General features: G+C 42.2%; 1 protein-coding gene and 1 pseudogene across 2 annotated transcripts; both read right to left on the bottom strand.

Annotated features, from left to right (window-relative positions):
* Positions 1 to 4,653: 4,653 nt before the first annotated feature.
* Positions 4,654 to 95,783, bottom strand: BIN4 (double-stranded DNA binding protein). 2 transcript variants are annotated; one of them, XR_015190046.1, is made up of 12 exons: positions 95,637 to 95,783; positions 95,493 to 95,557; positions 94,729 to 94,902; positions 94,572 to 94,634; positions 94,355 to 94,405; positions 94,155 to 94,263; positions 45,140 to 45,186; positions 45,003 to 45,029; positions 39,928 to 39,996; positions 8,665 to 8,813; positions 5,088 to 5,150; positions 4,654 to 4,943 (listed from the first exon to the last, which is right to left on the bottom strand). XR_015190046.1 is itself a non-coding variant. In XM_086527126.1 (12 exons), the coding sequence occupies exons 2-12, from the start codon at positions 95,550 to 95,552 to the stop codon at positions 4,893 to 4,895; spliced, it is 870 nt and encodes a 289-aa protein (XP_086383252.1). In that variant the 5' UTR covers positions 95,553 to 95,557; positions 95,637 to 95,782; the 3' UTR covers positions 4,654 to 4,892. The 2 variants fall into 2 exon arrangements, 1 of the variants encoding a protein (XP_086383252.1); XM_086527126.1 differs by having other exon boundaries at positions 39,921 to 39,996; positions 95,637 to 95,782.
* An 8,013-nt stretch (positions 95,784 to 103,796) lies between these two features.
* LOC147444560 (uncharacterized) lies at positions 103,797 to 104,736 on the bottom strand (annotated as a pseudogene).
* Positions 104,737 to 144,179: the final 39,443 nt, after the last annotated feature.

A 144,179-nucleotide genomic window follows, 5' to 3' on the forward strand; every position in this document is an offset into this window, starting at 1 on the left:
TTGCATTGGATCTAGGTCAAAGCGTTGAACCATGTTCCTGAAAATTCCCCCAATTGGAATAGAGGACTGAGTAGGTTGTCGGTTAGAGGCCCTTGTGCTTTCTGATGTTGTAGGAGGTGGTACTGCTTGAGGCAATAGAGGGGGAAATATGTAGTTTGAAATTGCTAAAAGCTTTGCAGAACCGAGATATTTTGTTGAGGATGCCATGAAAGTATGTTATGCAGCTCAACAAAATATCTCGGTTCTGTAATTGAAATTGTAGGTACTTTATAGACTCTAGAAATTCCATCTTGCTCTGTCTATTCTTGGGACGACTAGTATGCTTTCAAAAAAGCCCACAAATGAAGCTCTAATACCATTGTGATGAGGTGGCACCATGTGCCAAAGAAAAAGAACAAATTGAATAGACTTTAAGCACTTCAAAACAATTGAACTGAAAGAGAGAGAGAGACTTCACACAAGACACGGAGTAGCATAGTTTCATCCTGAGAGTGCACTGGCCCCAAATTGTGGTCCCCCCATTGCTTCAACAAGGTACAACACTTCCAGCTTTGCACTGCATCTCTGGTGAAGACTTCTTCTTCTACTGCTTCTACTAGGGTTTTGGCCCCTCGATTGGAATCCACAAGTTGGATAGGGTTGTTCCAAATTTGGCGTGTCAAATCCTCTACAAGATCTTCAAAATGTTCATCACTATAATATCTTTGTTTCATCCAGCCATCCATGAACCATCTTCAAACGAGGAAGAAAGGGAATCTGTTGGGACCTAAAGTATATACCTTCAAGAAATATCCTCATGGGGCTATATGCACGGCTTATGTTTCTACCCTCACAGTTTTTGCACAGTTTGAAAAAAGCTTTGTGATAAGCTTTTCTGAGATTAACCCTTTGATCTTCAATCCCCTATCAGAAGATTTTCAAGCACAGCATATAGCTTATCGAAGTGCAATTGTGAAAAATCCACTACAATACAAAGCCCATGGAGCTAAGAAGAAGCCAAAGCTACAAAGTAAGGATGGGCAATTCAAGCATTGAATGAAGCCAAGTACTATGACTAAACGATGTCGAGGACGATGATCAGTGAGGAAGACGATGCAAATGCTCATACGGAAACCCCTTCTTGCCTCAAATATTTCTTGTAAATCCAAATTAAGTAAAGATACTGCACAGCTCTTCTCCTAAGTTGTACTTTTAGATTTTCCTCTCAATACTATAATTATATAATCCCATGGGAATTAAAGCTCAACGGCTATTTTTTAGAAGCCCTAGATAAAAAGGTAAATTTTCAATGACAAAAGTTGCAATAACATAGAGCTTTTTTGTAATCATCATATCTTTCTCTCGAGTAATCCAAAATGAGATCCCACACTTGGATTGTGTTTCCTCCTCTTTATCTTGCTCTTGAGTATATTCATTATCAGTTTGGTTGAAGTTTTCTTCTATGTTGTGTGAGTTTAAATCTATTGTTTTGATAGTGCTAAATTTTTTTATTATAAGGGATTGTTTACAAAGCCCATGGAACCAAGTAGAAGCCAAAGCTGCAAAGTACGGATGGGCAATTCAAGCACTGAATGAAGCCAAGTATCGTGACCAAATGATGTCGAGGATGATGATCGTTTAGGATGGGATGGAGTGTTTGTAAATGTAAATACAAAAAACCCTTCTTGCATCATATCTCTATTGTAAATCCAAACTAAGGATATTTCAATGCTCTTCTCCTAAGTTGTATTTTTCATATTTTTCTCTCAATATTGTGTTATTTAATCCCACGGAAATTAAATCTCAAGGGATATTATTTAGAAGCCCTAGATATAAAGGTAAAATTTCAATGACAGAAGCTACAGTAACACAGAGCTTTTTTATAATCATCACATCTCTCTCTCTCTGGTCATTCAAATTGAGCTCCCACACTTACATTGTGCTTCTTCCTCTTGTTCTTCCTATTGATTATATTCACTGTCAATTTTGTGTCTATGTTGTGTGTTTAAATCTACTGGTTTGATAATACTTTCAAGTGACAATGCTAAATTTTTTATAAGAGAATGTTCTTACATCCAGATAGTTTGTGTTAGTCCTTGCCTATAGTCTCCCAATATTTCTCGATGTTTCGATCTCATTTAGTTTAGTATCATCAAGTAGTTGTATAAGGAGCAAGGATTGAGTGTACACTTGTAGATAGACCATCAAAATGATTTGTGATTGCTAGTGAGTGCATCTTCTTGAAATAGTAACTCTGTCTGGCGATTTGGCTAACTTGGCATATATGCAAGAGACTAGAACTCAAAATGCCATAGCCACACTTTGTACACTGGACATGCGCTTCTAGTAGAAGTTGTAGTAGAAGTTCCTTAAGAGTGGCAGGCATTGTCGTATCCATGATCATTTCCCTCTGCTATGGAACATTAATGCTCCAACAAAGGTGTTTTAACATAAGTAGTGAAAATGCAAGGGAGTAGATCTTGAGTTGATGTCCATAGATGTGAAACCTAATCTCAGTTCCATCTAGACTATTTAGTCTCGTAGCGAGCTCTCATAAGTGCCATTAGGGTATGCTTTCACAATTTTATAAGGACCCTACCACTTCTTTTTTAATTTCTTTTGAAAAGTAAAGTTCAAAGAGCTATCATACCTCATAGCAAGATCCCCCTCCCTGGCACGATTGGGTGAGAGAACAGAATTGAACTTTGCTACCCTCTTAACCCATAGTAGGCAATAACATGCTCTATCCATCAGTACAAGCTAAAGCTTGGCCATCCTTTGTTGAAGAATAACTTTATTATCTAATGGTATAGAAAGTGTAGAGCATTGGTTTGAACTTGAATAGGCATAATTGGTTTTCTTATATACACCATTTCAAAAAGAGTGAAGTGAGTAGAGACTGTGCAAGCAAAGTGTAAGCCCATAAACAATTAGATAGCTTCTATTCACATTTCTCATAATTATTAGAAACGTATTTTGTCAAAATATTATTTATTTTCCCATTGTCTTGCTCTATTAAACTATTGCAATGTGGGTAACAGGGTGAAGAAAACCGATTTTGAATATCAAGCTTTTCAACATAAAAAGAAACTAACTTACCCCATAATCCTACGCCTCTATCAAAGATAAGCACCAAAAGTACTCCAGAGTGGGAACACACATGATCATAAAGCAAATAAGACACCTTGTTTACATTGATACCCTTGACTACTTTAGCTTCCACCCACCTTGCGAGGTAGTACATGGCCCAAATGATGTATTCCTTTCCATTGCTTGAATTTGGGAGAAAACCAATGCCATGAATCCCCCACTTTTCAAAAGCATCATAACCAATAATAGACTTTTGAGGTTCTAACATAAGATGACAATCACCTTGCTGTTGACACGGATGATAGGTTTTGCACCAAAAGTGTACCTCTCCTAAGAGAGGGCCATACAAAACCCACCCTGAAGATGCAAAAGATAACTTCATTTTTGCCTTAATGACCACTCTTCTCATGAGACTGCTGAAGGATTATAGCTTTCTCCTCTTTGTAGAGCAAACTCCTTAAAATGTCCTCTTTGCCATGCGCTTGAACAAAAGCTCTCCACATTGTCTTGATTCAAAAAATTGATAACATCTTGAAGATATTCCCTCCTTTAGTAAAAAGCAAGTTGTAGCTTAATAGCATTAAGAAAGGCTTGAAGTTTGCCACTTGCCTACCATATCATTTTATCTCCTTGGAATATCCTTGAATTGAATAGCTTCAAACTTGCGTTGGAGCTTATTTATACCATAGAATCACCTCTTAAGAGTCTCTTCTAGCTTGCCATAAGCCTAGAAGTTGCTTGGTGACAAGAAGAGCATCACCTCTTACAACAATTTTATGAATTTCAAGCTCTTTGCATTTCTTTACCAAATGTTTGTCTTTCATTTTTTTCAGAATCTTCCCTATTTGAACAATGTTTCTCATGCTAAGGACTTCATGGATGATATAGCCCATTGAGCAAGTTCAAAACGATCTTCCTCATGGCAAAAAAAAACAGCTTCTCTTTTCCCATCTTTCATACTCTACCCTTCTCAAACCTCAAAAGGAAAAATCACCTTCCTTAGCGTTACAGCTTTCCGGTGCTTGTCTCAAACGTCCCCTTACCCCACATCCTTCATAATCTACCCTTCTCAAACCTCAAAAGGACCAATCATCTTCCTTAGCTTTGGAGCTTTGTGGTACTTATCAACCCCCTCCTCCTCCTCCTCCTCACCTTCTCTTTTGACCTACCTTGTTGTTTGGTTGATACTTTTAGCTTTGAAAATAAGGCAACGGTGGTTGTAAGTGGATACCTAATAATCATTGTTTGTTCTTTATTGCTAAATCTTGAGAATGAAAAAATCAAGACAATTCTCTTTGCTTTTGCCTCATTTCTTGAACCCCCTCTTCTCTCTTTCTTGCTCTCTCACACGCACATACATTCACACACATCCTAAAAATAATACGTTCTTTTTATTGGGCAGACATCATTCTTTATTATTGGGAAAATCATCTTAAGTTCTTTAACATTTCTTTTGCTTGTTTACCCTTACATTGCCCACCCACCGCTCGCCTCTCCTACTCACTCCCCCCCCCACACATACACACACACACATTCCTTTTCACACATACTACACGCACATTCACACACCAATATATATACGTGTGGCCACTGAAGGTTTTTTTTTTTTCTTTGAGGGGGGGGATATATGAATACCCCTAAAGACCAGCATGGCCTATCTCTCGTATATGCTTAAAGCTACAAGCTAATACCGATCAATCTAAATGGTACATCCAAGATGTCATTGGAAAGCTATCACTCAATGTAAGTATCTCTCTCATGAGAAATGTATCTCAATGTAGTAACACATGATTCAATGTAGTTTACATTGAATCTTACTTCCCTCATCGTTTTTGAGTACTTGTCTTCTTGGCATGTTTCTTGGTGCCTCCTCCCTACAATACCAAGAAAAATAGAGATTCAAAGACCAGTTCCAAGAATAATTGTCAACAATCTTTTTTGAAAACTACAATAAATTTCCATCATGACCTCTGACTAGTCTCTGTAAAATGTTCTACAGGAATTATTTATTGCATCACCTTCTTTGTGAGTTTTGTTGTTTTGGACTTTCCGATTTTTTTTCCAGATCCCTTTAAGCTTTTCTGCAGAAATTCACAAAAGATGAGGACCCAAGCAACATTAGGAAAATCACAACACTATAGAAGTGTGTAAAGTGGACATTTGAAACACATTACCAAGTATCATTTCTTCAGCTACAACAAAAGTGCTCAATTTTTGTTCTTAGCCTAGGCCCTCCTGGTGCCTCTGGTGTAAAAGGTTGACACTACATTAAGGCCTCAAGGAATGCAACTGGCCACTTCAAAGCCATCCCTCTCACCTGTCTCTCAAGGCAATCCCATGTGTGCAGGCAAAATCCAGGAAAGATGACTGGGAAGCACTCCAAAAGCTTGGGTGAAATCCTAAGACCAATGTATTGAAATAATCAATGGTTGTATTTGAATAGTAAACTTCTATAGTAGTTGTAACTATACGTGCTCTCATCACCTCATAGCACTGGGGATTCATCAGAACTTCAAATTCTGCAGCCCAGTAAATGGGAATGCTAAACCAAAAGCAAGATACACTTGCAAATGAGTTCAGACATTTGCAACCCACAGAATTTGATATGGCAAATATCTTCCAATTCATTGCAAGGATTTCCATATATTTTCTTTTCCAATGCAATTGTCTCAGACGCTCCAGTTTCCCTCTATTGCCATCTAGACTTGGTTCCATGCTCACCTATTTACACTTGTCCCCGTTGAAAATTCAAAGAGAAAAATGAGCCACGGTACATGACCACCTTCCACTGTACCCTATTCAAGGCACAAAAAATTTTGAAATCTCATGACGAAAAAAAAACATAAAAGCTGCTTGCAACTTGAAGTTTTGGGAGTGCTGAGAGGATCATCCGCATACAGGTACAGTTTCAAGAGCCACGCACTGAGTTGTAACTGTTGATAAAAATGTCACATCTACATTGACAAACGGAGTTTAAACTATCATCGGGGTAGGTAGGATTCAGGACCAATACGATGGGAGACCTCTAGTGTCAATGATATTCTGGCTGATTGTAAAGAATAGTACCACGCGAGCTTAGGCTGGAGCTATGCCAAGTTTTGTGATAGTTCTCATCAGAACAGTGTCCTGTGGAAGCTCCGTCACTATTGAGTGCACGACTATCGCTCAACACGTCATGTTGGTATGTACAAGCGTCAGCATATGGCTTAAATAAGGATAGACTAGCGCCCCTGGAGTAATCACTTGGTGCCCCATTCCTTACCTTCAGGAGTGACTCACCTCCATGTTGGAGCCAGAATAGGAGTCAACAATAACTAACTACAGGACCTTTTTTGCACCACACTGGACGGTCCCCGAAATACATGAGCACCCACCTGTATTTCTTTGAGTTGCTCTACTGTTTGAACCTGCTAGAAAACTCAACAGGCAGGAAATACTGGAAAGACTTGAATCCATAGATCTTGAAAGTACAAAACTTAATAACTCGGAGAAAGACGAGATCACTTGCTCAGAGGGGCATAGTTCCTCCAGAGAGTCTTGGCCCCTGAGGTACGTGCCACTAGTGATATTTTCTTCATATTGGCTCAAGGGAACAGCATGACTATTTACAACAATTCCCCTCAATATCTGAGAGGGTTGATTGCAAGCTTTGTGTGCATTAGAAACATGAGCACTAGGCTCTCTCTCTAAACCTCCCAAAAGCAAGTTTCCAAAAGCATCTTAATCATAAAAATAGCCCCTGCTAAAAGAAATCAAAGTAGAGAAAAGGTATGTGCATAAGAAGCATGTGTGTAGGTGTTACATCCTAAACATCAGGATGGGCACCTGAGTAGTCTCCAACCAGAAGCATAAGAAGCATGTGTGTAGCTGACATCCTAAACATCAGGATGGGCACCTGAGTAGTCTCCAACCAGTGTGAACCAGACCCTTAGATTAGCGCGATTATAAGTCCTACAAATAAGACACTGATTCATTTATGAGGTATCTTGTGGGATCACCACACTTAGGACTATAGCCCCTTGGCAATTAGGGTGTGGATTGGTGGTAAGAGTTGTTGAGATGAGACACTAGGCCAGAATAGCTGCAAGCTCCCAGGCTCTGGGATTAGCCAGTTGGGCCCTACCGCTCGCAGATCAGTAGGATATCTATCCCTTGTGTTGTGTTATGTGACTCATGTGTGCAGGATGGATCCTTGGGGAGCACTGACATGGGTGTCAGAGAAACTATCTTGGTCTTTAGCATGGACATGGCAACATGCACCAAACCATTAGAGCTCATGGGACCATGATGGTCCAGCTGACTCTAACAGAATGATGATGTGGCAACCCTGCGTACAAAAGGACACAACAGAGAGGTTGCAGACAGATGATGACATGGCAATGCGCTGATGTGGTAGTGCTGATGTGGCACCGCCTACAGACACTGGCACGGCAATGCTGACATAGCATTGCATTTGTGCTGATGATGATGTGGCAGCTCCATGCTGTTGCTTTACTGGGATTCCCTTGCGTGGGTTATTTTGAAGAAAGTGCTTTTGGAAGCTATTATTTGGAAATAGCAATTGCTTTTGAAGTTGCTGTTGGGAACTGGGAGCTATGAGTATGTAACCTGCGTGCCAGCTGAAAACAGATCCAGTGAGTGGGTTCACCAAGCGATCTGTCACGCTGTTGCTCATCAATACAAACAAGAAACACCGTCAGAGGCTTCAGTTTAGGGGCCAGTGCTTGTGAGAGGGGAATTCCACCCCTCTATTCTTTTTAGTAAGGTGTGGCCAGAGAGTTTTAGTGATATCAGAGGGCCAGTTGATTGTTCCTTCATGGATATCCAACCCACTTACTGTAGCAAATTGCAGTCTATCATGGAAGTAAAACCACCTCCAAATCCCAACCATCAAGGCCAAGAGGAGTATGAGGAAGTTAGAGAGGAATTATGTGCATGTTTGTGTGTGTGTGGAGTACATACATACACACATACATGTATACATATACATACATGTATACATATACATACATATATACAATCACACACACACACACACACATTTATTTATTTATCTATTTAATTATTTAAACATATATATACATACACATGTATATTTATTTATTCTTACACTTATTGTCCCCCCTTCAAAAACACAAAAAAAAGTACCGTAAGCACTATATGTTGTATGCCACATACACATTAGCTCCAACCCTAAGCAATTAGTAGCTTGTGACTAGGATTTTTGCTTGGATTTCGTATGATTGTCACTTGCTCTAGTCTCATACGTTATCTTGGCTTTTTGTAAAGTGGATAGCACATTTCATTAAATTTGAAGGAGCGTGATTGGCCTTAAAATAGATAAACCATTCTACAAATATCCCTCAACAAGTAAAAGAAACTTGAAAGCTGTTTCGGCCTGAAACTCTCTCCAAGAGAAACACACGACTGCCTATAATAGGGAACCAAGCTACAATGGTCCTTTGACAAGTAAACGGTTCCAAATTGTCTTGATTTCAAGGAGCTGTCATAGGTTGAGCGCATATAGAACACTAATTACTGCTCTAAACAATTGTGCATGCAGCCAACAACATTGAATAGATGTTAAGCACATACCAAAGACTTGTTTGATTTTGCCTTTTGCTTTGCTTGTTTTATCTCTTTTTTGGCTTCATCATGTAAATTTGCAGTGGTGCCCAATCCAGCCGCAACAGGTGCATACTCTTTATCTTCGTCAGAATCGAACCCAAATCCCTCAAGAGTGCCTGTTTCATCAAAAGAATAAGAAGCCCACAAGAAGAATTGATTGTACTTTTCCATTTCATCTCATATGAACCAATAACATACTTCCAAAGGCCCGTACAATCACTTTATTAAGGATAAAACAATTAAAAAATGCATTACTATAAAACAGGTTGACGTTACTACACATCAGAATATTTACTGGGATTCACAAAGATTAAAATTGACTTTTCTATCATCAATTTTTACAATAACATTCATAAGAGGAACAATCCATTAGACATGCAGGTCCAAAACTTTAATCTCATGAAGAATGTTAATTAAGATGCACAAGCTGGTGCAGCAGCCTACCTCATAAGATAATGTTAGTGATCTCGTTTCTTTCTCAGAGTCTAGGAGGAGCTGACTGCCTGGGCTACAATGTGCTTCATGCTTGAGCTTCAAGATAAGACGGCCACGAGATGTCTTTACCTTTGTGAGATACAATTCTCGTTTCAAAGTCTATCAATAATGCTTAATATGCTAACCCTTTGAACAACATTGTCAGGTGTTCAGGCAGCACACAAATGCACCTTGGCAATCCTTTCTTTTAGCATCTTTTGTTTGAACAATGCTTGAAACATCTCTAAAGAAACCAGATTTTGTTATATCTACAGGCAGCATTGATCGAAGTAAGCCTTGTATGATTGCCTCACCTCCTCAAGATGACATTGTGCACGCCTAGCCTTGCGGGCTAACCATTGGCACTCTACCAGTGGGGGTCGATAGTTACAAATGAGGCCTTGGCCTCCTTTTATCAAAGTGGCCGGGTTCACACTACGTCTGCTAGGACACTCGACACCCATCCCGACGGTGTCATAGACTAAATCCCCCTTCTGTAAGCAGGACATAACATACTTCCCCCCTTAAGAATCATTGATGTCCTCATCAATGAAGTGGGGATACCGAGCTTTCAAAGCTCTAACTGATTCCCAAGTAACAAACCTCTCAAATTGAACCTTCCATTTAATTAAGTAGTCATCATAAGCTCTTCAATGCGAATGACGGGTACGGTGGTCTAAAACAACCTCTAGCTCTCGAGGAATATACTCAGTTTGGATATCTTCCCATACATTTTCCTCGACAGGCACAACAATGTCAGCTTCACCTAATTTTTCTTTAAGGCGGCTGACACGAAATACTAGATGTACACTAATATCCGAAGGAAGAGCCACTTCATAGGCAACTTGGTCAATTTTCTTTGTGATCAAGAATGGACCACAAAATCTAGTTGAAAGCTTATAATGCTTTCCAGTTCACATGGTCTTGGAATCCTTGGGAATCTTCAGATAGACCCATTGTCCCACATCTAGAGTCCTTGGAGATCGCATAAGTAGTAGCTTGATCACGAGCTGTCCTTATACTATCCTCAATCAATTTGAGCATTTCCTATATATCATACAAGAAATCTCGAGCTTGACGATCTTTGACTTCCTCTGAGCCAATAGCAATAGGGGATTTAGGCTCAAATCCGTACATCAATATGAATGGGCTAAATTCAGTAGCAGAATGCTTACTACTATTATAGGCAAAGTCTAATTATGGAAGGTATCGTTCCCAATCAAACTGCTCATGTCCTCTAACGTCTGACAACATACTTAACTTCGTCCGAAGGTGGGCAAACACATCTCGCCAGAATCGCCCAGTGAACTTAGTATCCCAATCACTGACGATATCCTCTGGCAAACCATATAGCTTATAAAGCTGGTCGACAAATAATATCGCCAACTCATGGCTTTTTACTGCCGACTTTGTTGGTATAAACTTTGCCATTTTCGTGAGTCAATCAACCACAACCCAAATGGCATCGTTGCCAAGACTAGTACTTGGCAAACCAACAATAAAATCCATAGAAATACTCTGCCACTTGGCATCAAGGATTTCCAACGTATGTAGCAAGCCAGCTTTCCTGAGGCGCTCTGCCTTATTGACCTTACACTTCATGCATCTCTTCACATAGCTTTCTATGTAAGACCACATCCTTGGCCAATGCTAAAGTTCTTCGGATGCTTGGGTGCCCAATGCTAGAAACATGATGGAATTCGAACAAAATCCTTTGTCGAAATTCATCATTCTCCGGCACGCAGACTTTTACATTTCTAAACAATAGTCCACCTCTAATGGAATATTGTCACCGTCTCATCTCTCCAACACGACTCACTTGGGTCTCCGAATCACTCAAAAATGGTATGGGAATTACGCCCTACTTCAACCTCGTTCCATGCCCTCACAGAGAGATAGAAAGCTGTCAAAATTTCAACCATAGACAATGCATGCACCTCAGGAATCCGGCTGAGTGCGTCAGTAACTTGACTGTTGCATCCTTTCCTATAGCGAATCTCAAAGTCAAACTCTTGCATAAGTTCAATTCATCTAGCCTTCCCGCCTCTAAGATCACTATGATCACAGACATAGCGCAAGGAGTAATGATCCGCCCATGCAACAAAGGTAGAGCCATATAAACAATGCCGCCACTTCCTCAAAGCGTGGACCACGGCGTAGAGCTCTTTTTCATACGTTGGATAACGAATTTCAGAGTCTGAAAATTTCTTACTTTCAAACGCTACAAGACGTCCATCCTGATATAGCGCCACATCAATCCTATAATCATTAGCATCCGTTTCAACTACAAATGGCTTGATAGGATGCACAATATGCAATATTCACGCAATGTGCTTCAATGTCTTAAAGCTCACATCGAGACGCTCATCCCAGACAATAGGAGATTACCTTTACGGTGAGGTTCCAAAGTCTTCGGCCCTTTCACCCCTCCTTTCAATAAATGTGCAAGGGGAGCAACAACTTTAGAGTAATCCTTGATAAATTTGCAAAAAAAATCTTATAAAGCCTAGAAAGGACTTTATTTGGCATACATTCTTTAGAATGGGCCAATTCAAACTTTATCCAGCTTATTGGGATCAACGCAAATTCCATCGCGAATAATAATATGACTGCAGCTCTGTAAATCAACATGTCGTCGAGAAATACAACAACAAAGTTGCCGAGAAACGGTCTCAACAAATCATTCATCATCTGTTGAAACGTAGCACGAGCATTGGTCAAACCAAAAGGCCATACCAAAAATTTATAGTCACCATAGCGCTCTCGTGACGCTCCAGGTCCACAAGGTGAAGCTTTGACAGAACACAAGATTTTTATTGCTCAGACGGATTATTGATTGCCATCCCTTGGAGTATATTTCTTGTGGGGTTGTGCTCCGCAGATCCATGGTTGATACATATGTCTATTGCAGTGTACTTTAGAGAGCACTAAGTGCGGCCAGCATAGCGGTGGCAAGGATACTTCAGCCGATATGTGATCGAAGACGCTTTGGTAGATATGTATGCTACTCCGCATTGCCTTGGTCAATATGAAAACCAAATGATGAGCTTGGAAATGCTTTGATTCAAGTACATGCCATAAAATGCGACCAACATGCTTTCGTTTGTAGGCGATGGCTATTAACATGGAGGCGGAGAGGATGCTACATGAAATAAGTGCTTTGGTTGGTAAGAATGCACTCAACATTGCCTTGGATACATTGTATGCCGACTATAGTGAGAAGCTTGAAGGCAAGGCCATGAGGAATGTGTGAACAGTCGCCTAAGAGCAGTTTATTTAAAAACTATATATATATATATATATATATATATATATATATATATATAAGTGAAGGCAAAGCTATTCTGGCGAAGAGCAAGCAGCATTAAAAAAAGAGGCAGCGCTAACAGAAAAAGGAAGCACAGCATCGACGGCAAACAACGCAGGGAGAACGAGCCGGCAAAGAGCAGCACGAGGAGATCAGGGTGCCATCAATTGCAACTAAAGAGGGCCGAGAGCAGTAGTACGAGGAGGAGGAGACAGAGAACCGCCGTCGAGCAGGAGCAAGGGGAGCTGTCGTCGAAGTGCAAGGGGGGCCGCCCATGAGCAGGAGCGCCGTCAGAATAACGCCATCGAGCAGGAGCGCTGTCAGAAAACCAACCCACAGCAAGCAACCCAGTGTTGATCTTGGCTCACTAACCGCACTTATTTTACCCCGACATGTTTGTTGAACCGGAGTGAAACGAGCCGAGGTGGGAAAATCTGGCCGAGAGGATGACGACGACGACGTCGCAAGTAGAAATGATGCAGCAAATGATGCAGCTATTTGATGCTTTCTTGCAACAGCAGTTGCATCATCAGGTTACTTGAAAGCAATTTGGTTCAAACCAAGAAGATTTATTGCGAGGATTTGCTTGAACGGATGAAGCCGAGATGAAGCAAGCAAAAGTGGAAGAAGCATTGGATAAGGTTTATGTTGAAAGAGGTACATTCGACGGTTATGATAGTGATGGATATCTTGCATGCTATGTCACAAGACGGGCACCACGTGCCAATAGAAAAGAACAGACTGAACAGACTTTTAACACTTCAATAACAATTGAACTGAAAGAGAGAGAGAGAGAGAGAGAGAGAGAGAGAGAGAGAGAGAGAGAGAGAGAGAGAGAGAGAGAGCCTGCTTCATATGATCACTTACGCATTTTTGGTTGCGAGGCTTTTGTGCATGTCAGCCCGAGTGGAGGAGTAAACTAGATGCCAAATCCATTAAAGTCCTTTTCATGGGATATGGTGAAGAAGGCGAAATGGGTTACAGGATTTGGTTACCTCAGCTTAAAAGGGTTGTACGCAGCCGGGATGTTGTTTTTAATGAAGCAAGGCTGCTTCAAAACAATTGTGCCTCAAAGCATGACCATAAAAGGGTCAAATTTCAACATGACTAGCCACCTGTTAGGCCTATTTTTGACCCTCAGGATGCACCACATATGGCTGAAAATGTAGATGATCCAGTGGTGTTTGAGCCAGATGATGTTGGACAACAAATTGAGGCTCCTGAAGGGCATTTGCAGCCACAAAACAATGCTGAAAATGGTGTTGAAAGTGATGTCCAGCAGCCCATTGTTGATGATTTTATTTTACCACCTGATGTAGACCCATTACCGGATAACGTGGATCATTGGGTGAGGCGGTCTACTCGTCCAAGACGGACTGTGAGTAGATATGATCCCTCTTTGCATTACATTTTGGTAGTTGAGGGAGAGCCTCTTACGTATAAAGAGGCAAAGACATGTGAGTCAAGCAGTGAGTGGGAGCTTGCAATGCAAGAGGAAATGAAATCCTTGTATGAAAATGATATTTGGGATCTTGTGCCATTGCCTAAAGGGAAAAAGTCTCTTCCTAACAAATGGGTATACAAGATTAAGATTGTGGATGAAAAACCCAAGTACAAGGCAAGACTGGTTGCAAAAGGATATGCACAGAAAGAAGGAATTGATTTCCAAGAAATCTTTTCTCCCGTTGTAAAGCTTACAACTTTACGTGTCCTTTTTGCTCTCGTTGCGGTGCTTGATTTGGAATTGAATCAAATGGATGTAAAGACAGCGTTTTTGCATAGTGACATTGAAGAGGACATATACATGAAACAACCTGAAGGTTTTGTAGTTCCTACACGTGAGGAACTTGTATGCAAACTGAAAAGGGCTCTGTATGGTTTGAGACAATCATCACGGCAGTGGTATAAGAAGTTTGACACTTTTATGCTGTCTCAAGGCTTTAACGCAGCCAAAGCGCATTGGGAAGCTGTCAAATGCATTCTGAGATATTTGAAAGTACACAATCAAAGCGTATCTGTTCTGGCAAAAGTGATTTAAAGTTGCAGGGATATTGTGATGCAGACATGGCAGGTGACATAGATACCAGGAAATCTACCAGTGGATATGTATTTGCCATTGCTGGTGCTGCAGTCTCTTGGTGTTCTAGGTTATAGAAAATTGTGGCATTGAGTACTCCTGAGGTTGAATATATTTCAACCACAGAGGCTTCAAAAGAGGCCATTTGGTTGGGCAGACTTGCAAAAGAACTCGGCATGCCTTGTCATACACCCGTGTTGGGTTGTTAAAGCCAGAGTACTCTATTTAGCCAAAAATGCCATGTTTCATGCGCGTACCAAACACATAGATGTGCGATACCACTTCATACGACAGGTATTGGAGGATAGTCTAGTCAGCTTGACTAAGATCCATACACAAGATAGCCTTGCAGATGTTCTCACCAAGAGTCTTGCTAAGGCTCAACATGAGCATTGCATACAGCTGGTGGGAGTTGGTTAACTTAAACGCGTCATTTATGCCTTTAAGTGGGAGGTTGTTGGGCTAAAGGCCTAAATAACCCCTTTTTGTAAATTTTTATACTTTGTCCAGGTTCATATTGGACCTGGACAAATATGAACCTGGACACGTTTTTTAAAGGTCACTTATATTAAAGTGGAAAAACCCAAAACTCACTTATTGAGTTTTCCCCAAACACGTGAGCTCTCTCTCTGCTTGCCATGGAAACCCTAATAGATTATATCTTGAAATTTCTCGACATCTCTCAGTAGATGTCTCTTCACGAGCAGATGACCTTGAAGGTTTAGTGCGATTGCTATTTTGGGACTACCATCGCAGCCAAAGCAACACGGTTTGTCCAAGAGCTGACGGACCATGCTGTGCTTGGCTACGACCTCATGGAAGGAACCTAACCCTAATTTTTGGTGCAAGTTTCAAGATGGAAAGTCAGTCGACTTTTCAAGCTCGACTGATGTCGAGATTGCTTTTAAAGTTTGAGTTCTATTTGATCTTGTTTGGTGATCTTGTTTGGAATTTGTTTGAAATGGATGGTATCTGTTTTGAACCTGTTTTAGTGCCGATTTCAATTGTTTGACTCTGGTTTTGATACTGGTTTCAATGATTGGTGATTCTACTCCCGGGTGGAGAAGTGAGAAATATTGTTTTTGTATTGTTTGAACCTTGGAACGACGCAGGCCGATGTTTGGGGAGCGTTTCGTTGTATGTTTGAAAACCTCCGAACGACGCAGGCCGATGCCTGGGGAGCGTTTGGTTGTATGCTTGTAAAATAATTGTTGTTATGACTCCTGGCCCAGACTTGGATGGTTATGCGGGAGGAGTATTAAGAAGTCTCAGCAGTGGTTACTCTCAACACTTCCAAACGACGCAGGCTACGGTCTGGGGGGCGTTTGGTTGTAAAAGGCCTCTATATCTCCCGGCCCGGATCTTTTTAGGTTATGCGGGAGGAGTGGTTGATGAGCGCGCGGCGGTGTGTGCAAGTGATAGAGGACGCGGATACCCCACTCTGCCAGAAGTTGCACTCCGAAGGAAGATGTCAGAAACCATATAACTTCGTGTAAATTTATTTTTTTTCTTGAAAGCTTGCCAAGTACTTCGAGTATGCTGCTTGGTACCTGTAGACATCAACATCTGCATGGCACTGCTTCTGAGAAAAACAATGACTTGAAACAAATCTGGATCCTTCTCTTGCAAGTGATCTTAATTGGCTTATGCCCTGTAAGACATGAGCGGTGAAGACGGGAGCGTGCCCTATGAGCGATGAAGGGTGGGAGTCGCTAATAGGTTCGGGTTGGAGGGCGAAGATACCTCAAATAAAATTCCAATATAGCTATGTCTGCTCTTTTGTAGGACCTATATGCTTTCAGAAAAGCACACGCATGATGCTCTGATACCACTGTCACAAGACGGGCACCACGTGCCAATAGAAAAGAACAGACTGAACAGACTTTTAACACTTCAATAACAACTGAACTGAAAGAGAGAGAGAGAGAGAGAGAGAGAGAGAGAGACGACACGCGACACGGAGTGGCGGAATTCCACCCTAGAGAGTGTTGGCCCCAAACCTTGGCACCCCTTTCGGTATTTCTTTATATTGCATCAACACAGTACAGGCCGGTACTCCAGACTCTGCACCTCCTCAAGGAAGCATGCCAGAGAATGAGCCCTAACCTCATATTTAAAGGCCCTTGGCCTAAAAAGCAATTACAGTGAAAAGCCTTCAAAACTCAAAAGCTCCTGGTCCCAAAAGCAATGCCACAAACTGTCAGCTTTTCGTAAATCACTCTGGTGTCCGTACAGCAGGCCACCTGTCAGCCCGCCACGTCAGCAAATCAAGGTTAGGGTTAAGGTTAGGGTTTTTGATTTTAGGGTTAGGGATTCGGGCAAAATTAAGGGTTTCTAATTTTAGGGTTAGGGTTTTAGCAAGATTAGGGTTTTGGGTAGAATTAGGGTTTCTGATTTAAGGGTTAGGGTTTCAATAGAATTAGGGTTTTGGGCAGAATTAGGTTTCTGATTTTAGGGTTAGGGTTTCAGCAAAATTAGGGTTTCGACACATCAGCAATTTGTTATATGCTACAGGTCAGAGATTGAGCTTATGGGTATTCCAACTAAGCATACGATCAAGGAGTTTGAGTGATTAGTAGGTCCAAAATTACGTGATCAAATACAAGAGCTTATTGATATGTATGCAGATAACTGGGTAAAATTGGAAGAAGCAATTGTACAAGTGGGTGACCGGCACATAGCCTTGGAAATAGAGCATATGAATCAAAAAAAGCAAGTTATTTTCAATAAAGGTGATGGAGATCAATTGCAAACAATCAGCTATGATGAATTTTGGGAGGAGATTCGTGCAAGAAGTAAAGCTAAAGCAGATGCAGCTTTGCAACTATCAGATTTAGCCCCAGAGAATCATGCTTCACGTAACCTAACATGGGTAAATAATGAATTCCGTCTTAAAACCATTGGTGAAAGTTTTTCAAAGCCTACTTGCTTGGAAGCTACTTCCATCATTGATTCTTGTGCAGATTTAGATGAAGATAGAGATAATGTTGACGTGTCTACCTATGCAAATGTTTGTAAAGAAATCAGAGCTAAGCTTGAAGCTATTGTAGACGAGTGTCTGCTTGAAAATGACAAGTTATTGCAGATTGCAGATGATCAAAGAATTGCAAAGATGGTTTATGTAAAGCTTGGGATTCCATATTCTACAAATTCAGTTATGCCATTGGATAACTATGACGATATACAAGGTCTACAGATACATGAGGATTCACATGGCTTGGATTTGCTAGATCAGATATCTATTGAAGTTGCAGATGTACATGGTTTGGCTGTGCGAGAGGAGATATCTGATGAAGTTGTAGATTTGCATGGCTTATCTGTACCAGATGAAGCTCCACAGGCGGAGGAGTATAAATGGAGCAGTCTAGATCTGCTGCTAGATGAGCTCGGTGAGTCTACAAAGGGACGCATACAAGTGCATAATTACAATCATATACAAGTGCATATGATGACGGGCTAGATTCACCACTTGATGCATACACATTTTGTGATCTAGAATTTCAACCAATGGTAAGTGAACTTGAAGCACCCAAGTATACAGATTACTCAATGCTTAGTATCATTTCAGAGGGGGTGCAGAAAGGTGTTGTGCAGTCATACAATGCTCTTGTTAACCCAATCTATTATGACGATGTTCTTACTAGAAAGATTGTGACATCTTTGAGATGCATGCGAGATCTTGTGTTCATACAGTTGAACGATATTTGATGGAGAGTAAAAGGAATGCAGAGTGTTTTACCAAACCAATGATCTCTATGCATGCTAATACTTATTTACATCAAGGTTCAGAGAGTTTACAAGTTTATGTGGACCAAGATAACAAGCTTTACAAGATTCTTTGCCGATTGAGAAAGATCTAGAGCTTATTGCTCTTTTGAATGATGCTTTAAGAGAGTTTTTTGTTCCATAAGGGAAGGACGTTCGAGGCTTGCATTTCATAGGCAACTTGAGCAATGAAAAGAAGCAGATGATAGAGAACTCGTGAAGATACTTGATGAAGCTCTAGAGGATTTCAAGCTTACCAGAGATGATATACCTACAGGTTTTCAAGTATTAAACAATGATTTGGATGCCATGAACAGAGATGGTTTCTTGTTGCATACTAATACCTCCTATGCCAGAGGGGGTGATGTCGATTCAGTACCAATTATGCCAGAGATTGAGGTGACTACCTATTTGCTTCAGTTTCCCGATCTCCAATCAAGCAGTGATACATGTGGTTATATGGGATGTTACAAAGATGTGATCAGCATGTTTATGAAGGATATGAAGCCAATTGATCCAGGAGGACAAGGTTGTGTGTACGTCTATAGCAATTGACCTACTTACCGTATGATCCTGGTGGTGTTCATCATGCTTACACATTATGGAAGGATATTTACAGGCTTTGCAATGCTTTACGTTTTTTTGGATGGGTGTGTTTCAATGATGGAAATTTTTTTACTTTTCCCTTTGATCCTGGAGGCTTATGACTACCTGAAGTCCAATTACTGATGGATATTGGTAGCATGCTTATAGTGGACCACTGCTTGCATGCCAGCTGGTATACTTACAATTTCTGAGGATGGTTGGCACATGCCGGAGGATGTGCAGGTTCAGAGGGGGTGGATGTTGCGACGCTCTGCGTCCACAAGGCGAAGCTTTGACAGAACACAAGATTTTAGGCATTGCTCAGACGGATTATTGATTGCCATCCTTGTAGTATATTTCTTGTGGGGTTGTGCTCCGTAGATCCATGGTTGATACATATGTCTATTGCAGTGTACTTTAGAGAGCACTAACTGCGGCCAGCATAGCGGTGGCAAGGATACTTCAACCGATATGTGATCAAACGCTTTGGTAGATACATATGCTACTCGGCATTGCCTTGGTCAATATGAAAACCAAATGATGAGCTTGAAAATGCTTTGATTCAAGTATATGCCATAAAATGCAACCAACATGCTTTCGTTAGTAGGCAATGGCTATTAACATAAAGGCGGAGAGGATGCTACATGAAATAACTGCTTTGGTTGGTAAGAATGCACTCAGCATTGCCTTGGATACATTGTATGCCAAATATAGTGAGAAGCTCGAAGGCAAGGCCATGAGGAATGTGAAAACGGTCGCCTTAGAGCAGTTTTCTTTAAAAAATATTTATATAAGTGAAAGCAAAGCTATTCTAGCGAAGAGCAAGCAGTGTTAAAAAAAAGGCAGCGTTGACAGAAAAAGGAAGTGTAGCGTCGACGGCAACCGGCGCAGGGAGAATGAGCCGGCAAAGAGCAGCACGAGGAGATCAGGGCGCATCAATTGCAGCTAAAGAGGGCCAAGAGCAGCAGTACGAGGAGGAGGAGACAGAGAACCGCCGTTGAGCAGGAGCAGAAGGAGCTGTCGTCGAAGTGCAAGGGGGGCCGCCCATGAGCAGGAGTGCCGTCAGAATAACATCGTCGAGCAAGAGCGCCGTCAAAAAACCGGCGTCAAGCAACAGAAGGAAAAAAGCGCGTCATCAGAAAAGCCGGAAGAGTAGGACGTGCTGCCTGTAGCGGAGACCCGAGGAGGTGTGACTTCTCCAAAAAGGCAACAAGGTTGCAACCAGGAGGGGAAACTGGGCCGAGCAGGCATCATCAGATAAAGAAAAGCGAGCAGTGTAGAGAGGTGCAAGGTGGTGGTGGTCGTTGTAGAGAGGGGTGGTGATGTTTTGGTAGAGAGAAACGGCTTTCGTAGCATAGAGTTGGAGCACAAAGGAGCTACACACGAGCAATTAGGGAAGAGGCAGCGTCGCTTGCAGAAGACGACGTATCAAGGGTTAATGGGCTGTATATAGCAAAGCCATTGCAGAGGTAGAGCTAGCAAAAAGCAACGAGCTGCAAAGAAAAACGAGTTACAAGACAAGTCCGAGGAGCATAGATAAGCAGAGACAAATAGCGGCATTTTCTTTTGCAAGTCGCTACAGAAGTTGTGTTTTTTTTTAAGCCATCTAGAAGATCAAAAGAGGCATTGGGTGGCAACTTTACAGAGGCTGACTAGCTATTTGCAGAGAGGGTGTAGCGCGTGAAGGTTACCGAACAATGCAAACATAGGCCAATGAGCATTTGAAGAGATAGAGCGTTAATTGTACTGTGAGCAGAGAAGAGAGATTAAACTACAGGTCAAGCACTACGAGCAAAGGCAAGAGAGAAGCAGAAGTTTTTTTTCAAACAAAGAGTAAGATTGAATACGAAGGAGCAGTGGAAGTCAAAGAAGCGAGTAGTGCCACATCAAAGGAAGGGCAACGCGAGATACAGTTTTTATCGCGCTCTTTTGGTAAAGGGAACCGTTTCTTGTGCTTATTGCTTGTGTTCAAGCAGACTGTTAGATTCCTTGGTTTTTTATTGTAGTTCGATTCTAGCCGAACTTTCAATTGATAGTATTAAAAGCGGAGTTCTAAAGAGTCACTTGCAACACCGAGATTTTATTTTGAGTTGTTTCTTTCATTAGTTCCCACAGCAAGCAACCTAGTGCTGATCCCAGCTCACTAACCGCACTTATTTTTCCCCGACAACACGTATGGAAACCCATTTTAGGAACATCTTTCAGTTTGATTCATATCTTATGATAGCTTAATCGCAGATCTATCTTCGTATAGTATTAACACTCCATGGAGTCGATCTATCAAATCATCCAGACGCAAGAGCGAATACTTATTCTTGATAGTGAGCTATTCAAGCCCTTATAATCCACGCAAAAGCGCATAGTGTTGTCCTTCTTTCGAGAAAGTAACACAAGCACTCCCCACGGGGATTTACTTAGCCAAACAAAACCCCTGTCGAGATAATCCTTCAACTGTCGAGTGAATCTCGTCCTTTTCAGTTTTACTGATCTAATAGGGTTGCTTCAAAAAAGACTTGACTACCAACCACCATTTCAATGGCCTGATCTACTCCTCTGGAAGGCGGCAAGCCAAGAGTTAGATCGTCAAGAAAAACATCCTTGAAATTAATCTTCATTCTTTGGATAAGGGTGGACTCGTCAGAATCCCGAAGTTCAACAGAAGAACAACAAACATTTTTACGAAATTCAATGGCAGAGGTACCAAGCACTAATGAATCAAACCATGCAAATGTTATACACTGATAAAAGTCTACATCAGAAGACTTTGTATCCTTAAACGTTTCCAAAGCAGTAACAATTGGTATAGCGAACCCATTATGTACAAAAATCTGATTACAAAGCAAAATAGACATATGAGGCATGTCCTCATTAACAAAAACAAGAGAGAGATATGCATAGTCTATAAACAACGTATCTTGTTTATCATAAAACCATGGAATTCCTAAGATAACATCTGCTCTATCCAGACGCATGTTGTGGAAATCAAGGTTCTCTTTGTAATCAACTAACTCGAGCGTCTGATTCCATACATCCGTATCTTTGTCACGAGCCATCTTCATGCGATACTCATTGTCACTAATCCCAACCTCTAGACACAGTTTCTCTACCAATTTTGAATCCACAAAATTATGTGAGCGTCCATTATCAAGAAGTATGGTCACGTCGTGACCATTGATCTTTCCAGGAAAACAAAAAAGATCGTGCTTATCAAACACTTAGGTGCTAAACGTACAATTAGTGCATGAACTATACTCTACGTGATGGATTTCAACTTGAATAAAATCAGAGTTATTTGGGATCTCGTGAATTTAAACCGAAGGGTGTCATTGCGGTTTCTTGATTTTCTTCGTAGGCAGTCTTTAATTTGGTGGCCCGTTTGGCCACGACCAAAGCAAGATTTTTTTTCACTCATCAACAATGACCGCATTATGGCTTTCTTCTTCTCTTGAGTGCCACGAGAGGTGGTGTCGAGAGAAGGTCTCGATGGCGATTTGGACCTTTGCTAGAATTGCGGCCGCTTCCTCAAAGTGCCCTCGCCGGATTGGTGATCAAAACTTCTTCTCTTCTCATAAATTGCTCCATTTATCAAATGGAACATATTTGCCTTTGCCACAGCATCCTCGACATCAATCGGAGCCTTGTCCTTAATCAAGACCCAACGATAATCTTCATGCAAACCCAATACATACATATGCACAGCATGTGTAAAATCCACCTTGCAGAAGGTGAATCCTTCTTTGAAAGTTGTTGTATACTTATCAAAAGACAGAGTTTTCATCAAAAGATTCTGTAGCTTTGTATACGCTTTCAAAAGATCCATTTTTGTGAAATCCTTCTTGAATTTCAGGCAGAAATCAGCCCACATCGTAGGCTTCTCTTTCATATTTTTCCACCACGTAAGCGTCTTACTACGCAAATAAAGAGGAATCGTCTATATCCTCCATTCATCATATTCTCCATGGAGATCAAAGTATGTAGCCCACTGATGAAGCCGGTTATTTACAGGTAATTTCGTACATTCTTTCTCTTTCCTTGAGAAATTCGTAGTCTTATACGGAATTGTCACACTGGGACCACCCTTTGAATGCCCAAAAGCAGCAATTTGCGTCCGCAATTGCTGAAGATAGGTGTCATTCTCAGAAATACGCACAGTTGTCAACTAAACCGTATTTTCAAGAGCCGTGACACGGGCATTGAATCCTTGTGCGGCTCCTTCGAGAGAGCACAAACAAATGTTCATCTTAACATTTGCATTTTCCAAAGCGGATATACATTGATCAAGGCTCTGGAAAGTACTTGTGATCCATATATATAGAGCATGTGTGAACGGAATCTGTGAGTGTTACGTGGCGTGTCTTCACGTTGTGCACCTGAGCTGGAGGAATCCATGGCAAAATCGAGTGGAAAACTCGAATTTCCACGTGAAAACAAGCCCTTTTCGCACTTTCCCTTCGCAAAAAATTGAACTCTGGGAAGCTCTCCGCGCTGGCATGAGCGTCCAGAGGTGGGCAGGTGATGGAGGGAGCGTGTAAGCGCTAGCAGATGGGAGAGAAAGGCCTTAGGAGAGAAGCACAAAACTTAAAACTGAGTTTTTTGCGAGTTTTTAAGTTTATCTTTAATAAAGTGGAGGTTTCATACCTCACTTAAAAAAAAGATCCTTGGCCATATTTAAAAAAAGGCCACTTCATACAACTCAACGCAAGGAAATGAACTTGCATTAAAAAAAAACAACGAAGGAGCTGAGCCGCCTGTGGATGGGTGGAGCGAGAAAGGTCGTTCGGTGTGCTCGTGCCCGCTCGTGCTCAAAACGCGAGGAGTAGCCCACGTTGGAGCCAGCGCTGCATAACTCTCCACGTTGGAAAGATTGACACATTCTCTTCTCTCTCTCTCTCTCTCTCTCTCTCTCTCTCTCTCTCTCTCTCTCTCTCTCTCACACCCAAAGTGTGGTAGATTGGTTATGCCATTTACCTCTTGATAACAAGTCTTGAGTTCAACTCTCCTCGTCGGATAGATCTTTAAGGTCTCTCGGGATAGTTTCCAACGACATTAAAAAATACTCTTCTTCTCGGGGGGGGTGGGTGAGTGCGCTAATGAAAAGAGGAAAATGGTAAAACCTTTCTATCACCCAAGTGTGAGATTGGTTATGCCATTTCCCTCTTGAATAACACGTCTTGAGTTCAACTCTCCTCGTCGGATAGATCTTTAAGGTCTCTTGGGATAGTTTCCTACAACGTTAAAAATATTGTTCTTCTCTTCTCGTCTTCTTCTTCTCTCCTTTCTTCCACGTTGCAGCAATGCTCTGTTCAATGTTGCCAGGTCCATATGAAACTTACGTACAAAACGAGGTTTCATAGGTATGAAGTGGGTTTCAAATATCTTTTGAAACATAAGAAACGTCGTATATAAAAACTAAAAAATATAACCATATTTGATTAACCAGCAAAATTCCTATAAACATGGTTCAAAACACTAACCTTATAGACACAATTAAGTAAAAAAAGTTACAAAGAACACGTCCAATGATGCATCTCATTGGCAATTGCTACCAATCTGGTAAAATTTCAAGGTTCAAGCAAACACTTGTTCATAGCTAGAGCATGCCACAAACTACAATCTCCACCATTTTGAAATAATAGTCTGATACAACATAGAAAAATAGATATCTAACCAGTGAGCATTCAAATGCTCAAATAAGAACAATGTGACTCTTCAAAACTTACGAAATGATTGGGCACAGATTTCCATGATAGAAACCCCTTTCAAGTAAAGTAGGGTTAAGGTATAAAAAATGTGTTTCATATGAAAGAAACATTTCAAAACGTTTTGTAAGTTTCATATGGGTATGAAACGCGTTTCTATGCAGCAGTGGCTTTGTTCGAGAACCAAAAGAAACAAGCACACCTCTCTCTCTCTCTCTCTCTCTCTCTCTCTCTCTCTCTCTCTCTCTCTCTCTCTCTCTCTCTCTCTCTCTCTCTCTCTCTCTCTCTCTCTCTCTCTCTCTCTCTCTCTCTCTCTCTCTCTCTGTGTGTGTGTGTGTGTGTGTGTGTGTGTGGGTGTGTGTGCGCGCGCACGCGCGCGCGCTTTGCACAGAAGAAGAATACAAAGACAGAATAAGAAAGGTACTATATGCTCTATAGTAAGGCTAAATTCTCTAAATTTAGCAAAGAAGGTATTAAATTCTCTGATTTTAGTAATATTAATTTTAAAAATCTCTTACTTTTCTCAAAAATCAATGAAAATCAGCAATCGCACATGTCAAATGTCACAAACTGCTGACATGTCAAAGCCTAAAGAATGGAGCCAACCTATAGATACCGGCTGAGGGGCCTAAACCCTAAGAAGAACAAGTAACAGAAGAAGAAGTCCTACCAACTTATGGGACCCCGTCTGATGGGGCCCTGTCGCAAACGGGAGCGCACACGAATAATCAACAAGATGAAAATAAATAATCTTTCAACTAAATAGAGTTGAGGGAGAAGTTCGACACAGTATTTGGGACCAGAAGATGGGCTGGTCCCCCCCCCCTAAAGAGAATCCTTTTTTGGGCAGAATCTTTTTACAAGCACAAGAACCGGAGAAAACCCCTCCGTTCTAATTCCCTGACTCGATGGTCGTTCCTTCCCGTAAGGGAAATCCGAGAGACGAGCTCTCAATCCTTTTTCCTTCTATACTCGGAATCGAGACTCCGCAGACAATTTCCAAACGGAATTCCCAAGTGTAGGCCGAAGCCTTCCCCCTTCTCCTTGGCGACGAAGTACTTTGTAAGGAGCAGCGGAATGAATGTTTGAACTTTGCTCAAGATGAGTTCTCCGAACTGTGCTCAAGGATTCTTTTTACTTACGAAAGGGAGAGCCTTCCATTCCTTTACTGAGAGTGCAATGGACACAAACAAAGTGAATGGACACTGTGCGTGCAAGTGTATGAGACTGAGAGATAGAGAGAGAAGAGAATACGACACCAGAGACGTTGTAAAACCCTCCTCCGAAGGCCCCACTGACAACGTTGAGGTTTCTTGATGTTTCGTCGCGGTCAATCTGCAAAACGCTGGGGCTGATCTGCAAATAGAAAACGCTAGGGCTGAAAATGGTTCTGCTGTCGCCAGATGTCCTGCAAATGCAAAACGCTAGGCTTCTTGTTGAGTCTTATGTCGCCAGGGATCTGCAAGAGTAAAAACGCTAGCTGATTTGGTCCAAAAACGCTAGCTTGATGCTGTGAATCAAAAACGCTAGGCATGTGGTTTGCTGGCGATGGCTACCTGCTGGAGAAAACGCCAATGGTTGATGGAATCGCCAAGGATGGGATCTTGGCTTGGGGGGGAAACCACCAAGGTTCTTGCTTGAGAAGTTGCCTCTTGAGCTTGGCTCCTGTTGCCTCTTCTGCCAGATAGTGCTAGTCTAGGTTTGTTTATATACAAACTTACTCAATTTGCCCTACCTACTTTCCAACAAAAGTCACTTAAAAATAATAAGTGAAAAATGTCAAAAATAGGGAAAATAGGCTAAATGCACTGGAAAATTCCCTTGAAGGATTCTGATGGATTCTGATGGGAATTCTTATGATCATGTTGTGTGCAACCAGAGGATATGTGTCACAAAGTGATGATGTGGCTACGGACAACAGAAACCCTAATTTCTGCCATAAACCCTAAAATTCCTGCAAACCCTAATATCTTCCAAAAACCCTAATTTTCGGAATCGCGGAGGTGAAAAAAAAACGGAAATTTTGAGCGACGCAAATCTCAACTTTTTGCTATGATTTGGGAGAAAGAGAGAGAAAAAGAGAACTTGCTATTTACTGACTCATATTGAGAGAGAGAGAGAGAGAGAGAGAGAGAGAGAGAGAGAGAGAGAGAGAGAGAGAGAGAGAGAATCCCTGGAATTTTTAAATTAGTGGTGAGGGCCTCACTTCTCAGAGCATCTGGACGCAGAGTCTGAGAGTGAAACCCTAACCGCTCTCTTGTACTTTGAACTGATTAATACAAAAAGAAATACCGAAAGGGGCGCCAGTCTTTGGGGCCAATATCTCTAGGCACGGAACTCCGCCGGGCCAGTGCAAATCTATTGTGATCTGTGAATTGTTTGAAGTGGTTATTTAGTGCTGTCGTGATTGATTCTTGACTTGGAGTGTCCCAAGTTTGTTACAGTGGTATCAGAGCACGGCCAATTCTTCTTCTACGGGAAATTCGATCCCCAATTTTTTTCCACGGCACCTATGGCTTCACGCAAGGATCAGTCGGCTCCCTCTGCATCTGGAGATACGGGCTCGGATCACAACGAAGATTCATATACAGAGTATGGCCCGCCTTGGTCTACTCAGGCGGAGCAAAGAGAGATGAAGCGTCGTCAATTGATCGGCGATGCAACAAAGATGATGCTCAGTTTTGCGAAGGATCCAAAATTGGCAAAATATATGAGCAAGACTTCTTTTCAGGAAGTGCATGCACAGTGGCAGAAAACCACTACACCACCCCCGAAATCTGCTTTCAAGAAACCTTCTGATCCCAAACAATATTCAGAGAAGGAACTAGAAAAGGTGGTTGATGCACGGATCGCTCAGCTTTTTGACGCACAGAAGAAAGCCAAAAAGCATGGCAAAAAGCAAAAGAAAAGCACTGACTTTCCAGGTTATTTGGGTCGTCAGATGACTTTCGACAAGGCAAAAAAACAGAAGAAGCGTGTTCGATTTGAAGGAGTACCCAGTTCTTCTTCTTCTTCTTCTTCTTCATCTGACAGTTCTTCTAGCTCTTCAGATTCGAGCGAAGAAGACAGAAAAGGTAAAAAGCGAAGCAAGAAACAAAGCTTCGGAAAGGGCAAGAAAAAGGCAAAGAAGGCTAAATCTTGACCAGAAACTGACAGTTCTATTGAGGACTTGTCTACAGACAGCTCAGATTCCGATGACGGAAACTTTTATGCGAACAAGAAGAATTTTTACAAAGCCAACCAGTATGACTTTCTCGAACATAAAACCAAGAAAGTCCAAGAGTTTAAGGAAGGTGGCCACTCGATCCAGTTTGATACTTTTTCAGGATACTCAGATGCTTCGAAGGCTTTGTCTTTTATACAGCAGTTTGATATCGCTTTTGCGGGAGGACGCTATTCTGAGCACTCCAAGATTCGGAGAGCTACCTCTTACCTTAAGGGGAATGCTCGTACTTGGTGGTCCATGCTTCTTTTAAACAAGACTGCGCCAGTTAAATGGCTGAAATTTAAGATGCTTTTTATTTCTTCTTCGTTGACGAAAGAATATGAATGAGATATACGAGCTGCTTGGAATTATCTTCGGATGACCAAGAAAGATACAATCAATGCTTATTGTGAAAGATTCTGGACCTCTTTTCTACCCGCCTCTTCATTCAAGAAGATCTCGTTCAGAGAACAGATTGAGCGGTTCACCTTGGGTCTACCTACAGAGATCCGAGATCACTGCTTGGAACAGAAGTCAGCTTCTATTCAAGAGTTGAAAAGTCATGCAAAGCGGGGCTTTGCCATTCAACTCGCAATCTGACCTACCCCACAGATGAGGCCATGACACAACGAGCCGAAGAGACTTCTGGGAATGAAAGTAGAAAGAAAAAGAGCAACCTAGAGAAAAAGGATACACGACCCAAGCTTACTCCTGAGGAGAGAGCTCGCTTCATTAGAGAGGGGAAGTGCTTTGGATGCGGGGAACATGGACATATCTCCACGAAGTGCCCTAAAAAGGCACAGAAAGAACAGAACGATAAGAACGACGACAGGCCTGAGAGTTCGAGAGTAGCTGAGGAACGTGGCACAAAAGGCAAATAGAAAAGCAGAACTGGTACCACATGGCGTGGGACTTGCACCGAATCAAATGAAGCAAAGTACAAACTTTGCCGCTTTTTGGGGCAAAGTGAAGGATCAGGAAGCTCTTTTGAAGGACCCAAGGCCAACTTCTTTTCACTTGGAATTGGCGGCTTGATTTGGAATTACGCCCAACAGACTGACGCCACAGGCGAAGGTAGTTCGACTGGCACCCGGATGGGATGTTGCCATTACACCGAGCATTGGCAAACTTCGTTTGCAATGACAGGGGTGTTCAGGGCACGCGAGTGATGTTCTACTCGGAATCCCTTGGTACCACAAGAACTACGCCGTGGTTGACTACCGGGCCGAGAAAGCGACTTTAACAAATGAAGGGCTCAGAGAATTGTAGTTGATGAACTTCAGTTTCTTTACTCGTCTTTGGGAGAGAACGGAACGATGGATAAAGGTTGAATATGTTTTGACCTGAACAAAAGAACGCCAAGATTTTTCTCCACACTCATGCCGATTGCTTTATAGAGGGCCTGAAGATCAGACCATTGACCTGATACCTAAAGCACGTCACCAAACCGGCCACCTTACCGTGTGAGCCGAGTACAGATTGAAAAGATTATGAACCAAGTGAAAGACCTCTTGGAAAAGGGTTTTGTCCAACCTGATACTTCACCGTACTGCTCTCCACTGTTGTTGGATTTGAAGAAAGACGGATCTTGGAGAATGTGCATTGATTATAAAGCTCTCAACAAAATCATCATCAAGAACAGATTTTCGATTCCTAGGATCGATGATATGCTCGATAGGTTACAGGGATCCTCGTGCTTTAACAGGATTGACTTGAAGAGTGGACATCATCGATCCGAATCGCGCCGGAAGACGTCTACAAGACAGCTTTTCGGACGACTTTTGGGTTATTTGAGTTTTTTGGTGATGCCTTTTGGTTGAACCAATGCTCCTGACACATTTAACCAGATGGTGGACAAGATTTTTCAAGAGCACAGGCTATGTGTTGGCACTTTCTTTGATGATATCATTGTTTTCTCCAAGAATGAGGCAGAACACAAAGATCATCTGCTTCAGAGATACACTTTTTGGGACACTTTGTCTCAGCAGCAAGAGTGCAAGTGGATTCGGCCAAGATAGAGACTATACGCGATTGGCCCGATTGGAAGAATGTCCATGAAGTTGGAAGCTTCTTGGGACTGTGTTCGTACTACAGGCGGTTCATACGAAAGTTTGCAGAGGTTGCTTCCCCTTTGCATATCTTGACACAGAAAGGAGTCCCTTTCTCGTGGGGATCCACAGAAGTGACTGCCTTTCAAACATTGAAAGAGAAATTGACTACGGGACCAGTTTTGACTTTGCCGGACTTGCAAAAGTCATTTGAAGTATATTGTAATGCTTGTGGTCGTAGTCTGGGTGCGGTCTTGATGCAAGAAGGCCATGTCATTGCTTACGAGAGCCGATTGTTCTCAAGGCCGGAGATAACAGCACAGATATATGAGAGAGAGCTTTTGGCAGTGATCCATGCTCTTACTCAGTGGCGGCACTACCTACTCATAACGGATTTTACCATCTTTACAGACCATCAGAGTTTGCGCTACTTCTTGTCACAGAAGCAGCTTTTGGAAAAGCAGATGCGGTGGGCGAACATCTTGTCACAGTTTCACTTCCAGATTGTCCATGAACAGGGACAAAAGAATGTGGTGGCAGATGCTTTCTCTCGGAAGCCGTTGGATCTGGCTATTTCCGCGATACATCATAGGAGCTTCGAGGATATGGTCGATCGGTATGCCACAGATACAGATTTTGCAAATATTTTCACACGGATACGGGATGGGGAGACAATAGCTGGATACTCCCTTCGGGAAGGCTACTTGATGAAAAAGACTATGTTGTGCGTTACACAACCGTTGAGGGAAAAGATTATGACTGAATGCCACTGTCCACCTTTTACGAGTCACTGCGGCATTGCTACCACCATGAAGGGGGTAGAGAGATACTTCTTTGGGCCGAGACTCAAAAAGGATGTGGAAGAGTTTGTGCGCAGTTGCTTAGTATGCCAGAAGATCAATTTTGGCAGGCATAAGGCACAGGGATTGTTACAGCCTTTACCCATACCCACCCGCCCCTCGAAAAGTATTGAAATGGATTTCATTTTTTATCTCCCGAGAACACAGAATGATCACGATGATTTTCCGATTACATGGCACGTCTGAGACGATTGTCTCCGACAGAGACCCCAGATTTATGAGTTTGTTTTGGAAGGCAATTTGGGAGGACATTGGCACGCAGTTGCAGTTCTCGTCATCGTTCCACTTGTAGACTGACGGGCAATTTGAGAATGCCAATTCAGTGATTTTAGATTTATTGAAGTCTTGTATCTCGGATCAGAATACTCAATGGGAAAAGAACTTGATACACTCTTCGACAGGGAAGACGCCATGTGAGATTGTTGGAAGTGCTGCGAAGGTTCCATCCTTCCTGAGCACGAAAGAATAGATATTTGAAGCAGATGAATATTCGCGAGATTTGGATACTGCTTTTGCAAGGTTCGCGAGACTTTGTAGGAGTCTCAAGAACGACAGAAAAAGGCAACGGATCGCCATCGTCGCAACTTGAAACTGAAGGAGGATGATTGGGTGCTCTTACGTTTTGAGAAGGCACGCCTAAGAAAGAAAAAGGGAGAGGAGATGCTTTTTCCGAAGCTTAGTATGCGATACTACGGACCTTTCCAGATTACTGAAAAGATAAATGATGTCTCCTTCCGATTGAAACTGCCAGATACTTGGAGGATTCACAATGCATTGCATGTGAGTCTCTTGAAACCTGTTAAGGGAGATGTGTCTGATGATGGGGAGCCTAATAAGCAACCCGCAGTGGAAAAAAACGAGGAGACCCTTATTCCTGAACACATTTTGGCTCATACGAATACGAAGAAATGTAAAGTCCGAAGGCGTTTCTTGGTTAAGTTCAAGAACTTTCCTGCATTTCATGCGAAGTGGATGGAGGAGGAGGACTTAGCAGATACTCCTCGGATTGTGAAACTTTACCTCGATGTTTTGGTTTAGCATAGTCTACTCCAAACGGAACCCAGAATTCAGCTTGGCCGGAGATCTGGTGCAGTGGGATGCACAAGAGGGGAGTCACTCCATTCCCTTGTCAACAGATGCCTCGATTTTGATACTAAAGTCATTGATGTCTCGTTGAGCTTCATGGATACTGATAGCTGACAGTATTCTGTTGGATGACTTTATGAAATGGAATTCCTGATAATGATACTGATTTGTTTCTTCACTTCTTTTGAGTACAGGAACTGATAGATGAAATGACTGCAGCATTTTGGTCTACTTGATCTCGAATAGACATGGTTGCAATAGGGGTTAGTCAATCAGACATCGATGAGGTCCCGATTGGACCTAGATGTGATTGCTAACTACATTGCCGATAAATCATGCTCTAAGATCCGAATGAATGTTGAATGTCATGTGATGTCATGTGATGTCTGGTGATCTCCTGTGATGTCGTGTGATGTGACAATCGATTTTGTACATGTGCTAGATGTATGTTCCGAGTACGTAGGTACTAACAATCAGTGTCTGCTAAGACGGTTTATGGCTTTTGTCGGTTTTGCAGACGTAATCGCGGTCATTTACAATGCTTTCAAGAGGTCACAAAGTGATGACATGGCTACGAACAGCAGAAACCCTAATTTCTGCCAGAAACCCTAAAATTCCTGCAAACCCTAATTTTTGAAAATCGTGGAGGTGAAAAAAAAATGGAAATTTTGAGCGACGCAAATCTCAGCTTTTTGCTATGATTTGGGAGAAAGAGAGAAAAAGAGAACTTGCCTTTTACTGAATCTCATTGAGAGAGAGAGAGAGAGAGAGAGAGAGAGAGAGAGAGAGAGAGAGAGAGAGAGAGAGAGAGAGAGAATCTGCTTTTGCTTTCAAGCTTTTGGGGCTCTGCTTTTGGGCATCCCTTGTAATCTTTAAATTAGTGGTGAGGACCTCACTTCTCAGAACATCTGGACGCAGAGTCTCAGAGTAAAACCCTAACCGCTCTCTTGTACTTTGAACTTATTAATACAAAAAGAAATACCGAAAGGGGCGCCAGTCTTTGGGGCCAATATCTCTAGGCACGGAACTCCGCCGGGCCAGTGCAAATCTATTGTGATCTGTGAATTGTTTGAAGTGGTTATTTGGTGTTGTCGTGATTGACTTGGAGTGTCCAAGTTTGTTACAATATGCATCTAAACTAAGTGACTAGGCATGCAGGGTCTACGACTCGACTCACAAAAGTGCCATATCACTTCTAATCTAGACTAACTGTACTGACGGAACCCTTGTCGTGCTGTAGCTTGTCCACGGACACATAGGGTTGGATGTGTCACGTGACATCCCCTCCTTTTCAAAGTGAGGTACTAGTACCGAGCTGTATGGCGTCGAGGGAGATCGCCAAAAGCATCCAAAATCCTAGAAGGGACTCTTCGCCGGCCCACTCTGATGTGTGGGTCGTGCGGTACTTGAAATTCATAAAGGTCTGCAACGCTTGCTTCTTTGGGCCGCGCCGAAAGCGACACAAAGTCTTCTGTGGCTGCTTCAATGCTTCAACTTCGTAGAGAGTCATGCTTCTTTCTTTTCAAGAATCTCCATGGCTAAAAATTCCTGAAACCATTTCCAACACAAAACCATGAATATACCTATTCCATGTAAAGTGAGTGGAAAAAATCTTGTCTTCCTCAAAGACTGTGCATGCAATGTAGATGAACAAAGAGACGGAGTGCGAAACCGTTCACCACACACACGCAAACCATGAGATCGAATCTTGTCTTGCTGAGCTAAATCAATCAACTGTGGCAATTCACAACAGAAATGCCCATGCTTGGTGCCCATACTTTCATGTGCTCTTTCTACAAATGTGTCATGCCAAGGAAGAGACATGGAATGTGACTTCCTTACACACATACTTTTCAGCTTTTCATGAACCACCCGCATACATTCGTGCTCATTCATGAGTGAAACGTGCTCAACGTACAATATGTCATGCTTAGTAAAAGGGGATCACATAAAGACGCTGACTAAAATACAGGAAACGATCACGAATGAAACACTCGTACAATGCGTGCTGACGAATCATTCGAACACATAATACTTCTTGTGAGGGTTCTTTGAACCTAGGCTCGAGAGCCAAGATCGGTTCTTCCTGAAGGGGTTCGTTGGACCTAAGCTCGAGAGCCAAGATCGATCCTTCATGATTGATCGAATCTGCAGCAAGGTTAGCTTCGCTAGAAAAAGCATCAACTAACACATCATCCTTGTGAACAATCACATCATCTTCATGCAACTCATTATGCTTGTGAGAAATCACCTCTTGATCATCATGGAAATCATCATGCTTGTGAGAAATCACATCTTGATCATACAAATCATCATGCTCATCATTATCATCCAAATCATCATGCTTATCATTATAATTCAATTCATCATGCTTCTCATAATCATGCAAATCGTGTGTGTCATGCTTTGGAGAAGAAGAGACTAAGAGAGTCTCCTTTTCCTGAATCTCTTGCATCTATGCCTGAACTTGAGAAAAGAGTCGCAAGAATTCTTTCATGTGTTGGTCGCTCTTTTCTTTGATGGCTTTGTTCTCAATCAAATTCTGCTTGTCTTGCTTTGTTCTCTGCTTGTCTTTCTGCGCGCTCACGATCCAATTTGTCTTGTCATTCTTTGGCTTCCAAGCGTGCTTGCTCGCGCTCACGCGCTATGGCTGCCATTCTTTCTTGGTGTTTGCGCTCCATTTCTGCTTTTCTTTTTGCTCTTCTTTCTGCATGTCTGCGATTCATGTCTGCTTTTCTTTCTACATTTCTTGCTTCACGTTCTAACTTCATTTCCAGAAACATCTACTCCAACTCCTCCATAGGAGTTAGTGCAATCCTTGACGTAGATGGGGAAGGGGGAGGGTCGGAAAAACCTCCTGGTAGGAAAAATTCTTCTTCGCCTCTCTCATGCTCATCACCTCCAAGCGAAGTATCCATTCCGCTTCGAGTGACGACCATCCACTGAAGTCGTGGGTTCTCGTGGGTTCTTGTGGTCTTGGGTTCTTAAGTTCACGAGGAACTTGGGTTCTTGGGGGTCTTGGGTTCTTGGGTTCTTGAGGGTCTTGAGGTTCTTGAGGTTTTCTTTCACTTGCAATCTGTGTTAGAGAAGGATCTTCTCTTCACCCGAGTTCTTCTCTTTTCCGCGGGCGCACCCCTTGGCGGCCTTGCGCTCACACCAAGGTTGCTTTTCCCACCTCACGTTGATTGGCCAGCTGCTAAGTGCACGGTCCGCTCTCAATGAGTGAAAAGAGGCACAAGGGGAGGCTGGACAAGCCCTTCTTTCTTGGGATTCCTATCACTCTTCAAAAACACGATTAGGAATCAACACGCCCAAGCGAACTTGGGTTCGTGCGATCGCAACAAGCAAACAAAAATCTTGTGAGGCCGGCGAGAGTGGACTCAATGGGAATGCATGTGACTGATGCAAGTCTAGGCTATATCGATGACGACGACGGGAATGGCGAGACCGATCTAAGGGCTGAAATCTGCTACTCTTTATCTGCTGTCCAAAAACGCTGCTGGCTGAATTCTGCTGTTGCCGAAAACGCTATGGAAAACGCTGATTTTGCTGGTCTTTAGGGCTGAAAATCTGCATCTATTGTGGGGCTGAATGGGCTGAGGAAAAAACGCTGAAAACACTGAGGTTTCTTGATGTTCCGTCGCGGTCAATCTGCAAAACGCTAGGGCTGATCTGCAAATCAAAAACGCTAGGGCTGAAAATGGTTTTGTTGTCGCCAGATGTCCTGCAAATGCAAAACGCTAGGCTTCTTGTTGAGTCTTCTGTCGCCAGGGATCTGCAAGAGCAAAAACGCTAGCTGATTTGGTCCAAAAACGCTATCTTGATGCTATGAATCAAAAACGCTAGGCCTGTGGTCTGCTGGCGATGGCTACTTGCCGGAGAAAACGCCAATGGTTGATGGAATCGCCAAGGATGGGATCTTGGCTTGGGGGGGAAACCACCAACGTTCTTGCTTGAGAAGTTGCTTGTTGAGCTTGGCTCCTGTTGCCTCTTCTGCCAGATAGTGCTAGTCTAGGTGCTTATATACAAACTTACTCAATTTGCCCTACCTACTTTCCAACAAAAGTCACTTAAAAATAATAAGTGAAAAATGTCTAAAATAGGGAAAATAGGCTAAATGCAATGGAAAATTCCCCTGAAGGATTCTTATGGGAATGCTTATGATCATGCTGTGTGCAACCAGAGGATATGCATCTACACTAAGTGATTAGGCATGCACGGTCTACGAATCGACTCACAAAAGTGCCATATCACTTCTAATCTAGACTGACTGGACTGACGGAACCCTTGTCGTGTTGTAGCTTGTCCAAGGACACATAGGGTTGTATGTGTCACGTGGCATACCTGCAAACACACACACAAACATGGGACAACAACTCGTATGGCGAATCCACAATAGATACCTGTCGCTCTTTCGCGAGAAAAGAGACTTCCGTGCTTCGTAGTCTCGCGATCTCTTCCGTCTGCTGGCGGCAGAGTCTTCCCTTGCTGGCGCTAGCAACCACCCTTCTCAATGAGGGCATGTGGTGCTTTTATAGCTCCCTGGCCACAGCAAGAATAGCTCAGCAGAGGCTGGGTGCGTAGCGATCGCGGCAGTTTTTTTTCCCTTTTTTTTTTTTGGGTGTCCTACACGAAATAGGGAGAGAGAATTCGCTGGCTGGTTTTGTTGCTTTATTTTCTAAGTGGCTACCCACTTATTAAGTTGGCGGCCGGCATCTTTTAAAATTGGTATGAACCTGCCCAAAAACTCAATAAAACCTTACAAGTTAAAAACAATGCCTTTCACAACACTTCCCCGGCGTCCCTGGATGCAACCACATGCACAAATGCAATGCAGACATAGATTCCTCGCGGGAAAGCGTCTGCTCTTCCCGGAAAACTCGTTAAAATATTCCGCTTTTTAAGAAAAGCTTCTCAGAAACCATCTTTATTCTTGTGCTTGCATCTTTACGCGTATTCCTCTTTCCAGTTTGGATTTCCTACCAGACCAACAAGATATTCCCTTTCCGATGCTCCCGTCACCCCATCACGTGACACATCAGGAATACTCGTTTCCCGGTCTCTCCTACCGAACTAACGGTAAAACCCCTTCGCGATGCTTAATGTCACCCATCATATCACGCATCAGAGTTTTCCGTTCCTGATAGCTTTTAATAATTCCAGTAGATCTACAGTTCCTAACCTTACGGTTCAAGTGCACATCTTTAAATATCATAATTTCAATAAAAAGAAATTACTCGAGAAAATAAGAAAATAGTCCATTTAGCAACAGGCCCCAAGTGACATCAAGAATTACAATAAGGCAAGACTCACACACACAAAAGAATTGCGAAGCTGACTGATGATGTGGCAGATTTTCAAAAATCACGCTGGTTGATGACGTGGCATGCTGTACAGATTTCCGCATTTTGCGCTAACTGCTGACGTGGCAACTGTACGAAATTCCTGATTTTACGCTAGCAGCTTTTTGGCATTGCTTTTGGACCAGAAGCTTTTGAGTTTGAAGGCTTTTCATGTAAAGTGATTTTCATAGGCCAAGGGCCTTTAAATATGTGCAAAAGGCTCATTCTCTGGCATGCTTCCTAGTGAAGGTGCAGAGTCTCGAGTACCAGCTTGTACTGTGTTGATGCAATATAAAGAAATACCGAAAGGGGCGCCAAGGTTGGGGCCAATACTCTCTGGGGTGGAATTCCGCCACTCTGTGTCGCGTGTCGTCTCTCTCTCTCTCAGTTCAGTTGTTATTGAAGACTGAAGTGCTAAAAGTCTGTTCAATCTGTTCTTTTCTATTGGCACCTGGTGCCTGTCTTGTGACATTAAATCTTTGATTTTATCAAAAATCAACAAAAAGAATAACAATTTTCACCTGCACACATGCTCATGAGAAGAAAAACAGATAATTAAACAACCTTTCATAAAAAATTACATAAAATTTAAGTTCTCCGACCCGAACCAATCCATAGGTGTACACATTGTCCGTCTAATAGCTAAGCCGGCTCTGATACCATGAAACGAACAGCGGAGGGGACCTCCCGGTTACACGGACTGCCTATGGACACGCGTCGGATGAACCACCCAACCATAGCCACCATCCGGCAGCTCCCCCGTGTTGGGGCCAGTGTCCAAGGACATAGGCGTGCGCCTGTAAAACCAAGCATCTCATACCACCCGGCCTCACCTCCTCGAGATGACCTCGTGCACTCCTAGCCTCACAGGCTAACTACTAGTATTGAGCCAATGGGGGTCGATAGTTACGAATGATGCCTTGGCCTCCTTTTATCAAAGTGGCCGGACACACTGGCCGCGTTCACCTGGCCACGTTCACACTACGTTTGCCTAGACACTCGACACCCATCCCAACGGTGTCATAGACTAGATCCCCCTCGTGTAAGCGGGACATAACATCTTCCTACCAAGGAAAGCAAGAAACTTCACCATTTCGGGAGCCTTCCCACCAGGGCAAGATTGAAATAGGATAATTCGTCTTCTCAAGAGCATTCCCCGCAAGAACATCGGAGTCTTGGCTGAAAGGAAAGCACATTATAGGAGTGCATCTTCTTCAAAAAGAATAATGCTAATCCTTTCCTGCTTTTCATTCAAAAGCAAACCTTTTGCCTCTCGACCCTCCCCAAATAAGAAATTGGAGGCGTGAAGTGTCTTTCTGAAGTGGAGATAAATATCTCTATTAATGACTGACATTCAATACCTCCTCAGATCCAAGGAGACCACCAGAGTTGCGGTTTCGTAGTTTCTATGGGATGAGAATTCATTTCATGGAGCTTTCATCATCTGTCCTCAAGCTGTCATAACTCCACTGACGTGTGACATTCGTGGTCATCGAGTAGCACAACTTTAGATGCTGCAGGCAGTGGCAGACATTTTCACCAAGTATGTTTGTATGACGGACTATCTTCAGCTTTTGAGTTCAACACCCAAGGAGGAGGGGGGGCAGGGGCTGATATTTTGAGCGTTCTGCCAATTCGTTAGGCTCATGCTGGTCGTCCTTGTGCTAGCAGCTGACCCCCACCTTTTGAAATGGATTCTAAATGTGGTGCAATCATGCGATTCTCAAGCTAGGTCAAAGTTTGGGCGCCAAATCTTGGAAAGGCCTAAAGCTTTGCATTCTGGACCAGAGCTTTACATTGGAGGGTACTTTAGATGCAAGCTCCTTCTCAACCCTACTATATCACCTGTGAGATCGCCTACATGTAGGGACGCTGAATGCAATAAAAAGTTTCATCTCTAGGGCTCTTTCAGCAAATAAGTAGCCTCTGGTCCCAGCTAAACTTGCAATGGCATCCCTAAGGATCTTTAGGTGAGTGAGAACATAACTAAAAGATGCAGGTGATAGCTGTCCTTGCCTCTCAACCCTACTATATCACCTTTGAGATCGCCTACATGCAGGGGACACTGAATGCAATAAAAAGTTTTATCTCTAGGGCTCTTTCAGCAAATAAGTAGCCTCTGGTCCCATCTAAACTTGCAATGCATGCCTAAGGATCTTGAGGTGAGTGAGAACAAACTGAAAGACGCAGCTGATAGCCCTTGCCTCTATCGGTATTAATTCGAGTTATTTCTAACAATGTGTTCCTTAGCTTGCAGTGACTTCAGGGCCAATTCTTGAAGCCTTAATTGCATATTATTGATGAAGAATCTTTTCCATCAAAAAGACGATAGCTTATTTGAAGTCGCAAAAAATTCGTGTCTATATCCAGCTCAAAAAGGATAAAGCTTCTGAAAAATTACAGCAGTTTTGTATGCTAATTAGCATGTTTTCAGCAGTTAGCGTAAAGTTGGCCAGGACGGCCAGCATGCTAATTCTTGAACCTCAACATTTAGTCATAACATTAAACACAGATGCTCTACTTTTATGGCTTGCTAGTGACTCATGAACAGCAAGCTTAACTAAAACACGGTAATTCTACTTTTCACCCTTCCAAGTGACTCATGAACAGCATGCTGACTAAAACACAGACCACGGTACATCCTATCGATCCTGATTAGCATGATCAAACACAGAAAATATGAAAAGAGGATTCAAATGTTGTCGTCTAGCATGAACAAACATTTATGAGCCTTCATGAATCTGCACGGTCATTTGAGCTAAAAAGGAAAGGCACCTTCTACCATTGTCTCCGTCTCGAAGATGTTTCCACTTGGTTGTAGCTGAACAAAATCATTCATGATTGCTTCCACCTATCCATAAATTGTCAAAACCCTGCATCATGAGTGAGCTTATGATGCTTAAGTTGCAAAATACATCATATAAAGCTACTAGTTGCTGACTATGCAAGGAAGTTTGCTATTTGCTACTTCTATTCACATAAGTGCAGCTTGGGGAAGTCATCCTTGGACTTGACAACTTAGACTAGTGACCTTCAGATGCAGATTTCCACCTTTCAAGCACAGTACACGGCATATATTCATGCTATCCTCCAGTGCTAAGAGTTATGGTGATTACATATTTTACTTAATTGGCATTGAATAAACGGTCCAACCCACTCTAACCGTGATACTAATGAAGAACCATGGCAGAAAGACAACAGGGCCACAAGCATCAATTACATTTATTATCCTTAGTTGGGTAAAAAGGTCAAAAATGTATCTAAAATCGTGTCTGTACTATGGCTCTTTCTTGATTTACAAGATGTAGAACTATATCCTACACCATCCTTGTGAACATGACATGACAAAACCATATAAGCACACAAAGACATAAAAGGAACAAACATAAAGCTCACTTTCCAGCCATAGAGCCAACACAGGCTCACTTGAAACCACCAAATGAAAGCAAACCTGAAATCTAGACTAGCATGTAGCTTAACAACCCAGAAATCCTATCACCTGTAACTTGTTGAAGGAATGCAGTACTGCACACAAAGTGAAACAGGGAGCGAGAATGATCTTGCACATTGAAGTTTGACCCTGTAGACTGGTGACCTTTTCAACATTTCTCTGTATTTCACCGATAGCAGATTGCCCAAAACGGACAATAATTAAGTAGGAGAGGACTTGAACATGCCAAGAAAGTCCACAAAACGGACACTAAATTAAGTAGGAGAGGACTTGAACATGCCCAGAAAGTCCACACATCCCTTAAGAGGACCAACTAACACACTGTCACATAGCAACTCTGCATCGATCCGGCATCTTGAATCATACTGACAAACTTGAAGACGCGAAAGGAATCAGCCCTTCATTACAGCAATTTTCAGCAGAGCGATCGCGGAAAACTTAGAAAGAGACGTGCAAATCTCTTGATATGTCTTTCCTTTAAGTTTGAGCAGCTTTTCAAATCTCTACAACGAAAACGGAGTCATGCCCAAAGCAGCGCATCAGCCCTAAATTTTACTGAATTTCACAAAAATACACAAAAGTTGCATGTACTGTGGTATTCGCCAATATTGTTGTCAGAGCCCTGTAGCAAGGCACCGTAGACATCGCCATAGTATCTACCAATAGATTAGTACAAGAAAATATACCAAACAAAGCTCGATCAATGCCTGAGAAGAGAAGAGTCTCCTCTCATACAATCAGGGACACCATGCATAGTATCCTACATACAATCCCTGCTGAAAGAGCCATACATACCCACTCATGGTGAATTTGCCTGAAGACGAGAATCCGATTCGGTACAAAATAGGAGGGGGCTGATGCCGAAGGTATACCAACCCGCTTCCAAGGGGACAAAGAAGGGTAAAAAAAGCTTTTTCAGAAAAAGAAATCCACAACCCCTCAATTGTCTGCCGAGCAATGGGCGGAATACTATAAGTAGTAATTGCTACGGGTGTGATAAAGCTGAGGACAAACCACAAACTCCGAAGGCAGCTGAGGATAAAGCAAAGAAAGGAAAGGCAAAAGTAGGACTTGTACCCGATTCATGGGGACGCCTGCAAGTCACGAGGATGAGAGTGTTAAGCTTTGTAGAGCATGGGCTGATGCCGAAGGTATACCAACCCGCTTCCGAGGGGAAAAAGAAGGGTAAAAAAAGCTTGTTCAGAAAAAGAAATCCACAACCCCTCAATTGTCTGCCGAGCAATGGGCGGGATACTATAAGCAGGGAAATGCTACGGGTGTGATAAAGCTGAGGACAAACCACAAACTTCAAAAGCAGCTGAGGATAAAGCAAAGAAAGGAAAGACAAAAGTAGGACTTGTACCCGATTTCATGGGGACGCCTGCAGGTCACGAGGATGAGAGTGTTAAGCTTTGTAGAGCATGGGACCCTAATCTTCTGACAACCAAGCCACGGCCAACTTTATTTCATTGGAGATGGCGGCTTGTTTGGGAGTTAAGCTTGAGGAGATAGGACCACAGAAGGATGCAACGTTAGTGGCACCAAGGCATGAAGTGGCCATAACATCTATCATTGGCAAACTTCAGTTATATTACCCAAGGTTAATTAAGGCAAGAGGACTTCCACATCTTGCCTCTGGAAGGGTGTGATGTACTTTGGGGATGCCTTGGCACCACAAGATCAATGTCATAGACTATCGGGCTAGGAAATTTCATCTGAAGGATAGCAAGGGTAAAGATGTGATCTTGGATGTATTGGCTATGATCGTTTCCAAATTAATGAAATCAAGTCGTTTAGTTTATTTAATCTTTCTAGATAACTTTGAAGAAAATAAGTAGTGAAATTTGTCAGAGTTAGATTCAAAGGAAACAAAATTTTCTTCAAGCTCCTAACAATTGTTTCTCAGAGGGTTTACATGGCGAGCTACCTCTTGAAAGGCCAAAAGATCATACGATTGATTTGATACCTTGACTCCCCGAACCAGCCACCTTATGGAGTGAGCAAACCCCAGGATGAAGAAATCATGAGCCGAGTGAAAGACCTTTTAGACAAGGGTTTGGTCTAGCACAATTTTTCACCTTTTTGCCCCCCAATGTTGCTTGTGTTGAAGAAAGATAGATCTTGGAGAATGTATATCAATTACAGGGCAATTGATAAGCTCACCATCAAGAACAGGTTTCCAATACCCAAGATTGATAAGATACTTGAAAAACTTTAGGGTTCTACTTGTTTCAACACAATCGATCTCAAAAGTGGCTATTATCAGATCATGATGCTCCTAGAGACATACACAAAACTGCTTCAAAACATCCTTTGGATTGAATGAGTATTTGGTGATGCCTTCTGGTCTCACAAATGCTCCTGTAACGTTCAGCAACAACGGGATGATGGACAGGATCTTTCAAGAGCATAGAGTTTGTGGACACATTTCTTATGACATTATTGTTTTCTCCAAGAATGAAGATCATTGCAAGCATTTGTTGCAAGTGTTTAATGCACTACACGAACACAACTTGGTGATCAACGAGAAGAAGAGCGAGTTCTTTCTACTAGAGAAACGTATTTTTAGGACACATTGTTTCGTCCAAGCGTGTTATCATGGATACAACTAAAGTGGCGGCTATTCGAGATTGGCCCACATTGAGAAATATGCATAATGTTCGAAGCTTTTGGGATTATGCTCTTACTACAGGCTGTTCATCATAGAGTTTGCAAAGATTGCTTCGTCATCGCATGCCCTGACTCAAAAAGGGGCAACGCACGCTTCGGTCAGGGGAGCGGGAGCGTTTGCTTGTATATGTCCTTTGAGCTCATGGCATGGACCTTTTTAGTGTATTTGTGTGGGGAGTGACGAGGTAGTCGTTGAGTACCTTCATGCCTAAGACCGTTTGTTGGGAGGAGTGCTCAACCGCATTGTTTGTTTTAATGTCTTGTAGCATGCATCTATAAGCATCTATGTTGTATCATGATGTATTAACGACTGAATATTCCAAATTGGGTGAGATTTCTTGGGCATGTAACTTTAGTGCATCGAGACATCCCTTGGGGATCAGCGAGGTCTTGTTGTGATGACTAATTTTGCTACGCCAGAATATCAAGAGCTTCAAAATGGAATGAGAAAAACTGAAAGACCCTCAGATACTTTTGATCTAACTTGAGTTGTTTTGCAAATATAATCGCCGACGATTACTCTTCTTTCAAGGAGGGGATGTCACAAACTACTGACGTGTCAAACCACACCCAAAGGGTTGGGACTCCCGGATCCTAACCCTGGCCAACCTACAGATCCTAGCCGAGGGGCCTAAACCCTAGCAGATGCAGAAGAAGAAGAAGTCATCACCAACTTCCAGGTTCCTATGGAGTGTCCCTATTTGTTATTATGAATTAGGATTAAAAACCCTAACCCTCGACCAACTTATGAAACCTTGGCCAAGGGGCCCAACTTAAAATACAAGAGGTCACACACACTCATTCTTCAAATTGTGTAAAAGGCTGATAACATGGCAGATGTACGGGAATCCGTGAATTGTGCTGATACTTTTCATGTAACCGCTTTTGTACCGGCCAAGGGCCTTTAAATATGTGGTATGGGCTCTCTATCATACCCACGAGAGATGCAGAGCAGAGCCACAGAGTTGCACCCTGTTTGAAGCAATATAAAGAAATACCACAAGGGGAGCCAGCATTTGACCCCATTGCAGTCCGGGAGTGGAACTCCGCCACTCCGTGTCTCGTGTGGATTCTCTCTTTCTTTCTATTCAATTGTTTGAAGTGCTCGACGTCTATCTCAAAAAGTTCTTTTCAAATGGCACGTGGTGCCCGTCCCGTTACATACAGCAGGTACATTGCCTTTAAAGGAACATTCTCTTGGCCCTACAGAGAGGATCTTGAATCTCTTCTTATTCATAGTCTCACAAACTGAGACAAAAGCAAATCTTGACCCTGCTTTTAAAATTTATAGACTGAGTAGCGAGCAAAAATAGCAACAACAAAAAGTGTCAATTAGCTCAAAAAGTGTAAGCAGCAATTACAAAGAAAAAGCGCCAACATTGTTTTTTGCACAGAAGGGGCAGGTGACGGTAGGGGAGGAAGGGGAGGAACACTATGCACAGCTGACACAATCTTGCTCATACAATTCCTCATACAATTCCTAGATATTGGACATGTAATCAGAGTGTAGTTTCTGACAATGCCACCGCAACTCTGAAATTCCAGGCACGTAACTGGTGAATGATTGCCAATCTCACACCCCCAGTGCTTTCTCAGTTGGAATGTTCATGCTCAATGCCATAAATAATGTCATTTCAGCAAAGCAAATCCCAAAGCCATACCCACCTCTCTAACTTGCCACAACGATTCATTTTAAAATGATAAGTTAGCAAGCCTTATCTGATCTCTTTGCTCACCTTAGCCTCTGATTGCCCAACATTTACCTGAGCATGAAAACACATATAACTGTCAAAACAATGCTTGATGTAATCACTTTGTAAAATGTATCCATGAAGACATAAAAGACTGTCAAAATATAGGAAAAGCAATGTACCACTAAAAAGGTATTGGAAGGAATAATTGTTGCCTTGTAAAGGATGCCTGAAAAATAAAAAATGATGTACTTGAGAAAGTACCCAAAAAAATGAAAAAAATCTAGCTTTATTCTTATTTTATCCCATTTGGCACATAACAATTTTGCCTTATATCTTGAAAAAATCCTTTTTAAAAAGTCACCATCAAGATTGATTTTAATCTATAAATCTACCACATAAAAAGGCCATTTAGACATTGCGCAAAGAGTAGGATATCACATTATGAAGAAGAATTGGTGTTCATTGACACTACTGCTCCTTCCCCCCATGACTGCTAACTAGCACAGTGGCTGACACATCTACTAGATGGCTGACTCCTGAAGAGACTCCTGAAGAGATGGCACTATACCGAATAGAAGAAAGGCATTACAAATGTGGCCTTTACGATCATATTGCTTGAGACCCGAGAAAGCCCCAATAACAAAAGACTCTCCAAGTATAAAAGCACAGGAAATAAGAAGTCCCAACCTTCAGTTGGATTGATTTCTGACTTTATAGGCCTTCAGTAATCAAGCCACTCAAGGAGTGATGGCGGACTAAGAATCGTGAATCAAAGGAAAGAAACTAAGAATAAAGATTGATGATGAACTGAAAATTCTTTTGTACACATTATGATTATGATTATGATTAAGATTTGTGTGCGCACACACTACAAGCACAATCCAAATTCCAATCACCTTTTATAGGTATCGACTAAAATCTTCTGTGTGTGATCGACATCCAAGCGAGACCCAATGACCTTTTACAGGCATTGGCTAAGATACCGGTCATAAGACAAATTTTCAAACGCACCCGAGCTGTCTGCGGCTAGCTTTTATGTGTGCCCAGCCATCATGACAAAAGAATGCATGATTGAATGATCAATTGTGAAACTTTAAGTTGCATGAATGTTAGAAGTGTGAACATTTTTGTATCTTGCAATCGAGGACGATTGCTTTGATTTTAAAAGGAGATAGGTGGTTTTAGGGTTAGGATTTTTGCGTCAAGGTCATACACGCATCTGATCCATGCACTCGTATGGCGTCACGTGCGCACTTCACTTGCGCCACGTGGACATGCTTCCGCCATAGTCTACCATGAGTTTTAGCATAGGACCTAGCTTGGCACCATTGTGAGCCTCTAGCACGACGCGCATGTCCATGCTGGTCATAGTTGCATACCCTCTCTTGCACAGTATAGTCATTTCAGCATGAGCATTTTCCGGAGCATAGAACCCTTTTTGCCAAAGTACACATTTTTCACTTATTTATTAATAAGTGACTTTTGTTGGAAAAGTAGGTAGGGCAACTTGCCAAGAAACTATAAAAGAAACCCATTGGGCACTCAATAGAGGCAGAGGAAGCAGCAGAAGGTGGTGCACCAAGTGTTGCACCCGGGAGGTGGTCTCTCTCTCTCAACAGTACCCCAACAGCACTAGCGTTTTTGGAGCAGATTTCAGCCATCAGCGTTTTTGCAACAGTACCATCCCTTTAGCCTCGTCGCATCCCCGATTCCATTCCCGGCAGCATATCCTTGCCGGAAAGCCATTCACTGCACCAGATTCCAGTTTTCAACCTTGACGTCGTCGTCGTCGTCGACATCGTCATCGTCATCGCAGGTCCCAAACTTGACGACGACCCATCGTCGTCATCGTCATACTCGCATCGTCGTCATCGTCATCGCCACAACCGCATTTCCAGCCCTTACATCAACGCCAGTTCTCAGCCTTACAGATCAGCCAGCGTTTTCAGTTTTCAGCCCTTAGAACAACATTCGTCGGCAGCGGCACAGTACCCAATCTCAGCAGATTCCAACAATCTCAGTTTTCAGCCCTAGCATTTTCAGATTTCAGCCCTAGCCTCGCGTCGTCGTCGTCGTCGTTACGAAGACATCGTCGTGTCCGTGACGGTCGCCGTCGTCGTCAGCATCGTCGTCGTCGTCGACATCATCATCTTCGACATAGACCAACAATACCCATCATCGTCTTCGACATAGACCACGAGTACCTGTCGCAAACCTCCCCGTCTTCGACATAGACCAGCAATACCCATAGTCGACATCATCGTCTTCGACACAGAACCTCAGAACCTCAGTACCCAGTACCCAATAGCAGTATCCATTAGCATCAGCATCTCAGCATTTAGTCATTGTATCAGCATTGTGCAAGAATAAAGAAAGTACTTGCTCTGGCAACAGAGCAAGGGGGCCCTTGAAATGGGACCGGACATCCCTATGTCGTCTCTTTTCTCTCTCTTGTCTCTCTCTTTCTTTCAGTTCAATAATAATCAATTCAGTTCTTTTGAGTAAAGTAAAGTGTCCCTTGTGTTTGTGTGCGGAGTACTAGATCCGAGCAAATCCTTATTCACTTCCGTTGCACCTGAAATTGGTATCAGAGCTCTGTGCGTGCTTCGGCTTCGCGAACTCGAGGGAAGAACCTAAAGAGAACCCCATAAAAATTAAGAACCTAGAGAGAACCCCATAAAAATTAAGAGCCTCAAGAACCAAGAATCATCAAGAACCCAAGTTGAACCAAAGAACATCTCCCCATTTTTTTTGCCCCGAAGAATCTTTGAGTCCCGACCATGGACTTACCAGATCCCGTCTTCATTGCCATGTCTTTGAAGATCGACATCGGATACACAAGAACCCAGATCTTGAGTACCAAGATCTACTAGCCTCCTATGCGAATACGGAAGGAGTTGGAGACAAGATCCCTGACCCTCTTCTCCATTTGCATTCGCATTTAGCGTGCATCCACTTCCGTCAACAAGAAACCCTTGGAAATACCTCCGAGCACCCTTACCTTTCAGCTTCACCCGCAATGTTTTCACGACATAACTATTCGGGTGGTAGTGCTTGATTGCAGGCTAAGTCAGCACGAAGGTTGGTATTCTGCGACAGTAGTAAGGCTACCTAGTAACTCGTACGGTCAGTGTTTAATCAACTTTACATCGCAGCAGTACCGACATCCGTAGTATCCACCCGTTTGGAGGAATTTTCATTGGTGATGCATCAGAAGCAATCATCAATCAGCATCAGAAGCACAGATAGAAGTTTGACAGTTGTGCCTCACTCTTAACGGGTGGGATGTCACGTGCGCACTTCACTTGCGCCACATGGACATGCTTCTGCCGTTGGACTTGACGACGACCCATCGTCGTCATCGTCATCGCCACGACACAGCACCGCATTTTCAGCCCTTATATCAATGCCAGTTCTCAGCCTTACTAAAGGCAGTGTTTTCAGTTTTCAGCCCTTAGAACAGTGTCGTCACCCGATCGCAGCAGATTCCCAACTATCTCAGTTTTCAGTCCTAGCGTTTTCAGATTTCAGCCCGAGCCTCGCGTCATCGTCGTCGTCGTTGTCGTCACGGCGAAATCGACGTGTCCATGACGATCACCATCGTCGTCGTCGTTGACATCATCGTCTTCGACATAGACCAGCAGTACCCGTCATCGACATCATCTTCTTCGACATAGACCAGCAGTACCTCTCGCAGATCTCCCCGTCTTCGACATAGACCAGCAGTACCCGTCGTCGACATCATCGTCTTCGACATAGAACCTCAGTAGCTCAGTACCCCTTCAGTACCTCAGTAACCAATACCCAGCATGAGTAGCATCAGTATCCATTAGCATCAGCATCTCAACATTTAATCATTGTATCAGCACTTTATTATTGATTCGACAAGGTACAACTCCCAGGGGTCAGACTCTCTCCGAGACTCTGCATCCAGATGCTCTCAAAAGAGTGGCTTGTGGCACTTTACAAGGGATGCCAAAAGAGCCCCAAAAGCATTTAACATGAAATGCATCAGTCTAAAAGCTTTTGCACCGAAAAGCTAGCGCTAAAATCTGTCCAAAACAGCCATCACGTTTCATGGAATTCTGTACAGCTTGCCACGTCACTAACCAACGCAATTTGCGAAAACCCTGTACGATAGCCATGTGTCCTATTTAGCGTGAAACGCAAGGGTCCATATTACTGCCACGTGTCATTGTTTCATGTGTGTGTACCCTTTATTGGGACCCTCGGCAGAGCATTCTAAGTTGGAGTCTCTTATGTTTCTTCCGTTTTTCTAAACTTTAGGCCCCTTGGTTGGAATCTGCAAAACACAGTCAAGTTAGCTCAAGACCCGAAGGTCACTTAGATATCCTAGCACCATGCAGATGATCACAGATGCAAATACCACATAGAGAACTCTTCACGGCATAGAAGATTCTGGCTTTGACCAAGAGATTGGCATGGACCACCTTTCTAGGGAGAGAGTGTGACTGTGTCAGGTGCAACAGAAGAGAGTAAGGATTTGCTCGGATCTAGTACTCTGCACACAAACACAAGGGACACTTTACTTCACTTGACACAATTGGATTGAACTAAGAAAGAGAGACAAGAGAGAGAAAAGAGACGACACAAGGATGTCGGGTCCCAACCCTCAAGGGCCCCCTTGCTCTGTTGCCAGAGCAAGTACTTTCGGAACTCTGTCGCACCGTGTCTTCTTCTCTCTCTTTTATTCAAGTGTTTTTGAAGTGCTAAAGTGTTGCCAAGTGTGTAGACTGCAGTTATCTTTGTGTTTCCATCCTACCGCTCGCCGGGAGTGATTACAAAAAGCAAGCCCTTTTTGGACTTCTCCTTCGCAAGAAGTCGAGTTTCGAAAGGTTGTCCGCATTGACGGGAGCGTCCAAAGGCGTGCAGGTGAGGAAGGAAGCGCAAAAGCGCGAGCAGATGGGAGAGAGAGTGTTGGGGGAGAAGCAAGAGACTCAGAAACGAGTTCTCTGTGTGTTTTTAAAGTCTCTATGGATGAGTTTTTGACAACACACAGGTTTAGTACTTTTTTTAGAAGGTATCCTGACCATTTTTAAAAGAATGGCCACTTAAAATTCAACGCAAGAGGCGAATAAATCACTTGTGTAAGAAATTTGACGAGGCTGCAAGCAACACAGGGGAGATTTGCATGGGAGATTTGCTCGTGCCCTTTCCTCGTGCCGCTCGTGCCCAACATGCAAAAGGCCCATGCTTTCTGAACAAAACTAGGGACATCATCTTATCAAGAGCTTGTTTTGACATATTCTGCACTATACCTGGCTAGTCTCTACTTATCATACTAGTCGGACACCGGTAAATTTCCTTGATGGCACATTGCGCCCAAAACACTTCCCTATGTTAAATTAATTTAATTGGCATTATGCACTATACCCAACTACTGCTCTACTTATCATACTACTCGGATGTGGATGAATTTCTCAAGTGGCATATTGCACGAAAAACTTACCCAGTTTAAATTAATTTAATTGGTACCAATTTATTCATAACATACCCATGTGCACAAAAATCATTTTTATTTATTTATAGCTTTTAGCTAAAATTGTTACATCCCTCTCTCTTCTAAACATTTGTCCTCAAATATAGGGCTCCAAGATAATTATACACGATGTCTGGATAATCTTTCTGTCATCCACTAAGCATCTAGAAGGGAGTAATTCTTAAACTTGACTAAGTACTTCGATGAGTAATTCCAAACTTTAGTTGTCACTCCTGAATGTATAATTTTTTCTCGAAGAAGAATCTCTTCAGTTTCCTCCACTTCAGGAGGGTCTCCAATGATTGGTTCTACAGAAGGCTAGCCAACATAAGGCAGTAGAAGACTCGTGTGAAAAGCATTATGAATTTGTGAGTCTGTGGAAGATCCAGTTGAAACGTGACTTCATTAATCAAACCTGTAATCTTAAACAGACCATAATATATGTTGGAATGTTTTATACCTTTCCCTTGCTGATTGGCATTATCGAGTTTAGCTTTATCAAACTTTAGAAGAACAAATTGTCCTTCGACTAGTTTTGAGTTCACGAAGATATTTATCTGCTACTTTTTTATGTTTCTTTTGAGATCCAACGATGGCGCGGTTTACCTGAGTGTAAGTGGTATCTAGTTCTTAGATAAATTCATCAACTACGAATATCTTATCCTTAAGTGAGAAAAATTGGGGAAAGAATAAATAACCTCAAAAGGAGCTTTTCCAGTAGAGGAATGTACAATGTTATAATAGGCGATTTTGCTACTTCTCCCATTCTCATTGATTGTTTGAAACATACCACTTTAAGGTGTCTAGAACTGTAGAATTAGCGATTTCGCTTTGCCCATCGGTTTGAGAATGATAAGCAGAGGAAAATTTCAGCTTGGCTCCTGAGTTCATAAAAAGTGCTCTACAAAAATTTCTAGTTATTCGCAGATCGCGCTCACTAATAATCGTTTTGGGCATTCCATGTAACAAACTTGGACGCCCCAAGTCAAGATTCTACTACGACACAGCAGAGATTCACTTCAAAACAGTTCACGAGAGACGACATGGCCCTGCGTAGTTCCATGCCAAGAGGTATTGGCCCCAAAGACTGACGCCCCCTTTCAGTATTTATTTTTATATTAATTTGAGTGCAAAGTACAAAGAGCCCGCGGGTGCTCAGTCTTAGTCTCTGCATCCAAATGCCCTGCAGAGTGAGGCCCTTGGGCTTACTTATTCTTACAAGGGATGCCCACAAGCAAGGCCCCAAAAAGTTAAACTCAAAAGCAAAACTGCCCAAACGCTGGCAGCGTAATTTGCGAAAAATCTGTACGACCTGTCACGGGATTTTGCGGAGACCCGTACAGTCAACGCGAAAAGCAGGTTTCCGTACAACTGCTACGTCGGCCTGTCACAGCGCATAAAGCAGGCACCCGTACACTGCTATCCGTACACTCACACGTCAGCAGTCAACGCATTTTCTAGGAATCTGCCACATCAGCAGTTGTGTGTGTTTATGTTTGGGGGCCTGCCACATCACCAGTTTGTGACATACTCCCCTCTTGAAAGAATTGTAATCGCCCTCGATTACGCTGCAAAACAGACAGAGGCCATAAACTGTCTTAGTAGACATTGACTGTTAGTACCAACGCACTAGACACGACACATCTAGCACTTGTACAAAACGACAGGCACATCACAAGACATCACATGACAAATCACAAACAAATTCGTTCCAAATCTCAGACCATGACCATCGGCAACGTATTTAGTAAACACATCTAGATCCATTCCGGACCTCACGGATGCCCTATTAACTAATCCTTATTGCAATCATGTCTATAGAGATTTATGAGACCGAAATGTTGCAATCATTTCGTCTTTCAGTTCCTACATTCAAACAAGTCAAGTACAAATCAACCATATTCAATTTCGGGAATTCCTGTCATAAAGTCATACAACAGAATACTACTCAGCCCAATGCCCATTAGTATCCCTGAAACCCCAAAGGGGACATCAATGACTCTATTCAAAATCGAGGTAATCCGTTGATAAAGGAGCGAAGTGACTCCCCTCTAGTGCAAACTCGCTATACTAGATTCACCCTCGTTAATTCCGGGGTTCTATCGGAGTAGACTATGCTAAACCGAATGCTTCAAGGTAAAGTTCCAAAATCTGAGGAGTATCTGCAAGGTCCTCTGCCTCCATCCACTTTGCATCCAATGCAGGATAGTTCTTGAATTTAACCAAGAACCGCCTAATCACTTTACCTTTTATCTTTCTGTCCTTGTGTGCCAAAATCTGTTCTCGAACGAGTATCTCCTCGCTTTCCTCCACTTCGGGTTGCTCATCAAGCTCCCCATCATCGGGCACATCACCTTTAAAAGGCTTCAATAGACTCACATGAAATGCATTGTGAATCTTTCAAGTATCGGGCAGCTTGAGTCAAGGAGACCTCAATTATCTTTTCTTTTATCTAGAAAGGGCCATAATACCTCATGCTAAGCTTTAAAAAAAGCCGCTCCTTTCCCTTTTTCTTTCTTTAGACGTGCCTTCTCAAAACGTAAGAGCACCCAATCGTCTTCCTCTAATTTCAAGTGTCGTTCTTGAGATTTCGCTAAAGCCTCCCGGACCTTGGCAAATGCAGTGTCCAAGTCCCTCATGTACAGGTCTACTTCAAAAATCTTATCTTTAGTGCTAAGGAAGAGTGGAACCTTGGGAGCACCTTCAATGATCTCAAATGGCGCCTTCCCCATCGAAGAGTGGATCGTGTTATTGTAGGCAAATTCCACCAAGGGCAAAAAAAATTCCCATTGAGTCTTCTGATCAGAAATGTAAGACTTCAATAAATCCAGTACAACTGAATTTGCAATCTCAGATTGCCCATCTGTTTGCGGATGGAATGATGATGAGAACTGCAACCGTGTGCCAATGTCCTCCTGAATAGCCCTCCAAAACAAACTCGTGAATCGGGGATCTCTATCGAAGACTATTATCTCAGGCATGCATGTAGTCTGAAAATCTGTGCAATGAACAATCACGCTAAATGATCCGGCTTGACTGCTTTCTTCACTGGAATGAAGTGAGCTTGCTTGCTAAATCTGTCGATGACAGGCCAAATGCCATCGTGCCAACTCTGTGTCTTCGGGAGATCAAAAATGAAATCCATTGCAATACTTTCCCAGGGGCCGGTGGGAATGGGTAAAGGCTGTAACAATCCCTGTGTCTTATGCCTGTCAAACTTGACCTTCTGGCATACTAAACAACTGCATACAAAGTCGTCCACATCTTTCTTGAGTCTCGGCCAAAAGAAGTAACGCTCCACACCTTTCAAGGTGGTGTCGATGTCGTGGTGACCCGCAAAGGTGGACAATGGCACTCAATCAGAACCTTTTCCCTCAACGGCTGTGTGACGCACAACATCGTTTTCTTCATCAAGTAGCCATCCCTTATGGAATATTGCGCTACTACCTCCCCATTCTGTATTCGAGTGAACACATCGGAAAAATCCGGATCTATGACATACTGATCAACCATGTTCTCAAAGCTTCTATGATGAATTGCGGAAATAGCCAAGACGAGGGGCTTCCGAGACAATGCATCTGCCACCAAGTTTTTCTGTCCCTGAACATGGACAATCTGGAAGTGAAACTGTGACAAGATGTTAGCTCACCGCATCTGCTTTTCCGAAAGTTGCTTCTATAACAAGAAGTATTGTAAACTCTGATGATTAGTGAAAACAATGAAACCGGCTCCGAGTAGGTAATGTTGCCACTGAGTAAGAGCATGAATCACTGCCAAAAGCTCTTTCTCATAAATCTGTGCTGTCAATTCTGGCCTTGAAAACAATCGGCTCTCATAGGCAATGACATGGCCTTCTTGCATTAAGACCGCTCCCAGACTACGACCACAAGCATCACAATATACTTCAAATGAATTTTGCAAATCTAGCAAAGTCAGCACTGGTCTAGTAGTCAATTTCTCTTTCAGTGTCTGAAAGGCAGTCACCTCTGTCGAGCCCCACGAGAAAGGGACTCCGTTCTGTGTCAGAATGTGCAAAGGGGAAGCTACCTCTACAAACTTTCGAATGAACCGCCGGTAGTAAGAACACAAGCCCAAGAAGCTTCTAGCTTCATGAACATTCTTCAAATCTGGCCAGTCACAAATAGTCTCAATTTTGGCCGGGTCCATCTGTACTCTTGCTGCTGAGACAATATGTCCCAAAAAGTGTATCTCCGGTAAGAAAAATTCATTCTTTTTTACATTGATAACTAACTCCGCAATGCCTGAAGGACCAGTAGTAGATGGTGTTTATGTTCTACTTCATCCTTGGACAAGACTATAATGTCATCAAAGAAAGTGCTGACAAATAATTTATACTCTTGGACAATCCTATCCATCATGCGGTTGAAAGTCGCTGGAGCATTGGTAAGGCCGAAAGGCATCACCAAAAATTCATATGAACCGAAGCTTGTCCGGAAGGCTGTCTTGTAGACATCTCCCGGAGCGATTCTGATCTGATGATATCCGCTTTTCAAATCAATCATGCTAAAACAAGAGGATCCCTAAAGTCGGTCAAGAATATCATCGATCCTTAGAATCGAAAATCTGTCTTTAGTAGTGATTTCATTGAGAGCTCTGTAATCAATGCACATTCTCCAAGATCTGTCTTTCTTTAATACCAACAACACTGGAGAGCAGTAAAGTGAAGTACTCGGCTGGATAAGACCCTTTTCCAGAAGGTCTTTCACTTACTTCATGATCTCTTCATACTGGGCTCGGCTAACACAGTAAGGTGGCTGGTTCGGTGGTGTGCTTTCAGGAATCGGATCAATGGTGTGATCCTCAGGACAAGATGGGGGCAACTCGCTTGGCAGGTCCTCAGAAAAGCAATCAGCATGTGTGTGGAGAAAATCTTGGCGTTCTTTATCAAGTTCAAACATGTTCGTTCTGTGTTCATCATTTTAACTCTTTCAAGTAGATCGAGTAAACACGAGATGCTCCGAGGGCTTTGGCCTTCATCCGGCAGTTTGACATAGCCTTCTCTGGAGGGCACTACTCAGAGCACTCCAAGATTAGGAGGGTTGCATCTTTTCTCAAAGGCAATGCTCGAACATGGTGGTCCACTCTTCTTTTGATGAAAGAAGCTCCAGTCAAGTGGTTGAAATTCAAAAGGCCCTTTATTTCTTCTTAGCTGACCCGAGAGTACAAACAGGATATATGAACCGCTTGGAACCATCTTCGAATGACCAAGGGAGATTCTTTGGACGCTTATTGCGAGAGGTTTTGGGACTCTTTTCTACCAACCTCTTCATTAAGAAGGTCACCTTTAAGGAACAGATTGAGCGGTTTTGCTGCGGATTCCCTATAGAGATCCGAGACTACTGCCTGGAACAAAAGTCAAATTCTATTCAAGAATTAATGGGTCATGTGAAACAAGGTTTCTCGATACATTCGGGAAATTTGACGTACCCCACTAATGAGATTCTGACTCAGAGAACCCGAAAGACCTCCAACAATGAAAACAGAAAGAAAAAGAGTTCCCAAGAAAAGAAGGATAAGGATACACAACCCCGACTGACTCTTCGAGAAAGGGCTAACTATATCAAAGAGGAGAAGTGTTTTGGTTGCGGGGAACAAGGACACATCTCCGCAAAGTGCCCAAAAAGGCACAGCAAGAACAGACTGAAGACATGCCAAAGAGTTCTAGAGCAACAGAGGAACGTGGCAGAAAAGGCAAGATGACAGCAGGACTGGTACCAGATTGCATGGGTACTGACCTAAGCCTCATTGATGAAAGTGCAAAACTTTGCCGAGCTTGGGACAAAGTGAAAGATCAAGAAGCCCTGATTTTCTTCGATGGAGGAGCCAAGGCCAACTTCATTTCGCTCGAATTGGCGGCGCGGCTCAAGATTACACCCGACATGATGGGACCACCAGCAGAGGGAGTTCTAGCGGTACCCGGACGGGGACATAGCCATTACACTTGTCATTGGCAAACTTCGGTTGCATTGTCAGGGGTATTTAGGGCACGAGGACTTCTACATCATGCCTTTGGAAGGCTGTGACGCCCTCCTAAAAGTCCCTTGGTACCATAAGAGCAACACCGTGGTTGATTATCAGCAAAGAAAGCAACTTTGACGAATGAAAAGGGCCGAAAAATTGTACTTGATGTAAAACTGAAGGGCGAGTCCGTCCTATTGTATCGGCTTCGACCATTTCCAAATTAATGAAATCCAGTCTCTTGAACCCAAAAAAGGATTCAATTTTATCGATTGTCCACCTTTAAATTCTTTTGCTTTCTTGCTCTCGTCTTCGAGAAAGTCATATTGGTTGGCTCTGTAAAAGTGCTTCTTCTTTGCATAAAACATATGGTCATCGGAGTCCGGACTGTCAGAGGATGACTCCTCTGTAGAGCTGTCGGAAACTGGGTGGAATCTGGGTTTCTTTGCCTTTTTCTTGCCCTTTCCGAAGCTTTGCTTTTTGCTTCGCTTTTTGCCCTTTCTGTTCTCCTCGCTCGAGTCAGCAGAGCTAGAAGAACTGTCAGAAGAAGAAGAAGAAGAAGAAGAACTGGGTAGTCCTTCAAAGCGTACACGCTTCTTCTGCTTTCTTGCAGATGCAAAAGAAGATTGAGGGCCCAAATAACCAAGGTAGTCAGTCCCCTTCTTGTGCTTTTTCACTTGCTTTTTGGATTGATTTTTTGCATCCAAAAGCTGACTAATCTAAATCTGAACCACCTCTTGAAGTTCTTGTTCTGTAAACATCCTCAGAGAAGAAGGTTTCTTGATTGCCAGTTGATTGGTGGTTCGATGGCTTTCTGCCACTGAGTATGCACTTCAGCAATGGATTGCTGAGACAAAAAATTTACAAACTGAGGGTCTTTCGCAAATTTAATCATTTGCTTTGTGCACTCGTCAACCTGCTGTCGACGTTCCATCTCTTGAAGTTTGTACTGAGTAGGCCGACGTGGCCCGTACTCTTCCTCTGTTAAGTCGTTTAAATCTTCTACGTCATCTCCTCTCGCATCAGCAGATGCAGAAGAAGTCAATTGATTCTTTTTGGAATCCATAAGTGTTGCGAATAAAGGGGGTCCCGGTAGAAGAGAAATTGATCATGCTCTGATACCACTGTAACAAACTTGGACACCCCAAGTCAAGATTCTACCGCGACACAGCAGAGATTCGCTTCAAAACAGTTCACAAGAGACGACACGACCGGGCATAGTTCTGTGCCAAGAGGCATTGGCCCCAAAGACAGTTCTACCGCGACACAGCAGAGATTCACTTCAAAAAAATTCACAAGAGACGACACGACCCGACGTAGTTCTGTCCCTTTCGGTATCTATTTTTATATTAATCTGCGTGCAAAGTACAAAGAGCCCACGGGTACTCACTCTCAGTCTCTGCATCCACATGTCCTGCAGAGTGAGGCCCTTGGGCTTATTTATTCTTACAAGGGAGGCCTGTACAGACTTGGACACTCCAAGTCAAGAATCGACCGCGACAGCACCAAATAACCACTTCAAAACAGTTCACAATTGATTCAACACTGGGCCGGCGGAGTTCCGTGCCTAGAGATATTGGCCCCAAAGACTGGCGTCCCTTTCGGTATTTCTTTTTGTATTAATCTGAGTTCAAAGTACAAGAGTGCGGGCAGGTGCGCACACTCAGACTCTGCGTCCAAATGCTCTGAGTTGTGAGTGGCCTACCCACTTATTTAAAGAGTACAAGGGTTGCCAAAAGCAAAGCCCCAAAAGCTAAAAATCAAAAGCTCAAAAGCTTGTGCTTTTTTTTTCTCTCTCAAGTTCTCCCTCTCTTGCCCTAAAAATAAAAGCAAAAGAGTTCTCCTTTCTCTCTCTTTCAAATTGCGTAGATAAAAGCAAGCAAAAAAGCTGTCGTAAATCCAACGCCAATTCCGCCGCAAATTCCGACGCAATTTCCGACCGTCCATACTGCTGCCACGTGTCATGCCAGGGCTAGAGTTTCTGGCAAAATTAGGGTTTCAGCAGTTAGGGTTTCCAAAATTAGGGTTTCAACAGATTAGGGTTTTTAATAGAAATTAGGGTTTTCAGAATTAGGGTTTCTCTGGCAGCCACGTCATCACTTTTTGACATACCCCCCCCTCTTGAAAGCATTGTAATCGCCCTCGATTACGCCTGCAAAACAAATAGAGGCCATAAATTGTCTTAGCAGACACTGATTGTTAGTGCCTACTTACTAGGAACACACATCTAGCACATGTACCAATCGACAATCACATCACACGATATCACAGGACATCACATGACATTCAACATTCATTCGGATCTTAGACCATGATTTATCGGCAATGTAGCTAGCAATCCCATCTAGATCCAGTCGAGACCTCATCGATGCCCGATTGACTAACCCCTATTGCAACCATGTCTATTCAAGATCAATTAGACCAAAATGCTGCATTCATTTCGTCTATCAGTTCCTGCACTTAAAAACAAGTCAAGAACAAATCAGTTTCATATTCAGGAATTCCATTTCATAAAGTCATATAGCAGAATACTGTCAGCTCTCAGTATCCCTGAAGCTCAAAGAGACATCAGTGACTAGTATCAAAATTGAGGCATATGTTGACAAAGGAACGGAGTAACTCCCCTCTTGTGCATCCCACTGCACCATATCTCCGGCCAAGCTGAATTCTGGGTTCCATTTGGAGTAGACTATGCTAAACCAAAAGCTTCGAGGTAAAGTTTCACAATCTGAGGAGTATCTGCTAGGTCCTCCTCCTCCATCCTCTTGAACTTAACCAAGAACCGCCTTCGGACTTTACCTTTATTCTTTGTGTCCTTATGTGCCAAAATCTGTTCAGGAACAAGGATCTCCTCGTTTTCTTCCACTTCGTGTTGCTCATCAGGCTCCCCATCATCAAGCACATCACCTTTAAAAGGTTTCAAGAGACTCACATGGAATGCATTGTGAATCCTCCAAGTGTCAGGCAGTTTCAGTCGAAAGGAGACATCATTGATCTTTTCAAAGATCTGGAAAGGTCCGCAGTATCGCATACTAAGCTTTGGAAAAAGCCTCTCCTTTCCCTTCTTCTTTCTTAGGCGTGCCTTCTCAAAACGTAAGAGCACCCAATCATCCTCCTTCAATTTCAAATCACGACGATGGCAATCCACTACCTTTTTCTGTCGTTCTTGAGATTTCTGCAAAGTCTCGCGGACCTTGGCAAAAGCCGTGTCTAAGTCGCGCGTATACTCATCCGCTTCAAAAATCTTATCTTTCATGCTTAGGAAGGGTGGAACCTTCGCAGCACCTTCAACAATCTCAAATGGCGCCTTCCCTGTCGAAGAGTGTATTGTGTTATTGTAGGCAAATTCCACCAAAGGTAGATACTTTTGCCATTGAGTCTTCTGATCCGAGACCAAAGACTTCAATAAATCTAAAACCATTGAATTGGCAATCTCAGATTGCCTGTCAGTCTGCGGGTGGAATGATGACGAGAACTGCAACCGCGTGCCAATGTTCTCCCAAATAAATCAAGGGTCCCTGTCGGAGACAATCGTCTCAGGCATGCCATGTAATCTGAAGATCTGGGCCACAAATAGTCTCGCTAAGTGATCCAGCTTAACTGTTTTCTTCACTCGAATGAAAGGAGCCTGTTTGCTAAATCTATCAATAACAATCCAGATATCATCGTGACCACTCTGTATTCTTGGGAGATCAAAAATGAAATCCATTGCAATACTTTCCCAGGGGCGGGTGGGTATGGGCAAAGGCTGTAACAATCCCTGTGCTTTATGCCTGTCAAACTTGACCTTCTGGCATACCAAGCAACTGCGCACAAACTCTTCCATATCCTTCTTGAGTCTCGGCCAAAAGAAGTATCTCTCTACCCCTTTCATGGTGGTAGCGATGCCGCGATGACCCGTAAAAGTGGACAGTGGCATTCGGTCATACCCTTTTCCCTCAACGGCTGTGTAACGCACAACATAGTTTTTCTCATCAAGTAGCCATCCCGAATGGAATATCCCGCTATTGTCTCCCTATCCCGTATCCGTGTGAAAACGTCTGCAAAATCTGTATTTGTGGCATACTGGTTGTCCATATCCTCGAAGCTCCTATGATGTATCGCGGAAATAGCCAGAACCAACGGCTTTCGAGACAAAGCATCTGCCACCACATTCTTTTGTCCCTGAACATGGACAGTCTGGAAGTGAAACCGTGACAAGATGTTCGCCCACCGCATCTGCTTTTCCGATAGCTTCTTCTGTGACAAGAAGTAGCGCAAACTCTGATGGTCTGTAAAGATAGTAAAATCCGCTCCGAGTAGGTAGTATCGCCGCTGAGTAAGAGAATGGATAACCGCCAGAAACTCTTTCTCATAAATCTGTGCTGTCATTTCCGACCTTGAGAACAATCGGCTCTCGTAAGCAATGACATGACCTTCTTGCATTAAGACCGCACCCAGACTACGACCACAAACATCACAATATACTTCAAATGACTTCTGCAAGTCCGGCAAAGTCAAAATTGGTCCCGTAGTCAATTTCTCTTTTTCTCTTTCAATGTCTGAAAGGCAGTCACCTCTGTGGGTCCCCACAAGAAAGGGATCCTTTTTGTGTCAAGATATGCAAAGGGGAAGCAACCTCTGCAAACTTTCGAATGAACCACCTGTAGTACGAACACAGTCCCAAGAAGCTTCTAAATTCATGAACATTCTTCAAATAGGGCCAATCAGGGATAGTCTCTATCTTGGCCGGATCCATTTGCACTCCTACTGCTGCTGACACAATGTGTCCCAAAAAATGTATCTCTGGTAGGAAAAATTCACTTTTCTTTGCATTAATCACTAACTTGTGATCTCCTAATGCTTGAAAGACCTGAAGCAGATGATCTCTATGTTCTCCCTCATTCTTGGAGAAAACAATGATATCGTCAAAGAAAGTGCCAACAAATAGCCTGTACTCTGGAAAAATCATGTCCATCATCCGGTTAAATGTCGAAGGAGCATCGGTTAAGCCAAAAGGCATCACCAAAAACTCAAATAACCCAAAAGTCGTCCGAAATGCTGTCTTGTAGACGTCTCGCGACGCAATTCTGATGTGATGATATCCACTCTTCAAATCAATCCTGCTAAAGCACGAGGATCCCTGTAATCTGTCGAGTATATCATCGATCCTAGGAATCGGAAATCTGTTCTTGATGGTGATTTTGTTGAGAGCTCTATAATCGATGCACATTCTCCAAGATCCGTCTTTCTTCAAAACCAACAACACTGGAGAGCAATACGATGAAGTACTAGGCTGGACAAGACCCTTTTCCAAGAGGTCTTTCACTTGGTTCATAATCTCTTCATTCTGTGCTCGGCTCACACGGTAAGGTGGCCGTTTCGGTGGTGTGCTTTCAGGAATCAGATCAATGGTATGATCTTCAGGACGAGCAGGTGGTAACTCGCCTAGCAGGCCCTCTGAGAAGCAATCAGCATGAGAGTGGAGAAAATCTTGGCGTTCTTTATCAAGTTCAGACATATTTGTCCTATCCTCATCACTCAACTCTTTCATAAAGATCGAGTAAACAAACAAACTGGATTTCATTAATTTAGAAATGGCCGAAGCCGATACAACACGGACAGACTCGCCCTTAAGTTTTATATCGAGTACAATGGTTCTGCCCTTCTCAATTTTGCTTTCCTCGCCCGATAGTCGACCACGGCGTTGTTCTTGTGGTACCGAGGAATTCCCAAGAGAACATCACAACCTTCCAAAGGCATTATGTAAAAGTCCTCATGCCCCAAATACCCCTGAGAATGCAACCGAAGTTTACCAATGACAAGTGTAATGGCTACGCCCCTGCCGGGCCGCTAGAGCAGCCTCCGCAAGTGGTCCCATTCGATCGGGAGTGATCTCGAGCCGCGCCGCCAATTCTGGTGAAATGAAGTTGGCCTTGGCTCCTCCATCAAAGAAGATCAGGACCTCTTGGTCTTTCACTTTGCCCCAAGCCCGGCAAAGTTCTGTACTCTCGTCCATTGTGTTGGGATCGGTACCCACACAATCTGGAACTAGTCTTGTTTTCATCTTGCCTTTTCTTCCATGTTCCTCAGCTGCTCTCGAACTCTCAGGCCTTTCGTCGTCCTTGTCATGCTGTTCTTTCTGTGCCTTTTTAGGGCACTTCGCGGAGATAGATATGTCCAAGTTCCCCGCATCCGAAGCACTTCCCCTCCCTGATGAAGCGAGCTCTCTCCTGAGGAGTGAGCTTGGTCGTGCATCCTTCTTTTCTAGGTTGCTCTTTCTCTTTCTACTTTCATTTGCTGAAGTCTGTTCGGCTCATTGTGTCATGGACTCATGACCTCATCGGTGGGGTAGGTCAGACTGCCAAAGTGAATAGCAAAACCCCGTTTCGCATGACTCATCAACTCCTGAATAGAAGCTGACTTCTGTTCCAAGCAGTGATCTCGGATCTCTGTAGGTAGACCCATGGTAAACCACTCAATCTCTTCTCTGAACGAGATCTTTTTGAATAAAGAGGCCAGTAGAAAAGAGCTCCAGAATCTCTCGCAATAAGCGTCCAATGTATCCTTCTTGGTCATCCGAAGATGATTCCAGGCAACTCGTATATCGCGTTCATACTCTTGAGTCAGCCAAGAAGAAATAAAAAGCTTCTTAAATTTCAGCCATTTAACTGGCGCAGTCTTGTTTAAAAGAAGCGTGGACCACCAAGTTCGAGCATTCCCCTTAAAGTAAGAGGCAACTCTCCGAATCTTAGAGTGCTCTGAGTAGCGTCCTCCCGCGAAAGCGATGTCAAACTACTGTACAAAAGACAAAGCCTTCAAAGCATCTCTACATCCCGAAAACGTGTCAAATTTAATTGATTGTCCACCTTCCTTAAACTCTCGAACCTTCTTGCTTTTATCTTCCAGAAAGTCATATTGGTTGGCTTTATAAAAATTCTTCTTCTTTGCATAAAAGAAGTTGTCGTCAGAGTCTGAACTGTCTGTAGACGAGTCCTCTGTAGAACTGTCACTCACTGGGCGAGATTTAGACTTCTTTGCTTTTTTCTTGCCCTTTCCGATGCGTTGTTTCTTGCTTCGCTTTTTGCCTTTGCAGTCTTCTTCGCTCAAGTCAAATGAGCTAGAAGAACTATCAAAAGAAGAAGAAGAAGAAGAACTGGGTACTTCTTCAAATCGAACACGCTTCTTCTGTTTCTTTGCCTTTTCAAATGTCGACTGACGACCCAAATAACCCGGAAAGTCGATGCCTTTCTTCTGCTTTTTGTTGTGCTTTTCCGCTTTGTTTTGCGTGTCAAAAAGCTGAGCAATCCGTGCATCAACCACCTCTACTAATTCCTTCTCTGAATATTTCTTGTGAGCAGAAGGTTTCTTGAGAGCGGGTTTCGGGGGTGGTGTTGTGGTTTCCTGCCACCACTGCTCGTGCACTTCCTGAAAAGAAGTCTCGCTCATATATTTTGCAAATTTTGGGTCCTTCGCAAAATTGAGCATCATCTTTGTTGCATCGCCGATCAATTGACGACGCTTCATCTCTCGTCGCTCCGCTTGAGTAGGCCGAGGGGGGCCATACTCCTTGCCGGAATCTTCGTCGTGATCCCTTCCCGCATCTCCGGATGCAGAGGGAGTCGACTGATCCTTGCGTGAAGCCATAGGTGCCGCGGAAAAAAAAAAATGGGATTTGCTTTCTTGTAGAAGAGAAATCGGTCGTGCTCGGATACCACTGTAACAGACTTGGACACTCCAAGTGTAACAGACTTGACACTCCAAGTCAAGAATCAACCGCGACAGCACCAAATAACCACTTCAAAACAAGTCACAGATCACAATAGATGTACACTCGCCCGGCAGAGTTCCGTGCCTAGAGATATTGGCCCCATAGACTGGCGCCCCTTTCGGTATTTCTTTTTGTATTAATCAATCATCAAACTACAAGAGAGCGGTTAGGGTTTCACTCTCAGACTCTGCGTCCAGATGCTCTGAGAAGTGAGGCCCTCACCACTAATTTAAAGGTTACAAGGGATGCCCAAAAGCAGAGCCCCAAAAGCTTCAAATCAAAAGCAATTGCTCTCTCTCTCTCACAGAGAGTCAAAAAGCAAAATTTGCGTCGCTCATCATTTTCCAGAAAAAAAAAAATTTAATAGTCTCCGCGATTTCCGAGAATTAGGGTTTCTGGCAAAAATTAGGGATTCTGTTGTCCGCCACGTCATCACTTTGTGACATACCCCCCTCTTGAAAGCATTGTAAACGACCGCGATTACGCTTGCAAAACCGACAAAAACCATAAACCGTCTTAGCGCACACTAATTGTTAGTACCTACGTACTAGAAACACACATCTAGCACATGTACAAAATCGACAGTCACATCACACGACATCACAGGACATAACCAGACATCACAGGACATCACGTGACCTTCAACATTCATTCGGATCTTAGACCATGATTTATCAACAATGTAGCTAGCAATCACATCTAGGTCCAATCGGGACCTCATCGATGTCCGATTGACTAACCCCTATTGCAACCATGTCTATTCGAGATCAATCAGACCAAAATGCTACAGTCATTTAGTCTGTCAGTTCCTGCACTCACAAGAAGTCAAGAACAAATCAGTATCATTATCAGGAATTCCATTTCATAAAGTCATCCAGTAGAATACTGTCAGCTCTCAGTATCCCTGAAGCTCAAAGAGACATCAGTGACTTTCGTATCAAAATCAAGGCATCTGTTGACAAGGGAGCAGAGTGCCTCCCTCGTGCATCCCACTGCACCAGATCTCCGGCCAGGCTGAATTTCTGGGTTCCGTTTGGAGTAGACTATGCTAAACCAAAACATCGAGGTAAAGTTTCACAATCCGAGGAGTATCTGCTAGGTCCTCCTCCATCCACTTCGCATCAAATGCAAGAAAGTTCTTGAACTAAACCAAGAACCGCCTTCGGACTTTACCTTTCTTCGTATCGTTATGTGCCAAAATCTATTCAGGAACAAGGATCTCCTCGTTTTCTTCCACTTCGGGTTGCTCATCAGGCTCCCCATCATCAGGCACATCACCCTTAACAGGTTTCAAGAGACTCACATGCAATGCATTATGAATCCTCCAAGTATCTGGCAGTTTCAATTGGAAGGAGACATCATTTATCTTTTCAGTTATCTGGAAAGGTCCGTAGTATCGCATACTAAGCTTTGGAAAAAGCCTCTCCTTTCCCGATTTCTTTCGTAGGCGTGCTTTCTCAAAACGTAAGAGCACCCAATCATCCTCCTTCAGTTTCAAGTCGCGACGATGGCGATCCGCTGTCTTTTTCTGTCGTTCTTGATCAAAAGAGCAGAAAGGAGAAGCTAAGTTCTTAATAAAAAGAGCAAACTGATTGTCCCTCGAAATGTCCCTTGGAATGACCCTCGAAAATTTTTGAGCTAACTTGAGTTTTTTGCAGATATGTTGTAATCACAAACGATTACTCTCTTTCAAGAAGGGGAGATGTAACAAACTGTTGACGTGTCAAAGCCTAAAGAATGGAGGCAACTTACAGAAGATGTGGCTGCCCGAGAGCAAAAACCCTAACCCTAATTTTTGCCAGAAACCCTAACTGCTGAAACCCTATTCTGGAAAACCTAACCCTAAAACCCGCAAACCCTAATTCTGGAAACCCTAACCCTAAAACCTGCAAACCCTAATTCTAGAAACCCTAAGAAGAACAAGCAACAAAAGAAGAAGTCCTACCAATTTATGGGGACCCCGTCCGATGGGGCCCCAAGTGACATAAAGGCATTAAAAATAAAGCAGAACACACTCAAAAGACTTTGCACATCAAAATATGATGATGTGGGACTTGTACGGACGTCCCGGAATCCGCGGTGGATTTTTAGGGAAATCCCGAAATTTTAGGAAAGTGATTTTTTGGGGTCAGCTTTTCATATTTGATGCTTTTAGGATTTGGGCCTTTAAATATGAGCCTTGGGGGCCCTCTCAAGCACTTTTTAGCGCGCAGATTGCATAGCAGGTGCTCCCGGCTGTTGTACTTTGCGAATCAGCAGTAATATAAAGAAATACTGAAAGGGGCGCGAAGGTTTGGGGCCAATACTCTCTGGGGTGGAATTCCGCCACTCCGTGTCGCGTGTCGTCTCTCTCTCTCTCTCAGTTCAGTTGTTATTGAAGTGCTAAAAGTCTGTTCAGTCTGTTCTTTTCTATGGCAGAAATTAGGGTTTGCAGGTTTTAGGGTTAGGGTTTTCAGAATTAGGGTTTGCAACAATTAGGGTTTCTAGCAGAAATTAGGGTTAGGTTTTTTTTTGCACTCGGGCAACCACGTCATCACTTTGTGACACTTCTTCTGTTGCCTGTTCTTCTTAGGGTTTAGGCCCCTCAACCGGTAGCTCCGTTCTTCGATAGGTCGACACATTAGCAGTTTGTTACATCTCCCCTTCTTGAAAGAGAGTAATTGTCCGCGATTACAGCATATCTGCAAAACAACTCAAGTTAGTTCAAAAATTTCCGAGGGTCATTCTGAGGGACATTCCGAGGGACAATCAATTTACTCTTTTTATTAAGGAGTTAGCTTCTCCTTTCTGCTCTTTTGATCAAGGAGTTAGATGCTCCTATCGGCTGTTTTGATCAAGAGTTAGCTTCTCCTTTCGTCCAAATCGGAACTCTTGATATTCCGGCGTAGTAAAATTAGCCATCACACCCAGACCGTACTGATCTTCCACGCGTGTCTTGATGCACTAAAATTACATACCCAGGCAATCTCATCCAATTAGGAATATTCACTGGTTGGCACATCACAATGCAACACAAATACTCACATATGCATGTCACAACACATAGAAACATAAAGCCGCCGATGAACACTCCTCCCACATAACCTAACAAGGTCCGGGCCGGGAGATATTCAACGACTCCCTCATCACTCCTCCCGCATAACCTAAAAAGGTCCGGGCCGGAAGATATAGAGGCCTTTTACAACCAAACGCCCCCCAGACCGCAGCCTGCATCGTTTGGAGGTGCTGAGAGTAACCACTGCTCAGACTTCTTAATACTCCTCCCGCATAACCATCCAGGTCCGGGCCGGGAGTCACAACAACAATTATTTTACAAGCATACAACCAAACGCTCCCCAGGCATCGGCCTGCGTCGTTCCGAGGTTCAAACAATACCAAAACAGTATTTCTCACTTCTCCACCCGGGAGTAAAATCACCAATCATTGAAACCAGACTCCAGTATCAAACTAGAGTCAAACAATTCAAATCGGCACCAAAACAGGTTCAAAACAGATACCATCCATTTCAAACAAATTCCAAACAGGATCACCAAACAAGATCAAACAGAACTCAAACTTCAAAAGAAATCTCGACATCAGTCGAGCTTGAAAAGTCGACTGACTTTCCATCTTGAAACCTGCACCAAAAATTAGGGTTAGGTTTCTTCCATAAGGTCGTAGCCAAGGACAGCATGGTCTATCATCTCTTGGACAAACAGTGTTTCTTTGGCGGAGATGGTAGTCCCAAGATAGCAATCGCACTGAATCTCCAAGGTTATCTGATCGTGAAGAGACATCTACTGAGGGATGTTAAGGAATTTCAAGATATAATCTGCTAGGGTTTCCATGGCAAGCATTTCAGGATACCCCACTCTGCCAGAAGTTGCACTCCGAAGGAAGATGTCAGAAACCATATAACATCGGGCAAAAAATTTCTTGAAAGCTTGCCAAGTACTTGGAGTATGCTGCTTGGTAGCTGTAACATCAACATCTGCATGGCACTACTTCTGAAAAAACAATGACTTGAAACAAATCTGGATACTTCTCTTGCAAGTGATCTTAATTGGCTTATGCCCTGTAAGACACTGCGATGAAGACGGGAGCGCGCCCAATGCGCGATGAAGTAAGGGTGGGAGTGGCTAATAAGTCCGGCTTGGAGGGCAAAGATACCTCAAATAAAGCTCTGTCTGCTCTTTTGTGGGACCGGTATGCTTTCAGAAAAGCACACGCCTGATGCTCTGATACCACTGTCACAAGGCGCGCACCACGTGCCAATAGAAAAGAACAGACTTAACAACTTTAAGCACTTCAAATAACAACTCAACTAAATAGAGAGAGAGACGACACGCGACACGGAGTGGCGGAATTCCACCCTAGAGAGTATTGGCCCCAAACCTTGGCGCCCCTTTCGGTATTTCTTTATATTGCATCAACACAGTACAAGTCGATACTCTAGACTCTGCATCTTGTCCAGGAAGCATGCCAGAGAATGAGCCCTAGCCTCATATTTAAAGGCCCTTGGCCTGAAAAGCAGTTATAGTAAAAAGCCTTTAAAACTCAAAAGCTTCTCGTTCAAAACCAAAGCCAAGAAGCTGGCAGCGCAATTAACGGAAATCTGTACAGTCTGCCACGTCATCAGCCAAGGCAAAACGCGGAAATCCGTACAAATTGCCACGTCATCATGTCAGCGCAATTTTCGGAATTTGTTTGCTGCCTTAGGGTTAGGGTTAGTGTTTTTGGCAGAAATTAGGGTTTGCAGATTTTAGGGTTAGGGTTTTCAGAATTAGGATTTGCAGCAATTAGGGTTTCTGGCAGAAATTAGGGTTAGGGTTTTTTTGCACTCGGGCAACCACGTGATCACTCTGTGACACTTCTTCTATTGCTTGTTCTTATTAGGGTTTAGGCCCCTCGACCGGTAGCTCCGTTCTTCAATAGGTCGACACGTAACCAGTTTGTTACATCTGGAGTACCGGCTTGTACTGTGCAATATAAAGAAATACCGAAATGGGCCCCAAGGTTTGGGGCCAATACTCTCTACGGTGGAATTCCACCACACCGTGTCGCGTGTTGTCTCTCTCTCCATTTCAGTTCAGTTGTTATTTGAAGTGCTAAAAGTTGTTCAGTCTGTTCTTTTCTATTGGCACGTGGTGCCCGCCTTGTGACAGTGGTATCAGAGCATCAGGCCTTATTAGCTACTCTCACCCTTACTTCATCGCGCATCGGGCGTGCTCCCGTCTTCACCGCAGTGTCTTACACGGCATAAGCCAATTAAGATCACTTGCAAGAGAAGGATCCGGATTTGTTTCAAGTCACTGTTTTTTCAGAAGCAGTGCCATGCAGATGTTGATGTCTACAGCTCCCAAGCAGCATACTCCAAGTACTTGGCAAGCTTTCAAGAAAATTTTTGCCCGAAGTTATATGGTTTCTGACATCTTCCTTCGTAGTGCAACTTCTGGCAGAGGGGGGTATCCTGAAATGCTTGCCATGGAAACCCTAGCAGATTATAACTTGAAGTTCCTCGACATCTCCCAGTAGATGTCTCTTCACGAGCAGATGACCTTGGAGGTTTAGTGTGATTGCTACCTCTTGGGACTACCATTGCCGCCAAAAAAACATTGTCTGTCCAGACTCCAAGAGCTGATGGACCATGCCGTGCTCGGCTACAACCTCATGGAAGGAACCTAACCCTAATTTTTGGTGCATGTTTCAAAATGGAAAGTCAGTCGACTTTTCGAGCTCGACTAATGTCGAGATTGCTTTTTAAGTTCGAGTTTTGTTTGATCTTGTTTGGTGATCCTGTTTGGAATTTGTTTGAAATGGATGGTATCTGTTTTGAACCTGTTTTGGTGCCGATTTGAATTGTTCGACTCTAGTTTGATACTGGTTTCAATGATTGGTGATTTTACTCCCGGGTGGAGAAGTGAGAAATACTGTTTTGGTGTTGTTTGAACCTCGGAACGACGCAAGCCGATGCCTGGGGAGCGTTTTGTTGTATGTTTGAAAACCTCCGAACGACGCAGGCCGATGCCTGGGGAGCGTTTGGTTGTATGCTTGTAAAATAATTGTTGTTGTGACTCCCGGCCCGGACCTGGACGGTTATGCAGGAGGAGTATTAAGAAGTCTGAGCAGTGGTTACTCTCAGCACCTCCAAACGACACAGGCTGCGGTCTGGGGGGCGTTTGGTTGTAAAAGGCCTCTATATCTCCCGGCCCGGACCTTTTTAGGTTATGCGAGAGGAGTGATGAGGGAGTCGTTGAATATCTCCCAGCCCGACCTTGTTATAGGTTATGCGGGAGGAGTGTTCATCGGCGGCTTTATGTTTCTATGTCTTGTAACATGCGTATGTGAGCATTTGTGTTGCATTGTGATGTGCCAACCACTGAATATTCCTAATTGGATGAGATTGCCTGGGTATGTAATTTTAGTGCATCAAGACACCCGTGGAAGATCAATACGGTCTGGGTGTGATGCCTGATTTTACTACGCCGGAATATCAAGAGTTCGGATCTCGACAAAAGGAGAAGCTAACTCCTTGATCAAAATAGCCGATAGGAGCAGCTAACTCCTAGATCAAAAGAGCAGAAAGGAGAAGCTAACTCATTAATAAAAAGAGCAAATTGATTGTCCCTCGGAATGACCCTCGTAAATTTTTGAACTAACTTGAGTTGTTTTGCAGATCTGCAATAATCGCGAACGATTACTCTCTTTCAAAACGGGGAGATGTAACAAATTGCTGACATGTCGACCTCTTGAAGAACAGAGCTACCGGCCGAGGGGCCTTAACCCTAAGAAGAACAAGCAACAGAAGAAGAGTCACAGAGTGATGACGTGGTTACCCGAGTGCAAAAAAAACCCTAACCCTATTTTCTGTCAGAAACCCTAATTGCTGCAAATCCTATTTCTGAAAACCCTAATCCTAAAACCTGCAAACCCTAATTTTTGCAAAAACCCTAACCCTAACCCTAAGGCAGCAAACAAATTCCGAAAATTGCGCTGACATGATGACGTGGCAATCTATACGGATTTCCGCGTTTTGCCTTGGCTGATGACGTGGCACGCTGTACGGATTTCCGTTAATTGCACGGGCAACTTTTTGGCTTTGCTTTTGAACCAGAAGCTTTTGAGTTTTAAAGGCGTTTTACTATAACTGCTTTTCAGGTCAAGGGCCTTTAAATATGAGGCTAGGGCTCATTCTCTAGCATGCTTCCTGGACAAGGTGCAGAGTCAGGAGTACCGGCTTGTACTGTGTTGATGCAATATAAAGAAATACCGAAAGGGGCGCCAAGGTTTGGGGCCAATACTCTCTGGGGTGGAATTCCGCCACTCCGTGTCGCGTGTCGTCTCTCTCTCCATTTCAGTTCAGTTGTTATTTGAAGTGCTAAAAGTTGTTAAAGTCTGTTCTTTTCTATTGGGACGTGGTGCCCGCCTTGTGACAGTGGTATCAGAGCATCAGGCCTTATTAGCTACTCTCACCCTTACTTCATCGCGCATCGGGCGCGCTCCCGTCTTCACCGCAGTGTCTTACAGGGCATAAGCCAATTAAAATCACTTGCAAGAGAAGGATCCGGATTTGTTTCAAGTCACTGTTTTTTCAGAAGCAGTGCCATGCAGATGTTGATGTCTACAGCTCCCAAGCAGTATACTCCAAGTACTTGGCAAGCTTTCAAGAAAATTTTTGCCCGAAGTTATATGGTTTCTGACATCTTCCTTCGGAGTGCAACTTCTGGCAGAGGGGGGTATCCTGAAATGCTTGCCATGGAAACCCTAGCAGATTATAACTTGAAGCTCCTCGACATCTCCCCGTAGATGTCTCTTCACGAGCAGATGACCTTGGAGGTTTAGTGTGATTGCCACCTCTTGGGACTACCATTGCCGCCAAAAAAACATTGTCTGTCCAGACTCCAAGAACTGATGGGCCATGCCGTGCTCGGCTACAACCTCATGGAAGGAACCTAACCCTAATTTTTGGTGCATGTTTCAAAATGGAAAGTCAGTCGACTTTTCGAGCTCGACTAATGTCGAGATTGCTTTTTAAGTTCGAGTTTTGTTTGATCTTGTTTGGTGATCCTGTTTGGAATTTGTTTGAAATGGATGGTATCTGTTTTGAACCTGTTTTGGTGCCGATTTGAATTGTTAGACTCTACTTTGATACTGGTTTCAATGATTGGTGATTTTACTCCCGGGTGGAGAAGTGACAAATACTATTTTGGTATTGTTTGAACCTCAGAACGACGTAGGCCGATGCTTGGGGAGCGTTTTGTTGTATGTTTGAAAACCTCCGAACGACGCAGGCCGATGCCTGGGGAGCGTTTGGTTGTATGCTTGTAAAATAATTGTTGTTGTGACTCCCGGCCCGGACCTGGACGGTTATGCGGGAGGAGTATTAAGAAGTCTGAGCAGTGGTTACTCTCAGCACCTCCAAACGATGCAGGCTGCAGTCTGGGGGGCGTTTGGTTGGAAAAGGCCTCTATATCTCCCGGCCCGGACCTTTTTAGGTTATGCAAGAGGAGTGATGAGGGAGTCGTTGAATATCTCCCAGCCCGACCTTGTTAGGTAATGCAGGAGGAGTGTTCATCGGCGGCTTTATGTTTCTATGTCTTGTAACATGCACATGTGAGCATTTGTGTTGCATTGTGATGTGCCAACCAGTGAATATTCCTAATTGGATGAGATTGCCTGGGTATGTAATTTTAGTGCATCAAGACACCCGTGGAAGATCAGTACGGTCTGGGTGATGGCTAATTTTACTACGCCGGAATATCAAGAGTTCCGATCTGGACAAAAGGAGAAGCTAACTCCTTGATCAAAATAGCCGATAGGAGCAGCTAACTCCTTGATCAAAAGAGCAGAAAGGAGAAGCTAACTCCTTAATAAAAAGAGCAAATTGATTGTCCCTCGGAATGACCCTCGTAAATTTTTGAACTAACTTGAGTTGTTTTGCAGATGTGCTGTAATCGCGGACGATTACTCTCTTTCAAGAAGCGGAGATGTAACAAACTGCTGACGTGTCGACCTATTGCAGAACAAAGCTACCGGCCGAGGGGCGTTAACCCTAAGAAGAACAAGCAACAGAAGAAGAGTCACAGAGTGATGAGGTGATTGCCCGAGTGCAAAAAAAAACTAACCCTAATTTCTGCCAGAAACCCTAATTGCTGCAAACCCTAATTCTGAAAACCCTACCCCTAAAACCTGCAAACCCTAATTTCTGCCAAAAACCCTAACCCTAACCCTAAGGCAGCAAACAAATTCCGTAAATTGCGCTGACATGATGACGTGGCAATCTGTACGGATTTCCGCGTTTTGCCTTGGCTGATGACGTGGCACGCTGTACGGATTTCCGTTAATTGCACTGGCAGGTTTTTGGCTTTGCTTTTGAACCAGAAGCTTTTGAGTTTTAAAAGCTTTTTACTATAACTGCTTTTCAGGTCAAGGGCCTTTAAATATGAGGCTAGGGCTCATTCTCTGGCATGCTTCCTGGACAAGGTGCAGAGTCTGGAGTACCGGCTTGTACTGTGTTGATGCAATATAAAGAAATACCGAAAGGGGCGCCAAGGTTTGGGGCCAATACTCTCTAGGGTGGAATTCCGCCACTCCGTGTCGCGTGTCGTCTCTCTCTCCATTTCAGTTCAGATGTTATTTGAAGTGCTTAAAGTTGTTCAGTTTGTTCTTTTCTAGTGGCACGTGGTGCTCGCCTTGTGACAGCTGATACCACTCTCACACGGCGGGCACCACGTGCCAATAAAAAAGAACAGACTCAACAAACTTTTAGCACTTCAATAACAACTGTTCAATAACAACTGAACTGAGAGAGAGAGAGAGAGAGAGACGACACGCGATACGAAGTGGCAGAATTCCACCCCAGAGAGTATTGGCCCCAAACCTTGGCGCCCCTTTCGGTATTCCTTTATATTACTGCCGATTCACAAAGTACAACAGCCGAGGAGCACCTGCTCTGCAATCTGCGCGCTAAAAAGTGCCGGAGAGGGCCCCCAAGGCTCATATTTAAAGGCCCAAAGCCTAAAAGCATCAAATATGAAAAGCTGACCCGAAAAAATCACTTTCCTAAAATTTCGAGATTTCCCTAAAAATCCGTCGTGAATTCCAGGATGTCCGTACAGGTGCCACATAATCATATTTTGATGTGCAAAGTCTTTTCAATGTGTTCTGCTTAATTTTTAATGCCTTTATGTCGCTTGGGGCCCCATCGGACGAGCTCCCCATAAGTTGGTATGACTTCCTCTTCTGTTGCTTGTTCTTCTCAGGGTTTCTAGAATTAGAGTTTCAGCAGTTAGGGTTTCTGGCAGAAATTAGGGTTAGGGTTTCTGCTCTTGGGAAGCCACATCATCTCTAAGTTGGCTCCATTCTTTAGGCTTTGACACGTCAGCAGTTTGTTACATCTCCCCTTCTTGAAAGAGAGTAATCGTCCGCGATTACAACATCTGCAAAACAACATAAGTTAGCTCAAAAATTTTAGAGGGTCATTCCGAGGGACATTCCGAGGGACAATAATGAGTTTGCTCTTTTTATTAAGGAGTTATCTTCTCCTTTCTGCTCTTTTGATCAAGGAGTTAGCTGCTCCTATCAGCTGTTTTGATCAAGGAGTTAGCTTCTCCTTTCGTCCACATCGGAACTCTTGATATTCCGGCGTAGTAAAATTAGCCATCACACCCAGACCGTACTGATCTTCCACGGGTGTCTTGATGCACTAAAATTACATACCCAGGCAATCTCATCCAATTAGGAATATTCAGTGGTTGGCACATCACAATGCAACACAAATGCTCACATATGCATGTTACAAGACATAGAAACATGAAGCCGCCGATGAACACTCCTCCCGCATAACCTAACAAGGTCCGGGCCGGGAGATATTCAACGACTCCCTCATCACTCCTCCCGCATAACCTAAAAAGGTCCGGGCCGGGAGATATAGAGGCCTTTTCCAACCAAACGCCCCCCAGACCGCAGCCTGCGTCGTTTGGAGGTGCTGAGAGTAACCACTGCTCAGACTTCTTAATACTCCTCCCGCATAACCACCCAGGTCCGGGCCCGAAGTCACAACAACAATTATTTTACAAGCATACAACCAAACGCTCCCCAGGCATCGGCTTGCGTCGTTCGGAGGTTTTCAAACATACCACGAAAGGCTCCCCAGGCATCGGCCTGCTCGTTCCGAGGTTCAAACAATACCAAAACAGTATTTCTCACTTCTTCACCCGGGAGTAAAATCACCAATCATTGAAACCAGTATCAAACCAAAGTCAAACAATTCAAATCGGCACCAAAACAGGTTCAAAACAAATACCATCCATTTCAAACAAATTCCTAACAGGATCACCAAACAAGAGCAAACAAAACGCAAACTTAAAAAGCAATCTCGACATTAGTCGAGCTCGAAAAGTCGACTGACTTTCAATCTTGAAACCTGCACCAAAAATTAGGGTTAGGTTCCTTCCATGAGGTCGTAGCCGAGCACGGCATGGTCCATCAGCTCTTGGAGTTTGGACAGAAAGTGTTTCTTTGGCGGCGATGGTAGTCCTAAGATAGCAATCGCACTGAATCTCCAAGGTTATCTGATCGTGAAGAGACATCTATTGGGAGATGTCAAGGAATTTCAAGATATAATCTGCTAGGGTTTCCATGGGGCAAGCATTTCAGGATACCCCACTCTGCCAGAAGTTGCACTCCGAAGGAAGATGTCAGAAACCATATAACTTCGGGCAAAATTTTCTTGAAAGCTTGCCAAGTACTTGGAGTATGCTGCTTGGTAGCTATAGACATCAACATCTGCATGGCACTGCTTCTGAGAAAAACAATGACTTGAAACAAATCTGGATCCTTCTCTTGCAAGTGATCTTAATTGGCTTATGCCCTGTAAGACACTGCTGTGAAGACAGGAGCACGCCCGATGCGCGATGAAGTAAGGGTGGGAGTGGCTAATAAGTCCGGGTTGGAGGGCGAAGATATCCTCGAATAAAGCTCTGTCTGCACTTTTGTGGGACCGGTATGCTTTCAGAAAAGCACACGCCTGATGCTCTGATACCATTGTCACAAGGCGGGCACCACGTGCCAATAAAAAAGAACAAACTGTTGCCTGGGGAGCGTTTCGTTGTATGTTTGAAAACCTCCGAACGACGGAGGCCGATGCCTGGGGAGCGTTTGGTTGTATGCTTGTAAAATAATTGTTGTTGGGACTCCCAGCCCGGACCTGGATGGTTATGCGGGAGGAGTATTAAGAAGTCTGAGCAGTGGTTACTCTCAACACCTCCAAACGACGCAGGCTGCGGTCTAGGGGGCGTTTGGTTGTAAAAGGCCTCTATATCTTCCGGCCCGGACCTTTTTAGGTTATGCCGGAGGAGTGATGAGGGAGTCGTTGAATATCTCCCGGCCCGGACCTTGTTAGGTTATGCGGGAGGAGTGTTCATTGGCGGCTTTATGTTTCTATGTCTTGTAACATGCATATGTGAGCATTTGTGTTGCATTGTGATGTGCCAACCACTGAATATTCCTAATTGGATGAGATTGCCTGGGTATGTAATTTTAGTGCATCAAGACACCCCAGGAAGATCAGTACGGTCTGGGTGTGATGGCTAATTTTACTACGTCGGAATATCAAGAGTTCCGATATGGACGAAAGGAGAAGCTAACTCCTTGATTAAAACAGTCGATAGGAGCAACTAACTCCTTGATGAAAAGAGCAGAAAGGAGAAGCTAACTCCTTAATAAAAAGAGCAAACTGATTGTCCCTCGGAATGACCCTCGAAAATTTTTTAGCTAACTTGAGTTGTTTTAGACGTATGCTGTAATCGCGGACGATTACTCTGTTTCAAGAAGGGGAGATGTAACAAACTGCTGACGTGTCAAAGCCTAAAGAATGGAGTCAACGTACAGATGTGGCCGAGGGGCCTAAACCCTAATGTTTGCCAGAAACCCTAACTGCTGAAACCCTAATAATGGAAACCCTAACGCTGAAACCTGCGAGCCCTAATTCTGAAAAGCCTAACCCTAAAACCTGCAAAGCCTAATTTCTGCCATAAACCCTAACCCTAACCCTAAGGCAACAGACAAATTTCGAAAATTGCGCTAACATGATGACGTGGCAGGCTATACGGATTTCCGTAAATTGCGCTGGCAGCTTTTTGGCTTTGCTTTTGAACCAAAAGCTTTTGAGTTTTAAAGGCTTTTTACTAAAACTGCTTTTCAGGCCAAGGGCCTTTAAATATGAGGCTAGGGCTCATTCTCTGGCATGCTTCAGTACGAAGGTGCAAAGTCTGGAGTACCAGCTTGTACTGTGTTGATGCAATATAAAGAAATACCGAAAGGGGCGCCAAGGTTTGGGGCCAATACTCTCTGTGGTGGAATTCGGCCACTCCGTGTCACGTGTCGTCTCTCTCTCCATTTCAGTTCAGTTGTTATTTGAAGTCCTTAAATTTGTTCAGTCTGTTCTTTTCTATTGGGTCTCTGTCGGAGACAATCGTCTCAGACGTGCCATGTAATCGGAAAATCATCGTGATCATTCTGTGTTCTTGGGAGATCAAAAATGAAATCCATTTCAATATTTTCCTCGGGGGCGGGTGGGTATGTGTAAAAGGGTGTAACAATCCCTATGCCTTATGCCTGTCAAACTTGACCTTCTGGCATACTGCGCACAACTCTTCCACGTCCTTTTTGAGTCACGGCCAAAAGAAGTATCTCTCTACCCCTTTCATGGTGGTAGCAATGCCGCGGTGACCCGTAAAAGGTGGACAGTGGCATGCAATCATAACCTTATCCCTCAACGGCTGTGTAACGTACAACATAGTGTTTCTCATCAAGTAGCCTTCTCGAAGGGAGTATCCCGCTACTGTCTCCCCATCCCGTATCCGTGTGAAAATATCTGCAAAATCTATATCTGTGGCATACTGATCGACCATATCCTCGAAGCTCCTATGATGTATCGCAGAAATAGGCAGAACCAACGGTTTCCGAGACATAGCATCTGCCACCACATTCTTCTGGCCCTGCACATGGACAATCTGGAAGTGGAACTGTGACAAGATGTTCGCCCACCGCATCTGCTTTTCCGAAAGCTGCTTCTGTGACAAGAAGTAGCGCAAACTCTGATGGTCTGTATAGACAGTAAAATCCACTTCGAGTAGGTAATGCCGCCACTGAGTAAGAGCATTGATAACCGCCAAAAGCTCTTTCTCATAGATCTGTGCTGTCATCTCCGCCTTAGAGAACAAACGGCTCTCGTAAGCTATGACATGGCCTTCTTGCATCAAGACCGCACCCAGACTACGACCACAAGCATCACAATATACTTCAAATGACTTCTGCAAGTCCGGCAAAGTCAAAATTGGTCCCGTAGTCAATTTCTCTTTCAATGTCCGAAAGGCAGTCACCTTTGTGGGTCCCCACGAAAAAGGTACTCCTTTCTGTGTCAAGGTATGCAAAGGGGAAGCAGCCTCTGCAAACTTTCGTATGAACCGCCTGTAGTACGAACACAGTCCCAAGAAGCTTCTAACTTCATGGACATTCCTCAAATCGGGCCAATCACGGATAGTCTCTATCTTGGCCGGGTCCATTTGCACTCCTGCTGTGCTGACATAATGTGTCCCAAAAAGTGTATCTCTGGTAGGAAAAATTCACTTTTCGTTGCATTAATCACTAACGTGTGATATCGTAATGCCTGAAAGACTTGAAGTAGATGATCTCTGTGTTCTACCTCATTCTTGGAGAAAACAATGATGTCGTCAAAGAAAGTGCCAACAAATAGCCTGTACTCTCGAAAAATCCTGTCCACATCATCCGGTTAAATGTCGCAAGAGCATTGGTTAAGCCAAAAGGCATCACCAAAAACTCAAATAACCCAAAAGTCGTCCGAAAAGCTGTCTTGTAGACATCTCCCGGCGCTATCCTGATCTGATGATATCCACTCTTCAAGTCAATCCTACGAAAACACGAGGATCCCTGTAACCTGTCGAGTATATCATCGATCCTAGGAATCGGAAATCTGTTCTTGATGGTGATTTCGTTGAGACTGCTATAATCGATGCACATTCTCCAAGATCCGTCTTTCTTCAAAACCAACAACACTAGAGAGCAATACGGTGAAGTACTAGGCTGGACAAGACCCTTTTCCAAGAGGTCTTTCACTGGGTTCATAATCTTTTCATTTTGTACTCGACTCACACGGTAAGGTGGCCGATTCGGTGGCGTGCTTCCAGGTATCAGATCAATGGTTTGATCTTCATGCCCTCTGAAAAGCAATCGCCATGAAGTGTGGAGAAAAATCTTGGCGTTCTTTTGATCAGGTCAAAACATATTCAAACTTTATCCATCGTTCAGTTCTCTCCCAAAAGAATGAGTAAGAAACTAAAGTCCATCAAGTACAATCTCTAAGCCCTTCATTTATCAAAGTCGCTTTCTCGGCCCGGTAGTCAACCACGGGGTAGTTCTTGTGAAACCAAGGGATCCTGAGTAGAACGTCACTCGCGTGCCCTGAACACCCCTGTCATTGCAAACGAAGTTTGCCAATGCTCGGTGTAATGGCAGCATCCCATCCGGGTGCTAGTCGAACTACCTCCGCCTGTGGCGTCGGGCGTACTTCCAAATCGAGCCGCCAATTCCAAGTGAAAAGAAGTTGGCCTTGGCTCCTTCAAAAGAGCTTCCTGGTCCTTCACTTTGCCCCAAAAGCGGCAAAGTTTGTACTTTCATTCATTAGATTCGGTGCAAGTCCCACGCCATGTGGTACCAGATTTGCTTTTCTATCTGCCTTTTCTGCCACATTCCTCAGCTACTCTCGAACTCTGAGGCCTGTCGTCGTCTTTATCATTCTGTTCTTTCTGTGCCTTTTTAGGGCACTTCGCGGAGATATGTCCATGTTCCCCGCATCCAAAGCACTTCCCCTCTCCTATGAAGCGAGCTCTCTCCTCAGGAGTAAGCTTGGGTCGTGCATCCTTTTTCTCTGGGTTGCTTTTTTTTCTTTCTACTTTCATTCCCAGAAGTCTATTCGGCTCGTTGTGTCATGGCCTTATCTGTGGGGTAGGTCAAACTGCCAAAGTGAATGGCAAAGCCCCGCTTCGCATGACTCATCAACTCCTAAATAGAAGTTGACTTCTGTTCCAAGCAGTGATCTCGGATCTCTGTAGGTAGACCCAAGGTAAACCGCTCAATCTGTTCTCTGAACGAGATCTTCTTGAATGAAGAGGCGGGTAGAAAAGAGCTCCAGAATGTTTCACAATAAGCATTGATTGTATCTTTCTTGGTCATCCAAAGATGGTTCCAAGCAGCTCGTACATCTCGTTCATATTCTTGCGTCAACCAAGAAAAAATAAAAAGCTTTTTGAATTTCAGCCATTTAACTTGGCGCAGTCTTGTTTAAAAGAAGCGTGGACCACCAAGTACGAGCATTCCTCATAAGTAAGAGGCAGCTCTCCGAATCTTGGAGTGCTCTGAATAGCGTCCTCCCGTGAAAGCGATGTCAAACTACTGTATAAAAGACAAAGCCTCCGAAGCATCTGAGTATCCTGAAAAAGTATCAAACTTGATCGAGTGGCCACCTTCCTTAAACTCTCGGACTTTCTTACTTTTATCTTCGAGAAAGTCATACTGGTTGGCTTCGTAAAAATTCTTCTTATTCGCATAAAAGTTTCCGTTGTCAGCGTCTGAACTGTCCGTAGACGAGTCCTCTGTAGAAGTGTCACTCATTGGGCAAGACTTAAACTTCCTTGCCTTTTTCTTGCCCTTTCCAAAGCGTTGTTTCTTGCTTCGCTTTTTGCTTTTCCTGTCTTCTTCGCTCGAGTCTGAAGAACTAGAAGAACTGTCAGAAGAAGAAGAAGAAGAACTGGGTAGGTCTTCAAACTTGACGCGCTTCTTCAATTTCTTTGCCTTGTCAAATGTCGACCGACGACCCAAATATCCCGGGAAGTCAATGCCTTTCTTCTGCTTTTTTGCCTTTCTTTTGCACGTCGAAAAGCTGAGCAATCCGTGCATCAACCACGTTCTCCAGTTCCTTCTTCGTATATTTCTTGGAGACAGAAGGTTTCTTGAGAGCGGGTTTCGGGAGTGGTGTTGTGGTTCTCTGCCACTCCGTATGTACCTCTTCCAAAGAGGTCTGGTTCATATATTTTTCCATCTTCGAGTCCTTGGCAAAATTAAGCATCATCTTTGTTGCATCGCCAATCAATTGACGACGCTCCATCTCTCTTTGCTCCGCCTGAGTAGGCCGAGGCGGGCCATACTCTCTGTCTGAATCTTCGTTGTGATCCCAGCCCGCATCTCCAGATGCAGAGGGAGTCGACTGATCATTGCCTGAAGCCATAGGTGCCGCTGAAAAAAAATTCGGGGATCGGATTTCCCGTAGAAGAGAAATTGGCCGTGCTCTGATACCACTGTAACAGACTTCGACACTCCAAGTCAAGAATCAACCGCGACAGCACCAAATAACCACTTCAAAACAAGTCACAGATCACAATAGATGTACACTGGCCCGGCGGAGTTCTGTGCCTAGAGATATTGGCCCCAAAGACTGGCGCCCCTTTCGGTATTTCTTTTTGTATTAATCAATCATCAAAGTACAAGAGAGCGTTAGGGTTTCACTCTCAGACTTTGCGTCCAGATGCTCTGAGAAGTGAGGCCCTCACCACTAATTTAAAGGTTACAATGGATGCCCAAAAGCAGAGCCCCAAAAGCTTCAAATCAAAAGCAATTGCTCTCTCTCTCACAGAGAGTCAAAAAGCAAAATTTGCGTCGCTCAAAGTCAAGAATCGACCATGACAGCACCAAATAACCACTTCAAAATACTTCACAGTTCACAATTGATTCAACACTGGCCCGACAGAGTTCCGTGCCTAGAGATATTGGCCCCAAAGACTAGCGCCCCTTCCAGTATTTCTTTTTGTATTAATCTGAGACAAGAGTGCGGGCAGGCGCTCACACTCGGACTCTGCGTCCAGATGCTCTGAGTTGTGAGTGGCCTACCCACTTATTTAAAGAGTACAAGGGATGCCAAAAGCAGAGCCCCAAAAGCTGAAAATCAAAAGCTCAAAAGCTTGTGCTTTTTTTTTCTCTCAAGTTTTCTCTCTCTTGCCCTAAAAATAAAAGCAGAAGAGTTCTCCTTTCTCTCTCTTTCAAATTGCGTAGATAAAAGCAAGCCAAAAAGCTGCCGTAAATCCAACGCCAATTCCGCCACAAATTCTGGCGCAATTTCCGGCCGTCCGTAGTGCTACCACATGTCATGCCAAGGCTAGGGTTTCTTGCAAAATTAGGGTTTCAGCAGTTAGGGTTTCTAGAATTAGGATTTCTGCAAATTAGGGTTTCTGGCAAAATTTAGGGTTTTCAGAATTAGGGTTTCTATGGCAGCCACGTCATCACTTTGTGACAATGCCCAAAAGTAGAGCCCCAAAAAGTTAAACTCAAAAGCAAAACTGCCCAAAAGCTTGCAGCGTAATTTGCGGAAAATCCGTACAGCCTATCACCACGATTTGCGGAGATCCGAACAATCGGCACAAAAAACGGGTTTTGTCACAAACTGCTGACGTGTCAAGCCCTGAAGAATGGAGCCAACCGGCAGATCATGGCCAAGGGGCCTAAACCAGAGGTAGAAGCAGTTGAAGATGAACCCACAATTCACGATGGCCTGCTGACGTGGCAGATTGTACGGATTTTCGAAAATTACGCTGACATGATGACATGGCAGACTCTACGGATTTCCGCGTTTTGCGTTGACTGCTGACGTGGCAGTTGTACGGAATTTTGTGCAATCTGTTCTTTTCTATTGGCACATGGTACCCGTCTTGTGACAAGTTTCCGTACAACTACCACATCAACCTGTCACCGCATAGAGTGGGCATCCGTACACTGCCACGTCAACAGTCAACGCGTTTTTCGAGAATCTGCCACGTCAGCAGTTGTGTGTGTTTATGTCCGAGGGCCTGCCACGTCACCAGTTTGTGACATTCCATTGTGTTCCAAAATCTGTGTCACAAACATCTTTGCCATGTGATTAGCTTTAATGGTCTTTGTTACTGGATTGAAATGGGCTTGGTTACTTACTGAATCAATCAATAATAGTCGAAATTGCATCATTCCCATTCAAAGTTCGTGGCAATTCCATCATAAAATCCATGTCAATATTTTCCAAGGGTACTTGGGGTACTAGTAGGGGTTGAAGTAAGCTAGGAGTTTCATGGCAATCATACTTAGCCTTTCGGCATGCTACAGAGTCTCTAACATAATTTATCTATGTCAACTCGTAGCATTGGCAAGTTAAAATATCTTTCCAATGCCTGTGTTGTGGACATTTTTCCTTATGTCCCATGTAAGGAGAAGCATGTGCTTCATCCATTACTTTGATTCTAGGTGGATGTACCACAAAGAGCCTGATGAAAATAAAGATATCCATCCTTGATAGAGTAGGAAAAATTTCATTACCAGTTTGTAGTTTTTGCCAAAGTCGAAATCTTCAAATACATCTCAAAGAGATATTCTAATTCCTAGTGATATATGCTCGTTATAGCGTTTATTTGAGGCCATTGAAAAAGAGCACTACAACTACATTTTTACTTCCAAAAGAAGGTAGGATTTGGAAGTGAAACATAGAAAGAAAATTGGCCCATTACATCTGTTTCTCAAACAACTTACGTTGGGAGAGACAATAGTTGGCGGATATGATTTGTCTTGAATATAAAGTTTGCTCCAAGAAAATAATGCTTCCAAATAGAGAGAATATATATAAGCGCCATGAGTTTCTTCTCATAAATGAAAGCATGAAGCTCCGTTTCACGACGTCCGTCTACTTTCATAAGCTATTGCATAGCCTTCTTGATTAAGAAGTGAACCAATGCAATCACCTAAAGCATCAGATTGTAATTCAAATGATTTTCGTCGATCAAGTACAATGAGGATTGGTCCATAGGTAAGAAGGTACTTTAAGCTTTTCAAAAGCTTCCTTCTGTTTGATACCCCAGATGAAGGATATCTTTTTCTTTGTAAGGTCATGAAGAGGTGCAGCTACATGAGCAAAATGGCGGATAAAACGCCTGTAATACGAACAGAATCCAAGAAAACTTCAAACACCATGAACAGAAACAAATTGTGGCCATTTTGAAATAGCTTGAATCTTTGTTGAATCCATTCATACTCGGTTATGAGAGACTATGTGTCCCAAATAATGAATTTTTGTTAAGAAAAATTCACTTTTCTTAGCTTTGACTTGAAGGATATGCTTCTACAATTCTTCATAGACAATCTGCAAATGTAATTTACGTTCTTTTTCTGTGTGAGAGAAGACCAAGATATCGTCAAAACAGATTCTTGTAATTGTCGGTGAGGAAAAAAAAATTGATCGATCATTCAATTGAAAGTCACTAGAGCATTAGTATTGTCACGAAGTGATGACATGGCGTGAACACCTAGACAAGCAGATAAAAATGATTTTATAAGTTGTTCCAACTTATCAGTCCTTTCTGACGGGGCCTAAGGGACACAAGGCAAATTTTATTGCGTAGAAAGTGCTCACGTGGCAGGCTATACGGACGTCCGTGATTTACTCTGGCTATTGACATGGCACTGTACGAAATTTCGCGATTTGCGCTAGCAGCTTTTGGCGCCAGTTTTTGGACGAGATGCTTTTGGAACTTGAAGCTTTTGAATTGATTGCTTTTGGGGCTCTGATTTTGGAATCCCTTGTACTGTTTAAAAGAGCCCTTGGGGCCTCACTCTACACAGTATCTGGACGCAGTCCGAGAGCAAAGGTCCCTCGGGAGTTGTACTTTGCAATGATTAATAATAAAGAAATATCGAAAGGGGCGCCAGACTTTGGGGCCAATACCTCTGGGCACGAAACTACGTTGGGCCATGTCGACTCTCTCTCTCTCTCTCTCTCTCTCTCTCTCTCTCTCTCTCTCTCTCTCTCTCTCTCTCTCTCTCTCTCTCTCTCTCTATTAAAGTTCACTGATTTTGAAGTTTTTGTTCGTGTGTTGCTATTAATTTCTCGCTTGGAGTGTCCAAGCCTGCTACACCAAAAGGCATTATTAAAAACTCGTACAATCCGAAGGTTATACGAAACGAAGTCTTATGTATATCTTCGGAAATTTGATGATAGCCGCTCTTGAGACCTATGCAGCTGAAAATTTGTGCCCTATGTAGCTTATCTAAAATATCATCAATTCTAGGAATTGAAAATTTGTTCTTTATTGTAACCTTGTTTAAAGAACGATAATTAATAAACATTTGAGAAGTGTCATCTTTCTTTGAGCAAGCAAAACTCGTAAACAATATAAAGAAGTAATAGGTTGACCAAGACCCTTTTCCAAGAGTTCATTTACTTGTTCAAGAATTCCTTCCTGTTGGAGTAAACTATGTGGTTGAATCGGAGGTGAGCTGCCCAAAATTAGATCGATGCGATGATCTTCTGGTCTTTCGAGAGGTAAATTCATTAGGGAGAGAGTCAATAAAACAATCCTCGTAATGATTAAGAAAAGTTCTAGATTTGACAAGACATTTTCATCACTCATCTCTCTCTTTGACAAAAATCAAGTAAGCAGAAAGACACTTCTATATTTCTCTTCTAACAAAGATGTGAGTGACCATAGGAACTGGCCACTCCCTTGTGCTAGCATCTACACCATACTATTGCCCCTTATGGTGGTACATAATCTCGAATAGGATGAATTTTATAATGTCAGGGCATTCCTAAAATAACATCAAATCCTTGGATTAGAGCAAGTAGGAAATACTTTGTCAGCATACTTGTTGATTTTCAAATTCGATATCCTTGAACATGAGTAGAGTTCGTGGTCAACCCCTCAAAGGCAGAACCAAAGTTTGTTTGATTCCCATCCTATCAGGAGTAAAACCTAGAGAGTCTGAGGTATCCAACGAGATAAAATTATCTCTCGAGCCTAGATCAAAGAGAATCATGACCCTCTGCCCATTAAGGCTGCCCCATCGCTTAAAAGTTGTTGTTTACCTTTCTCCTTCTTGGTGTTAGCTTGTACGTCGAAGAATGAGTTTGAAGCAAGAGGTGGAGAATCTTTCTTGAGATGTGGGCAATCTGGTTTCTTGTGGCAATTTTCACTACAAATAAAACACTTGCCCTCTTTCATATAAGCCATTCGCTAAGAGGAAGTAAGATATCTAGTTTGCTTAGTTCCCTCTGGCTTCTTTTCTTGACCTTTGGGATGATATGAACGTCGCTTTCAAGAGGTGTCTGTATGGATAGAGAGAGCCTTCTCTTTTGCGTGAGAGGTACTAAATTCCTTTTTGTTTTGCATGGAAGGTACTAAACTCCTGTTTGCAAGGAGTTCCTTTTGAATGCAAATTCCAAGCAACTAAGGCAGATTGCATCGTGATTTGAAGGGTGTTTTGAGGGTACAACTACATACTTTTTTGGAGTGTCCGTTGGAGCCTAGCTTCAAATTTGCGCATCTTCTCTTCGTCAGAGATTTTCATGAACGGGGTGACCTTGAGAAGTATCTCCCAAAACTTGTCCGTATGATTGGAAACAGCTTCATCCTCTTTCTGAAGATCCAATCCCATTCTTTCTTCACATCCGTTTCAAAGTCAAAGGAAGGAATTGAGCATAGAAATGTTGTTTGAAGTCTTTCCAGTCTTTGGGTTTTGCGCCCTTCAAGAATCATCGTGAGCCACCAATTGCTAGCTATATCCTTAAAATACATATACTAACTTGGCGCAATTTGGATCGTTCTAAAAAGTTGCCTTCTGCAAAGGCTACTTCAAACTTCTTCTTTTGGTGTCAAGATCACTTCTTGGAAATAGCTTTGGAATCTTTACGGACAAGAATTTTACAACAATGATTTTTCCCTTCCGGGTTATGTACCCCTCCCTCCCTTGGTTGAACAGGTTCATCTAGATCTAGCTGTAGGTTTTCTTCAAGGATTACGTTTTTCAATATTTTCATTAAGGAATAATTTGGAGAGTAGGTAAATGACGAGGTCGAACCTTCTTCATGTTGATGGGGAGTGCCCATTGTACGATATCCCTCTAAGGCTATGTTGGAGCCCCAGTCTCAGGTACATCCTAACCTTGCTCTGGAAGATTCTGAGGTGGCTCTTCCACCATCTTCCCTTTCATTTTAAAAGGGTCTTTAGTATCTTCTACACCTCAGACTCAACAAGAGCAGCTTGAAGTTCTTGCCATCTGTTTCCTGAGGCGCTCAACCTTTTCTTCTTGTCCTGCCATGACGGGTATGTTTTTGCCAAGAACCGTCTCTCCTTATGGAAAAGGAAAAGAAAAGACCTTGCTCTGATACCACTGTCACAAAAACGGAAGCAAGCACTTAAAACACCTTTATCTTTATTTATTACACCGTTAAAACTCAACACAAATGAAACTTAAAATAATTCAAAAGACAACATTGGGGACCAAAAGATGGGTTGATCTCCCTCTTCAAGAGATTTTTTATTAATTGATTAACATATTCTTACAAAGCACATGAACCGGAGCAACGGAATCTATTCTCCATCCCAAAGTTATCTGATGCATAGAATGCATATTACTCATTAGCGTCGTGGCTGAAATTTAAAATACTATAGCCAAAAGCAGCTATTCTTTGACGCGTGTTGGTATCTACCTTCTTCCAGAGCGTCAAAGCGAGGTCTCTCTTGCTGAAATTTAGTCTTTTGGATCTTCTTTGAAGTTTGAGGGCTGAAAACTGTTTGGACAACCAATAAAGCACTTATCTAAGTGCAGCTATCCACAAAGGGAGCACACAAACACCCATTGGCTTCCCTCCACCTCCATGTACACTCCTTAGGCCTCTGCACCGCCTTTGATAGTGTGGGAGCATGAAATCGTGTGAGAGAGAGAGAGAGGTTCTCTCTACACGTGTACTCTGCCAGAGACCTCAAAAGAGGTAGTGCTAGACTTCTAATAGCAAAGCATTGAGGAAAGTGGCCAGATGTCACTCCATGAGAGAGAGATTGTCACCTGTTGTTGTGTGTAGCAAAATTCTCGCGCTACACTTCTATTTTAGTCTTATTTTAATGTTATCTCTCTACATAAGTGTAAACTTTGCCAGAGCCCTCAAAAGAGGTAGCGCTAGACTTCTACTAGCAAAGCATTGAGGAAAGTGGCTAGATGTCACCGTATGAGAGAGAGATCTTCACCTGTTGTTGTGTGTAGCAAAATTCTCACGCTACACTTCTGTTTAAGTCTTATTTTAATGTTATCAAATTTTGCCTTTTTCATATTGACCTAGGCACTTATTTTTAAAAGGTTTTAAACCTTAGGCTTAAAAACGAGTACTAAAGGGTGAGTTTTGGACCAGCCTGGAGCACATTTGACCTTGTTGTTTCCACACCCTCCAAACTTGGTCTACCTGCTCCCATTGAGACGTAAGTATTTTTGTCCGGCCGGCCAGTTTCATGGGCAACCACAACAAAAAATATTAAATCATGACTTTATGAACAAGACTAGGGACACCCTCTTATTCATGTCCTTGTTTTGACATGTTCCACACTCTATCCGGCTACTGCTCTACTTATCATACTACTCAAACACCGGTAATTTCCCAGATGGCACATTGCGCCGGAGAAACTTACCCATCTTAAATTAATTAGTTGGTAACAATATATTCATAACATATCTTTGTGCACAAAAAACATTTTTATTCATTTATAGCCTTTAGCTAAAATTGTTACATTACGAGTTTACACTGTTGCAACACATCTTGCAACAAAAATTAATATCATGATGTGTCATGGAGTCACAACCTTACCCGAGTTAAAATCCTTAAAACCTTCCGCTACACGTATTAGATCTACAATGGAGGTCAACCCTATCGATTCATGGACAAGTACCCAAGACTTGAATGTAATTCAAACGATTGTTAGTTTCCCTGTCAAAAGGCGGGCACCACGTGCCAATAGAAAAGAACAGACTGAACAGACTTTTAACACTTCAATAACAACTGAACTGAAAGAGAGAGACGACACGCGACACGGCCAGAGAGTATTGGCCCCAAACCTTGGCGCCCCTTTCGGTATTTCTTTATATTGCATCAACACAGTACACGTAGGTACTCCAGACTCTGCACCTTCTCCAGGAAGCATGCTAGAGAATGAGCCCTAACCTCATATTTAAAGACCCTTGGCCTGAAAAGCAGTTTACAGTAAAACGCCTACAAACTCAAAAGCATCTGGTCCAAAAGCAAAGCCAAAAAGCTGCCAGAGTAAGTCACGGAAATCCGTACAGCCTGCCACCTCATCAGCCAGCGCAATTTTCAAAAATCTCCTTGCTACCCTTAGGGTTAGGATTAGGGTTTTAGGGAGGGTTTCTGCAGTTTTAGGGTTAGGGTTTCCAAAATTAGGGTTTGCAGGTTTTATGGTTAGGGTTTCCAAAATTAGGGTTTGAAGGTTTTAGGGTTAGGGTTTCCAAAATTAGGGTTTCAGCAGTTAGGGTTTCTGGCAGAAATTAGGGTATAGGCCCCTCAGCCACATCTGTAAGTTGGCTCCATTCTTTAGGCTTTGACACGTCAACAGTTTGTTACATCTCCCCTTCTTGAAAGAGAGTAATAGTCCGCGATTACAGCATATCTGCAAAAGAACTCAAGTTAGCTAAAAAAATTCCGAGGGTCTTTCCAAGGGACATTCTGAGGGACAATCAATTTGCTCTTTTTATTAAGGAGTTAGCTTCTCCTTTCTGCTCTTTTAATCAAGGAGTTAGCTTCTCCTTTCGGCTATTTTGATCAAGGAGTTCGCTTCTCCTTTCGATTGTTTTGATCAAGGAGTTAGCTTCTCCTTTCTACTCTTTTGATCAAGGAGTTAGCTTCTCCTTTCGTCCAGATCGGAACTCTTGATATTCCGGCGTAGTAAAATTAGCCATCACACCCATACCGTATTGATCTTCCACGGGTATCTTGATGCACTAAAATTACATACACAGGCAATCTCATCCAATTAGGAATATTCAGTAATTGGCACATTACAATGCAACACAAATGCTTACACATGCATGTTACAAGACACAACAAACAGCGCCACTAAGCACTCCCCCGAGACAAACGGTTTGCGGTATGAAGCTACTCAACTACTACCTCGTCACTCCCCCCATAAATAACCTAAAAATGTCCGGGCCATGAGCTCAGAGGACTGTACAACCAAACGCTCCCCAAACCGTAGTCTGCATCGCTTGGAGGTTCAAGCATACAACCAAACGCTCCCTAGGCATCGGCCTGCGTCGTTCGGAGGTTTTCTAGCATACAATGGAACGCTCCCCAGGCATCGGCCTGTGTCGTTCCGAACTTTTCAAACATACAACGAAACGCTCCCCAAGCATCGGCCTGCGTCGTTCCGAGGTTCAAACAATACCAAAACAGTATTTCTCACTTCTCCACCTGGGAGTAAAATCACCAATCATTGAAACCAGTATCAAACCAGAGTCAAACAATTCAAATCGGCACCAAAACAACCTCAAAACAGATACCATCCATTTCAAACAAATTCCAAACAGGATCCCAAACAAGATCAAACAGAACTCAAACTGAAAAAGCAATCTCGACATCAGTCAAGCTCGAAAAGTCGACTGACTTTCCATCTTGAAACCTGCACCAAAATTTAGGGCTAGGTTCCTTCCATGAGGTCGTAGCCGAGCACAGCATGGTCCATCAGCTCTTGGATAGACACTGTTTCTTTGGCGGCGATGGTAGTCCCAAGAGATAGCAATCACACCAAACCTCCAAGGTCATTTGCTCGTGAAGAGACATCTACTGAGAGATGTCGAGAAATTTCAAGTTATAATCTACTAGGGTTTCCATGGCAAGCATTTCAAGATACCCCACTCTGCCAGAAGTTGCACTCCGAAGGAAGATGTCAGAAACCATATAAATTCGGACAAATTTTTTCTTGAAAGCTTACCAAGTACTTGGAGCGTGCGGCTTGGTAGCTATAGACATCAACATCTGCATGGCACTGCTTTTGAGAAAAACAGTGACTCGAAACAAATATCAGATCCTTCTTTACAAGTGATCTTAATGGCTTATTCCCTGTAAGACATGAGCGGTGAAGACGGGAGCGCGCCCGATGCGCGATGAAGTAAGGGTGGGAGTGGCTAATAAGTTCGGGTTGGAGGGCGAAGATACCTCAAATAAAATTCCAATATAGCTCTGTATGCTCTTTTGTAGGACCTGTATGCTTTCAGAAAAGCACACGCCTGATGCTCTGATACCACTGTCACAAGGCGGGCACCACGTGCCAATAGAAAAGAAAATACTGAACAGACTTTTAACACTTCAATAACAACTGAACTGAAAGAGAGAGACGACACGCGGCACAGCCAAAGAGTATTGGCCCCAAACCTTGGCACCCCTTTCAGTATTTCTTTATATTGCATCAACACAGTACGAGCCGGTACTCCAGACTCTGCACCTTTTCTAGGAAGCATGCCAGAGAATGAGCCCTAACCTCATATTTAAAGGCCCTTGGCCTGAAAAGCAGTTTACAGTAAAAAGCCTTCAAACTCAAAAGCATCTGGTCCAAAAGCAAAGCCAAAAAGCTGCCAGCGTCAATCATGGAAATCCATACAACCTGCCACGTCATCAACCAGCACAATTTTCAAAAATCTCCCTGCTGCCCTTAGGGTTAGGGTTAGGGTTTCTACAGTTTTAGGATTAGGTTTTCCAGAATTAGGGTTTGCAGGTTTTATGGTTAGGGTTTCCAAAATTAGGGTTTGCAGGTTTTAGGGTTAGGGTTTCTAGAATTAGGGTTTCAACAGTTACGGTTCTGGTAGAAATTAGGGTTTAGGCCCCTAGGCCACATCTGTAAGTTGGCTCCATTCTTTAGGCTTGACACGTCAACAGTTTGTTACATTCCCTTTGGTTCACACCAACCAATGAGACAAATATCTTGGTTGTCTAGAACCACTTGAAATTCAAGCACGACGCCCTTCAATCTTTCAACCAAAAGTTTCGGGAAGGTTTTATTTGAGTCACTTTGTTCCCCATAGTCAACCCCGATGAGCAAATGGAGAGGTATTTCTATGGGTTGCTTCTTGAGTTGAAAAGGGATTGCCAAAAGCAAAAAGCCTTTAGTGTCACAAATTGCTGAAGTGTCAAGCCACTGTGTCAACCTAAAGACCAGAACTAACCTGCAAATCCCAACCGAGAGGCCTAAACCCTAGAAGGAGTAGAAGAAGCCAGAGTTCTCACCAACTTACAGATCCTCATCAAGTGGGACCAACAATTTAAATAAATTGTCCAATTTATGGGACACCGTCCGAAGGGGCCCAAGTTCCCTAGGGCCTAAAGGCAATGAAATAATAAAGCAAGACCCACACACACACATACAAAAACCCAGAATTGCATAGCAACTGATGATCTGGCAGAATTGTACGGATCTTCGCGAATCGCGCTGGCTGCCATGTGGCACTATGCGGATTTCCGCAAATCGTGCTGATTGTTGGTGATGTGGCAGATTGTATGAACAACCCCTCTGCACATGCTTTTGGAAACTAGATGCTTTTAGACAGTTAGCTTTTCAATGTAGCTGCTTTTAAAGGGTGAAGGGCCTTTGAATAAACATTGTGGGCTCTCTCTTTGGCACTTCTACCCCGTGTAGGTGCAGAGTCGAACCACAGGTGTGTACTGAGTTGAAGCAATATAAAGAAATACCGAAAGGGGTGCCAAGGTTTGGGGCCAGTGCTCTCTTGGGGTACTCCCCATTTCGTGTGCCATGCACTCTCTCTCTCTCTCAGTTCAGTTGTTTGAAGTGTTTAAAGTTGTCTTGTCTGTTCTTTTCTATCGGACGTGGTGCCATCCCATTTGTAGATTGCGACTAGTCAAGGTTAGGTGGAGTGTTGTGAGTTTGAGAATGGTGTGATTTGAGGGAAGAGTGCATTCCATACCCCTTTGTGAGGTTCCTTTTCTTAATCCTCATCTTGTGATTGTGATAGGTGTTATAGAGGCCATCCCCTAAAGCCTTCACAACGTAGAGCATTGGAGTGCATACCCTCTTGCACAAAGGCATTCATGAAGTCACTTACGTCATTTATCACATAAAAACCCTTAAGACTAGGAATCGTAGGATTCTAAAAGAAAAGAGTTAAATCAGTATATATGAGTGGCCTTGAGCCCTCATTTGGATAAGGGAGGACGAGTCAACAATAGCAATTGAAGTCAACACAATCAGAGCAACAAAAAGGGCAGCGTCTTCCTCTTCCTCAAGTGTCAGCAAGGAGGGGCTGCGTTTTTCCCAAAGGCTACGTTTTCAGCATCAGCGTTTTGCATCAGCATCAGCACCTACGTTTTTGCAGTACATCGGCATAAAGCATTCAGCATTCAGCCTTGTAACAGTTTGTGTGAGTAATAAAAAGCAAATACTTGCTCTAGCAACAGAGCAAGGGGCCCTTAGAGGGTGGTTGGGACCCGAGATCCTATGTCATCTCCCTTTCTCACTCTCTCTGCCTCACACACTTTCATTGTGTTCAGTTTCTCTCAAGTGAATTAAAGGAACCTTGTGTTTGTGGGAAGTACTAGTTCTGAGTTAAAATTCTTAAAACAGTTCCGTTGCATCTTACATTTGCTGAACGTGGGACAAAAAAAGAGATCGACTCAGAAGGCACTGATTTTCTTCGCCAACAGAGCCAAGGCCAACTTCAATTCACCAAAAATGGCGGCAAAGTTGAAAGTGAAGGCTGAGGAGATGAGATCACAGATAGATGCAACTTTAGCGGCATGAAGTTGACGATTTTCGAGCCCCTTACACATAACCAAATGCAATGCATTGTCCATTATTAGATTATCTAAAAATGTGTATCTAAAATGTATATCTGCATGTGTGTGTGCAATTAACTATATACGTACATACGTGTATATCATATTGTTCATCTTGCAAATTATTAGTCTAGCATCAAAACAGCCCACTTGTTGAGCCCCTTTGAGCAACCCCATTTAGGCAATCTAGGTTTTTCACATGCTACTCAACTGTACAGAAAACATAGCCCTCACGCAAAAGCATCAACAAGGTGTTTGAGAAAACTGCAGCACCTTTCAAGTCTAGAAGAAAGTCATTGTCATTTGCAGACACGTTAATACGACCAACAGCACCAACATCACCACTTACATCTAGATCGTCTCCTTCACATTCTAGAAGGACCTGTGAAGAGAACATCACAGCACAAAGTACTGTAAACTTTGTTAGATATCCAAAAGTGATATATCAAAACAGCAATTGGCAAGCCTAGTACCTTGGACCTGTGAATTTTGTCCCCTACTACTAATGGTAGAGTCGACACAACCTGCATATCAAAATTCAGCAGCCAATAACTCGTTTCGATCATCAAAAAAGTTAATGAAACTGTTAAAAACAGTTTTTCATGTTGTATAGTGCTCTACTATCCAAAAGATCCACTGTAAAGAGAAGCCATAGATGGCAACTGGAAGTCCAGAAGCCAAGAAACTCACACGTTTAATTCGCCGTTCTTGCCCTTCACCAGCACCTTCCTCTTGCAGCACTACTGGTTCCACCTTGAAAGCCATATACAAGTATTGCTTGTTGCAGAAAACCATGCATAGCAAGAGATAATACTTTATCGCTGACCCAAACCTTTAGAACAGGTACCTTAAGCAAACTTTCATCCTTGACATCTTCCGCTTCCTGTTCTACTTCCTGTTGCCTGAAGTCGTTGCTCTGATACTCATCAAGCTCTTGCGCTTTTGAGTTAGATCTGGCCTTTGGACTTGCTGAGGGGGAAGGGGAAGAAGAAGAAATAGTATAAACGTCCTTCAAAGGAGTCTGAAACACAGGCAATATAGTATTAGAGCCCTCTCAATTTTATCAATCTTAAAGGTATGTCCACTATGAGAAAACAGAGTGCTCACAAGTCCCCAAAATAAGGCTTCAAAGAGTGATAGAATAACAAGAATGGCCAGCCCTATCTATTCTTTTAGAGTTCAATCTACCTATTTTCCTCCCAAATTATTCACAAAACTAAAGACCTACTTCGAATGGCAATCGAAATAGAGTAGTTTGGAACAACGAGCATGCACTCACATGCACACGTCAACACACACACACACAGAGCACGAAAACAGACATTTAAGGGGCTATAAAGGGTAAGTCACCTTCTGATACGGAGTACAATGCCTTTCTTTTCAAGCTCACCACGCATGCAATGCAGCTAGCTTTTGTGGGTGATGTAACAGATTCAGCACAAACTCAAATTACATGCTTGTGTTACTAGAATTTTGTGGTAAACTTGTAGCTTGAGGTTCATATCTTCTGTGTAATCAACTCCGAAATGCACGGTGGAACTCAAGCAGGTGCAACAAGAGTTTTAAAAGCATATCTCAGTTTTGGCTAGATCCTTTGAGTGCATGACAAACCTGGAATGTGCGAAGCCAGTCCGGTGAGTCCTCTCTGTCAGGATTCTTATCGTTTCCCATGGAAGCTGTGGTCGCAGAAAAACACAACACAATTCTGACAAGTCGTCAAGCGAGCGAGCGAGAGAGAGAGAGAGAGTCACGTACTTCGTCTGTGTTCTGGCTCAAATTTGCCCCGCTTCCCTGGACAACAATTTTAAACAACTAACTAGCCAACGGCGGCACTGCCTGTGAGAGAGAGAGAGAGAGAGAGAGAGTTAGTCATAGAATTAGAGGGAAAGGGAGTGTAGACACCGAAAGAGAGAGAGAGAGAGAGAGAGAAAGAGAAGCAATGATGAAAGCGAAATGCTAAAATGAAAACATGCAGAATTGATATTTGAAGGTACCCAAAACGAATGTAACCTACTTCCAAGTGTTCTCCATGCGTGATTGTACATCTTGCTAAAGCTTAGTTTGACGTACAATAGGAACAACAATGTAAGCTCAATGTCCACTTCATGCCATATTTGTAATTGTGTTTATGAGGTGTTTGGCCCATCAACTTTATATTTTTCCGAATGTCAAAGTCCCTAGAGTTCATCATGTACAAGGGAGGAACTCAACACAAAATGCATACTTGGTTTGGTTGTTGGAGGAAACGGAGAGACGATCTATGTCTTGACGTAGTGATCCGTACGTACCATGAAATATGTAGTTTCCTTGACCTCCTTAGTCCAATGCAATGTTGACTTGGAATGAAACATCAACTTTGTTGTGCAAGTGCTTGCATCGTTGCTATTGTCGATTTTGTGGGGAGCACATGTGAAGAGTCTTCGTAAGGTTCGGTGGAAAGTTTTGAGGGACATATGCAGTGAAGTTGATAACCTTGTGCCATTAGATGTGTCCATAATTCAAAGCCAACAGAAGCCCACAATGGGGTTGTGTGGATGAGATGGTGCTTTGTAGTGGAAGCCACTATCCTTTTGTTGCAAGCAGCTTCCAAATGTCATTGCACTATACGAGAGATTGTTTTGTAGTACGGCTTTGTTCCCAAGAAGATAGAAATATACAAAGCTTAGTAGAAGGGGTTCATCTATAGCTGGAGGCGATATTTGAGAATTGTAGTTGTTGTTATGGTTGTTTTTTAGGGATATGTATGTTGCATCAGTAATTGTTTAGTACATTGGATAAATTTTTGATATGGTATGACAGTATGTAAAGTTTGTCCATAAATGATCTAGTTGAGATTTGTAGATTGTTGTTGGTCCATTGTTAGAAATTTGGAATCTATTTTTTGTCATTATGTTGATAAGAGTATCCCGATCTTTTGATTGCTAAAAGAAGTCAATGTTGAAATCGCCTAGCACAAAAAAAATTCATTGAATGGATTGTGCGCTGCAAGATAATATTGCTCATAGTTGCAAAGAATATTTGTGCGTCTTTGTCGGTTGGTGAACGATACAAGTTTACAATTTTGATTGCTTAATTAGTATCTGTTACAAGCAATGTTTCAAGAATTTTGTGGTTTGTATGTTTGTGTATTGATCTGGTTGATAGTTTGTAGGTTTTATTGTACAATGTGATTGTGCTATTTTGTGGAGGATGCAAAATTGCATTGTATAATGTTAGCTTATCTGTTATGATGGAGTTGCTATCTTTTGCTTCTTTTGTAGGCAAACGATGTCACTATATCTTTAAAGTGGATGTGTCTTTAAGTCCTCAAAATACTTAGGTAGTGATCTAGTGTTTAGAGTACTTATGACGGTTGTTTGATCTCTATTTAAAAAAAACGAGTCTGTTGAGAATTTCCATTTTCCTTATGTAGACAATATATGATCTCATTTTGTACATGTTGATAAAGGGAGAAATTTTTCGCTTGTAATTGTTAATTATAAGGTTAATTATAAGAGAAATAGTTGCATTTGGTTCTAACCCTAGATACTGCTGTGTAGACTAACCCATATGTGTGTGCTTTGTCAGGTGAGAAGGCAATGGTGTCTAGAGATAAACTTGGGATCGATGGACAATTCTTGTTGATGCTTGTTGAATGGGAAATTGTGTTTTGAATAGTTTGATTGTGTCTGTTTTTTATATATGAAACTCCTTTGTGATTGGAAAAATACATGTCCATGTAGATTTTATGTTATCAGTATAAAGATGGTAGTATTTTTTACGTGTCTGATGGCCAACCTTTGCATTTAGAAATTATATCAGGATTATTGTTTGGTTCTTATAGGTTGATATTGTTTGGAAATGCCCACCGGCACCATTGACAAGGCCATCTGCTATGTTATAATTTCATGAGCAAAGCTCAACGAGTGTTTTTTGTTTGAAGTTTGAGACTCTTTTTTGTTTTGTTAATGTCTTGCGGAATTCCTGAAGGGAATGTTGGAGGGCAGTCTATTGCTCTTAGGGTATATGTTAAGCCTTCAATTTCTTTCGAACATTAAATTATTATGTTGTTGTGTTTTTTGTTGCGCATAAAATAGATGTGGCATGTAGAAATCATATGTTTCTTTTGCAAGGCAAATGTTGTTCGTGTACTCAATGTCTTGAATATCATGGTTGTTTTTTTCTTATTTTATTCAAAAAGTTTACAAAAGTGGGTATGTTTGGCTCATAACTTGGGTCAGTGCGTATTTTTTGAATTTTGCTCGCCCTAAATTTGTGTGCATTAGTGTAATGTCCTTGAAAATCCATTTGTCTTTCACAAGTGGAAGTTGGTATAAGTTACCAAAACATATGACATGTAGTCCTCCAAAGGGCTGTGTGTGTTTGATTGTCTATAGCATTTTATTGATATGTGCCAACATTGTTGCGCCAACTAGCGAGATCTCGTCGTTAACAACTACTTTGAGTTTGATATGATTTTTTACCGTAGTATCCAATTGTCTTTCGGGTACTTGGGTAAGTAGATTGATAGGTACATGTAATTCAGAGCGTATCGTCGTTCCGTCTATGTTGTATGATGCTTTTCCCGTGAATGCTAGTTTGAGCACTTTGATCTTAAGTGGATTTCTTTTTTGGACTGTATTGTAGAATCATGTTAAGTGTTTGACCAGTGTTTTCAATACTATTGTTTTTCCAATGTTGGATCCTCCTATGATGAAGGCACATATTTGTTGTTTGGTATCATATGCTATTTTGAATATGATGTCATCAAATATGCAACGTTGTTCGAGATTGAAGTTCCTAATGTTTTTGCAATGATCTTGTGTATTGTTTGTGAAGGAAGTAATTGAATTTTTTGTGAGATTTCTATGTGGATTCAAGGTTGAGGTCATAGCTCTCTATGTTTTGTGTGTTGGTGATATTGACGTGATCCATGGTTCCTTCATATGTGTCTTCTTCATGTGCTTGCAATGGTATATTTTCTAATTCGTGTCATTCTTTTCTATTCAGTATTGGTTTGCTGTAATTATATTTTTCATGGTTTTCAATCATGGAATCTTGCATTGACACATATGCTTCCTTCCAAGTTGTATGGTCTTTAATGAGTTCGGTTTCTTCCGCCGAAAAGGATCATGTAACAAAACCCTTTCTTTGTAATGACCCCCGATGTCCTTCTGTTTGTTGTAATGTATACTTCTCAAGATTCTTGGTTTCTTCGTTCAGGTAAAACCTCAGTTGTAGTTATATTTTGTTGCAATGTCGACTAATGTCTGTTTTTCTACGCTTATTGGACGCTCTTTGTATTTGTCTATGATTGATTCTTGTGCGATATATGTGGAGTCTTCGGGCAAATCTTGTAGTTGATGGCAACATTTCAGAATGATAGCACATTCATTTGTAAAAGCCGTGTTTACAAATTCATTGCCAGTTGTACAGACATTTGTTGTGTGTTTAGCAATGTGGATTAGAGTTGTTTTAATCGAGAAGCTACATCAGTTTTGTTTTTGTAAGCTTTCTTAGTAATTGTCAGTACGTCTTGGTGATTGTATTGTCCATTTTTGTTAGATAAGATGTGCAATATGTTGCAGCTGCATATGGTTCAAGTGTAAAGTATGAGTCTATGTTTGCTTCCCAAATGTTCACAAGGTTTTTAGCAAATGCATTTGTGCATATGTTTGATAATCGTCTTTTGAGAAAAATTGTGGAGCATTTCAAAGTACTGGAAATTGATCTCTTGTAAGTTTCTTCTGTCATGTTCGTTTCTTGAAGGAAATAAGTGAACTCGATGTCATGTTCATTCATGTCATATTTTAATATGTGTCCAAAGATTTTTGTTGGGTTTGCTATGTCGTGGTCGTTTTTGTCATCCAATGGATTTAACGTAGTTGTTTGTGAGAAAGGTGGTTGTGGATATTTAAATCTGCATTGTTTTCTATTTTGTTTCCTATATGTATGTATGTGTAGGTGTATTGGATGCTCTGTAATTGTTCGTGTATATCTCTTTTGTCATATAATATGTATATGTCGATAAATTTTATTATAGCTTCATTGTTTGAGCCATCAAATATTGGAGCATCTCACATTTGATTTTATTATGCTTTCAATATTTGTTTTGAGTTCTCTAGCACATATAGTACAATTATGTAGTACGACTTTACGGAGGTGCACCCATGTTGATGTCCAAATTTGATGGATTAATATTTTAATCACTTTGAAAAATATGTTTGTGATGTGATATGCAAAGCGACAATCGACGTTCATTATTCTCCATTAACGCAGTTTTTGGTATGTGTAGTGATGTGGCTGTTGGGGATATGTGTCTTTGACTATTGTAGACTAAGGTGGGGAAGTTGAGCTCTTCACAGTCCTTGCCTAAAAACAAACCCAGTGGTTGATGTTGCTCACATGGAGCGATAGTTAAAACCTTTGAAGCAGCGTTGTGAAATTTGTCGGGGTCTATGAAGCTGTGTAATAAAGTATCTGTATGTAGTTCAGCCTTTTCTTCTTGATCGCGTGAATCTCTTCCTGGTCATAATCCATGCAGCTCATGTCATTGCTAGGTGTTTAAAGCAGTCAATTTTTTGGATAGTAGTCGAATATTATAATTTTTATACAACGGAATAGTCAACATAATATCTTGAGCTTTGGTTATTTTTCATGAATGTATTTGTTCACTTTTGTATACCGATGTTTTCTTTGGATTGCAATACCAAATGTGATGTGCTCAAGATCTATCCTTGATAATGATGTTTGGATTATATCAAGGTTTGCAGGTATGTTTTAAAAGGTATTGACTATAGTGTAGGTATTGGCGTATCTGACCAAATGTGTTTCTTAGGATGGTTAAGCGCTCTTCAAGGTCTGTCAGTGATTGCACTTCCTCAATTGTTGAGTTCATTCTTATGAGAGTGGGAGAACATTATTTTGGAATCTTACCTTTATTGCAGCAGTAAAAAAAACTATTACAGATTGGCCTTTTGCCATTAGAATCTGTTTGCAATGGTATTTTGGTATAGTTTTTGATTAGTTCTATTGCACTTTTGCAATATCTTGAAAATTGTAAGGGAAAGTACATTTGTTTACAACAATCGCAAGGGAAAATTGGTTTTTCCTATATGCTCAAGAGGAACTTTTGTAGCCACTTCTCTATGTGATCGTCATGCGTTGTGTGTGTTGTGTTTTGTTTAAGGTTGTGTTCCTCCTTTTTTTAATGAGCCGGTATAGATGAGTGCGTGTTCTCTCTAGAAGTGGCGATGGCAAGTGGTTGTTTATTAAGAAATGCTTACAAAGTGCAGTCCTCAAAATATTAACATGCGCTCTTTGTAGTGAATACAACTTACTCTCTAGCTTGTTTGTCCATATAAAGTAGAGGAGCCAATATAGAGACAGTCAAATTGGGAGCTAAAAAAAAGGCTAAAATTGTTGGATGATTTCAAATCTGAGGTGCTAGGGAGGATTGCCATGTGTTGGTGAACATGTGGAGGTAAGATGATGACTTGGCACTACTCATAAGAGGCTTTTTTAAGCTGTTTTTTATTTTCTTTGTAACTAAAATGGGGGTGAGAAGTGAGACGGACCCGCCCCCCTCAGATGGTTAGTAAATCTCCAAAGCGTGTTTGGGCAGGTACCACTATACGGACTATTGCATTCCTTTAAAAATCCTCACCAACTCCTTTTACGAGCAATTGTTGAACCAATTTCTACACGCTCCTATGAGAAGCAAGAAGCAGCGGCATTCCCTGGTGGCATTCAACAGCGGCATTCCCTGACAGCATTCTCTGCGCCAACTACACCCTTGTTACTACCGTTGCACCGCATCCCTTGCACCATCCTGAGCATCACCTTAACCCATCAGGTCATCTACAAGCGGGCTGGATGGGGAGGCTCATGTCATCGTAAATGGTGGACCAGAATAGCGAGAGAATCATTATGGATGGCAACAACTGTCAGCTATTACACTCCCCGTGCCACCTGTGCCCCTTGTAATGCCTCCCTTCAGCTGCATCCCTTAGCATCTCTTAGCTTCACCTTGAGCCATCGAATCTAGTGGAAATGCTGCCACAAACACAAGGCACGAAGTTGATGTTGCTCAGAAGGCAATTAGCTTGATGGAGTCTCTTACTGACAATTGCCTCCTTTCAAAAACCTTTCCGGATTGAATTCCTTAGCATCATCTCCCAGGAACATCAAAGGTTTCTCCACTTTGGTCTTCTGCCAGCTTCGCATCTTCTCCAACCAACAACCCACTTTGGGAGTCTCACAATACATTGCAAACGAGGTTACTCACCATCACTGAAGACACTTAAGACTTTTTGTAACACCCAGTGCAGAAAGAAGGTAAAAACACACATGCTCACTTCTCATAAGGCCTTTTCACAAATCCCATGTTGCAATCATGGTGCAAATACGCAGTGCATCAAAGGCTGGATCTTCATCTTCAACCGAGAAGTAGGCCTACAATCCAGGTGCAAATACGCAATGCCCTCCATGACACCCCAAAATCATTCATCAATGAAGCTCGTGTCGGAGACTTCGGCCTCCCTAAACATGTGGATGCATCGAGGGCTACACAATCAGCTTCAATGGGTTTTGGAAGCTCATATGGCTGCATTGCTCCTGGTAACTGAATAGCTCTCACAAATTTGCCTTAATTTTATACATTTTAGTCTCATTTTTGCATAATTTGCACTTGATGAAAATCTAACTTGCACTTCTTTGTGCACACAGAGGCGGATGGTAATCACTGAGCACTCACATAACGGCAAAGAGCACTCGAAAGCATGGTTGTCTGCATACTTAAATGGGTTCATTGATGCACTCAGAAGAGGAAGATGGTGTGGAACTGACATCCATGACATGCCTCTGCAGTACTCTTTCCAGGTGAGGCTTTGCATTCTAGCAGCCTCACTCAGTACTCGTACATGCTAATAGTACATTATACATACAGCAGTATGACAACTCAAGCTAAAGCATTGAACAGAGATACATGTCTTGGACATTATGTACATGATTTTTTAATTCATCATAAAAATAATAAAACAAGAGAGGAAATAAGATGTCGTAACCGTTCTGAATTTCGATGCACTTATATGTGGATAAATTAACCTCCTAAAAGATTACTCAAAATGGAGCTTCTTACATGAGGGGTTGTGTCGTATACAATTCGATTTGTTAATGGGATAAAACAAAAAGTAATTCTCTGCATACATGTGGGACTGAAGGAAGACAAAAAACTGAGCCTGTAATGTTGTATCTATTGATGAGCTTGCCGAAATCTTCTCCGCTCCTCCATACAGCTTGCTTTGCTAGAGGAGATAAGACAAAAAGGGTTTCTTGCATACATGGGCATTGAATCAAGACAAAAATTCGGGCTTTATTGACTTCTTTGCTGATAAGCTTGTCGAAATCTTCTCAGCTTCTCCATACGGTGCTTGCGGGCAAAAGCATGATATGGCATATCTATGTGTAGTGGTCTTAGTTGCAAACCCTCGAGGGAACCTTGCTCCCATAGAATGGAACTCATTCTACCTTGAAATAAGGCTTGCTGTGCTTCCCATTCTTTCCTTGCATGCTTGGCTTGTTGAGCATCCACCCTTCGTTGTCGTGCTACTTCCTTCTCAGCAAGTGAGTTGAGTCTTTTCTTCTCCTTTTCCAATCTCTTCTCCTCTTTCACTTTGGCAACTTCTTCTTTCTTAGCATTCTTTGCTCTCATACTTTCAATGTATTGAGAGGAGGTAAGAATAAGGCTATTGGTGTAGTCTACGAATGCTTCTCGATTTGCTTGTCTGACACACACTTCTCTCATTGGTACCTGTAGTATATCAATAATACGGTTGTGTTCTTTGGAAGCCTTTTGTTGTATGGTTAATGATGGAGGTTGATTCTCATCCCCAAACTCTTTCCGAGGTTGCACTTCTAATGTTGGAGGCATATTTTCTAGTCTACTTTGTTGCACTTCTGGTCTTGCTCTGGCTGATAGCTGAGCACCTCCAATAAGTTGGTGAAAGTGTCCCCCCATGAGCTCAGATTGCGGCATATTCTCACCTCCACTTCGATGCACTTCTGGTCTTGTTGTGGCTGATAGTTGAGCACCTCCAATGTGTTGGTGAAAGTGTCCCCCAATGAGCTCCGATTGTGGCATATTCTCATGAACTCCACTTCGATGCACTTCTGGTCTTGCTCTGGCTGATAGTTGAGCACCTCCAATGTGTTGGTGAAAGTGTCCCCCCATGAGCTCAGATTGCGGCATATTCTCACCTCCACTTCGATGCACTTTTGGTCTTGCTCTGGCTGATAGCTGAGCACCTCCAACGTGTTGGTGAAAGTGTCCCCCCGTGAGCTCAGATTGCATCATATTCTCACCTCCACTTCGATGCGCTTCTGGTCTTTCTCCAGCCGATAGCTGATCACCTCCAATGTGTTGGTGAAAATGTCCACCCATGAGCTCAGATTGCGGCATATTCTTACCTTTGCTTTGATTCCCTTCTGGTCTTTCTCCAATTGATAGCTCAGCACCTCCAATGTTTTGGTGAAAGTGTCCACCCATGAGCTCAGATGGCTTTGTTGCTATGGTGATATTTGTTGGAATGTCACCAGCTTGTAGTAATTGAGTGAAGCTTAGGGAATTGGCTAGCTCCTCTTCCACAGGCATGGCTGCTCCATCTTCTTCTAGGATTTCATTTGCCATGGAATTTAGGGCAAGAGCCGCGTTTTCTTCAATGGTTCCTTGCATGGGTGTGCTAGGAACTTGAGATAAGTCATCATCCATTTCTATTGTTACCTCTTGCATAATGTTAATGTGATTACACGACATTCCGTCAAACTTTACTGCTGATGCATTAAGTGGCCATATACCTGTTGCACAGAACCCAACCATGATGTTGGCCGAGGTTAAGGATGAATTTAGAGCTTTTGAGACAATCGAGGCCAACTGTGACTTGCTGGCATGAGATGAGGCTGTCCTATGCTGCCAAATAGCTCTCTCCTTGCGGAAGTGAACCTTCAATGATTTGAAAACAGAAACATCTAGGGGCTGCAACTTATGTGAGGTATGTGTTGGTAACGTTATGATATCTATGCCTGCTTCGTGTGCTTTGGCCACAACCTCCAAGGAGACATGACTCCCATGTCCATCAAGAATGAGTAGATGTCTATTTTGTTTACCGATTTGTTGAGAGATAGCATCGCCAAAATGTTGAAGCCAAGCTTGGAAGAGTTCTCCTGTCATCCATGCCTTCCTTTGAACGGCCATTGTTGCCCATCTTCACAGTGTTGAATGTAATTTCCATTAATCCGACTGCCCTTAAATATGTAATATCCTGGAATAGCACTCCCGGCTGCATTGACACAACATAAAACTGTCATCTACTCACGAGAATCGCAAGTGATTCCATAAACAGATTTGGTCCCTCTTCTTGCAAGTATCTTCATTCCTTTGTCTCTAGAACCTTGAAATCCGGTCTCATCTGCATTCCAAATATGTGAGGGAGGATAGTGATTTTGATTATACAACTCTTGAAGATTGTCATGCAATGTTTTGACTATCTCCGATCGAAATCTGGTTGCTCTTGACTGATCCAAGCTTTTAGAGACTCGAAAGACCAGCTTTGGGTGTCTTCTTCTGAATCCTTCCCACCAACTTCTTCTAGGAATGCCGTTTGTAAACAATGTTTCCCTAGTTTGGCAAATCTCCGCTACTTTTAGCTTCACATACATGATTGAGACTCCATGCCCGGAATCACACTTCAAAAAGATCCACTGTAGTAATGCTTCCTCCTCTTCCATGGAGAGTATCATTGATGGTCCTTTCTTCTTTTTCTGCGTCCTGCCCTCTTCCCAATTAGATATGGCAGCTCTGCTTATCCCGAATTGCATTGAGCATTTGTTTAAGGAGAGCTCATTTTCACGTGATTGAAGAGCGTTTGCCATATCGTGTGCTGTCCATGTTAGGTTGGGACGATTCTTTGGCTTCTTGGGCGTCATTCACATGTCTTCACTTGCTTCCTGGGCTTGTAGGGTGGGGATGGAAATGTTTGGAGTAGTGGCTTTTGGGAAAGCCGCTTTGGCTTGGCGTGCAAGAGGAGGACTTCTTTTTGCTGTTTTGCTGGGTCTTTTTCCACTGTTTTTATCAATCTGCCTAGTCGATGAAAAAACATTGTAGGGCTGATTTGCTGAAGTGTTTTGCCTGCTAGCCCTTGTGCTTCTTCCATTGCTTTTTGCCATAGCTAACCTACGGATAAAAGAAGTGGTTTGAACTTTGAAAAAAGACGTTGGCAGGCATTAACAAGATTTAAAGAAGAAAGAGGACTTACCCTGTCCAAGAAAATGACTAATCTTTTTTGTCTTGAAGAAGATGTGAATATTCCTTCATGGAGAACTTCCTCTTTGGGGCAAGTGGAGCGATTGCTTCGGGACTTGGACTCCTCTTTTGGGGTTGTGAGGTAGAATCAACAAGCTTCGGACTAATGAAAGGAGGCTTCTTCCTTGGAATCTTGCATGTAAAGGCAGGCATCACATGAACTTTTCCACAGCAGCAAACACGTCCACCATTCCTATGTAGAAGAAGTGATGTACATAATAGCTCAACAAGTTGGGGATGCCTTTCTGTCAAGCAAGCCTTACATTTGCAAGGAGCTACACCAGCCATAGGAAATGGTTTGCATATCTTTGGTCGATCTGATGTAAAGAAAGAGGCTTCTGACTCTTTTGCTTCAAGTAGAGGCATTTGAACACCTTTTTTTCTCTGGATTCATGTTATTCCACCTTAGTTTTTGTGGAATCATGCTGATTCACAGTAAGTGTAGACATATGAGAAGTTGCAAAAGGTTGTGCAGACTCAGAGAGCATAAAAAATTTGACAAGTATCCTGTTATTTATACCTGCTACTACTGATTTGGCGTGATAAATCTGGAGATTGGATTGAACCCTCTGCTTTTTTTTTGTTGGCTGAATGTTGTATTGAATCGTCTGTTGCTGGTAGTGACTGGCTGAACTTGTGTTCTGTGTTTCATGAAAAGTTGGAGGCCTTGAAAGAAATGGGGCGTCACATTTGATAATGAGAATTTGTTTAGTTAATGAGCTGATCGTGTTTGCTTTCATAAATGTTCTGAACTGAGAGGAGAGTGACGTGTGTACGAGTACTGAGCATCTCTCTCTCTTTTTGTGTGCAGGTGGAGAGCCGATTATGAGACGTGCGAGTGGGAAGACTCAACGATTTTCCACGTTGATTTGTTTTACTACTATTGGAACATACTCATATTATTTTAAGGGTATTAATGTCTCTAAAAAGTGTCTCTCTTTTGGGGCCCGGCCATCTTCTGGCTCCTCTACCCTAGTTGTTTGCTTTTTTGGAGCTATCTCTAGAATTGTGATATTATTCTTTTTGTTGTGATGCCTTTTCTTATGAGAGGAGAGTTTTTAATTCACACTTTTCCTGGGAATTTCCTTATGCTCTTGCAAGAAAATGTCACAAATAGTTGAGATTTTTGAGTCTTTAGAATTTTGCAAGAGCTGTACTAACTGATCCTGAACTTGCTCATTCCATCTGTAATATGTTCTTCTTTGTTTATGTCGGTTGTTTTGTTTAGTTTTTGTGCCTTATAGGGTATCCTCTTCTTGATGTTTCCATTTCTGTAAAGAAGATTTTTAATGCGAGTTCTCAATGGGTTTGACATGATACGATATCTTCTTTGCTTTGTTTTGGTTAAAAAGGCTCGTAATGACCGTCATTCCCGCACTCATCGTGAAATAGTAAAGGAATCGTTTCATGTTCCTGAGAGAACTTTGCAATGTAGCTAACTCTACATAGTGAGGAGCTCCATACATTGATATTTAGTTTTAATGCTCTTGCTATCCAATACAAAATTATTGCATCACCCCATAGCCCACCATGTCTTGAGGATATTGACACGTGTTTGATATATTGGGCAAATGTTTAGTATTGTGTGTATTGTAAAGCCATGGGACTGCCATGTCTGAATCCTTTGCCCAACCACTTGGCCCTAAGATCCCTTCCTAATTGCAAACGACCCTTGGCTCAATCGGTCCTTGATCTCCATGGTTATTGCCCTTAGCATAACATTACTCCCCCTTGGAGAAGTGTTTTCGTCTTCGAAGACAAAAGTGGTTGTATCTTCATAAGAACACTAATGTTTTCCACAATGGCATCCTTCATGGATCCAGCTATTTGTTTGACTAGAGCACGGTTCAACAGGAGGTTCAACGAAACCAAGAATAACATCTTCATTTTCCACATTGTTATCCCTTTGCAATCATCTTGTGGAACCGACCCACATTCATCATAGCAGGTAGACTCCATTTAGAACTCACTTGAGTATGCTAAAGGAGTTATCACAACTAAGATGCACCCAAAAGAGTACCTCTTTTCACTTTCCATGAAAGTAACTGGCTGACATAACTTATCAGCAAAGTTTTAAGTCCTTGACTTGTGATCTTATCGCATTAGTAAACAACCCCACCATAGCTAGTGTTCAAGTTGAGAACCTACCTTAAACACGAAGAGATTAAACCTAGTCGCAAACATGCTTGACCTTATGGTTATCAAACTCCAACTAGAGCAATACATGTTTTGTAATTGGATTGCTTGGTGCTGATGTACGCGCTTTGCATATACTTTCCATGAAAGTAACCGACTGACGTAACTCAACAGCAAAGTTTAAGTCCTTGACTTGTGATCTTATCGCATTAGTAAACAACCCCACCATAACTAGTGTTCAAGATTGAGAACCTAACTTACACATGAAGAGACTAAACCTAGTCACAAATATGCTTGACCTTATGGTTAGCAAACTCCAACTAGAGCAATACATGGATTTCTTGATGCTAATGTATGCGCTTCCCATATCCTTTAGCACAATATTACACTTGTAATTTGTCTATCCTTTTTGGATAAATGACAATACTGAGGTGTTTATCCCACCGTTTATAGAAAATTCTCCAAAAGAACGGGTAAACAGGGATCACAGTGCCTTAGGACATTGCTAAGGAAACAACAATGTTATGAGAATAACCAACTTGGTTTTATTCAAAGATCCATAAGCACTCAAACCGAGCCATGACCTCTACGGGTGATTGTTAGATCTATGTCATGAATGTGCATGCCGCTCCAAATCGGCCTTTGCTAAACAATAGGGTCCATAACACTTAGTGTGCATGCATTTAGCAAAAACAGATCCAAACCTGCATATCCGTGGTCATACTTGCCCATATTTATGAAAAATGTGATGCTCATAGCACACATGAAGAGGAGTGTAAATAGTTCTAAATGGAAACTAAATACTTTTCACTACAACCATTTGCAAGCCTCGCTAGAACGTTTCAACCATAATAGAATGTGAAACACGAGTCACGTCTAGGTACAAACAATTAAATATTTTCATTCATAATACATAGCCTTGCTATATGCATAAACAACCATCCGTTAATGTTGTTTAGCAGCACTTGTAACTTCAACAAGGCGCTCTAAGTACCCAACAATTCATGGCCACTGAAAGTGTTGTTGATACTACGTGAGCAAAATGGTCTATAAAACAGATTTGACCAACACCTAGGGACTGTCGCGACACATAATTGAAATAGCGGACGCCAGTGTCAGTCCCAAAGACTCAAATTCTCCACATGTGGAATATGTCTCAACTAAGGAGTCTAGAAAAAAGAACATCCTTCAAGTAAGAGATGTATTGGTGTGTGGAGGTAACTGCAAACACTCTACAACGGGTGAGAGGGACCCTCATTAGCCTTGCTCCACACTAGCTAAACCAAATTTCTTAAGTTTTGAGGCCATGTTTTATCCCATGTGACAATATGTGCCAAAGAAAACCTAACATATAGGTTTGTTGGAATTAGGGTTGCAGAGAAACACACACAGCTTGGAGAAGACGAAGGAAGTTCAAGGCACACAATAGAGAGTGTGTTACTTAGTGTGCAATGGAAAGATAGGTAGCCCTAGAGTGATGGGCGTATATACAATGCTCGGGGGAAAAAACCTCCTAAATGTTAGGTAAAGGCGGTGTGCCTCACTGTGCTTTGCCCGTGTACGTCGGCCAGTGTCCGGCTGCCCACATTTATCTCCTTATTCTTTATACATACAAAGAATAAGGAGCTCTCACTCACACTCTCACATGGTGCTCACACAGTGAGATTTGGGAGCTCCACCCCACATACTGTGTCATTCTCTCTCTCTCTCTCTCTCCTTCTCACTCTCCGCACACGCACCGCATCCGCGCACTCACAATTGGTATCAGAGCCATGGTGATCGCGTAGAGCATGACGGCTTTGAGAGCTTCGAGGCGATAGCTCGCTCGCTCTCGACGGTAGAGAGATTAAGAAAGCTTGGAAGATTTGTGAGAATACAATGGGAGCTTGTCAGCTCAGTTGAGAGTGATGTATGCTCTTGTGGAAGCTCAGAAAGGAGTGTGGAAGATTGTGTGTAAGTGAAGGTGCTGCCCTAGAAACTGTGTGCGCAACAACACTGTTTTCATATTCATTTTTCTCCTTGTAGAATGTAGATATGAGAATTCTGTTTGAGAGGCCCATCCGTTTCAACGTGGTCTACAACTTTGCTGAATAAATGTTTTGCAAATTCCTCACCATTTTGCTGATATTTAGCTCAGACTGACTGTATACAGAAATTCCAGATTTTCTGTTGTCGCATTGTGTGCGAGTTTGATGCACTTTTGGAAGCACGGGAGATGCTTGAAGTTGAGTGCATAAATTTTGAGCTAAAGATGCAATTGCAGCTTGTGTTAAGCTTGTGGTTTGAGGGTTTTTTGGTAGACTTGGGCAACAAAGTACGGAGGCGTTTACACACCACCAAAGCAGTCTCTTGAGAGACACAGTTTTTTTTGGAGTACACAGGTGGAGCTTCTTTCACTGGTTTTCACAGGATACTTTGGTGGTGATTTTGTGCTTGGATTCATGGTCTTTGCGGATGGTTATGGCGCATGGTTGATGCACATTATACATGCATTTTGGCGAGCACTTTCAAGTGCCGGTGAGCTCTCTTAAGAGCATTGTTTTCGCATTGATCAAGTTTCCGGATTGCAACTCTTTCGGCGCTTGCTTATGCGCGGTCGCTCCGTTGATGTACGTTGAGTGCGGATTGCCATTGTATGTGAAAATGTGGAGCCGTCATTTCTACTCATTGGCATTGAGTAGTGTTATGTTTATGGTAGAGATTGTACTTGAGTTTTTGCTCAGTTTTCAGGGGAACTCTGCCGGATTTTTCCCTGATTCTCGCCATAGTTTGTGATTGAGTGTTTACTCTCACTTTGACAAGTTTTGTCAGTTTGGACACAGTTTTGTGTTTTTGTATCCACTCTCGCAAGAGTGAGGAGTTGTGTATCTTTCTTTGCTTGAGACACTGGTTTGCTCTCGGGTGGGAGAGTCTTGTGATCTCGAGCATTGTTTGCCATAGTTTTGGCATGGAGACGCTTCAGGTTAGAGGCGGTTCTCGTTCACGATCGCGACTGACATGTTGGCATTGCGGCCATGATGGGCATATTAGGCACCGTTGCTTCAGGCGTATGAGGCAGCGGAAGAGGCAGATGCACGGTGCTACTATGAGGACAAATGCTAGAGAGTATGTATGTGACGGGCATGTCACTTTTGAGTCTAACTTGCCTTCAGACTACTTCGTGTCTTGGGATAGCACATTGTCTACGAGTTTTCTACTAGACGAGCATGCAATTTTTCACGTGACACCACGTTGTGATTTGTTTTGCTCTTTCTCTAGTGGGAGACTTGGTTGTGTGCAGTTTGCTGATGTTTTAGCATATGACATAGAGGGTGTTGGAGATGTATATATGTCTTTACCTAGCGGTGCATTGCTTACGCTACGAGATGTACGTTATGTACCAGGACTCAGTCAGAGTCTCATTTCAGTGCGTCAGTTTGCAAAGTAGTGGACATCGTGTACTGCTTGGAGAGCGGTCATTTCAGATGCATAGGGGATCACTGGTGATAGCCAGAGGTGCTAGGAGTGGTCTGGTATACCCTTTGCATATTTCTGACACACGAGGCGGTGTAGTCTCTGTGTATTTGCAGCCATGTTTGGAGCGAGAGACGAGGCATGTCTCTTTTGCAGATGTGCTGCATGGAGAGCAGGTTGTGCATTTGTCTTGTGGTGATGTTCACACAGATAGTGGTATCTCTAGGAATGCACAGCTTTGTTAGTCATCAGTTGAGGTGACTTCCTTCAGTTGATCCAGAGACCGATGCATTGTTCTATGATGCGTCTGATACGTTTGAGGGGGACAGTGTCCTTCAAACAGTTGTGTCTGATTGCAGTGGTGCTGATTTTTCGGTTTTGCAGTCATTCTCAGCGAACATGCCTTTGCCAGAGGATGCTGACATGGTGATGCATAGTTAGGTGGTTCCTGATGAGGATGCATATGGCACTGAGGTTGCTGACAGGGATAGGTTGGCACACATAGTGCATGTTTCGTCGGCTTTCGGGTCTCTCATGTCCGACCTTTTGGTTTTGAGACCTGATCTTGCTTATGCAGTTGGTACATTTGCAGTGGGAGTTGTCAGTCGTGCGATGAGACTGACACTGGCATTGTGCATTGTGGAGCCATGCAGGTCGTCACTCGATACCTGCATCATGAGTGTCATTGTAGTTCTAGACCTAGTGGTATGCATGTTGCATCTACACTAGAGCATGTTTGGAGTGAGCCAGTGGGCATAGGTTGAGAGTCGTCTTCTCTCACCTCTTGTATATATAAGTTGTAGGCTAGTCTTCTCGCCACTTATCGACACATAGCCTTTAGTGCGAGAATGTTAGGTAAAGGCGGTGTGCCTCACCGTGCTTTGCCCGTGTCCGTTGGCCAGTGTCCGGCTGCCCACATTTATCTCCTTATTCTTTATACATACAAAGAATAAGGAGCTCTCACTCACACTCTCACATGGTGTCCACCCCACATCCTGAGTTGTTCTCTCTCTCTCCTTCTCACTCTCCGCACACGCACCGCATCCGCGCACTCACAATTGGTAAAGGCGGTGTGCCTCACCGTGCTTTGCCCGTGTTCGTCGGCTAGTGTCCGGCTGCCCACATTTATCTCCTTATTCTTTATACATACAAAGAATAAGGAGCTCTCACTCACACTCTCACATGGTGCTCACACAGTGAGATTTGGGAGCTCCACCCCACATCCTGAGTCGTTCTCTCTCTCTCTCTCTCTCTCTCTCTCTCTCTCTCTCTCTCTCTCTCTCTCTCTCTCTCTCTCTCTCTCTCTCCTTCTCACTCTCCGCATACGCACCGCATCCGCGCACTCACACTAAAGAGGGAAAAAATGCCCCGACGGTCCTAGTGTGTTCACACACATCACTACCACATGTATATGGTAACAAATCCCCCCTAGAGTGATGCAGTGAACGATAGCTGGCACATGAGTAAAGGGAAGTGCCATGCCCTGAGGACATGATCAGTCCACAAAGGGGAGTAAGCCCAAAGCTTTGCGGAAAGCTTCAAGCTTCTCACGAGACAATGCCTTTGTGAAAAGATTTGCAAGGTTGTACTGTGTTGGCACATAAGCCAAGCTGATCTCTCCTACTGAGAGCCTCTCCCTGACATAGTGGTAATGCACCTCAATGTGCTTTGTGCGAGCATGAAAAACTGGGTTCCTCGCAACTGCCAATGCGCTCTAACTGTTAGTGTAGATAGTGTTGGCAGTGTCCTGTCCAACACCCAAATCAGCCATAAGGCGTCTAAGCCATACACACTTAACCGTAGCTGTGAAGACTGCCCTGTACTCAGCCTCACAACTCAAAGTGGCCACAATAGGTTGCTTCTTTCTCAACCATGATATACATGAACTGCCAAGCATGAAACAAAACCACTTGTGAACACTCGCGTGTCAAAACAACCAGCCCCAATCTGAGTCCGAAAAAGCATGTAAGTCTGGCGGCAATGATCCCCCCTTGGGATAAAACAAGCCAAGATGTAAAGTGCCACTAAGGTAGTGGAAAATCCTCTTGACAGCCTACCAATGCTTAGACCCTAGGCTATGCATAAATCTGCTAACCTGTGAGACTGCAAACTGAATATCTGGCCTCGTGTTGCATACATAAATGAGGCAGCCAACAGCAGTTTGGTAAAGAGTGACATCAGCAGGATCGCCATCATCATGTAGACTCAACTTCAAACCTGTTTCCATGGGAGTGGCAATAGGTTTGCAATCCTCAAGTCCAAACTTACATAGCAATGTCTCTATGTAACTTTTCTGACACAAGGCAATACCACCATCACACTGCTTAAATTGTATACCCAAGTAATGATGCAACAGCCTCAAATCCTTCATCTTGAAATTAGCATTCAAATCAGCTTTAAATTCAGCAATATGTCTCTCATTTGGTCCAGTGATCAGCAAATCATCGACATAAAGAACCACAATGAGAAGTACATCACCCTCACGCTTTACATACAATGTGCTTTCTGTTGGACCGTTACGAAAGCCTCGTTTAACCAAATGAGTGTCAACTTTCTCATACCAAGCACGAGGAGATTGCTTCAACCCATACAAAGCCTTCTTACATCTGCACACTTTGTCCTCTTGTCCTTTTATGACAAACCACGAGGCTGCGTTACATAAACTTCCTCAAATATGTCACCATTCAAGAAAGCAGTAACAATGTCTGATTAATGTACATCCCAACCAAAATGAGCTGCCAATGCACATAGAAAACGCACAGTAGTCATACGACAAGTAGGAGCAAAAGTCTCTTCATAATCTATGCCTTTTTGCTGTGCATAACCCTTTGCAACAAGTCGAGCCTTATGGCGATCGATCTCACCATCCGACTTGCGTTTCAACTTGTAAACCCACTTCGTACCAATGGTCTTTTTGCCAGGAGGAAAATCACATAAAGTCCATGTGTCATTTTCTATAAGTGCATCATATTCTGATTCCATGGCAGCCATCCAATTTTTTGAATTTTGTGCTTCATCAAAAGATAGAGTCTCCTCAACATCATGTAAGCTAGACACAGCCAAAGCGTAACAATCTGATGCATAAGATGCATGGCTAGAGCCTGAACGAGTATGACTAGACAAAGGTACATCCAATTCACTGTCACACAAAGCGTGCACCAGCCATTTTGGCATACCTCTAGCCTGCTCATTTTTAGCCCTTTCCTCATCAAGTACATCATGTACATCTGCATCAGTAATAGGCTGATCTGTAACATTTTTAGAAACCCCCATATGCTGTACATTTGCCTCATTGGAAATTACATTAGTATTTCCACCACTGAAAAGAGGCAACAAAGTGTCATAAATGTCCTGTGAACTTACATTACTGTCTCTAGTACATGACAACAAGGGATGAACAGAATCTTCCACAAACACTACATCCCGTGAAACCAGAATACGCTTTGTTTGCGGATGATATAACCTGTAACATTTGCTTTTAGCACTATAACCAACAAAAATACATTTGACAGCCTTATCATCCAATTTTTTGCACTGTGTTTGTGGCACCAAAGCATATGCCAAACAACCAAAAACACGCATGTTCTCAATAGAAGGCTTTCTATCATGCCATGCTTCATATGGTGTAATAGATTGAAAAGCTTTCGTAGGACACCTGTTTAGTACATAAGTGGCACACATGATGGCCTCAAGCCAAAAAGAATGTGGCAAAGCTTGAATTTTGACCATACATCGTGCCATTTCCGTAAGTGACCTGTTTTTCCTCTCAGCAACACCATTTTGCTGAGGTGTATAAGGCACTGTACGTTGGTGTTTATCTCATGACTAGCCAGAAATGCATTAAATTCATGAGACATATACTCCCCCCCTCGATTGGAATGGAGGGTGTCCATAGTACATTTCGATACATTTTCAACCATAGCCAGAAATTGTTTGAAGCACATAAAAACTTCGGACTTGTAGTGGAACCACCCTCTTTCTTCTTAGCCTCTTTGGCCTTCAACTTAGGACACAACTTGATCAAGTGATCATCAGCTTTACAATAATGGCAACGCATCTTCTTTTTGCCCTATCACCAGAATTGCCAGACGAAGTGCTGCCAGCCGAAGCATTAGGAACAGAAGTTTTGCCACTCGCAGCAGAACCATAAGAAGTGGCTGCATTGCTGTTACCACCCTTTCTTTGAGAAGCAATAAAAGCCTGTTCAACTGCACGCTGCCTAGTCCTGTTTTTCCTGGAAAGTGACTCTTGCAACAACAATGTGCATAATGGATCAAACTTGACAACTTCAGGATTTCCTTGGGTCATAAGTCTCCAAGTACTAGCAAAAGTCTGGTAAGAATCTGGTAAGGCATCAAGAACAGTTTGCACAAGGGAACTGTCTGAAATGACTTCACCTACAGAAATAAGTTGCTCATTGATATCCTTGACACCAGTAAGAAAAGTCTCCATATCATCTTCCTCATGCATAATCTTCGACTCCAGCTCTTTACGCAGCAAAGCAATTTTAGCCTCATTTCCGATTTGCATAAAGACCAGCCAAAATATCCCAAGCTTGTTTTGCAAATTTTGCTGAACGGATGTGAGGAACAATGGTGCGCTTCACAGACAACGTAATCAATGCATGAGCCTGCGCATCCTTTACATTTCAACGAGATTGTTCTGCCGTAGGCAAAAAACAACTCTAATAGCAGCAATCCTTGCAGCAAGACCTGCAACATCCTCAACATCACATGCGTCCTCAGAACCAGGACGTACATCAATGCCCTGCACAATATTCCAGACACCCTTTGACACAAGAACATGTTGCATCATGTAAGCCCACATAGGGTAATTGTCCCCATCCAACCTGTCCTCAGCAACAAACATCTTGAACACATCTGTGTTGTTGTCAGCCATGGTAAATGTTGCACCTAATGTGAAAGCTGTCCGAAAATAGGAGAAATGGAGCGGGAACAACAAACCGTAGAAGATTGTAACGCACTTGTTATGCAAAAATTGGCACTAACAAAAAATTTGCACAAAATGATGAAATTGCCTGTGCAGATCTGCCTATAGTGGAAACGGAGGCCGAAATGAGCCCGAATCAGAAATCTGAGTAGACTAATCTCTACGAGCAGTCCCGAAATTTTTGTCGACTTGCGAACGCTTGCCAAAGCTCACTGAAATCGGAGAAAGTGAGCAGGCATGTGCTGGAGTAGCTGGCAACTAAGCCCGAGAGGACGCAACTTGCTCTGATACCAATTGTTGGAATTAGGGTTGTAGAGAAACGCACACAACTTGGAGAAGACGAAGGAAGCTCAAGGCACACAATAGAGAGTGTGTTACTTAGTGTGCAATGGAAAGATAGATAGCCCTAGAGTGATGGGCGTATATACAATGCTCGGGGAAAAAATCTCCTAAAGAGGGAAAAAATGCCCCGGCGGTCCTAGTGTGTTCACACACATCACTACCACATGTATATGGTAACAAGGTCCATAAATGGATAGTCCACAAATGTATGTTGGACACTACGATCCAAAATACTTTGCTCCTATATGACCTTGTCATGTCTCTTAAAGAGCAAAATCGATTAAAACATAGAAGTTTAGGCATCCTACTTGGAAAACTAAACAAAAACATATTAAAAAAAGAAACAAAACCAAATCAGATTCGTACCTGGAGGTTGGACATAGTGTTCACTAGTCAAAGGCACCTGCCCAAATGTCCCGCCTGCAAAGGCCTACGAACACTAATTGAAAATTAGTGGAATTCAAGTAGTATTGCACATGTAACCCTGGGTGTTGCTTTTGCAATCAAACCCCTTGGTTAAATTCTACATTGTCAAACCTTTGGTTATAGACTTTGTAGGGAAACTCCTCAACTAGAAGCCAGTAGTAATTGAAAACTTTGGAAGTTGAAATTGTCCACCACACCTTGGCCACTTGTGGACTTCTTTCCTTGAAAATGCAAGTGTGAAGGTTCCAAGAATTGACCATCAACACTTAATAAGTGATTTAGTAATCACGAGCTGGGTCTGACCCCAAAACTGTGCTTGTATAGACATTGTCAATGCTATAGACAAAATAGGAGATCCGCTCAAGTTGGAATCGTATTCACAACTGGATCTTTTAAAGATCTGAAAGTCCATATCTTGGGTTTTTGTGAGCAGCCGTGTTGTCTGAAATGCTTTCTTCATCTATACACCTTGATAGAGAGAAGCCTTTATGAGTTGAAGACTTTCAAAAGCTCAACTTGATCTTCACACTTAAAGTATATAGTGCTAAAATAACACCCAAAAAAACGGTAATGGCAAGACTCTTGCTTGTCCATTAGAATCTATGGGTACACAACTGAAGAATTGTTTGATATTTGAAAGAAATCACTGATGGATTACAAGTAGATGGCTCTTAACCCTTCATGCTACCATATCGACATAGAAATATTTTAGTAAAATCATGCCTAATTTCACTTTTTCCTCTGAGAATTAGGAATGAGAGAGAGAGAGAGAGAGAGAGAGAGAGAGAGAGAGAGAGAGAGAGAGAGAGAGAGAGAGAGAGAGAGAGAGAGAGAGAGGATATGTTGGGATGAGAAAAACCCCTTAATGTATTGGTGTATGCCCCTTAAGTATGCTTATGTGCAAACGATGTTTGTGTCGTAGCTTATTCTGTAAGCATAGAAAAATGTGCATCTTGACCCACCTACCCTTCGCTGTGATTGTGACCGTATGAGATTGACTTACTTTCAACACTTCCCCTTGGAAAGAAGTTTGTTAGATTGAATCATTGCAAGCATTCAATAGTTTGTTGTGTTCTTGACATAGTAGCTGGTATTATAGCAGAAGCATAAATAATGATGAGGTGGAATAGATTCCACCATCCTGGTACGCCATGTATACAAAGCAGAGAAATAAATTGGTAAGCCCTTGGCTAAAATGACGTTTTCTCAACAGAGTGAGCCAAAACAGTAATTGCCATGCGCGTGGCTTGGATACATCACAATTAAACGTTATCCTACGTAAAATGTGAACTTATATCTGATTGCCAAAACCCCAAACTTGTATGCCATTGCCCTTGATCTCAAATTAGCGGGCAATACGTGGGCATGGGCTAGAAGCCTTGCTTCTTGTGAAATGTATCAAGCATGTTGCTTTGCACAAGAAACAATCTTTCCAAAATAAAGGTTGAAACATAGAAAAACAAGTAAAACTTGAAATTGTCTAACCTATTCACCTTGATGTGGCGAGTTGTCCTAAAATTTTGAAGAAAATCTCATTTTGAGAGCGAAGTTTAGCCTGATTTTGTTGGTTGTGATGGACTCTAGCTCAAAGCCATGTATGCAAATAAAATGAGAGCTATCATATGTACACGTATGTCGTATTGGCCTGTGTCATACTGACACTCTCACTTAGGCCCATTTGCGAAGTCTCCCCTCTTAGAAGCCTCAATGCAAGATGACTAAAATTGAAGCCTTACTTTATATAAGTATTTTTGTGTTTATAGCCAACAAATGCTGCTGCCAACATACATCTATCATGGCAAAAGAGAATCGACCTTATCGAACATTTTCAGCTAAATGACCATGTCGAATAGCACATCCTATTGAGAATTATAAAAGTAATTGTGATTGATGTTTATCTTAATTTCAATCACAAAGCATACTTGAAATTTGCTATTAGTGCCGTGTAGTTAGTATTCACCGTTGACTTCGAGGAGAGGTGCCAATAAACGGCCATGCCGAGCAACTTTGCACCCTTCATGAAGTCTAGTAGCAAGCCATGCTGATCTCGTTGAGAGTTTAAAGCATTGTTGTTTGGCCTTGCCTTTGCATCAAAACATAACCGCTGATGAGCATGCTCTATCAAGGTATTGAGGAGAAGCCATGATTCTGAGAAAGATATTCACCGCATCGTTATTATTGCACTCTCGTTCCTCTCCCTTAAAAGTTGGTGGCTTTGTATTTTTCAACAAATTGTTTACCTTTTTGGAGTAAGAGAGTGCAGAGAATCCGGAGGGGGACCTTGTCCGTGACTAGGGGTACCCTGCCCCTGATTGGCTATGTGCTCATGCATGTGTGTATCAACGGAGCCCTTGGCTTGCTGTTGCATAAACTGCACCACTAAAGTGGATAATTTACTAACATTTTCATTCAAAAAGGAAAAATTCTTTTCCATCACAGAAATGCGTGTTTGAAGTGCTCAAATTCTTGAATATCAAGCAATTTGTAAGTGTCATCTCCTCCCGTAGCTTTGAGGGTACCCTGCATGAGAATATTTGGCTGCGCAAGCTAGCATTAGGAGGATCGGCCGTATGGTGCTTAAAATCAAAAGTCATATTGATATTGGAATCCATGGAGACTTTGTGCAATGGTAGTAAAATAAAGAAGAATACCTTGATTCCAAAAAAGCTCATAGCCGTAGTATGCACCACAAACATCAATAATTAGCCGTGCTAATTATGCCCACAATCGCAATTTATAAATATATGGTCGTCAAAAGCCACAAATCCAAGCAAAAACCAAACTGTCTTTCAGAATTATGTTGTCGTGAAATAACCAAAACTTTGATGCTTTTTGAATCGAAAACTTGGATGCATTTTGAATTTTTTGCGTAATTGGAAAAATTCTGAACTATCTCTATTGCGTCGTTGATTGCTCCCTCCAACACGACGGCTTGCCGAACACTGAGGCCGACTCAAAGGTACTCCAAAAGAGGGGGCGGGGGGGGGGGGGGAGGGGGGACCTTGTCCATGAAACCTCCCTTATCCTTAAGGTATTTGCCCTAAGGCCAAAGGCCTTTGGGTGTTCATGTGTGAAAAAAAAAAAGCCAAACTCTGACAAGCGATGACTGCAACAGAATGCTGAGAGAGAGATGGTGAGGTAGCGCTCACCGTCGAGCTCCCCTACGCTTGTGGGTGTGATGGATTTTAATCCCCTTGTCCTCGCACTCATGTCAAGCTGGAGCATGCAGAGTTTGGTGGAGGTCATCGATTGCTCCCTCCACTGCAAACGGCCTTGCACACGCCTTGTCTCCTTTCGGCCTTGACCTTCCCGCATGTCAAGAGAGCTTCTCCATGCTCTAGAGTTGCAAGAGCATGCAAAAGCATGCATGAGGAGGTCCACGACCCCCAGGCTCCCAAAATAGCTCTGATACTACTGTAAAGAAAGCCTTGGGACTGCCATGTCTGAATCCTCCACCCAACCTCCCTTTATAGCCACCTAGCCCTAGGATCCCTTCCCACTGGTAGTCGGCCCTTCCGGTCCTTGACCTCTAGGGTTGTTGCCCTTGGCATGACATGTATCTTCAAGAAAGGTTGTTGTTAGGTGTAGTTGCACACTTTCTAATGCCTGTGAGTCACTGTTTTGAAGGTTTTGTAGGAGTTCCATAACTCCAAGTTGTCTTAATTCTTGACTGGAAATGGTATTTTTCAAGGAGTATGCAATGCTATTCAATAAGTAGTCTCCAATATTGTAATTAAAATTATGTATTGTTTTGAGAGCATCAATAAGAACCTCATGTTTTGGTGTAGTGACTGGTGTGCAATTAGTTTTTTTTCTCTATGGTTATATGTTTCTCAGATGGAATTAAAGGCTCAGAGTGGCCAACATGGTTTGGGTGGTCATCAAAGAGTATGAGCAAGTGTCTTTCAAATGCGAAAAGTAAGTTATATACTTTGTTCCTCTTTGTTTTGATCACAACGAGATACTCTGTTTGAATGTTTTTGCTGACCAATATATGCAAAAATGATCTCCCAGAGTCCATTCTCGAAAGTTGGTGATTGCATTCGGGAAAGATATTCATTTACTATTTGAACACCATGCAAAGCTAAAAGCAAATCCAAGTTTAGAAATGTTTGCAAGCAATTTTTATTGTGTGTATACTTAGGTCAATGCTGTGTGACGATAATTTAGTAAATATTTCAAGCAATTAAACAAACAGTCTCCTATAGTAAAAACAATTCTTTTTGCAGGCCAAAGATTGTTTTCAACATATGTACACCTCGTAGGATCTTCTTCTTCGTTATCTACTCTGAATGCCATTTCTTAAAAAGATCAATGAACTGAATGAGGACTATATCAATGAAAATGTAAGATGATTATATGTATAAAAAAGTTGCATGTCAAAGGTATGACAATACAGACTGTTGAGCCTTCTTCTAACAAGCTGGTATGTGTATGATATCTCTCCTGGTCATATGAACGCATGGCAGAAAACCTGAAACAACAAAGAAGCAAGTATCAGATGTAAGAAGCAAGAGACGCCATTGTTTTTTTATTTCTACCAAAATGTACAACGTACCTAACACAAATCAATAATTCTGTCTTTTCACATGTGTGCCATTGTTAGAGATAATGGTGTTCACACTGTTCACCTTGAAAAGACTGTAGATCTTTGCTTTCTTCAACTTTTGGTAAGAGTGTCTTTTGGATGCTTTGACATAGTCTTCTATGGGTTGCTCAATATGTAGAAGTTGTAGTACTAGATCACTTATAGCATTGACTTTTATAGAAGTCATGCTGGTTTGAATAGATCCTTTCAAACATGGTATGACCGTCAAATCAACTTCAATACCACATTGTGTACAATAGGACATGATTTTCTTGTCATCTGTCTCTGTGATCATTTGGCTATGAATTTGTGTATTACATTATGTGCATCCAAGATAGTAAGGGTGTGCACATGGTATGAAGCTCAAGCGGCTGTTTATCTATCAAGCAAAATACGTTACTTGGAAGGAAGTTTACGAAGGATCTGTCATTGACAAAGGAAGATTTTTACCTCAATGAGCTTGGTGAGTTGTTTTTCCCAATAATTTGCTACATGTTGTAAATGTGTATTGGTTTCTTTACCCTCCACAAACACAATTGTTGTTGTCATTCAAAATTGGAATGAGCACATTGCATTATAAATGTATAAGTAAAGGCTTTTAAATACAAATGTTTCATATGTTCTTTGGAATTCGCCAATTATGTAATTGTGGTCATCTTCAGAGAAACTTGTGAAAGTGATGTACTATAGTAGAGAAGAATTAGCTCACAACTTATCTATCCCAGTGATGAAATATGTGGTTGTAAAGAAGCTAAGGAGTATGTACAGTATGTTTGTTTGCTTCCTCAATACCATCAGCGCAGTGAACAATGTGCATCACCTTGTCATTCAAGGTTGTTTCCTTTCCTCCGTCCTCTAAGAGTACAATAGAGACAATATCCTCTCATGGACCAGCCACCTCAGACTGAACTATACTAGACAAGCTAGTGTTTGTAAAGAATAAAATATTTAATTTCTTTGGAGATATGTCGGTTACTTTTGAATTTCCATTCACCACAATCACCATGGATGCATTGCCTTTGTCAAACATTGGCTTGCTTTTTTGTATCCCAAAATTCTCCACTCTAAGCCAGGTCCTCTTCTTTGAAAGGCTCAAAAATATATATAAAGTCTCTGTCCACCAGTAGTGTGATTGTCATGAAGCCAGCGTCATCGACTAAATTTGCACAAAGATTGAGGTTTTTAGTTGAAAAACGATCATATGTGACATATCTACATAAAATGTAGCCTCAAAGGTTTCTCCTTGTGACATCTCCTCGAATATATCACCAATTTTCAAAATGCTTGAACAAGGCGCCTTTGGTAGAGCCTGCATAATTATGCATGAATAATTCTAGTGAACAATGTTAAAGAGAACATGAAAATATCCAATTTTAGTTTGAGTTTCTCATAAAGATCTGCTAATTTGTAGAGTACTCAAAAACTTGATGACAATTATAGGACAAAAAAAAAGAAATGTATGAGTAGTAAACTCTTCTTTACATTGAGGGGAACTCCAAAAATGAATGGATATAGTAATAGCTGGACCGATACAAAAAATGGAGGCATGTCAAAAATTATTCCTAAATGGGTTTACAACTCAATCAGTAAGAAGGTGAAGGTGAAGGATTGAATTTGAATGCGGCAAGAAGTCTGATAGCACCACAGCCGATATGTTGAATCCTTGGCCAAATTTATTTCACAAATTTGTCCTATTTCAACAATGTATTCCTCCACAAAGTTCCTTGGAGTACATACTATGAACATCTTATAAATAATGAAAGATGCAAAGTACATATCATGACTGTAGATGTAAGCTGGAGAGAAACACTGCGAATCTATATGTCGATACTTATGCTTGTAAGTTTGTATTGTATTTGATGTAGTATCTGGTAAAGTTTGAATCTCTTTAGAGTTGAAACGTGTGCACTTTGACTGAGTCCAACAATTCCCAAGTAAACATCATCAAATCTTTGGTCAAAGTGGATAACAACATTCTTGGTGCAAATGTTATTATGTAAAGTCCCAATACAATGCAAGAAGTGTATTGAGTCAAACAAAGAGTAAAAAAGTTCAATGCCATGAAGTTTCACCATTTCTAATGTGCCAATATTTATTGGGATATCAATAAAAGTTTCTTGGCATTGGTATATTCCCATCTGCTGTTGCCAAGTATAGCCATCTCTCTAAGCATCCATCATTCCAAAATTTGTATATAATCCCTGGTGAACCAGGGCTTGTTGAAATTGCTAAGGGATATACGAACATGGAGACTTGTATAGCCGCGCTTGTGATCTTATCTTGGTAAGCTCAATTAAAACTAATATGGGTCTTTGAAGTAACTATCCTTGATGGTTACTTTGTACACATGGGCATGTTCTCCTAGACCAATACACATGGTCAAAAGGAACTTTATCTGTGAAGGGTTCAAAAGTTTGATCATTGAAACATCTCTTGATTCAAATGCTACGTTGTCCTTTACTTTTGCTGATGCTTTTCCTTTGTAACTAGAATATAACGACTCTAATAAGGTTATTATCTCTGAAAGAAAACTAAGCAAGAATTTGTCAAAGTGTATAGGCTTTGCACTTTGTCGGATCTGACCTAGTATCCTCTTACATTCATTATAAAGAGAATCCTCATTCACTTTAATTAGGTCATTTCATACTGAAAGCTTTATTAAAACCTTTTTGGATATCCTCCGAAGGAACACACTCATGTTCACTTGTTTTTGGCATGCGTATAATTTCAAAAGCTCGTCTCTATCCATATATAGAAGGTTCTCAATGACAATTTTTGTGTAGAATTGTCTTTCCATTTTTGTTGTTTGGACTTTAACGGTACTACTCTGTAACAATAAGCATAGTCAAATTCTGTATGTATTGGTGTTAGGCCAAGGGCCAAAGGGTCTAAATGACTCACTACGGCTAGGAGCCGAGGGCAAGGCATAAGTTAAGGGGTCCTACTTGCAAAGGCCGAGGGCTATAGGTAGGGAGGTCGGGAGGAGATCATTATGTCCGACCACCCTTTGGTCTTAGATTGGTTTTAGAGCCTCGAGTTTTGGGGAACAAGGGGCGTGGTAGGTATGGAAGCTTTGTAGGTGAGAATGAAGCGACCGTGTGCAGGGACGCTTAACAGATGGAGTGGCTGCTGTCGATCAACACCGAATCACGCAAGAAGACAGCGGGTTCGCATCGGCTTGAGAACTAGAGTTTGTCTCTATGGTGCAGTCGCCATCTCTCCTGCTCTCTTCGGTGTCGCTGCAGGCCCACCATTGCCATGTTTTTTTTGGAGGTGTTTTCATACTAGAGCGCCCAAGGCCTCCAAGGCCTATCCAATTGCAACTAAGGGTGCGTGCCCACCTCAGACACACACCCATCAACAATTATCCCATGCCACCTAAGCAAAGTACGCCATTCAAAGAGAGGGGAGTTTGTTAAGAGCAAAGGTTGCTAAAATTATGTGATGTGCAAAAAATTACAGCATTTTCTAAAGTTTTCAAAGCAATTGAAGTTGTTGAACGATGATCGTATTGGATGGCAACTCATAGTAGTTCCATATCAACTTTTCTTGCTGACTCGACGAATCAATTAGCACGGTTAATTCACTTGTCTTACGAGGATGCTTAGGCAGTTACAAATTGTTCTCAATCGATACTATTATGCATCAAAATTAGATGATAAGCAAGGTTACGTAGCAGTATAGCAAGTCGAATACAACAAGCATCCAAAAGGTTCAGAGAATTGTTCCTGAGTCGGGGAAACTACAAGAAGTGCCAATTTTATTTATGTGAGTTTCTTGATCCATATATGACCTAATTTTATAGGATCTATGGAGATCTCTTTGAAAATTAAAGCTTGATGCAAAGGCAAGGTTGCCTAGCATTCATGGCATGCGGTATAGGCAAGGCTTGTGGCTTGTAAGGCAACCAATAAAATAAGCAATGGTCATGATCAACCCATTGTAAAAACCAAGATCCGACAGGCTTGTAAGGCCTCTCTCATTTTGGAACCGTGGAGAAAAATTTACAGATTCACAATGTTCTTTTCTTGATTGAAATTCATTTGAGTTCTATGACAATAAGGCAAGTGGGTATGACTCACTCCTCAGATACACGCAATTGATTTTTTATTTTTATTGCAAATGTACTCGATAGATATGGCATGCAATGGACATGTGTGTTGCCATGGAAGTTTTTCCATCATTATGCAATATAAGCACTCAAATATACGATTAGCAAAGACCACAAATTGATTTGACAACCACATTCAAGCAAGGCCCGAGTAAGAACCGATCTCAATAAGAAGCATGGCTTATCCCCATGCAAGACATAGATCAGGGCACCTCGACTAAGTATGATTATCATGTTTGAGATTTCGTGTTTTCATGAGTTTTTTAGCTTTATGATATTCTTGAAGTTTTCCAAGAGGTTAACTTTTGTTGCAAAAGCAAGGTCAATTGGCAAGGATTCAGTATCTCAAAGGAGATAGCTCTTGATCCAGGGAGATCATAGAAACTTGGCAATTGTCTGTACAGCAAGGCCAATTAGTCAACTTTCTGTTAGGTACAAAGGTGTTTGGTATAGACGTCTCTTGGTACTTTAAGAATCCGCGTAGTATGACAACCATAAACCAACCATATCAAGGGGAATACAAATTTCGATGATGCAAAAGATTGATTTGGTAATCTAAGGATTTTCAATCAGATGTGTGCTTCCGCAAGGCCGATTCTCTATGCACGCCCGACAAGCTTGATTTTCTTTTACTTTGACAGCTTTGTGTCAATAAGAGCACCTATTAGCTAAGAGAATTCATATTCTGTTCTTCTCGCCTTCAAGAACTTATGCAAAGCAAGGCTTTTATTTAGGGCCTATTGCATAGAAAGTTTTCCAAGTTTGGAATATTCTATTAGCATAGGACTTTGAGAAACTTGGCATCGTTTCTATCTGATTTTCTCTTGGAGGTCGATATGACCTTAGCCCGATGGCATGTTGGGTACACCCGATAGCTCTAAATTTCTCAACATACATGTCTACGAGCCAAGTTCAAGTGAAGACATTTGCTCTCAAAGAGGCAACAAGGTTAGTACATTTCAAGTTATACTTATTTTTTTGTAATTTAATCTTTCATTTGCAAAAGAGCTTTGCCAGACTTCATGCAAAGCAAGGCTTCTCTTGTGTGCCAAGGTACTATCAATTACTTTTAGATCACGAATAATGGTACACATATTTGACACTACGTGGATATAAGCTCACAGTTTACCCACTGACGCACTGTGATGTATCCATGCCAATGTAATTGTGCAAGGCATGTATAGTAGGGGCTCAAACAATTGAGGCTTCCATTGAAGCCAAGGGCTTATTATTCTATTTTTTTAAATATGTATGCATGGAATACTAGTAAGAGGGACAACCACCCCATCATTGTATATGCTACCTCAATAACATCAGCTACTCTGTTTGCAAAGAATTGAGGTTGGTATAGAGGGGCTTTCAATCATTGTATATGTATACAACGATGAGCACTTTACATCATTGGCTCTATGCACAAGGTGCATCCAATCCCAATGACGGTTTCTATGGGTAACAAGTAGGCATAGCCTAGCTATCAACCAACTGATTCATGGGAAGACATGAATAGATTAAGAGAGCCTCCATGCAGGGAGGAAGAATATTCTCTCATGGCTTAGTTGTGAATAATATTCGAATTGTAGAAGATCTATTGCTTATTTGCAACATTGATTATGCCTCTAGGGGTGGTATTTTCAGGGGTATGAGCCAACTAACATACAATCACTCCATAGGTGTTGAGAGTCATGGTTTGAGCTCATCACAATTGTAATTTCAAGGAAAGAAGTCTTCAATCTACCAAGGGGTACAACTCTCTCAGTTGATTCCAAACACTTTTGACCATGATAGACTGTGTTCGTCACTGTTGGCTGCTAGGTCGAGCAATTTTCATGCAAAGTCTAATCAAGCGGTTTGACATTGCAGAAACTAACCAAGGGGTTTGGATTGTGTTGGAGGCTCGCCATAGCATAGGCAATCTCCCACAAATCTATCAATCCGGAGAGAGAGAGCATGACCCGGCTAGGGCTTGGAGGCATCACACAAAGAATGTGCGAGAGCGTCATCGGATGCAAAGATTGAGAGGATTCAAGAGCGTGCATCCTCCAATGCAAATAGAAATCATCCCAAATCAACTAATGCTAATCGCACATCAAGCATCAATTCAAGCAATCATCTACACACATCAAGCAACGAAGTGAAACACACTAATCTTGGAATCTCTCAAGCACAACTCTAATTACATGCATTGACGATTAAGCACACAAGATCGCATTCAAGTCGGCCACCCCAACCATGCCCATCATGGTGTCCAAATCAAGTCACACATAATCAAATTAAGCTCAAGGCTTCTTAAACCTACACACACACAAGCACACCATTAGAGGACAACTCTAATCCTCAATCATGAGTACATCCACTTCGCTTAATCGAGAGAGTTAGATAAGGACTCCACTAATCGGAGTAGCTTAGCATAAGTAAGAGTTAGATTAGAGAAGATCAACACTTCAAAACAATGAAGGAAAGTAGATAAACATGATTGACAACATAATGAAGACTAGATTAATTAAGAGAGGATTACACTAATTACATGTGATTAGCACTAGCCTTCTAAGCATGGGCATTAAGCTCAAAGGCTAGGCCATCAAGACCTCCTCTAGGGAGAGATTTCTCAAAAGGACCACTCAAGAATGACCTCTCATTAAGCATAGGGCTCTTTTATAGTTTTGGGCCTCAAACCCTTCAACTATGGGATAAAGTGAGCTCTCTAGCTTAGACTCATACAACTTTGGAACTCCTAAATGATCCCAAGCCCTATACAATGAAAAGTAAATACTGTGCACTATGGCACATCCACAACTTGGTGCATAAATGGTGTAGCCGTTAGCCACTTCTAACAATTTGCAAAGAAAACACCTAGGGTTACCAATTTCTATTGCTTGTTTTTCACTAATCTTTCACTTAGTGTTCAACAGGTCACCAATATATCACCTCTTTAAGACTGGTTTTATGGTAAGGCATCTTTCTAGTTGTATCTTTTGTGTTTGCAAAGTGCACATGACTACCAGTAAGTGAACGTTATGTGCAACCTCCATGTATGCATATGATTTGGTTTTACTCCCTTTTTGAGTATGTTCGCTTGACTTTTTCAAGTTGGATAAATAAGGTTGCATATTTTCATCCGTTTTTCTCTTCAGAGAAATGACAAGGTCATGTAAGAGCAAAATTTTTTGGGTTGCAGCATCGCAAATACATTTTTGCACTATGCAATTACGGACCTATATGTAAGGTTATCTTTGGCACATGTTGTCACATGGGATACAACATGGTATAAGTGAGGTTAATGAGGGTCCCTTTGAGTGTTTGTAGTTACCTCCACACACAAGTACATCTCGTACTTGAAGCATGTTCTTTTGTCAAACATCCTTATTTCAAACATGTTCCACATGTGGAGAATATGAGTTTCGGAACTGACACTAGCGCCCACTATTTCAATTATGTGTCATGACAAAGTCCCCAGGTGTTGGTCCAATCCATTTATTAGACCATTTTGAGCACATTGTATCAGGTACAATTTCAATGGCAAAAAATTGTTGGATACCTAGCCAAACTTGTTAAGATACAAGTGTTGTTAAACAACTTTAACGGATCATTGTTTGAGCACATCGTATCAGGAACAATTTTAATGGCCAAAAATTGTCGAATACCTAGCCAAACTTGTTAAGATACAAGTGTTGTTAAACAACTTTAATGGATGGTTGTTTATACATGTAGCAAATCCATATTCTGTTAATGAACATGTTTTATTTGGTACCTAGGTGTGTGTTGACCGCTGGGTCAACAACACAACATAACTCAAGTTTCGTACCAAAGTCTTATCTTTTGCGAGTTATGAAATGTTGTGGATTATGGCTATAAACGTCATTTTTAATGAGTAGTTATTCTAGTTTCAGAAGCCGGGGTGCAATGGCACTTCCAAATTGTAAATACAAAGCCATTTGACCCTTTCAACCCCATTTTTGGTTAAACCTAAGGTAGCCTTAGTATATAAGGTACCTAGGTCATTTTGTAAAAGAGACTTTTATCATAATCAAAACTTAGCACTGCCATCTACTGTGTGTGAGAGAGAAAGAGAGTGAGCGTGAGATTTATCCTCTCGCTACGCCCAGCTCGCTCAACACATTGGAGATCCGACTGCACCATTGTTGTAGGCTCGAGGAGATCTACGCGACAACGCCAAGCATTCCACGCGAGACGAAGCGCACATGCCGACGCATCTACGAGCTATTTGTGGCAGTAAGTGTATCAAACGATGTCTGTTTTCTGTGTGCTAGTAGTCTATAGAATCGTGGCGACATAAGCTACACATAGGTACTCATAAATTTCAGTTTTGGGCACTTTCAAAATTCTGTTCTGTCATCCTACGTGTTTTCCGCAGATGGGTTTAGAGTGAGGGTTTTGAGTGTAGAAGCTTAGGGACAGGTGTATCCTAGTGAGGGTATGGTGTTCCTTAAGTTTCATATGAATCTGGCATGATTAGGTGAGTTACCTTCCGTATGTGTGTATGTGGCTAGGTGGTGTAGTTGAGAGCAGTGAGGTTCTTGATTGTGGTTTAGTTGGCCTTCTAGAGTGTTGTATGTGTAGGATGATCTCAGCTTGACAAGCTAAAGAGATTTCCTCCATGTGCCTATCGTGTCATCTGTGTCCTCGATTGACATTATGTTGATCTAGGTAGTGTTTGCATGCACTTCATGGGTGTCTGAGTCGCTCTCCGTCCAACATTGGCGCCGCTGTCGGGGACACAAGGACCTAAGTAGGTTTCCTACTAACACTCGTGTGATGGTTGCTTGATTTAGTTTCGGCTAAAGAAAGCATGTTTCTTAAGTGGATCTGGAAGAGGATATTCCGCGATCAAGTGGATAGCCAGGAAGCGTGTGTCTTGCCGAGGGTCTACGATTAGATATGTTTAGTTAGGATCTGTGGATTAGAGTAGTTGTTGGTGGTCGAGTAATTTGTGAGGTGATAAAAGCGTTTACTAGTCCGTGTGTGGCAGTGAAGCGTTTTTCTACGCATAGATGCAAAACCCTATATGATTTGTAGGAGTAGCTTTAGGTAAGTGATCCGATTCTGATCTAGAGCTATTCATCACTGAATTATTTGCTAAAGTGCTTGATTGCATTTGAAATCACGGAAAAGTGTGCTTTTGAGGGTAAAAATGCATTAAACAAGCTTTTGTGGATAATTTTGTATGACTGACTGATGTTGTGCATATAAAAGAGCATTTGCAAGGGTTCTGTGAAGAAAACCTGCAATTCTGTAAACATAGACATCCTACGCGTAGGATGTCTCAAGGGGGTTCTGGAGACGAAATTTGAAAATTCTGACTGCACCAGTGGGTTCAGAGGGTAGGTTTTACCCTAGTAACATATTGACTTGAGTGTTTTTCTCTATTTTTGTTGACTAAAAGCCAAAAGGCGGAGTCAGAAAACGTAAAATTTGAGAAAAGGCTTAAATTGAGTGATTTTTGCATATTTTTGTAATTGTGAAGCATACTGGCACTTGCTGAGAGCATAAGGAAGCATCAGGGACACTTCAATCTGAAAAAATCAGCAGTAGACATCCTACGCGTAGGATGTCTACAGGGTGATCTGGTGGAAATTTTGAAAATCTGAGGTTACCAGTGTGTTAAGAAGATAGGTTTTACCCTATTTTCACCTGGAAAGTGGAAATTTGACCAAATCTTGACAGGATAAGACCAAAAGACGAAAATTACCAGACATCCTACCCAAATTGTGCCCAAGGCATAAATTTTGAGACGAAACCATAGGGTGACTTCATGTGCATGTTATACATGATGTTTTGAGTGCATGTGAGAGTTTTCAGCTCATTTGCGTGAGAGAATTGGGTTTTAAGCAGACCTTAGCATTTTTCAGTGAAAAAGGCAAGGATAGCTCGTTTTGGGGTCTTTTGACATCCAAACCAAAATCTAAGCATACTACTGGATTACTGACATCAAGGGGAAGCTGTGGGACAAGTCTGGGGTCAAACAGGCCAAAAAGACATCCTACGCGTAGGATGTCTTCTGTGTGATTTTGGACTCTAAACAAAATTCTGAGCATACCACAGTGATCAACACCTTCAGGAGAGTCTGTGGTTCAAATTTGGGGCAATTCTGAGCAATTAGACATCCTACGCGTAGGATGTCTAAGGCATGATTTAGAGGCCAAATTCAAAATGTGGACATAGCAGGGTGTTGTATAGCCTTAGGCAAGCCTCCTAGTCAAATTTGGTCCAATTTGGAGTTGATTTGACTTGGGAATTCATCAGAACAGACATCAGGCTTTTGGAACAGATTCTTGAGCATTTGATCAACCTATAGGTGACAGAATCAAAAAGTAAAAATAGCTGTGAGTTTAGCACATCAAGGGGAAGCTACAGTGCAAGTTTGGACAAAATCTGAGCAGTTAGACATCCTACGCGTAGGATGTCTCCAGCTTGATTTAGGACTCCAAACCAACCTATGAGCACACCACTGTGATCAGCACATCAAGAAGAAGCTGGGGTGAAAATTTCAAGTCATTCTTAGCAAAAAGACATCCTATGCGTAGGATGTCTCAAGGCCATTTTTGGTCCAAAGGAAATTCTAAGCATACCATTGTGTTGCTAGACTCAAGGGGAGTCTCTGGTCCAAATTTTGTTAAATTCTGAGCATATAGACATACTACGCGTAGGATGTCTCTAGGCCAGTTTTAGGGTCCAACTGTACTTTTGACCATACAGGAGTGTTCATAGTCTCACAGAGATCCCAAATCCTCTTTTAAATTTGAATTTGGACTCATTTTGACTAGTCTAAACTGCACTTCACTATTTTGGCCATAACTTTCACAAACGGTATCGGATCGAAAAAGTTTTTATATTGATAGCCGTTTTTCAACTTTCCATAATTGCCATAGAAAGCTACCTCACCCTATCAAATCACTCAAACATTTTGGTTATCTCTACCATTTCACTGTATATAGGTGTGTGTGAGTTAGGGGACTTTTTCCATATCTTCTTAAAAACCCTCAATTAGCTAGTCACTGAGCTAGCTGAGCCAAAAAAATAAAAAATTATAAATATATTATGGCCCATTTGTGTGTAAATATTTCATTGTATATAGGGCCTAAATAAAAGGATTTTTCATAATTATTTTGGTATTTATATAAATATCTCTACTTAGATGTGTGTTATTTATGCTATGTACATTGACTCACCATTACCATATTTTTTCTTACCATTTTTCATACTCTTTATTCTATATAAAAATAATTTCATGTAAGCTTCTCTTATTTTTAATGTAACTCCATCCCAAAAAAAATCCAAAAAAAACTAGTTCTATTTATGTGTATATTTTTTCACTATTGTGATTTTTTTCCTTCCTACATCTATTCTCTATTAATCTCATAAATTAGACCACAAAAAATATTCATCCTTTTATGGTAGACTTATAATGAGAGAGATTTCTTTTGAACCCTTTATATTTTTCCCACCTTTATTATTTATATTTGACATGTACATATTTTTTTAGACCCCTCAATATTTGATTTTCTTAGTTGTACTATTCACTTATATCATGATCTCAACAATATCTTCAATTATAGACCTACCAAATAAGGTCAAGGATATGTGGCATGCATGCATGCCATGGAGGGCTCACTCTTGGAGGCATTCAAAAGAATCATCCAAAGAAGGACCTCACAAGGACTTTGTGTAGTGGAAAAAAACAGTCGGTTTTGTTGAATTTTTAAAGATCACATGCTCCCCGAATTTGAAAAGGTGATACAAACAAAAGTTGTAGCTCGTGGGATGAAATTTTACCTCAATTTGCCCATGCTGTGTAGCCACACTCCCTCTTCCACTTTATCATTTTCCTCTTTCACACACACTTCTCCACTCATCATCCCCACCTCTCTCACCACTCCTCTCTGCACCCTACTCACCTTCTTCTCAACCTTGAAGAATAAGAGAAACCATGGTGAACTCATGTCTCCTACACACACTCCCATTCCAAAATTGACCACCTAGTCTCATTTTTTCCTCATCCATATTACCCATATCTATCAATAAAAACCACAAAATTCAGCCTCTTCTCTTGAAAGACAGAATCATGGTGATTGATTACTCATGTTCACTTACCTTTGCTCTCAAGGAAGGTCAAGAGTGGAGAAAAAACGTACCGTCAAAGCTAGTGGACCGTCAACAAGCGTCAAAATTGACCCTACTCAAGACACTTAGAGCATCAACATTGTAAGAAATCCATATTTTCTTACCTATTAAGAGTTTTTTCTTCCTTATTTGTATTCTATATGGATACTTCCATTGTAAATATCCAATTCCATTTGTAAATTAATAAAAATACTAACTCTACTAATTTACTAACACTAACCTACTATGAAAAGTCCTATCACCTCCACTTCTCTCCTCTCTCTCTCTTCTTCATCTATCCCCACCAACTTCTTGAATAATTCCAAGAAAAAGAAATTAGATAAGTGCTGAAAATCTAACCCAACCATGGTTAGAGGAGTAACCCTAGCCCTCAAAATTGCTATAAAAGGAGGGTGTAGCTAGCACAAAAGGGGGGGAGCCATAAGCAAGAGCACTATGCTATAGCTTGAGAAGCCAAGCTCAACCTCTCTAGAAGGAGCTCTTGAGTGGAAGCTCATTGTCTTATGCATATGCATGTGTTGTATTAGGGGTGATTAGCAAGGGAACTCTATGCCATTGTAAGAGAGAGTGATCATTCAATTGAGAGTAGGAAATCTATCATTTCTCCTACTAGTGTAAGCCCAACATTTGCTGAATCAAGGAGGGTGGATTTGGACTAAGCTTGGATACTTTGTCTCTCTTTCAATGTGAAGTAATGGACAACAATGATGTGTAAGTGTCTTGGTGTTTTTTTAAAGTTCTTGATAGCTTGTCTCTGGGTGTTGTCATCAATTCAGCCATAAATTCCACATACTGTAAGAGGGCAACAAGGTGGAGAGGACTCCCCTGGCCTTAAGACAATGATTGGGGTGGCTTTTCTTGTGATGTGTTGTGGTGTAATTTACTCAAGCTATGTTGAACAAATACTAATCTCGCTTTGATTTGTCGTGACAGATTTGTAAGAAGGTATTAATGCAACAAGCATCCCCTCCCCCTTCTCTCTCTTTCTTACATATATAATTGTGTTTGCTTGATCATTGCCGATACATTTCAAAGCAGCCCGAGCACTCTCTCTCTCTCTCTCTCTCTCTCTCTCTACGCGTCCTAGTTCGCATCCAAAACTAGGTGGTGCCCCAAATTTGTGTAGGGTTAGGTTGCGGGTTTGTGTGTGTGTTTGTTGTTTTTTCCAACCCCAACCCAATTGAGCAGCATGGGAGCCTAGAAGGGTGCTTAGAGGCCACTCTTCTTGTTGCCTGCCCCGGACCGCCTCAAATTGGTGCCCCCACGGAGGAATGGCTTTGTGCTTATTGTTGTTGTATTGCGTGAATGCTTGAATTTTAGCATAATCAAGTAGATTATATGAATCATGAAAACTTGTATGACGGAGTTTAATTTCAAGGCAAAAAAAATTGATCTAGAATATGGTTTGGATTAGCATAACATAAGAAAGGAAAAAAAACCTTTTCATATAAGAATCTAGAATTCATGTTGAAGACCTTTCAAAACTTTGTGTAGTTGAGTGATGTTATGAGAGAAAATGATACATCAACTTTACACAGGAGGAAGAGCAACCAATCTCTTATATCACATTCATAGTGATAGATGCAATGATGGACAACAATAAAATCTACAAGTTTCTTCAACCGAAATCAGTTAGTGATTCCATACCATACATCTCTCTTTGGTAAAGATATTTCAAGATCTTTGATCCTGGGGGGTGCTTATGGAAACTTTCTCAATGAAGGAGGTTTACTCAGTCACTTCATTACATCCTGCTATTGGCTCTAAGATCGTTTCATATCACACAAGGTTTTTTTATCATACAACAAAGGTTCTTCAAAGATGAGAGTAGACAAAGACAGACGTTACACAATCTACATGTTGTATGGTCGGATAAATGGTACATGAATGTACCATTATCTAAGGGGGGGGGCTAATGATAGCCATTTTTCAGCTTTCCATAATTGCCATAGTAAGCTACCTCACCCTATCAAATCACTCAAACATTTTGGTTATCCCTACCATTTCATTGTATATAGGTGTGTGTGAGTTAGGGGACTTTTCCCATATCTTCTTAAAAACCCTCAATTAGCTAGTCACTAAGCTAGCTGAGCCAAAAAAATAAACAAATAAAAAATTATAAATTTGTGTGTAAATATTTCATTGTTTATAGGGCCTAAATAAAAGGATTTTTCATAATTATTTTGGTATTTATTTAAATATTTCTACTTAGGTGTGTGTTATTTATGCTATGTACATTGACTCACCATTACCATATTTTTTCTTACCATTTTGCATATTCTTTATTCCATATAAAAATAATTTCATGCAAGCTTCTCTTATTTTTGGTGTAACTACATCCCAACAAAAATCCAAAAAAACTAGTTCTATTTATGTGTATATTTTTTCACTATTGTGATTTTTTTCCTTCCTACATCTATTCTCTATTAATCTCATAAATTAGAATTATAATGAGAGAGATTTATTTTGACCCCTTTATATTTTTTTCACCTTTATTATTTATATTTGACATGTACATATTTTTTTAGACCCCTCAATATTTGATTTTCAATATTTATGGTAGACTTATAATGAGAGAGATTTATTTTGACCCCTTTATATTTTTTCCACCTTTATTATTTATATTTGACATGTACATATTTTTTTAGTCCCCTCAATATTTGATTTTCTTAGTTGTACTATTCACTTATATCATGATCTCAACAATATCTTCAATTATAGACCTACCAAATAAGGTCAAGGATATGTGGCATGCATGCATGCCATGGAGGGCTCACTCTTGGAGGCATTCAAAAGAATCATCCAAAGAAGGACCTCACAAGGACTTTGTGTAGTGGAAAAAAACAGTCGGTTTTGTTGAATTTTTAAAGATCACATGCTCCCCGAATTTGAAAAGGTGATACAAACAAAAGTTGTAGCTCGTGGGATGAAATTTTACCTCAATTTGCCCATGTTGTGCAGCCACACTCCCTCTTCCACTTTATCATTTTCCTCTTTCACACACACTTCTCCACTCATCATCCCCACCTCTCTCACCACTCCTCTCTGCACCCTACTCACCTTCTTCTCAACCTTGAAGAATAAGAGAAACCATGGTGAACTCATGTCTCCTACACACACTTCCATTCCAAAATTGACCACCTAGTCTCATTTTTTCCTCATCCATATTACCCATATCTATCAATAAAAACCACAAAATTCAGCCTCTTCTCTTGAAAGACAGAATCATGGTGATTGATTACTCATGTTCACTTACCTTTGCTCTCAAGGAAGGTCAAGAGTGGAGAAAAAACGTACCGTCAAAGCTAGTGGACCGTCAACAAGCGTCAAAATTGACCCTACTCAAGACACTTAGAGCATCAACATTGTAAGAAATCCATATTTTCTTACCTATTAAGAGTTTTTTCTTCCTTATTTGTATCCTATATGGATACTTCCATTGTAAATATCCAATTCCATTTGTAAATTAATAAAAATACTAACTCTACTAATTTACTAACACTAACCTACTATGAAAAGTCCTATCACCTCCACTTCTCTCCTCTCTCTCTTCTTCATCTATCCCCACCAACTTCTTGAATAATTCCAAGCAAAAGAAATTAGATAAGTGCTGAAAATCTAACCCAACCATGGTTAGAGGAGTAACCCTAGCCCTCAAAATTGCTATAAAAGGAGGGTGTAGCTAGCACAAAAGGGGGGGAGCCATAAGCAAGAGCACTATGCTATAGCTTGAGAAGCCAAGCTCAACCTCTCTAGAAGGAGCTCTTGAGTGGAAGCTCATTGTCTTATGCATATACATGTGTTGTATTAGGGGTGATTAGCAAGGGAACTCTATGCCATTGTAAGAGAGAGTGATCATTCAATTGAGAGTAGGAAATCTATCATTTCTCCTACTAGTGTAAGCCCACCATTTGCTGAATCAAGGAGGGTGGATTTGGACTAAGCTTGGATACTTTGTCTCTCTTTCAATGTGAAGTAATGGAAAACAATGATGTGTAAGTGTCTTGGTGTTTTTTTTAAGTTCTTGATAGATTGTCTCTGGGTGTTGTCATCAATTCAGCCATAAATTCCACATACTGTAAGAGGGCAACAGGGTGGAGAGGACTCCCCTGGTCTTAAGACAATGATTGGGGTGGCTTTTCTTGTGATGTGTTGTGGTGTAATTTACTCAAGCTATGTTGAACAAATACTAATCTCGCTTTGATTTGTCGTGACAGATTTGTAAGAAGGTATTAATGCAACAAGCATCCCCTCCCCCTTCTCTCTCTTTCTTACATATATAATTGTGTTTGCTTGATCATTGCCGATACATTTCAAAGCAGCCCGAGCACTCTCTCTCTCTCTCTCTCTCTCTCTCTCTCTCTCTCTCTCTCTTTCTCTCTCTCTCTCTCTCTTTACGCGTCCTAGTTCGCATCCAAAACTAGGTGGTGCCCCAAATTTGTGTAGGGTTAGGTTGCGGGTTTGTGTGTGTGTTTGTTGTTTTTTCCAACCCCAACCCAATTGAGCAGCACGGGAGCCTAGAAGGGTGCTTAGAGGCCACTCCTGTTGTTGCCCGCCCCGGACCGCCTCAATATCAAAACGTAGCCTGAGAGCGGCTCTATAGATCTTAGAGCAAAACTTGAACTAAATGTATGTCCACGGCAACCATTTAGTTCAACTTTGAAAAAAACGTCGTTTGAGGCCTCAAAATTCATCCGCAAGTTAGGGGTGTCTGAAAGCGACTATTTGCGAGAATTGTGACGAAATGGTTGCGGTTTTGGACATAGTTTTGACACAGTGGACTAAGTCTACTTGAACCAAGCAAAAGCTCTTAAGCCCAGAATCATGTCTACCCTAGATTCAAACGTAGCTTACACAAGCTTGGAGATCCCGACGATAGAGGAATATCCTCCCACAATGGATCTTCCAAACTTGCAATTGATAAAGATCCATCTTGTTGAGAGAGTTTGGATGATTGGTCATGAGAGTGAAGGAATATATAGATACATTGACGACAATGAGGTCAATCTTTATAGGTTCTCAGATCCATACCTAGAAGAGATAACGGATTACAAGCTCTTATATGTCTACACATACGGAGTTGACTGTGAATGGAGATCTATAATTGTCGACAAGTATGGACAAGAATACAAAGTTGTAGAAAGCACAAATCCACAGACTGTACTAGAAAGAGGTGGATATTTGGTCAATGAAGGACCACAAATGCCTCCACCAAACATGAGAATTCCTATAGGAATTCCAGGAAGAGAGCCACCAGGATTCCCTTCAAGAGCGATAACGAGAGAAGGATTGGGAGAGTCTTTGGTTAGACTTGTAGACAATCGACGAGTTAGACCATCCCAAGTCCAGAAATGGGTAAACAGAAAATACTCCAGAGTTAAAGATCCGAGAGATCACGTAGTGGCTTTTAGAAGAGTGATTAGAGTAGAGGAAGTTTCAGATTTTGCGACACAGTTTGCGGGATTTCGATTGACTCTAGAAGATGATGCAGCTACATGGTTCGATTCGGTGGAAAAATGGGATTTTGAGAGCCTAGATGAGCTGTTTGAGGAGTTTATTGAAGAATTCTCGCCAAAAGGCATTGCTCACAACACGATCTTGCAAATCCATAGATTCAAACAGAAAGAGGATGAATCAGTACGCAAAGCATCATTACGGCTCAAGAGATATGTTAAGCTCTGCCCGAGAGCGGAATTACCTACGCAAGCACGATTGATGCTGATCTTTATCCAGGGAATGAGACATGCGGGCCTTCAGAAGGATCTGCATATGATAAGGAGGATGACGCTAAACGAGTTGATCAAAGAAGCTCTTTATCTAGTGGATAATTGTGAGGCATACAAAGAAAAGGACTTAAAGAGTCAAGGAGATGACACATCCTCTTAGCACAGTGTTTCACAGATAAGTGAGTCCATTGCCAAGCCAATGGCACCTATTGATCAAGAAAAGCTTATCGACGACTTGGTCAAGAGGTTGATTCCTCTTGTAAGGTCTGATGCGAGAGAGCCGAAGTGGTGTGAAATTGAGAGAAAATGGATGAACCATAGGGGGGAAGAGTGCTATTATAGCATGGAAAATGCTAGGGAGAGGTATGTACAACCTGTTCCAGAAGCACCTACTCCACCTAGATACATTACGGTGAATGCGCCAGGACCAGTAGGAGTTTTAAGGACACAGCTTGGTTGTTGTCTTAGGACAACAACCTCCACTGCCAGGTGCTAGAATGCCGGTAGACATGAGATACATGCCAATGATGGAAGAATCAAATAAACCAACGCCAATATCAGCTACAATGTGGTATAGCAACCAAAGTGAGTACTACCCTTCGGAGCAACATAATGTGAGAGAAACACATGGAGTGGTGAGGCCGGTACAACCTCCACCTCCTGGGTTTCAATCGAGAGAAAGAAGGTATGAAATGGACGAAAGGACATTGCGATTCATTGCAAATAGCGGCTTATCTAGGTCAAAGCTTGCTTATAGCCAAGAGGAAATGCTAAAAGAATCTCCTCAACAGAGACAGATTGTCACAAAAGTCATGACAACCAATTGGTCAAACAATGTCCTCATACGAAGATCACTGAAGTAACTGCCTATTTTCTTGAGTGTGGCATCACTCACTTGATCCCCGATTGCCTGAAAAAACCAAACCAAATCAGGAAAATCACGAAAATTGTATCAGGGATTGTTCAGCTCCCTAGTAGCTCAGAAAATGAAAATGTCGTACCAGTTCAAGTGGTTACAAGAGCACAAGCCCAAAAGAAAGCTGATGAGAATCTAGAGACAAAGAACACGGAAAGTGACATGAGTCCAAAGACAGATGATGGACCAAAGACAGACGCACCTAGTCAAAAAACTAAGAGCAAACGAAATAGTTGGAAAGCTAGAAAGACTAGGATGAAAGCACGCAAGGAACGAGAGAAAAAATCCATAGCTGAGAAGCTTACCAAAGCTGAGGAGAAGATAAAACAACATGAGGAAAAGGAGGCACCTTCTCTTACACAGATGGTTAAACATCTAGAAGAACCATCCACGGATGAGAAACCGAGAAGTGCTAGTTTAGGAGGATCTATGTTGGCAGAGAAGGTTAATGAGACATTAGATGCCCTCTTGAAAGCCTATGATGTGAGACTCAAAAACAACCAAACCCAAGAACACAGGTGGATGACATATCCCTATGCAGAACTAGAAAAGCAAAGGTTTGAAATGTGCAAGAAAATGACTCAAACAGCCCAAGCTTTACTAGAACCACCAGTTGCAAAACCTGAGGATGTGATCCGTGTCATGCCTACACACGTAATCCCACCAAACCAGGAACTAAAAGAGCCAGATTTTAGTCATGAGCACAGACCAAACCTCAAAGACCCAACATTAGAACCAAGGATAGTACTGAATACCACGGATAACTCTTCCGAGGGATTTCACCAAGCTATACGTGAGGATTAAAAAGAGATAGATGGTCTTGAAAAATTGTGGAAACAAGTCAGAGAGGCCAATGAAGCCGATGACTTAAGAAGACGAGTAGACAAGACTGGTGATGAACGAGGAGTGTTTCTACCACCAATAGAGGAATTTGAGACAGGATCTCAAATGAATCTAGACATGAGATCGTATTGGGGGGAAAAAGGATCTGTACAATCTATGGATAGTCAACCCCATTCGCTAAGAACACTACCGTCCTACATGGGAGAGTACGAGACCAAGTCAGATGTGGTTGCAGTCCCATCACAGAGACTGGCTCCCAACAAGGCCATCGATTCAAAGGGGCTAGTAGATATTCTATCTACCCCAGTCACCTGTACAATAATGTTAGCCGAGTTGCTCAGAATAAGAACAAACATGTGGGCTAATGTGGGTAAATGTCTAGAGAAATTTGGTGTAAAAACCCTAATTACTCAAATCGCGGAAGGCATCAAAGAGCTTGAAATGCCTCAACTAAATACTAGGCCAGTGCCATTAAACAAGGTAGGCGAGTATTACGAGGGAGAAGATGGAAACACCACCCTTCCTATGGAATTCAATGGTGTAAAAACCATGGCAATCCTTGACAGTGGAGCTGGTGTGGCCATTGCAACCAAAGAGGTTTGGAAAAAATGGGGAAAACCTGCCTTGATATCCACACGAATGACCCTGCAGCTTGCAGATGACAGACACAAGGAAAAGCCCCTAGGACTGCTAGAAAAAGTACTTGTTACTTCTTGTGGCATTGAATATGAACACACTTTTGCTGTTGTTGACTTTGGCAAGAAGAACAACTATGACATCATTCTGGGAAGACCATTCATGCGACAATTGAAAATGGTCCAAGATTGGGGTTATGACCATATATACCTTAGACATATGGAAACCATAACAAAGGTAAACTTGAGGGACCATAGCTATAGGGATGTGACGAGAACACCGGTAGAGGAGTTTGATTCCGCCACAGTAGCAGGATCAGAACTTCCAGCTTGGTTAGGTAAGCCTAAAGAACTGTGGATGTGTGGAGCTTCACAATGTGATAGCTTGAAACGTGAGGAATGTATCCTAGAGCGGGTTATAGAGGATAAGGACTATATCCCTGAACCATTTCCTGAAGAAGAGTTAGAGCCTTTTGGATGGGAACACATCTTGGCTACTCTGGACGTGTGCGCCGTGGAGGATGCTCCCACAACAAAGTTTTGTGATGAAAATGGCTATGATGTCGTTCCTTATTTTGTAGTGAGTGTAATCCAGGAAAACGAAGAGATCCAGACATCAACAAGCTCTCGAAATAAGGAGCAAACAAAGAAATGTGGAGGATCAAAAGATGAAGAAGACAACGAGTTCTATGACTCTGTAGAACACTTCGAGCTTCAAGAAGATCAACGACTGGGGAATCAATGTCATCGCTACATGAATAAAGTGCATCAAAAGTGGATTCCAAAGTCCTCGGTAAAGACATAGCCACCACAAGCATCCTCATACATGGCTCCTAATAAGGATGCAAAGACTCACCTAGGAGGAATACGACCAGAGCAACGAGCTAACAATGCTCTAATCAATGGGCTAGAAAAGTCCTTCAAGAAACTACCACCCACGAGCACACAGACAGTAACTTTCCACTACCAACCAAAAAATCAAGGGAAAGTACAAGAAGTCAACCTTGCTGAGGATAGTAGCAATAGTGATGAATCTTACGACATCCTATATCATCAACTCAGGCCATCACTATCACCAACCCCTTCAGCAACAACCATGACAGGTCAAAAGAATAGGACAACAAGTCAAAGCCAAAAAGCTCGACAAATCTGGATACCAAAAAGCTAGATCGGCCAAAAACAGATATGGATCAAGAAGACAAAGATCTCTAATGACAAATCACAAGATCCAACACCAAAACAAAAACAAGGAAAGCGTGCACGAACGGGTAAGAATATCACAAAATTGCAAGCTTTCACAACTCAGGTTTGGGCTCCAAAGAAGTTGATTCAAGCACAAAAAAGTCAGGAATTCATTTGGATTCCAAAACAACCACAATATCAACTTTCAAAGCTTGAACCCCGTCCCCAACCAAGCGTACAAGGGCTGAAGCAAAGACCACTGTTGACTCACACAACAAAAAGGTGGATCCCAAAGAAGTCTCTTCAAACACAAACAAAGCACGGGCAAGTATGGGTTCCCAAACGAGAGCCAACAACAAAATAACCAATGATCGCAAAGAAATGGGTCCCAAAGAAGAACAACAAAACTGCTGTCAGTGCATCGCCGCTTGAATTCTTACAATTCTTCCTACGATTACAGTACAGTTAGAAGAGAGCAAGTCGCTTCAATCAAGCAACGATACAAGAGCTTCAA

The sequence above is a fragment of the Adiantum capillus-veneris genome, chromosome 13, assembly GCF_014529385.1.
Source record: "Adiantum capillus-veneris isolate H3 chromosome 13, ASM1452938v2, whole genome shotgun sequence".
Taxonomy (NCBI): Eukaryota; Viridiplantae; Streptophyta; class Polypodiopsida; order Polypodiales; family Pteridaceae; genus Adiantum; species Adiantum capillus-veneris.

What these genes read in the sequence shown, in the direction of transcription:
- BIN4 (XM_086527126.1), bottom strand. Translation starts at nt 95,552, where the DNA reads ATGGGAAACGATAAGAATCCTGACAGAGAGGACTCACCGGACTGGCTT. An exon ending in AAGAACGGCGAATTAAACGT is followed by an intron (nt 94,406 to 94,571) that starts GTGAGTTTCTTG and finishes TTTGATATGCAG; the next exon opens with GTTGTGTCGACTCTACCATT. An exon ending in CAAAATCAAACAAGTCTTTG is followed by an intron (nt 5,151 to 8,664) that starts GTATGTGCTTAA and finishes GAATTTCTGCAG; the next exon opens with AAAAGCTTAAAGGGATCTGG.